The sequence below is a fragment of the Furipterus horrens genome, unplaced genomic scaffold, assembly GCF_987537825.1.
Source record: "Furipterus horrens unplaced genomic scaffold, mFurHor1.1.pri manual_scaffold_5, whole genome shotgun sequence".
NCBI classification, from domain to species: domain Eukaryota; kingdom Metazoa; phylum Chordata; class Mammalia; order Chiroptera; family Furipteridae; genus Furipterus; species Furipterus horrens.
In genome coordinates this window covers 95171534-95308979 of record NW_028327175.1, presented here as the reverse complement: position 1 = coordinate 95308979, position 137446 = coordinate 95171534, and the positions used below count along the sequence as shown (strand labels likewise).

At 50.9% G+C, this 137446-nt stretch overlaps 8 protein-coding genes and 1 long non-coding RNA gene across 19 annotated transcripts in view; 5 read left to right on the top strand and 4 right to left on the bottom strand.

Moving 5' to 3' along the window:
• Positions 1-4921, top strand: part of UPK3B (uroplakin 3B) — a 5156-nt gene extending 235 nt beyond the window's left edge. The window contains exons 1-6 of the mRNA XM_090276850.1: positions 1-77; positions 237-386; positions 679-916; positions 1991-2070; positions 2854-2983; positions 3466-4921. The exon at positions 1-77 is cut by the window's left edge and continues 235 nt beyond it. Of these exons, the coding sequence (XP_090132976.1) occupies positions 1-77; positions 237-386; positions 679-916; positions 1991-2070; positions 2854-2983; positions 3466-3625 (835 nt within the window). The 3' untranslated portion in view covers positions 3626-4921. The remainder of the gene's footprint in view (positions 78-236; positions 387-678; positions 917-1990; positions 2071-2853; positions 2984-3465) is intronic.
• A 14132-nt stretch (positions 4922-19053) lies between these two features.
• On the top strand, positions 19054-23568 carry LOC150009062 (uroplakin-3b-like protein 1). 2 transcript variants are annotated; one of them, XM_090279108.1, is made up of 7 exons: positions 19054-19231; positions 20811-20963; positions 21258-21477; positions 22053-22129; positions 22387-22507; positions 22754-22853; positions 23371-23433. In XM_090279108.1, exons 1-7 carry the CDS (start codon positions 19150-19152, stop codon positions 23374-23376), a joined length of 759 nt encoding a protein of 252 aa, XP_090135234.1. In that variant the 5' UTR covers positions 19054-19149; the 3' UTR covers positions 23377-23433. The 2 variants fall into 2 exon arrangements, with proteins under 2 accessions (XP_090135234.1, XP_090135233.1); XM_090279107.1 differs by lacking the exon at positions 22754-22853 and having other exon boundaries at positions 19055-19231; positions 23371-23568.
• A 13726-nt stretch (positions 23569-37294) lies between these two features.
• On the bottom strand, positions 37295-38951 carry LOC150009061 (uncharacterized). Its single transcript, XR_016511145.1, has 3 exons — positions 38885-38951; positions 37838-37918; positions 37295-37476 (listed from the first exon to the last, which is right to left on the bottom strand). It is a non-coding gene; the product is annotated as an uncharacterized LOC150009061 (long non-coding RNA).
• A 218-nt stretch (positions 38952-39169) lies between these two features.
• On the top strand, positions 39170-63101 carry LOC150009060 (ras GTPase-activating protein 4). 9 transcript variants are annotated; one of them, XM_090276841.1, is made up of 21 exons: positions 39170-39351; positions 44077-44133; positions 45647-45760; positions 46209-46270; positions 47447-47576; positions 49375-49456; positions 50040-50171; positions 50420-50511; positions 51811-51928; positions 52150-52300; positions 52609-52673; positions 52985-53097; positions 53333-53525; positions 53765-53902; positions 54422-54623; positions 54867-55036; positions 56783-56920; positions 58062-58197; positions 59130-59250; positions 62244-62308; positions 62411-63101. In XM_090276841.1, exons 1-21 carry the CDS (start codon positions 39287-39289, stop codon positions 62587-62589), a joined length of 2523 nt encoding a protein of 840 aa, XP_090132967.1. In that variant the 5' UTR covers positions 39170-39286; the 3' UTR covers positions 62590-63101. The 9 variants fall into 9 exon arrangements, with proteins under 9 accessions (XP_090132967.1, XP_090132969.1, XP_090132970.1 ...); XM_090276843.1 differs by having other exon boundaries at positions 62209-62308; positions 62468-62532; XM_090276844.1 differs by having other exon boundaries at positions 62209-62308; positions 62411-62475.
• Positions 63102-67032: 3931 nt separating this feature from the next.
• Positions 67033-70973, top strand: POLR2J (RNA polymerase II subunit J). The gene is made up of 4 exons (XM_090279106.1): positions 67033-67181; positions 68341-68430; positions 69815-69989; positions 70749-70973. Exons 1-4 carry the CDS (start codon positions 67129-67131, stop codon positions 70782-70784), a joined length of 354 nt encoding a protein of 117 aa, XP_090135232.1. The 5' UTR covers positions 67033-67128; the 3' UTR covers positions 70785-70973.
• Positions 70974-71299: 326 nt separating this feature from the next.
• LRWD1 (leucine rich repeats and WD repeat domain containing 1) lies at positions 71300-78261 on the bottom strand. Its single transcript, XM_090276838.1, has 15 exons — positions 78111-78261; positions 77411-77645; positions 77200-77316; positions 76594-76734; positions 76262-76366; positions 75875-75997; positions 75680-75794; positions 75118-75227; positions 74725-74932; positions 74175-74247; positions 73935-74075; positions 72195-72286; positions 71857-72012; positions 71663-71775; positions 71300-71564 (listed from the first exon to the last, which is right to left on the bottom strand). Exons 1-15 carry the CDS (start codon positions 78188-78190, stop codon positions 71424-71426), a joined length of 1950 nt encoding a protein of 649 aa, XP_090132964.1. The 5' UTR covers positions 78191-78261; the 3' UTR covers positions 71300-71423.
• On the top strand, positions 78003-85745 carry ALKBH4 (alkB homolog 4, lysine demethylase). Its single transcript, XM_090276835.1, has 3 exons — positions 78003-78546; positions 80867-81064; positions 84832-85745. The coding sequence occupies exons 1-3, from the start codon at positions 78424-78426 to the stop codon at positions 85417-85419; spliced, it is 909 nt and encodes a 302-aa protein (XP_090132961.1). The 5' UTR covers positions 78003-78423; the 3' UTR covers positions 85420-85745.
• A 5276-nt stretch (positions 85746-91021) lies between these two features.
• Positions 91022-99793, bottom strand: ORAI2 (ORAI calcium release-activated calcium modulator 2). The gene is made up of 3 exons (XM_090276834.1): positions 99255-99793; positions 95598-95835; positions 91022-91681 (listed from the first exon to the last, which is right to left on the bottom strand). Exons 1-3 carry the CDS (start codon positions 99695-99697, stop codon positions 91142-91144), a joined length of 1221 nt encoding a protein of 406 aa, XP_090132960.1. The 5' UTR covers positions 99698-99793; the 3' UTR covers positions 91022-91141.
• On the bottom strand, positions 95776-133406 carry PRKRIP1 (PRKR interacting protein 1). Of its 2 annotated transcripts, none has more exons than XM_090276837.1 (6): positions 133223-133406; positions 132402-132480; positions 131123-131223; positions 123714-123799; positions 122588-122655; positions 95776-95835 (listed from the first exon to the last, which is right to left on the bottom strand). In XM_090276837.1, the coding sequence occupies exons 1-6, from the start codon at positions 133346-133348 to the stop codon at positions 95819-95821; spliced, it is 477 nt and encodes a 158-aa protein (XP_090132963.1). In that variant the 5' UTR covers positions 133349-133406; the 3' UTR covers positions 95776-95818. The 2 variants fall into 2 exon arrangements, with proteins under 2 accessions (XP_090132963.1, XP_090132962.1); XM_090276836.1 differs by lacking the exon at positions 95776-95835 and adding an exon at positions 108700-109163 and having other exon boundaries at positions 133223-133405.
• Between the last annotated feature and the right edge of the window lie 4040 nt (positions 133407-137446).

Here is a 137446-nt window from a genome sequence, read left to right as displayed (position 1 = left end):
CTCCCAGAAGCAGCCTCGCCCATGGCTGCTGTTCCTCTTGGTGGCGCTGTTCTGGCCCCAGCCCTGCGTGAACCTGGGTGAGTTGGGGTCCAGGGATTGCATACACCTGGCCAGACCTAAGGGGCCAGGGCACCTGCTAGAGTGATTGGACCCTGGGAGCCCGCGTCCTGTAATTGGGAGAGGTAGCCCCAGGGCCAGGGGCCCCAGGACCCTCACACCTCTCTCCATGGCCACAGAGCTGATCCCCTACACGCCGCAGATAACAGCCTGGGACCTGGAAGGGAAGGTGACAGCCACCACCTTTTCCTTGGAGCAGCCGCGCTGTGTGCTGGACAGTCATGCTAGTGCTGACAACACTGTCTGGCTGGTGGTAGCCTTCAGCAACGGTGTGTCACAGGGCATGTGTGGGGCCTGGGGTGGGGGTGGGGCTGGGGAGAGCGTCAGTGTCTAGGGAGCTCCTCACTGTGACCTTGGATAACGGCATGGATTAGGGGCTGGGCTTTATGGAGAGGGTGCTCTGAGAGGGTGATGAAACCTGCTTTGTGTTGTAGGGGCCCTGTGAGTGCTGAAGCATGCAGGGCCAGTGCTGGAGGCCGTGGGGCCCGACAGGGATTGTGGCAAGGAAGACCTGGCTTCACCTGCCCAGCAGCCCCATCTGTTTGTCTCTTCTTCCTGCAGCCTCTAGGGACTTCCAGAACCCGAGGACACTGGCTGAGATCCCAGCCTCCCCACAGCAGCTGACTACTGATGGCCATTACATGACACTGCCCTTGTCCCGGGACCAGCTGCCCTGCGAGGATCCCGTGGGTGGCAGCAGCATCCCCGTGCTGCGGGTGGGCAATGACCCTGCCTGCCGAGCTGACCTCCACCAGCCATCCTACTGCAATGCCCCCCTCCCTGGCCCTGGACCTTACAGGTGGGTCACTCTGCCTGGAGCCTGGAACAGGAGGGTTGCCCAACCCAGCCTTTCCCCAAGTCCTATCCTGCCTGCAGGCGAAGCAGACCCTCTCCATTTGTAAGCCTTGGCTTCCTCCTCTGTGGCTGGGGGGGAGCAGCACTCATCACAGCTGGGGGACAAGCACAATTCGGCCTCTCCAGGGGGCCCAGGCCAAAGAGGTGGCACCACTGAGCTGGTGGGGGTGGAGTGGGTCTGCAGGGCTGCAGTCCAGGGCCCACCTTTTCTTCCACTGGTAGATCTGGTGGGAAACTAAGCCCAGGGCTGAGTCCAGCCCCAGTCAGTGGGTATGAGGTGGGGAAGCAGGAGAGAAGACCACCACTCACTTTTACAGGCAAAGAAACTGTGGCACAAAAGCACCAAATGACCTGTCGAGGTCAGGGAAGAGCCAGGGTGGGGAAGCAGGTGTCCAGACCAGGGCTGCACGGGCCCCAGGATGAGGCCAGGCATCCTCAGGGAGGCCAAGTCCAGCTGGGAGAGCCAGCAGAGGCACAGGGAAGGTAGTGCAGTGTGGGCTGGGCCAGCACCTCCACCCACTGCCTCCCTCTGCCCTCGCACCCAGCCCTGACAGGTCCACCTCCCCACAGCCCCAGGCAGACTCCCTGTCTTGGCCCCCAACCCCAGCAGCTCCCAGAGCCAGTGCCCCTCAGTGCCAACCTGCCTGAGTCCCCTGATGCTCAGGAACCTTCCAGACCTCCCTGCTAAGATACAACCTGAGCTCTTCTGCATGGCCCTTGATGCCTTCAGTGCCAGCCTGCTCCTCCCTGTGATCCTGGGCTCTCAGTGTGCCCTCAATGCACTTCTTCCTCCCCAGGCTTTTACTTGGGGTGCTTGCCTCTACTGGGGGCCTTCCATGGCTTCAGATACTCCAGAGGGCCAGTAGTTCTCCTCTGAGAGGCCCATAGCCCCGGCCCATGCACCCAGCTGAGCCAACACTCACAACTTGGCCCAGGAGAGCCACCTGGAATCTGGCTGCGGTGGGCGCCATGCCCAGGGCAGTTGGGCTCTGAGCCCCATCCCTCCTCCTCTGCCCAGGGTGAAGTTCCTCCTGATGGACACCAGGGGCTCACCCCAGGCTGAGACCAGGTGGTCCGAACCCATCGCTCTCCACCAAGGTAGTGCTGGGGAGGGGGCTTTCTGGCTCCAGTCTGTCCCTTATATACTTATCACCCTCTGCAAAATGGTCATGCTCAGCTGCCTCCTCCCTCTGCTGCCACGGGATCGGGGCCTGATGGCAGTATTCAAGCCTGGCTGACACTCCACACAGAACCTTGTGCTGGGGGGTGGGACATGTGGCAGAGGCACTGGCTCTGTCCATCTCCGGATGTTTGCCAACTCCTGGGTACCCAGACCCTAGCCCAGTCATGGGCAGAAACAGCCTCCCCTCCTACAGGGAGCCAGCCCGGGGCCCAACCCTGTGGCAGAGAGAAGGCGGGCCAGGGCAAGGAGGCCAGAGTCAGTCAGGGCTACAGGTTTCGGAGGGCTTCCCTCAGCAGGGCCCCAAGCAGCCAACATGAGTCACCAGGCCAAATAATCTGCATGTGTGAAGGCCAGAATGTCCAGTGTGGGGGATACCTGGGAGATGGGCTGCAGAAGCTGGGGATGGGGTTGGGGGCTTGTTGTCTGAAGGCCTTGCATGCCAGGCTCCAGGGAGCAGTGCAGCCACATGCTCAGTCCCGAGTTCTGCTGCCACTCTGCCTACCATGGGTGGGCGCGTTGGTGGGAACAGCCTAGAAGGTGAGACAAGGGTGGAGGATACAGGGCACAGATGCCCATATGAGATGGGTGGGCTACGGAGGCTGAGGATGAGAGACAGCTAGGCCTTGGGTGTGAGCCTGGGGGGAGGGAGACTGCCCTGGGGTTCCAGGGCAGCCTCTGAGCAGCCACTGTGTGTGCAGGGAAGTCCCCAGGCTCCATTGACACGTGGCCAGGGCGGCGAAGTGGTGACATGATTGTCATTACCTCCATCCTCTCTTCTCTGACTGGCCTCCTGCTCCTGGCCTTCTTGGCGGCCTCCAACGTGCGCTTGTGAGTGGTGACTTGCCGACCTGGAGCCCCTTCCCTTTCCCTCATGCCTGAGCCTGGAAAGCCTCCCTCCCCCTTGTGGTTTTGAGCTGGGCAGTGTCTCTGGAAAGGATTGTGCAGGGAATGTCCACCCTGAGTGTCTCCCTGGGAGGTCAGAGAGGTGAGTGGTCCAGCAGCTCCTCTGACCACAGGTTCAGAGAAGGGGTCACCTTGCTCTGCTCCTATCCATCAGTGTGTCCTTTGCTTTGGCCCTTGTCCTCCTGGGCCCCATTTTTTCTCCAGTGAGCCCTCTGTCATTTCAGTGAATTGACCGCAGGGTATCCAGGGTGGCCACCTGGAGGAGGCAGGCCTCCAGCTTGTTCTGGAAGGGAGGAAAGGGAGATCAGAGGCTGTAGGAGGAGGGGTGTGGGAGTAGGGAGAAGATCCTGACGTGGCAGCCAGCTCCATCCAGAAGTGACAGAGCTCCTCTTCCTCTCTCTGTCTAGCTCCAGCATGTGGTGGCCTGAGGAAGCCCCTGAGCAGCTTCGGATTGGCTCCTTCATGGGCACTCGCTACATGACCCACCATATCCCACCCAGTGAAGCTGCCACCCTGCCAGTGGGCTGTGAGCCTGGTCTGGACCCCCTCCCCAGCCTCAGTCCCTAGCCTGGCCTATGTGCCTGGCGCTGGGGCAGTGAAAGGGGGGGATAGAGAGACAAGGGTAGAGTGCTTCTTCTCACCCCTTGCACCCATGTGCCCCTCCCCAGTCACACCTCCCCCTGCCTGAAATCCCACCGCTAGCAGCCCTGACTGGTCTTTCCACCTCCCTGCTCTCTCCAGGCAACTAAAGTTGCATGCAGGGCAGTTTGGGTGAGGGCTATGGTCAGGCTGGGCATCCAGCCCCCACCTCCACCCCTACCTCTGTTCTGCCTGTCCTCCTGCAAGTGAGGCTGGGGATAATGTGGAAAGGCCACCCTGACTAGAAGCTTCCAGGCCCCAGGAGGAGGCCTACTGGGGGCCTGCAGGAAGCTCAACTGGGTCCATCATGGGGTGTATGAAGCCTGAGCCTCCCCTGTCTCTGTCCACCTGCCAGTGGCTGGGGCTGCAGTGAAGTCTTCAGAGGTACCTTCATTGTCTCTGGACATGGGCCCTTCCTGAGGGTGCCTAGAAGGTCAGATAAGAGTGTAACGCACATGATGACCATCTGGCCACTGATCTGGGCAACCACTTCCAACGCCCTTGCACGCACAGAGGGCTCACACATTTATCTGCTCACACGCACGCCACAGACATTTGTGGAGTGCCGACTGCATGCCATGCACAGTGTTAGACATGGAGCATCAGACAGCTGTTGGGGAGCTCACTCACTGCTCTGGACCTAGGATGACCCTGTGTCCACATGTGACCTGCTACTGTTGGGAGGCTGTCACACCCTCATATTGTCACATAAGCTGAGGCGCACACGCACTCAACCACCCCGATGGGCTCTCTGGGGTTCACAATCACCCCCAGTCACCAGAGGACAGGTTTCCGTCCGCCCACCAGGCTGGTGGTACCCTCTATGGCCACACGAAGGCGCCAGTGCACCACAGCTGTTTCACATCCCACATGCGCACTCCTGTTCATGGACCAGCAGCGGCTGCTGGGCGGGCGGGCTTCTGCCCCCGTGATCTGCTGTCAAAGAGCCCAGAGAGCCGCACCACTCAGCAGGGTCTCTGGAGGTGAGGGCTCCAGGCCCCACTTCGATCCTTCCAGAGAGATAGGCAGCCACGCTCCCGTTTGTCCAATCCACACAGCCCCACCATTTTCTAGATGGAGAAACAGGCTCAGTGAGTTACCCACTGTGCTCTGTCTACTGCTACCCCACCCGGCGTCCCCTCACCACACTAGCTTGACTGCGGTGGCTTGGGGGACAAGGGTATTCCCTCTTCTGAGGTGAATAAATGCTGTCTGGCTTTTCCACCTGAGTAGTTCCTGTGCTGGTTTCAGAAGAGGAGCATTTACACATGGGGCCTAGGTTGGCCTTGCTCTGTCCAGCCCTGCCTGCCACCAGATCCAGGAATGCACTGAGAATGTCTCCTTGATTGCTAGTCCTAATTGTGCTTTGTGGGGTGTGCCTTCATCTCCTGTCGGGCCCTGGGGAAACCCACTCATGTTTTGCAGGGCGAGAAAGCCAGCTACTAAGCAGTTTCTGGGGATTTAGTAGCACTCCATTCCAGGCAAACACTTCAGGGGAGTCTTTGCTCTCAAAATCCATGCTCACCTGGCTCCTGGTGCCTTTCCCTTATCCTGTTTGCACCTCCACCCTCCAGGTGCAGACAGAAGCAGAGTCAAATGCAATCAGGAGGTCAGGCCCTGGTGTCCTGGGTAATCTCTGGTCATGGGAGCCAGTCCCTTTGGGCAGCCACCTTTGAAATTCTAATGCTTGGAAACCCAGGTCCCTCTTGACCACTTGGAACTGGAGGAGGATTAAAAGTGCCCTGACCTCACCCTCACCAGCTACCCCTTAGCAGAGTTCATCTCACACTGTCCTATTCAGACCGGGTTCCAACACCAGAGGACAAGGCCCTCAGGGTCCAGGATGCCCAGCTTGGGGCCTGCCCAGGAGGATGCTGTAGGGAGGGAGAGGGGTTGCTGGCATTTGCCGAGTGAAAACATGAATGAACCCCACAGGGCAGGGGAATGAGCCAGAAGCAGAAATTGCTCCAGGCTCTTCCATGTCCCAGGACCCTCTTGTGGCTTGTTCTTAGTGCCAGAATCTGTGCTGGTCCCAGGCACAGTCCCTGTGATGCGCTGTGCATGCCTGGGGCTGCCCCTCATTTCTGAACAGATCCCCACCCAGCCCTCTGAGGAGCTGCCCTCACCCCAGCTGACTGCCCAGGGCTTGACCACAGGTACAGGCTCTAAACAGACATTACAACCTACGGGTCAGGACTGTGAACGGGCTGGAGAGCCCAGGAGAGGCAGCCGGCCCTACCTCAGAGTCAAGGGGCCTTCCTGGTGGTGATTTCTGAGCTGAGTGTTGAGAAGCAAATGAAAGTTAGTTAAGTAGAGAGGAAAGGAGGGAGTTAGGAGACCATCGTGCCCTGGGGTGGTTCAGGTGGTGCCTGGGGTGGGTGCCAGCAGCAGGGACTGGGGGCTGAGAGGCTGATCAAAGAGGTTGTCCTGGTCTTCCAAGCAGATGAAACGAAGCCTGAACCAGGGCAGGCCAAGGGGGTTGGAGAGGAAAAGCTGAATTCCAGAAATATTCAGGAGGTGGCAGGAGGAACTGGGGACATGGGACATGAGGCAAGAGAAGGCTCTGTCTGGCTTTTTGACGTGAGGATGGGTGTGAATACAAAATGGGGGCCCTTATGTTCTGAGAGTGGTTATATCACCCCAGCTTGCTCTAACAGGTCCCCCCAAAAGGGATTACTAGGGAAGTCATCTTAGCAGCTGAACGAGCCCACATGCACATCAACAAATTGTTAATATTTTACAACGAGGGCAACCTTCCCTGGTCAGTAGGAGACCACCAGGCTGAGCTGGCAGGCACACCAGAGTGTCACTGAATCCACAAAGTCAGGGGCAGTGGGATGGTCATCCCCCAGGGCAAGCAGTCACTCTGAGCTCCGGGCAGCTGTGCTGGGGCATTCTGCCCCGGAGTCGTGCTCAAGAGGGTCATCAGCTGACCCCAGCTCTTCATGGGCCAGCTCATGACAGCCCTAAGCAGAGAACAGTGACAGCTATGTTGTGGAGAATCTTATATGAAATGGAGTTTTGCAGACTCCTCTATTAAATGGCATTTAAAATATTCCCCAGGGCTGTATGTGGGGAAGCATCTCCAAATCCATTGGCCTGTAACATAATGGCTCAGTGATTAAAAACAAGTTCATTGTTAAAAAGAAAAAAACAGCAATGGTTGTGGGGTTGATGACTCGCAGATTACTCATCAGATCTAAAATCAAAGGAATCAGAATGACAGCAGGTGGAAATGAGGCAGCCTGGTCTCTTGCTGGGATGTCAGTAGCTGCCCCTTGCTGGTCTCCCCACACCAGTGCTTCTGCTCCCACCTCCAGCCTCCTCCCAGCATCCAGAGGGACCAGATTGCTAACCTGATAGTGTCACACCATTGCTCACAGCTCTCAGACACTTCCTACGGTAAGAACAATTTGGATTCAATATTTCAGTCATGGGACTCCATGGTCCATTCTTTATCCCCTGTATTTCAACCACACCGGCCACAGGGCCTTTGCACTTGCTTTTCTCTCCATGTAGAACACTCCTTCTAGCTCACTCCCTTCTTCAGGGAAGCCCCTCCTGATCATTCAGCTCTCCTAAGCTGTTTTCTTTTCATTCTCTGCACATTTTCCATTTTGCAATTAGACATTCAAAACGGTGAGCTTTTGTATCTTCCCCACAAAACTGTAAACTTCAGGAGGGCAGAAACTGACCATGTCTGGGTGCTCACCAGGGTTCTCCCAGAACTAGCACAGTGCCCAGCTCCCAATAGGTGCTTAATAAATAATTTTTGACTGAATGCTTTATAAAAGGCACTTGGCATTCTTTCTTTTAAAATGTCAGCTTTATGGAGTTATAATTCAATATACCTATTTAAAGTATACAATTTAGCAATTTTTAGTATTCACAGAGTTGTACCACTATCATCTTTAGAACAATTTAAATCCTGTACCCATTAAAACAGTCACCCTTCATTCCTCTCTAACCTCCTTTAGTCCCTGGTAACCCCTCACCTACTTTCTGGACATTTCATAGAAATGGAATCACACAATATGTGATCCTTTGTGACTGACTTGTTTCGCTGAGCACAATTTGGGGGGCAGGGTAGGAAACAGGAGGCCTGGCATTGCTTGTCGTGGGCTGTCACTGTTTCTCTCATTTGGCCGAATCGTTTCTTAATCCTTTATAACTGGGCAGAACTGCAATCTAGTGCCCAGTCTCTGGGAAAAAGAGGGTCTCTTTCACCAGAACACACAGGATACCTATCAAGGGGGCTCAGGAGCCCACGCCCCGCCTCTGCCATCACCTCCTGTATTCTTATCTGCAGACAGCAAGAACCAGCCTTGGAAAGTTGGGTGAGAAAGGAATATCCTGGAGGATATCAGGGAGCTCCTGGAGGCTCTGAGAGCAAGGTCTGGGGACCACACCAGCAATCCCAGCGCAAAATAATGCTGCATTTCCGGGTCCCACCATGGGAGTTTCTGGCTCTGTCACCTATGGGAGCTGGGCATGATGGCCATGGCCCAGGCCATAACGAACTGGCCATGGGACCTGCTGTCTTGTCTGCTGTGGGTGCATGAGTGGCTGCTGCAGTGGGAGATGGGCCATGCACAAGGGTGCCCAGGTGCAGCTCGAGGGCTGGGCCCACCTGGAGAAGGGACACTCTTTTGTGATTCTCACAAAGATATGACATGGCTAGTGCTGGCTCTGGGGACACGTGTGGCATGAAGGCAATGTCCCAGACAGAAGGAGGGAGTGGCGCAGGCTGGGCAGTCAGAAAGAATGGCCACTGTCCCCCATGCCTGGAAGCATGGGGTGATTATGCTGGTCGGCAAGGTCCACTGTAATGAAAGAACTTCATCAAATGCTGGGTGTTCTTCAGAGTCATGCTGGGATTTGTGACTGTCTGCCTCCTAGAAGGTCCCCAGCACCAGTGTGGGATAGACAGAGGGCTTTTCCAAAGATCAGCCCTTGAGCACTCACACCCACCCTCGAGCCTCAGTGTCCCCAGCTGCACAGCGGGGGCAGTAATTGTTGGCACCCACAGATGCTATGAGTGGCCATGAGAGGAGGGGGTTGGAAGGTCTGACATGTAGACGCTCAGTTAATGGGTTTTTAGATTTTCCTTTGAGATATTTTTTGTTATTTCATAGGAAGATGAAGCTGTCACTTTGACCATTGGTTGCTGCCACCTCATGGCTTCCTATCCCCACCCCGGTGTGGCGACCTTAGGACCCCTCTACAGAGCTAGGAGGAAGCTGGGGCGCAGAAGGACCTATCGATCTCCTGCCCAGCCCACTGCCTCCTTGGGCTCCTGGAGTCCCCTCCTATCCCCACTGGGCCAGTGGTGGAGGGTGGGGCAGGCTCCACCTTCTCAGGAGGGACGAGAATGAAACTGAAGCAGAGGGACAGAACCACACCTCACCGCTCATTCTGCAGCCTGCCCAGTGCCCACCCCCACCCACCTCCAGCCCCAGAGGTGGGGGAGGATGGGGGACAGGGTGGAGTCAGGACGAGGGGACAGTTGCTGGGCACACACTACTGGGCGGGACCACAGTTCTAGAGACCTGGCCCAGAGACCCCACAGGCCATGCAGAAGCTCAGATCCAGTCCCTGTCCTCAGAAAGTCTCCCACGTACCAGGGACCCACACCCACTGTTATAGACCAAATCTTGTTCCTCAAAATTCGAATGTTGAAGTCATAATCCCCAGTGCCTCAGAATGTGACTTTGAGATGGGGCCTTTAAAGAGATAATTAAGACCTTCAGGGTGGGCCCTAAGCCAGTGACCCAATCTCTCATAAGAAGAATTAGGACATAGAGACAGCAGGGGTGCGTGCACAGAGGCCCTGTGAGGAGGTGGCAAGAGGAAAGCTGTCTACAAGCCAAGAGAAAGGCTTCAGGAGAAACCAGCCTTGGAGACACCTTGAACTTGGACTTCCAGCCTCCAGAACTATGAGAAGTAAATTTCTGTTGTTTAAGCCTACAGGTCTGTGGTGTTCTGCTATGGCAGTTCAATCAGATCAATCCACCCACCATTACAAGGTTACGGGCATGAGCGTTAACGGGTGCGGAGTGCAGGCGCTCAGTGATGAGCCAACATTTATCCAGGAACCCGCAGGCAAGCAGAGGGCAGGGGTTCTGCAGGCAGCAGGAACAGCCTGCACAGAGGGTAGGAGGGAAGAAAGGGCCTGGGCAGGTTAAGGCCTTCAGAATGGACTTGGATGAGTGCAGGCTGGAGCCTGCCTGCTCTCTGGCCCTGGCCCTGTCCCGCTCACACTGGACCCTTGGCCCAGCTTCCTGGGCTGCCTTCTCTCTGCCCTGTAGCCAGAGAAACCAGAAGCCACTGCAGCCACGTACTGGCCCACCCCCTCTCTCCCACACACTGGTCTCCGCAGGGATGTCCCTGACTCGGAAAGACAGCCCCAGGACTGAGACAGGAGCCCAGGGACCCCCCTTTATGCCTCATGTGCTGTGAGCCCTACCAAGCAACCCTGCCCACCTCTCGGCCTTAGTTTTCCGTCTAAATGAGGGAAGGTCTCAAGGCCGCTTTGGCTGAGGTACTCCAGGACCAGCTCCCTGAAACCCCACTCCCTGTGGGTGACGCAGGCCAGAGTTAACCGCAGGAAAGAATGTGTTGCTCTTGACAACCATTCTTCTCCTTGACTTCTCCCTCTAAGGGACAGAGAGGAATGTCCCATTAATCATCCTGGCCTCTCCCTTCCCACCTCCAGGCCCTTCCCTCTGCTCCCCTGTGGAGGGGGCCCAATGCCCACAGGAGTAATTCATGAAAACTCCAGGCTCAGCTTTGCATTCTCAGCCCTGTGTATGGAGCCCTGTCCTGGTCTGAGCCCTAACTCCATGGGACCACGGCACTAGGAGAGTTCCCAGGGCAGGTGGGCTGGGGATGGGGGCTGAAGGTGGAAGGAGGGACAGGAAGAGAGTAGGAAGCTGAGAGTAGGCTCAGGTCATCACACATGTGTGAGTACCTCTCCCACATGGGGTCCTCTGCTGAGCACAGCTGAGAGTGCAGGTAAAACTGGGTACAGGAAGTACAGTACGGCTGGGGGGGGGTCGGGGCCTGCATTTTGGGGACAAGACAGGTTTAGGGTTAGGGTTAGAGTTAGGGGGGAGCCTGGGGGAGGAATCTGACCCAGCCTGGGGAGATGGCTGGGGTGGGGAAGGGCACAAGGGGGACTTCCTGAAGGAGATGGTGTCTAAGCACAACAGCAGGTTTGTTGAGGGGCTCAGGTGGCCAAGATGAGGAAGATGTGGAGCAGGGGACGTCAAAAAGTGGGGAGATGTGGCCTGGGGTAAGGCATGGAAGGTCCTAAATACCTCCTGGATGTCCAAGAGAAGTGGGCAGACTGGGGTTTAGAAAGGCCTCTGATGGCTGGGCTGGAGTGAGAGGAGTAGGGAGGTGGCCTAAGCCAGGCTTTGCGGGACAGGGTCTCCCATGAACACCCTCATCTTCTCCCAGGGTGAGCACAGGGGGTACTGGGGGTGCCTGGAGGACTGGGTTCCACCCTCTGCTCTCAGATAGGATCACTGTAGGTAGCAGCCAGCACTGGGTGGCCCCCACCATCTAGACTCTTATGCAGGGGGCTGCTGAGCTTCAGGGGGGCCTGCTGCACATCTTGGGGTAGAAAATGAATTTAGAGAGGCTCCTCGTTGCCACCATGCTTGTCCCTCCCCTGGACGACTATGCCTCCTCACTGGACACCCTGAAGTCCTTGTATTGGGTTGAATAGTGTCCCCCCCAAATTCATGTCCATCTGGAACCTTATTTGGATATAGGGCCTTTGCAGTTACGATAAGATCCTACCAAGATTAGGGTGGGCCCTAAGCCCAATGTGACCCATGTCTCTATAAGAAGAGGAAAATTTGACCACAGAGGCAGACAGTCACACAGAAAGGAGAACAGCATATGAAGACAGAGCCAGAGACTAGGGTGACACCAAAGAGCCCCAAGGAGGGCCTTAACCACCAGAAAAATAAGAAGAGGAAAGGGAGGATTCTTCCCCATCCAGAGGGGGATTAAGGTCGGTTGAGGCCCCAGGCACAGAAGAAAATACTGGGCCCCTTAAAAAAGAGAGAAACAGGGAAAATAAAAATACATGTTAACCGTATTTTCAAATAAATAAAAAATGGCACATACAAAACCAAACTTGGTGTCATTAGAAAAAAGTGTAAAGTTGGGGTTTTGCGGGGCCCTTCAGAAGTCCGGACCGAGGGTGCATGCCCGGTGCGCCCACTGTTAAATCTGCCTCTGCATAGCCCTCAGAGGGAGCGGCCCTGTGACACCTTGGTTTTGGACTTCTGACCCCCAGAATTGGGAGAGAAGAAATTTCTTTTTTTCTAAGCCACTCTGTTTGTGGTCCTTTGTTACATCAGCCCCAGGAGATTAATGCACCCTGCAGCCCCAATCTGTTCTCTCCACAGCAGCCTGCGGGGTCCTGGCTACATCCTTCCTCCACTCTAACCCCACATTGGCTCTCATCTCCCTCAGGGTCAAAGCCAAAATCCTGACAGCAACTTGCATGGCCTCACACCACCTGTGCTGCCCCTTGATCTCACTGATCATTCCCCTACCCCTTGTCTCACTCCCCAATTAATTTCCCAGCCACACGGACCCCAGCAAACCCACTACCACTGAGATGCTCCCTGCTTGGGTCCATGGACGACGCCAGCATTTTCCCCATCCCTGTGTGGATGCTCTATGTCCCTCCAAGTGGCATCCCCTCCCACCACCTGCCCCCAACCCCAACCTTGTATCTGGTCTGGCCTGTGGCTGGCTCTGGCTGTAGAATGGGGCTGCACTGATGCTGCACAGTTTTCATGCCTGGCCCTTGAGAGACCTGCCAGCTTCCATTTTTGCCCTCTTGGGGTTCTTGCTGCCATGTAAGAAAGCTTAGGCTGGACCACTGAATAATGAGTGACCTCCTGGGGAGAAAAAGAGGATGGGAGAGAGAGGGGAAGGAGAGGGAAGAGAAAGGGGAGGGGACAGGACAAAAGACAATGTGTAGTCAGCCCTCAGTTGTTCCAGCTCTTCAAGACATGTGAATGAAGTCGAGCTCCCAGATGGGCATAGCCTCATGAGCAATTCAGCTGACAACATGCAGAGCAGAAAAACCACGCAGCTGAGCCCAGCCCTCCTACAGAATTGTTAGAGATGATAAAATGGCTGCTGTTTTAATCTTCAGAGCTTCAGGAACATTTGTTACAAAGCAATAGGCAACCGACCCCAGGACCTTTGTATCTGATGATCCTGCAGCCAGTAGAGCACTTCTCAGGGGGTCCCATGGTTTTCCCTCTCCTGGTTCGTTCAGGTTATGTTTATATGTCACCTTGTCAGGGTTCCATTATCTCCTTGCCTAAAACAGCCCCTCTTCAAACTCTAACGTCCTAGCTTTGGTTTCCTTGAAGTCTGTATCACTACCAGACATTCTATTATACCTGTATTTGTTTATTTATTTTCTGCCACTTCCAACCAGGATGTCTTGCTGGAGGAATGAATGAATAAAGTGCCTGCCCTTTTCCCAACCCCACTTCACCTCTAGAGCTTCTGCCTGTAGTCGATGCCCGCAGTGGTCCTGGTACATAGTAGACCCTCACTAAACAGTGTGTCAGTTGCACTGAATGTAACAACTGAAAAGATATTGGTGCTCTGACCTCCAGCTGCCCTGTCTCCAGGTGGAGAGATGCAGGCCCAGAGCAGGAAGGACCCAGCCCCCAGGCTCAGTGGATCATAGATGAGCCAGGGCCTCAAAATTGTGAGATTTCATGGAAAAGAGGCATTCACCTATAAAAAGGGTTTCTGGTTTATGATTCCATGTGTATGAGGCTTTAACTAGACTGGGGAGATTGTGAGCTGCCTGTGGGGATGGGGTGTACAAACAGATGGGGAAGGGGCCAAACTACCAGGCAGTAGAAAAATTGAGGCCCAGGGCAGGGCTGATGAACTGTGAGGTTTTTTTCTCCTTGATATTAGCACAGATGGGTCTCTGTTGGGGTCTGGTGAGTGGCCCCAAGGCCAAGCTGGTGGACAGGCAAAGGACTGGGTCACCTGCTGTTCCCCCCTCTGCCTAGACAAAGTCCTAGGCCACAGATCCGGGGCCTCTCTTTACTGGGGAAGGGTGGGGAAGAGCACTTCTATGTCTTCCTGTGCACCTCCTAAGGACAGGGTGTGATGGTTGCCAAGGAGCCAAGACCTTGTTTGGTGACACAGGGCTGGGTGGGCCTTAGGGAGTTTTTCACTAGCTGCCCTATGTGAAGGGGTGGGTGGGAGCCCCACCTTGTCCCATGAGTCACCCTAAAGGTACACAGGAAGGTAGGTCCTTAGGAACAGACTATATTCCCCAGAGCTTGGCATGTCCTCCCTCCCCACTACCTTGGCCCACTCTCTGCACCCTGGGAATCACTGGTGCTGGGGACATCTGGACCAAGCAGATGGGACACAGCAGGGAAACTGGCCTCTGCTTCAAAGCCATGGCATTCTGGTCATCAGCCCGATGCTGTAGAACAAGATGGCACCCATAGGCCACCTGGCCAGATATACAGAGCAGGAAATGGTCCATATTAAAAGGCAAAATAACATCGAGCACACCTATTGTGCCAGACCCTGCGCTCAGGCTGGGGATACAATGATGCCTGCCCTCGGGAAGTTACATGGAGAAAAGAGGCGTTCACCAAATAATGACAGAGCTAGCTGGTGGCCCACGACTGTGAGGGATTATTTATCCTGCGGTAGAGCGAAACGTAGTGCCAAGTTACAATGACCACAATGATCCGGTCCTGATTCCTGAAGAGACAGATGATCCAAGGCGAGAATTGGAGTCTGAAAACTAACCTGAACACACACACACACACACACATCAGGCATGAATGTCTTCATGACCCTTGAGTCTGTTTTCTGAATCATAGCAACTCTGGTTTCCGGGGTCCACTCCCCAAGGACAGTAACAGTCGCTTTACATGGCTTCTTTCCCCTCTGAGCTTGTGCCAAAGCCCCAGTGCTGACCAAGGCTAGGAAATTGGCAGCAGGTGGAGGTGGGATCTTCGACCTTGGATCTTCCCTGGTCCCCTTGTTGCTGTTGTCATTTCTGCCACATAGTGGCAATGCTGGGAGTGGCTTACTCTGGGTCCTTATCCCTGAGTGGGAGCCAGACCCCTGGCTAGCTGGCCAGGCCTTGTCCCAGACTGCAGGAGGGAGAGTCCCCTAGCTTGTCTGATGCCTGGCTCCCCTGCTGTCACCTGCAGCAGTCCCAGCATGGGTGCAAGACCAGGGAGGACTCCTGGAGCCCTGTGGGTCTGCAAAGAAGCTCTCACACCAGTACTTGGGGAGATACACTGAGCCAGCTGGTACCCTGAGCAGGTTTGGGTGTGAACACCCCTGATACATATGGGAAATACACATTCAGGACTGCCCACATCTGTGGCCTACGATAAAAATGCTATTTAAAATCAATAGGGAAAGGACTGATATTTCAATATTTTAGGTGTTTTTCAGTATTTGAGGTTTTATGGGGGCCTCATTAAACCATTAACTCTTAATGGTTATTTCCAGCCCCTCTCCCCTCCCTGGAGGTAGGGAGTTCCAACCCTCTCATCACAGGGCTGGTTCCCTCTGTAACCAGCCCCCATCCTGTGGTTCTCTCAGGGCTTTCCCAAAATCACCTCATTAACATACTCAGGTGTGGTGGAAAGGGACTTGTTATGAAGAACAAAAAGCACTCATTTAGCCCTGGCCAGGTAGCTCAGTTGGTTAGAGTATCATCCCAATGCACCAACGTTTCTATCCCAGGTCAGGGCACATACAAGAATCAACCAATGAAGGCATAAATAAGTGGGACAAGAAGCCGATGTTTCTCTCTTGCTCTCTCAAATCAAATTTTTTTTTTTTAAAAAAGAAGAGCCCATTTCACCTTCATTACTCTGGAGCTATTTCAGGCAACAAAAGGCGCCCCTTTAGGAGCTCTGTGTCTGGTACCACAAAGGCCATGTTACAGCTGCCACAGGTAACTAACTGATACAGGTACACACACCAAGCGGAGGGAGTGGAAAGAGTGGGCGAGAGATAGGAATGAAGAGAAAAAAATAACAAAATAAAAGCAGTGCTTGTGCAGAGCAATAATGAAGCATGTCACAATTTAAGAAGGAAGCTTAATCACTTGCTCCCACAGGCCCCTGCCTGAGTCTCAGAAGACATGTAGTTGATTTCTAGCTGTGCTCTCTCTGTTGGGGCCTGGTTTTCTCATCTGCATAATGGCATTAATAAGAATGCTCGCCCTGCCCGCCTCTGGGGACCTGGGGAGATGATGAGTCAATGAGCAAGAACATACTTTCAAAAGGATAAAGCGAGTCATTCCCATTTTATGGTGTCTGCTTCCAACTGACTTTCAAAAGGTAGAGAGAAATAAATGTAAAAAATATATATTTATTAATATATTGTGTAAAATATGTAATATATAAAAAGTTATTATATAAGCATCTACACTTTATATACATATACATGTGTGTATATAGGTGTGTTAGTGGCACCAGGTGTTACCTGGGTCCTTGAGTTTTGGCTAAGAAAGAGTTCAGAGCCAAGACTCAAATACAAGCAAAAGCTGATTTGGAAAGTCACAGAGATAGAAGTGAGCCGTGGAAGAAGTGAGCCAGTGGGGCTGTGTGGGCTCTGAAAGCAAGTTACAGAAGCAAAAGAAAGGCCCTTGGAACTTAGGAGAAAGAAAGGCAAAAAAAAAAACACAAACAACCTATGCTTTGGGGAGGGAGAGGGGGAAAGGTGAGAGCAAGCTCAAGAGAGGGAAAGAGCCACACTAAGACCTTTGTCTTGAGGGTTCTTATATGGAGGTCTCAGGGGAGGATCTCAATAGAATGCTCATCAGCTTTCCAGGGATGTCTCCTCAGGGTCCTGGTCTCCACTGACTGGTTGGTGGCAGTGGGGATTGTTAGTCCTTGAAGCTGGTTCTGATGTCAGCCAAGGCGTCACCCCCCCACCCCCACCCCCTGCCCCCACCTCAGTCTTGCTGCTTTTCTGGGCGTGGAGCTGAAATACAACTGAGGCCTAGATGTTATCTCTAGTTTGACCAAAATTCTCTCTGTGGTCAATAGACCCAAGGCTCTACTTCCAAGATCATTTGATGCCGATCAGAACCTCATTGTCCTGAGGGTTTAATGCTTAAGGAAGCAGTCATGCAAGGAAGTCTTGTAAGGCTGTCCTTTGGCCCCCTTGCTCCTCCTCCAGGAGGGTCTGCCAAATGACTAGCAACATGTCAGTGATATGAAAGGTCAGGGGATCTAAACCACATAACCAGCAATATGCTAGGGGAGGAAAGGTCACCCTGGGGGCAAGGTCCCACCCTACAATTGCTAGGGGCTCTCCACCCTAGTGACCTTCAGTTCTTGGCCTGTGTTCCCAACTCTGCTCATGCCTGTCTAACTCATGCCTGTCTAACTGCCTACTACAGATGTATAGAGAGTAACACAGTACATACATATCTGAGAGAGAGGGGACCCAGAGCAAATAGAGTAAAATGTTAATTGTTGGATCTGGGTGGAATCTATATATATAGGTATTTATTGTGCTACATACTTTCAACTTTTCCATAGGTGTGGCCATTTCTATGGAGAAAAGCTGGGGAGATCAAGGAAGCCTTTCCATGGTTGGGGCTGACCATGGACTTGCTGGCTGGGCCCCATTCAGACCTATTCATGTCCCCCTCTCTTCTGCTACTGGGCAGAGAAGCTCTGGTTATGCTCTCTCTCCAACACCCACATATTTGCTTAAAATTTTGCCTGTGCAACTTCCTCGTTCTCTAAGTGATGATTGCAGGACGACCTGCATCTGAAGTGCAGCAATGTCACGGCCATTGCTCCGAAAAGGAAGACCTTGTGGGAGATACTGGGAGCCCGCCCCCTGCACACTCCTGAGTAAGGAGGGTAGTTTCTGCCTTCAGGGAGCTTTCAGCAGGAGGAGGCACAGGTGTGCATGGGGGTGGGTAGGCGTTGGTGTAACACTGTCACAATGATTAGAAGATGGAGGTACAAGCCAGGGGCTAGGGGAGCATGCAGGGGAGGCACCAAGGCCAGACAGGGCACATTTCTAATAGTGCCAACTCCTGCAGTAGGGAGGACAAAAGTTCGCTGGGAAATAGTGGTGAGGGCCCTCCTGGAAGAGACTGGCCTGAGCAAGGGCGCAGAGGCACAGAGATGGGAAGTGGCAGGAGCACCTGAAGAGATGGTGTCAGTAGCCTCTTTGCTGAGGCCACCTCCTGCACTCACAGGACTCCCCTACCTCATCTGCCTTCCTGAGCCTTTATTCTGGTGTTCGCCTCCAGTTCCCTTGTGGCTGAGTCAATCCCTGATGAAACAGTCATTTTATCTTGAAAAGTCTGACACCATCAGCTAGGATGTCCAGGTAAAGAATTCATCACAAAAAACCTATTAGATAATTACATCATATTGGCAGAAATAGTCTCATTTTTTGAAGTTCACCATAATAAACAATTGGCACAGTTTAAGTAGTTCTGCAAAGAAAAATAGTATATGTGGGCTGGCAATTAAAGAGAGTATAAAAGCATTATGATAACTAGAGAATATTTATAATGGTTTAAAAAATTTTTTTGTAAGTACTTCCAAGAGGAGGTTGAGTTTGGGGAGGGTAACTCTGGCCAGGTGCAGACAGCGGGCTGAAAGGGGCTAGTTCTTGAGGCGGGGAGCCCACACGGGGCTGCCGCTCCAATCCAGGTGAGAGGGAGTCAGTTCATGCTCTGCCCGCCTGCCCCGGGACCCATCCAGTAATCTTCTGTGTTGAGGATGGATTGCCCTTTCCTGGCAGTGGCCACAGATGACAGAGGCAGGAAGGAGAGAAGGCAGGTCACCTGGGTGAGGAGAGGAGGGAGAGAGATGTCAGGGAGCCTCCCTCCCATCGCCCCCCTCACAAGCTTGCCTTTGGGTGTGATGCTCAAATTCAGGCTCTGCCCTGGCCAGCTGGGTGATCCTGGGCAAGCCCCTTCCCCTCCCTATGCTTCATTTAGAAGACGAGGGTAACCCCCTTCTGCACCAGAGGGCTGGGGAGAGCTCTAGCCGCCAGGTTGGGACTGTTTGGATGAGAAGATCCCACAGGGTGTGGCAAGACTCTCATGGGGTTGCCTGGACCAAGCTTCCTCTTCACTCAGCAGCCCCTCCCAAGCCAGGCCCTCCTATAGTGGGGGGTAAGGGTGTCTAGGCTTGTCTTGGTGCTGATTGTTCTCTTCAGACCCCTCCCTGGCAATGCCAAATCCATGGGGCCAGCACATTCTGCCCCAAAACCTGTCCAACCAGTTGTTAGCGAGGAGGGGGCACTTGGGAGGGGCAGCAGGAGGTGCCAGAAGCAGCCTCCCCCAGCCTAGCCCAGACTAAGAAGCTCCTTGGCTCTGGACGCTGCAGACAGACCCTCTGACAAGCAGCTGGGTGCTTGGCCTGGCCATGGTGCTCAGTAGGGGACAGTCTGGGCTGTTGATGCCACCGTTGCTGCTGCTGATCTGCCTGCAGTTGGGAACAGGCCTGGGTGAGTGAGAGAGGGGGTGGGGCAGAGGTGCCCCCTGAGCTTCAGGCTTCAGGAGGACAGGCCTCACCTCCACCAGCTCCCAAGCCTCAAGTCTGGGGATGGGGTTCTGGGTGGGTCAGGAGAGAGATCCCGCACAACAGGTCACAAGACAGACACCTATCCCCCACCTCCAGATAGGGGAGTGAGTAATGCTTCCTTCTCCCCGGGTTTTCATCTCTCTGTACTCCGAGCTCCCACACCAATTCTCACCAGATGGTTCCCCTCCACCCCTCCTTGTCCTCCTTTCTGTTCCTGAGCAAAGGTTAAAAGAAGCCTAGGAAGACGACGCCAGAAGGAAGGCCCCTGAGGGGGGCTGCAGTCACTGTTCACTGTGGGCTCTTAAACTGGAGGGGCCTAGAGCTGCAGTCTCCCCAGCCCGCTGTTGCATGCCTTTTCCCTCACTCAGCAAACCTGCTGCCTGCAGTGGGCACTGGGCCTCAGAGATAGAGCTGGGAGCTCAGAGAAAGGAGGGTTCTAGCACCGAGCCTTGGGAGTTAAGTGGAATTCAATATAAATGAATTTAATTGAACTGAATTGAACCAAAAGGAGGGAGCGGGTTCTGGAGACTCTCATAACAGCACACTTCATTTTTCTGTGGCTCTCCAGCATTTGGAGCCGGAGATGGGAGGAGCCCTGTTCTCAAGGGGCCCAGGGAGAAGTTAGGGGTTCTGGGCTCTCCCCAGCAGCAGGGCTGGACAGGGGCATGGGGGCCCAGGCTTCTTGTTCTTCCTAGTTATCCCTGCCCTTTCCCAGATGAGGCTGTGAGGGGCTGAGAGGGGAACAATTTCCAGAGGGGAAGGTGCCTTAAGATGAGCTGGGAGGTGGCAGAGCACTGAGTGGGGAAGAGAAGGTGTCTTAGGGTCTGAGCCAGGACACAGCCCCCCTCTTGGTGACCCACATCCTGGCCTGGGGTCTTGGAGGGGAACTTCCTCTATCACCTCCCCACCCCTTCCAAGCCATTTATTTCTCTCATCAACCAATCTGGATCATGTGGGTGGAGCTGGAGGGGCTTGAGAGGTGGGTAAACTGAAGCCCAGAGAGTTAGAGCTCAAGGTCACTGGGCACCAGTAGGACTCATGCTCCCCCACATCTGAGTCTCACCCCAACAAGGCCTAAGATCCCTTCCCCAGAAGAACTGTGCCTGCAGCTGGGAGAAGCACCCCCCCCCCCAGATCTCTAACTATCCCCCCTTCCCTGGACACTGCCAGTCACACAGAGACCCCAGGTAGTGTAGGGACAGGTGGGCCTTCCCCTGACCTTTCATAGTGCCCACCCTGGCTCCCAAGGCAGGGGCCAGGCCTGGACTCTAGCCACGCACCCATGTTCCCTGGACACAGAGTTGCCAGGGAACCCTCTGGATTAATCCCTGAACAAGCTCCCAGGAGAAGCCCTGACTTCTCCCTCAGATGAGGGCACCCAGGGCCGAGCTATGCCTTTTCCCTCAGATTGGGCTCCTAGGATCATGTGTTCCCCCTCAGTCTGGGCTGGGAGGGCTTGGTTTTCTGGCTGAGCCTCTCTCTCTGACCCTTACTGGCCCCAGAACACATCAACTATGTGCCTCGGCTCTCAAGTGCCACTCTGGCGGGGAGATGTACCCAGTCCACCTTCACACTGGAGCAGCCGCGGGGCCAGTTCAGTCACCTCAACATCTCCGACTTTGACCCCATCTGGCTGGTGGTGGCGCATAGCAATGGTGGGTGCCACTGGGGCAGGCCTTGGTTTTCCCTCTGTGACATGGGCAGGGGGTATGTGAGGAGCAGCAGGGGTGGGGGGCGGAGAAGGTGATGCCAGGGATGTGGTTGGGGGCTGTCTGGCCTGGTGGGATGTGCCGAAACCCTGGCCATGTGGCCCCCATGCCATATGAGACCAGATGAGCAGGTGACACACTAGGCCTGGGGGTTTTGGGGGCTCCTGATGACTGGGGGTGGGCCGGCCCCTGTCATCAGAGCCATCATTACCCACTGTCTGACCCAAATGCCACCCTCAGCCTTGAAGAACTTCACTGCCCCACAGAGGGTGGAGGACACCCCAGTACCTGCCGACTTGCCCCAGAGGGGCTACTACCTCACACTGAGGGCCAACCGGGAGCTCTATCCAGGTAGTCAGCCTGGCAACCAGCTCCAGGTCCTCCGTGTTGGCAATGACACCAGCTGCTCACCAACCACATGGGGCTGCAACCACCCCCTGCCAGGCTCAGGCCCCTACCGGTGAGCAGCTCAGCCAGGCCCTGCTGCAGTGTGTGTGCTCCTGCCTGTGGCCAAACCTGAGCCTGGGCAGCTCCCCGCTGGGTGCCTGGGTTCCCTGCTCTAGTTCTGCAAGTGGGAGGAGGCCTGGGTAAATTCACCTGTCTTTCTTGAGCAGAGAGCCCCTGACTTGAGCCCCTGCTCCCACGGGCCATTTGGATCCCACAGATGGAATCTCCCCATCCAGGGAGATTCTCCCCATCCTGGGAAGGGCTGGCCCCTGGAACTATCGCCCTTCACCGAACATCAGAGATGTTCGTGTTCAGTGCTGGGAGATCTAGTCCACTCAGTACACATTTCCCAAGTGAGAACACTGAGATCAGAGTGGGTAAAGGATGCACCCAAAGCCACACAGCTGGGAAATGTCACAGCTGGGATTGGAGACCCTTCAAGTGGTCTCCAAGGCTATGCTTTAAGTCCTGGTCCCTGCTCCCCCGAACGCCAGGCCCTGGGAATCAAGGGAACAGACTGATAGGCACCAGGGCCCAAGAGTTCAGGACCCAGAGACCATCACTCCCAATGCTGGGTCTTCTGTTCAGAGTGAAGTTCCTGGTGATGAGTGACAGAGGACCTGTGGCTGAGACAGATTGGTCCAATGACACCCGCCTGCAACAAGGTATGGAGCCAGATGAGCAGGCCACACAATCTGGCTGGGGGCTTGGGGAGATCCCAAGGACTGGGTGTGGGCCTGCCCCTGGCAGTCAGAGCCACCGTTAGTTATCATGTTGCTGTCTGTAGGTACCCCTCCCCCAGCCTGGGTGTGGGCAGTTGATCTGGAGACTGTTCCAGGTCCCCCTTCTCAGGTCAGATCATATCTCTTTCCTCCCTACACGACATGCCTTGCCTGCCTGCGGGGTCCCACACGCCCCTCAGCGGAGGCACTGCAGGCTACCCCAGGATCCCACAGCACAGGTGCAGCGGTCATCATCGCCATCCTCTCAGTCCTGCTGACTGTCCTCCTCGCCGCCCTCCTGGCCCTGCTCATCTACACCTGGTAAGAGGACAGGGCGCAGGGGTGAGGTCCCTGACCTGGGTCGCCTCTATCCCCTTTTCCCACCTTCACTTGTCCCTCAGAAGCCCCTGGCCCAAGCCCCCAGCCCAGATCCCCCTTGCTAGCCGTGCTGCGGTGGCTTTTCCTGAAGGCCAGACATGGGTAACAATTATTGAGCAAGGAATCCCCAAGGTTCCAGAACCTCTTAACCTCTCCCTCACTTGTCTGTCTCTCTTCCACCTGCCCAAGGGGTCCACAGTTTGTGAGTGGACACCGCTGCTCCCTGGTGACAACAGTTGGAATTGTGAATGGGGACAGGCAGCAGACATTCCAGCTGGGAGTCTCACAGGTGGAGATGCATAGCTTTTAGGCCAAGCACTAAGCTTTGCCTCAAGCCTTTCATTCAGAACTCAGATACCTGGGCCTGGTGGAGAGGGCATGTCCACAAGGCCACCTAGAGGAAAGGATAGGATTTGGGGAGGAGGGAGAGGAGGAGGTGCTGAGGCTGGAGGATTGCCGGCAGCCAGGCAAGGCCTGGGGCTGATTTCCAGCTGAGGAAATGGCTGCATCCTGAAGGGAGCCAGTGGTGGGTCTTGATTAGGGGAGACAGGCATCCTGGGGTGTGGGGAGTGGAAAAGGGAAGTATGAGGACTGGGTAATGACAAAGGCCAGGGAGGGGAGAGCTGGCTTTGTGCAGTTTAGGGGAAATGCCTGGTTCCCTTTGGTTAATCCAGCCTGGCCAGTGGAGCCTCTGTTTCTCCAGTGCTCCTCTGCCTAGAGCTCCAAACTCTAGGCAAGGGCCAGGCGACTTCAAGCCCTGTGTTCATCATTCTCTCTCCCTCTCTCCTCCCTGTCCCCCACCCAAGCTATAACACCTGTGGGAGCACCTCCCTTTCGGGACCAGTGGAGTCGGTGTGCATGAGAAGATATAACCCCCACCACGTGTTCAGCTCTTCTGCTGTGCGGGGCTCCTGAGTGGCTCCTCCGCCTCCTCCCTAGAGCCTGGGCTGGGAGCATATCCTGCAGCTTTTGGAGCTCAGGAATAAATATCAGAAATAAATGTGCCAACACCTCCTGTACATCTGCGCCATTATATATCTAGCAGTCCCCCACTGCTGCCCCCAGGTCCTCTGCGAGGTAGTGGGGTCTGCAGGAGGATATAGCACCAGGGCTGAGGCCCAGGGTCCTAGGCCAGCCAAGCCACTTAGGGCAGATCAAGCCTTTCTTTGGGCCTCAGAATCCCTACCTGTAAAATAAGGACGATCACACTGCACACTGGGCTGGGGTGAGTTCAAACCAAGGAGGTGAATGGGCTGACGCTGCCCTGCATGTCTGACCCTTGCTGCTCCCTTACCCCAGCACAGTCTCCAACTGGCCTCGCCTCCTGGTTGGAGAACTGGGAGCTATTCAGTTCCCCTTTCTCCAGTTCCTGCACCAGAGGCACAGCTTCTAAGCTTCACCCGCCCCTGTGCTTACTCTGGGCCTGGGGGGGGGGGGGGGGGCGAGAAGTGCACGTGAAACTCAGTTCCTAGAGAAGTCTGGACTCAGCCCAGAGTGGACTCTAGCCCTGAACCTAACCCAGGCACCCAGCATTTTCATCATCAGCTTTACTCTGGGGAGGCCCCGAAGGGCTAGAGGTTACTCTGGAGGTGACTCGGGCAACGTCCTGCCTTCAAGTTGCCCACCACTGCGAGGGAGGAGAGGTTATTACCATGCACAAGGCTGGAGGGAGTAGGGGCATTGGGGCTCTGAGGAGGCTCCCTAAACAGGTGTGGCCTTGGAGAAGGGGCAGCACTGTGCCAGGTAGACACGGGGAGGGTGCTTCGGTGAGAGCAACAGTGTGTTCAAAGGCCTGGAAGCAACTGGGGACTGCTGAGTGGGCAGGTTGGGGGCAGCCAGAGGGTTGGGTTGGGTTTGGAGGGAAGCCATGAGGCACCCCATGCCAGGCGGAGGGCCTTACCCTCTGGGGCACAGAGTCATGGAAGAGGGGTGCTGGCTGGCTTTCCAGGTTCCTGTCTCTGGGATGTGCACATGGCCCTAATTGGTTTATTAGCCCATGTAGGCACATCCTGCTCCTGCTGGGCAGGAAATGCTAACATGACTCTGGGGAGCCAGGTTAGGAGAGGCAGGGAGGGGAGGAAGCAGACTCCCAATTTGTCTTGGTTTTTCCACAGCGTTTTCAGAGCAGCCCCTGGGGCTGGTTGACCCTGGACAGATCACTTACTCTCTTTGTGCCTCAGTGTTCCTTTATGTAAAAAGTGAAGGTTGAACTAGGTGACCCTAAGGCCTTGCACTCCACAAGCCTACGCCTTGTGTGGGTTGGTGGGGCCCTGGCAGGAAACAGATGGTGTGCTTCTAGCAGGGCAATTGAGAGAGTTTACAAAGGTGTGGGCACTGCTAGGGTAACCATGGAGAGGTCCACCTAGGGCACTGATGGGGCCATAAGAACTCCTGTACCTGAAGGGCTGATGTGATGGGAGGGAGTGGTGTGTCCAGAGCTAGTGAATAGGAGCCATGGGCAGCGTCCACCTGTCAGAACAGGAGCTGTAGGTAGAGGGATGCAGCCACTGGAGGGAGCCAGTGAGTAAATACCACTGCTTCTCTCCTCTTGCCTTCTGATCGCATATTGGTGTCTCCACCAGCGACATCTGGGTCTGCATGGTGTGGTCCATGATGCATGTCTCAGATTCCTGGGCCCAGAGCAGGACAGAGAAGGGCCAAGAATGAACTCAGAGGGTACTATGATCTGTTTTTAACTCACAGCACTTCTGATCCCAAATGTGTTGGTTTTCCCACACCGACCAATTCTCTAGCTCTCCGGACACCACCCGAATGTCCTACAATTGAACTCAGTTCTGACATTAACTACCTGGAGTTAGTGCAGACTCTGCAGCTGAAGGGCTCAGTTCCACAAGACTGCCCCCTCTTCAGACACCAGCTGTAGGTAGTGCATGCCCAGGGTACCCACACTTCTGTCCAACTTGGTTATAAATCAAGGATTCGCAGGACCACCTCCTCAGTTTCGGTAACTGGCTACAATGGCTTGCAGAACTCAGGAAGACAGTTTACTGAGCATCACCGGTTTATGACAAAGGATATGGCTCAGGAAAAGCAAACTAGAAGAGACGCACAGGGCTGGGTGTGAGGGAGTTCAGCAGAGCTTCCATGCCCTCTCTGGGTGCGCCACCCTCCCAGTTCCTCCATGTGTTCACCAACCTAGAGGCTCTCTGAACCCCATTGTCTGGGTTTTTTATGGAGGCTCCAATACCAGGCATAACTGATTAAACCATTGGCCTTTGGTAATTGAACTCATTCTCTATCCCCTCTCCCCTCCCTGAAGGTTATTGGGGGAGGAAGTGGGGCTGAAAGTTCCAACCCTCTAATGCCATGGTTGGTTCCTCTGGTGACCCGCCTGCATCCTGAAGCTATCCAAGGGCTCCCCTCATGAAGCATAAGCTCCTGGGTTGAAAAGGGCTCATTATGAATAACAAAAGATGCTCCTCTCACCCCTACCTCTCAAAATTCCAAGGGTTTTAGGAGCTTTGTGCCAGGAACCAGGAACAAAGACCAAATGCATCAGTCATCTCCCCTTATCCACAGGGGACCTGCCCCAACACTCCTACCGAACCCTGAAAAGTCAGATACTACCGAACCTTGTATACACTATGTTTTTTTCTATACATAATACTTATGATAAAGTTTAATTTATAAATTAGGCACAGAAAAAGATTAACAACAATGATCAATAACACAATAGAGTAGTCCATCTGATCAGTGAGATGGCCACTAAGAGACTAACGAGGAAGGATCGTGTGCAGAGTGGATGTGCAGGACAAAGGGATGATGCATGTCCCAAGCAGGACAGAGCGGGGCTCAGTAATGCTACTCAGAATCACGTACAATTTAAAATGCATGAATTGTTTATTTCTCAAATTTTCCATTTAGTGTTTTTGGGCCACAGCTGACTGCGGGTAACTAAAACTGTGAATAATGGGGAACTACGTGTTTCTTATTATATCGTAATGTCACAGAGGGACACAGGCTGTCGTTGTGCCTGTCCCGTGGAATCAGACCCTTTCCCACCCTTGCGGTCTCCAGACCGGAGAGGGGTAGACAGATGAGCACACAGTCCTGTCCCAGACAGAGGGCTGCCTGAGGCCAGGGAGGGGACCTGCAGGAACTGATCCCAGCGTTTTGGAGGACAGAGGTACTGGGTGCCTCTGACTGAATATCCCAGAGGCCCCTCAGGCCACCAGGCCACCCCACAGCCAAACCTAGCGCTGCCCCCAGCCCCACACCTCCTGGTGTTGTGGTCCTTCAGCCTCCAGGCCAGATGCTAGAGAACATGCCCATCAACCTCTCTCCCTGACCCACATGCCCCTACTGGGGGACCTGTGATAGACACAGCCTGACCACACAGATTTAAGCCACTTTCTTGGGACCTGCCCTGTGCTGAGCCCAGAGCCCAACCTCAGGGGCTGGGGGAGAGCCTGCATGGTTTAGGTGGGATCCCCGCCCCCCAAATTCCCATGCCTGGGCTTGCTTCTTTGGGCTCTTCGGGGGGCCTGGAGCACAGCTGGTGGGGTAGCACTGACTACAAAGCGTGGCTGCACCAACCCCCTCAGCCCTCCAGCTCTCAGGGTCCCAAACCTGGGGAAACAGACTCAATGACAATGGTCTTGAGTCCATCCAGTAGGCCACATGTCACCTGATATCAGCCTGACAGATGGATGGGGGGAAGGGAACCACTGCATCCCTCACTGCCTCTTTCTGTCCCTCTCTCTGTCTTTCTGGCTGTCTGTCTCTCTGAGTCCCCTTCTCTTATGTTTCTTTGCCTGTTTCTCACTCTCTTATCTCTATTTTTAACTCGGTCAAGCCATGAGAACTCACTTCCTGGCGGGGAAGCCATCTGAGCAGGCCCAGAGATGGGCAAAGCCGTTTCCCGATAAACAAGATAAAATCAGAAAGCTGGCTCCAGGTTTGGGCTCAGTAGGAGAAAGGGGCAAAAATAGAGCATAAAGAAGAAGAAAGAAAGAGAACCTAAGTCAGGGCTGAGACCTTTCACAGCCCATCACCCCAAACTGGTAGATACAGAAGGGGTCACCCCAGGCCCCTCCCCTGCAGGCCCTGCCCCCCACGCCCTTCCCCATGCCCTTCGCATCCTCTAGTGCTGATGTGCTGTCTCCATGCCATGGATCCTTCCCCAGACACCCAGTTGCCTCCTGCAGCAGGAGCCTAGCTGACCCAAGTGGACTGCTGTAGGAAATTGGGCAGCTCCACTTCCCACAAATGTGTACTTGCAGCCCCTGTTGGGAAGGGGACCTGGGCTCTCCTGGGAATGCTGGCTCACACAGGGGCGTCTGAAGCCAGGCAGGCAGCAGGGGCTATGAGGCCGTGGAGAGGAAGGAACCAGCTGGTCCTGGAGTCTGGGGGGTGGGCTGCTTCTGGGTCTGCCCTCACCAGCCTAGGCTCCCCGGGGAATGTTTCTACCTCAGGACACAGAGATACAAGGGACATGACCGGAGAGAGCCACCCTGTTGGGAGGCACCTCCCTGGGAAGACATTTCAGGCTAAGATGCAGGCTACTCCTGGGGTCCCCCTGGGGACATGCAGGATGCTGGGGACATGGTGTTGCAGTGGCTGGAATCCCTGCTTACTGGGCAGTTTGTGCTGCCCAGAGTCAGGCCCTGTGTTATTGGGGTGATGGCTCACAGGCTCACATGGGTCCCTTTTACCCTCCTGCTCTGTCCCCACCTTCCATCCATTTCTTGGAGCCAAAATCCACCTAGTCCTTCACACCCAGCTCATATGTCATCTCCTCCTTGTGGCCACCTGTGACCCCTTCCACTGCAAGTTATTTGTCCCCTGTAAATTCCAAGGCCACCAAGAATGAGTCCTATCTGCCCAAAAAGCTGGCTCTCCTTCCATTCCTGGTGGGGTGAGGAAACTGGGAAAGACAGGTGGAGAACAGCAGAAACAGAGGAGGGGGACTCAGACCCCCTCGTCAGTCACCCTGGTCACTCCAACCCAGAGAAGGCCACACACAGAAGGACACAGTGACCCAGAAGAGGGACTGACCCCTACTCAGCACTTACTGGACACCAGGAACTGATCTGAACAATTCACATAGGTGAACTCCAAAATCCTTGGGGCAATCCCATGATTAGCCTCATTTTACAGATGAAAAAACAGAGGCGTGATAGGTGCCACTAGCTTAGGAAACACGGGATGGGAACCCAGCTCAGGAGGTCAAGGAGGGGTCTCAGGGCTTGGCTGGAGGGGAGGGGGCTGCAGGGTCATTGGTGGGAAGGCAGGAGTGCCCAGTTCTCCCACCCCTGTCCCTGATCTGGGCAGCAGCCCCGAGGAGGGTGTCTCCTTCCCCTCCCCCACTCACCCTCCCAGCTTCCTCACTGAGAGGATGAGGCAGGGCATTTCCACTCCTTTCTAGAGGGTTCAGAAGGTTAACGAGGGCAAAGCATGCAATTCTATTCAGGGGGACGAACTTCTGGGAAGAGAGGAACCTGGGTCTGGGCTGAGGGCCAAGGGCGGGGTGGGCGACAGCACCTATGGTCATGGAGCCTGGCTGCCCACTGCCCCAGGGCCACAGCTTGGCCTCTGACCAGCCACCAGCCCCAGATAAGTTTCTGAGAATGTCATAGACATTGGATGGAGGCCTTCTCCGCCTTGAAAGGGCAGGAGACCCCCTTCTCTTCCCATAGTGGACCTGTTCCAACCTGGGCTGTCTGGGGAGGGAGTCAACTGGCCTGCTTTGAGTCTAAGGCTCAGTGGGCCAGGGCGAAGGGAAGAACAGGTTCTGAACCCCACCTGGATCCTAAAGGGACCCAGCTTGTGCTAATGTCCTAAGAAGTTAAAAGTTGCCCCTAAACTCGGAGAGACTGGACCTTGAGCCTACTACATCTCCTGACTCAATCTCCAAGGTGGGGACATTTGTCTATGGGCTATTCTCTCCTACCCCACTTTTCTGTGAGTCCCCAGATGCCTGTTGTTACCCCCACCCTGCCAGGCTTTGAGCTGAGCACTGGGGCCAGGGGAAGCTTGGCCATAGTCCCTGTCCTATGAGGGGAAGACAGAGGGACATACCCTGAGTAGACAGCCCAGAAGTGCCATGAGAGGAAATCTTAGCCTCCAAGAAGCAAGTTCTGTGTCCACTTAGAGAAAAGGGCTCCCTCCTTGTTGACCAACCCAGTGGGCCCTTCCGCTGTGAGAGGGGGGCCTGGGCCCACAGTGGGGCAGGCGTGAGGTCAGGACAGCCGCCCTGCCCTGCCAAACAAGGCTGAGGAATCGCAAGTTCTGCTACTGGGCTCCTGGAGGGAAATGAAGGGAGACCTGGTGGGTCCACTGGTGAGATGGAGGAAGCAGGTGTGAAATGCCCGGAAAGGGTGATAAGAACTGATTTGTTTAGGACCCAGCGTTCTCATGTCCACCCAAGGACCCAGCAGTTCTACTCACAAGTTTCCCTTAGAGAAGTGAGTGCTCCTGTCTCCTGGAAGACATATGCATGTAAGAGCGTTTGTAGCAGCCTTATTCCTAACAGTCCCGAACTGGACACACCCCAGATGTCCATCCATGGGTGAAGGGATGAGCAAGCTATGGAGAGGGATGCATCCACCCCATCGAATACGTTCTGCACTAAAGAAGAATGGACCGTTGCTACATACAGCAATGTGGGGGCCGTCCTGGTCATTATCATGTTGAGGAGGAGCAGCCTGGCACAGAGGAGTAGACGGGCATAACTCACTTTGTTGTGCCTCACAGATAACTGTGTTTTTTGCAACCCTGCACAGGCAAGTCTATCAGCACCATTTTCCCAACAGGTTCAGATGTTGGTTAGCATTTTTTTGGCAATAAATTATTTTTAAATTAAGGTATGTACTTTTCTAGACAGAATGCTATTGCACACTTAATAGACTACAGTATAGTGTAAACGTAACTTTAATATGCACTAGGAAACCAAAAGAATTACATGATTCACTTTATAGTGATATTGGCTTTTTCTGTGGTCTCCTGGAGCTGGACCCTGCTCTGTCTGAGGTGTGCCTGTGTCATTCCAGCCACACAGATGTCAAAGGCAGGCAAGACTAAGCCAGTTCAGGAGAGCATTTATCCCTAAGGGTGGCAGTCAGCCGACTGGGGTGTGAGGAAGCCTGGCAGGGGCTGGAAATGGCCGAGATCTTGAGCTAGGTGATGGTTACTCAGAAGTAGGCAAGTGTAAAAATTCAACAAGATGCTCACTTAGGATTTGTATGTTTTACTGGAAGACACGCAGTCTGTTTATTCAGCAAACATCTATGGAGCACCCGTTGTAGGCCACCGTGGCCCCAGCAGTGAAGAGACAGAGGTCCCTGCCCCTCAGGGAGCTGGGAGTGTGGGGGGCTGTCTGCCACCCTGGGCTACCTGGGATCACTGCTCAGCTCCCACTTTCAAACTGCCCCTCAGGCCAGAGAGACGTGGGTGAAGAAGAGACTGTGTAGGGTCCAACAGGGGAAGGAGGGACCATCACACAGAAGGTCTCAGGCAGAGCAGAAGCAGAGACCCTAGGAGGGACTGTGGGGGTCCTGCTAGAGGCAGCTAGGGCAGGGGACCCCAGTGAGCTGAGGGCCAGGGGCCCCCCTCAGAGGCCCACAGTGCACCAGGAGCTGTGGAAGTGCAGAAGGGGATGGCAGCTGAGGGAGTGCCACCCAGAGTGGCTGTTGGATGTGCAGGGTGCACAAGAGCTGTTGGAGCAAGAATCAGGCTGAGGACCAGGAGCCGCCTCCACCTCCTACACATACCCCCGCCCCTGCCCCCTGGCTCCAACTTCCACCTCAAGGCTCCTGGTTCCTGTCACCCCAGCCAGGGTTCTGTCTGGAGCAGGGAGGCCGTGGCGCCAGAAGCCGGACAGGTTTATGTTCCAGCTGCAGCTGCACTGGCCCCAGGCCAAGTCCCCTTGTCTGCACACATACATTCTTCTCCCCCTGGAGTCAGGAGAGGCTCAGTCTGTGAATGTGCCTCCTGAGGTCTGGTGACATCAGCATGCTCTCTTCACAGCTACTCTGTGGGGTGCAGCCACCATTGCCCCACTTTACAGATTAAGCAAATGAGGCCCAGAGAGATTGAGTTACTTGTTTGCAGTCACACAGCAGGTTCTATTATAATATGATTTAAATTAAACTCAGTGCTTTGGGCCCTGACTGGTGTGGCTCAGTGGATTGAGCCCCGGCCTGTGAACCAAAGGGCTACCATTTTGATTCCCAGTCAGGGCACATGTCTGAGTTGCGGCCCAGGTCCCCAGCTGAGGGTGTACGAGAGGCAACTAATCAATGTTTCTCTCCTTCTTTTTCTGCCTCCCTTCACCTCTCTCTAAAAACAAATAAATAAAATCTTAAAAAACAAACTCAGTGCTTTAGCTCAAGGGCTTACCTCTTCACTGCGGTCCTCGGTTTTACGGTTTAAAATTGTATTTAATCCTATCTGTCTGAATGGGGCAGGAAGGGCTGTCAAGATTGGCAGGGCATGGGGAAGCTGGGCACAGAACCCCATCTGGACTGTGAATGCCTCTCAGCCTGCCCCCTCCAGGATTCTCACAACTGACGAGACCAGACTTCTTGGCACACTGCTGTCACCCAGCCTGGAGCCTGCCAGGGTGCCGTGTGGTGTCAGGTTAAGTGCAGACTCCTGTGTCCTGCATTCGCAGGTCCATAGCTCGGCCCCTCTGACCTTGTGTGGGGGGCTGCCATCAAGGCTTGGCAGTGGCAGGACAGGCACTGGCTGCCCTATTATGATGGGGGAGGATGGGAGGATGGTATGAGAAGGCCTTTCCTCTCGGCAGGGACCAATTTCTCCAGAAGGCCACGTGGGCATGGAACTTCTAGCTCATTAAAATCCTTGAGAAGGGTGGGGGTTGGAAGAGGCATTGGTTCCAAAATATTAAAACCACAAAATGTTTATAAATAGTAAATGTTTACTTAAATATCTTCTAAATGTAACACCACGTCAGCTTTTCCTCCATTGTTAAATTTAGTGTTTTAAAGCATGTCACTGTGCACGAAAACAATTTGTTGGTCACATGGTAAGAATTCCAAGTTCCCAAGAAGGCATGATGTTTGTAGAAAAATCAAGGCCAACAGTAAATCAAACCAGTTACTTCTATCCAACCAGCTTCAAAAGCTAAGTTATAAAAGTATTTCCAAATATTTTTATATATAAAAATTACATATAAAGTTGGGATATATTTGCAATTTTGTGGTAAAAAACACATAAAATTTACCATCTTAACCATTATTAAGTTTACAGTTCAGTAGTGTTATCTATATGCACAATGTTGTGCAACCAACATCCAGTCCTTCTTCATTTTGCAAAACTGAAGCCCTATATCCATTAACTAAGAACTCTCCATTCTCCCTCCCTCAGGGTAGAACCTTGGCAACCACCATTCTACTTTCTATTTCTATGAGTTTTACTATGCTAGGTGTCACATATAAGTGGAATCAGGCAGCATTTATCTTTGTGTGACTACTTGTTTCACTTGGAATGATGTCCTCACGGTTAATTCATGTTGAAGCATGAACCAAGATTTCCTCCTTTTTAAACCTGAGTCATATTCCACTGTGTGTGTGTGTGTGTGTGTGTGTGTGTGTGTGTGTTTTGCATTTTCTTTATACATTCTACCTCTTGGAAACTAAACATGAGTGTGCAAATATCTCTTCAAGACCCTGTTTTTAATTCTTTTGCATATATGCTCAGAAGTGTGATTGATAATTCTATTTTTAATATTGTGAGGAACCTGATAAGGGTGTATTTTTACTCACTTCCAGTTTTGGTGAGACATAATTTATGCATGACATTGTATTAGTTTCATGTGTACAATATAATGATTTCCTGTATGCATATATTGTGAAATGATTACTATAACACGTTTGGTTAATGTCCATGACCTCATATAGCTACATTGTTTTTCTCGTGATGAGAACTTTTAAGATCTACTCTTTCAGCAACTTTCAAATATACAATACAGTATTTTTTAACTCTAGTCACCACGCTGTACATCATATCCCCAGGACTTAACCTATCTTATCCCTGGAAATGTGTAACTTTTGACCATCTTCACTCATTTCACCCCCCACCCCTAGCACTTTTAAGTGTTTATTGGGGTGTGGAATGGAGCCCGGGCTGATGGGCAAGGCATGCAGTGCATGAGCTCAGGAGTTCCTGGAGTAAAACTTCAGTTTTCTATCATCCAGTGTAATCTTGATTGAACTTCCTTCCTCATCTCAGGCAATTTGGCATTTGACCCCCTTCCTGGGCTGCCACCCAGGAGACTCCCCTTGCCCAAGGCTCTTTCCCTGCCCCTGGTGGAGGCTGAAGGGAGAGATAACCAGTCCTTCCCAAGCTCCTCCAATGCTCAAAGGCCTGGACTCTGCAACTCAAACACTGTTTTCTTTCAGCATTATTGATCTGCTATGACGTTCAAAGGCACACATTGCAACTCAAGAGCTGCTTCTGCCCTGTACCAGGGAGCATTATGATTTTCATGAGCCCTGGACACTTTTTTTTATCCTCACCCAAGGGCACTTAGAGAGGAAGGGAGGATAGAGAAACATGGATCAGTTGCCTCTCGTATGCACCTGGACTCGCAATGTACATGCCTGGACCGGTGATGGTACATGCCTGGACTGGGGATTGAACCTGCAACCCAGGTATGTGCCCTGACTGGGGATCAAACCTACAACCCTTTGGTTACGAGATGTCACTTCAACCAACTGGGCCACACTGGCCAGGGCAAGCCCCAGTCACTTTTGATTGGCATGAATGAAGATATTAAATTTATATTTTATGACTCCTTTGATATAAAGGTGAATGAATGCAATCCAGGATGGATTCATTGTTACATATTCATTACTATTATATTAATTTTTCCTTCTGCTTCTAAAATAAATGAAAACATATTTATGGGTCCCCAAAAATATTGTATGAGAAGGGATATTCCATTCAATTGAGCACATGGGTGAGGGGCACAGGAAGTTCAGGGTTGGAAGGAGACCCTATGCTAATACTTCAAAACGTCAATCCACTGCATTTCCAGCACCCACGTCCACTCTTGTCCTCCTCTGTTCAAACCCTGCACAGGAAAATATCCAAGCTCCTTCCCAGCTGTCAAGGTCCTTCATTGGGTGGTTCCTATCTGTTTTTCCAGTCTCATGTACCGTAAGCTTTCGACACCTCCCTCTTGGATGTTTCCAGAACACCCAGCCTTCGCCACACTTGCACACCTTTGCTCAGGCTGCTCTCACTTCAACCACATCACACACAGTTCTGCATCCTTCCAGATCCAGCTCAAATATCACTTTGGCTTTGAAGAACTCAATCCCCCTCTCTCCTCTATATTTCACACTTACCCACCTGCTACCTCCATCTCTTCCCTTCAACTTCAAACCCCTTGAGGGCAGAAACCATGGCTGGTTTTTCTTTGGGTACCCAGTGCCCAGCACAAGGCCTGGAGCACAGCAGGTACTCAGTGGATTCAGGATCCATAAGCAGATGACTGAGTGAATGAGTGAAGGAGGAGAGAGAAAAGGAGGGCAGTAGTCTGCTCAGCAAAGGGAGCTCCTCTGTGGCCCCCCAACAATTGTAGGGTGTAAGTCAATGGTGGAGCCAGAGCTGAGCTTCCCTTCCAGACATGCTCTCTGACTCACCCTCTCCCCAGAGGCTCGTTTCTGGGAATGTACTGGAAGCTTGGCTCGCCTCCCTGGCGGAATCCTCTGTGTTGATCACATTGTGTGCCCCAGGAGTCCCCATGCTTAGAGGCTGTGCTTCCAGGCTACAGCACCAGGGATGGGCAATGCAGGGGTAAGGACCTCATGTGTCAGCAGGGATAAAATGGGGGCAGCAGCCTGAGACCCACTGGTAGCCCCATGGAGCCTCCTCCCTTTCTTCTACAGAGGTGTTTGATGTAGGATGCTGGGTACATCACAGGAACATCAGGGAAGTGGGGGTGACAGCGCCTACCTCATAGGTTGTCATGAGAACTGAATGAGAAAATTATGTGGGTGCCTGGAGTCCAGGTGGCATGTAGTGGGTGCTAACGAATGTGATCTGGGGTGTAACACGGAGAAATTCAAGACCCTGTAGTGAACCCTGGCATTCTGGACTGCCTAGCACCTGAACCCCTTTCCTCTGCCTGGGCCCCCTCCCTTCCCCTGACCCCATCTCTTGGGGTAGACCCCTCCCACCCAGGTGCTGACATGCTGTCCCAGCCTGGAGGTGATGAGGGGGATGCAGTAATCCAGCAGTTGTAGAGGCAGCACCTGGTGGCCAGTGTTGGTGTGAGATGAGGGTCTGTGGCTAGGGCTGGCACCAAGCCACATATGGCATGTGATTTGGGACATTGTCCCTGACTGGGTGTGGCTTCTGGGCCTGGTTCTTTGGCCCTCCTAGAGAATCTGTGACATACTCCATTGGCTTCTAGTGAACCCCTTTCTGTTTTAATTAGTTGGAGCTGGTTTCTGTTGTTCAGAACCAGAAACCAGGGAAGAGTGGCCCGACAAAACTAAGGGGATTGTGGTGGCATCATTAAAGGTCTAGTGCCCAGAAGAAGAAAGGGTTAGATCTGTTCATGTCTGCTTTGTACAGAGCAGAGCACACACAGTAGGGAGGCCCAGCCCCCAGCCTCACCCTGGAAGCTACTACACTCCAGAAAGGAACATGAGAAAGTGGAGGCTCTCTGGAGGACAATGACCAGGTCAGTGCGGGCTCTATAACTCATGGCAGGGCAGGGGAAAGGGACATGGAGCATGGAGCTGAGTAGGCTGAAGGCTTTGGGAAGAACAGTCATGGTTTAGACCCCAAGAACCACTCTGGTAGCTCAGTGGGGTGGGGGTCCAGGCCTTACTCAAAGGTGGAATAGTTTGAAGATAAACAGAGTTGACTTTGGAGGAGGTAAGCTTCCCAGCACTGGAGGTGAGCAAGGACTGTGTCCTGAAGCAGACAAAGAAGCCCAGCATGGGCCTCCCTGACTTGGGACACCAACCATCAACCAGGCCTCATTAGTAGCCCACAGTGGGGGGAGTGAGACCTCAATCTACAGAAGCTAAAAAGCTTCTCCTCAGTTCGCAGGTGGCCTGGCTCAAACCCAAAGGCAAGGGGTGAGAGGGGAACAAGCCTGAAGGACAAACAGGCAGAGGGGGCAAATCTTAGTAACCACGGATGACTGATAATGGCTCTGATAAATCACCTAAAAAATAGCCCCAAGTAGCCTGAGAACCATTATTTTTCCATTGCTTAGATGATAATCACAGACTGGTGAGGACACAGGGACTTGGGGGAGCTGGCACACTCCTGTATGTTGATGGCTGTGCACATTGGAACAATCACGGCAGCAGGAAATTGGGCAAATCCTACAGAAGCCCCCAACCCTCACCCCAGGTCTTCTGGCCCAGAGATTCTATCTCCACGAATTTATCCTTGGCTGTACTCACTCACATGATGTGTGAGCCTTGCTAACTGTTTGGTGAAAGCAAATGATGGCAACAACCTGCCCATCCACTAACAGGGGACTCATCATGAGATGATGGTACTGCCCAGTAATTGAAAACTGGGCCAGTGGCAAAGAGCATGAGGGTGCTTTTTACATATAGACATACATGGCTCTCCAAGATAAAATAAATGACGCCGTAAGAGCAACCAATAAGCTACTATTAGTATATAACAGAAAATTTATATACAAGGAGGGACCAAAAATAAATAAATAAACCCAGGAACTTATTTATTAAAAATTGTGTATTTATTCTTACATGTTTAAACTTTAGTCATCTTCCAAGTACTTTCCATTTTGATGCAATACGTTTATTGAGATGTTTCTTCCACTGTTCAAAACAGTTTTTGAATTTGGATTTTGATGCCTTTTAGTGCTTCTGCGGTTTTTGTTTCACCTCTCCCACATTGGCAAAACGTTTCCCTTTGAGGACTTTTTTCACCTGGGGAAACAAACAAACAAAAACTCACTTGGGGCAAGATCAGGTGAGTAGGGAGGGTGGGGCATGGGGGTCATTCTGTTTTTGGTCAAAAACTGCTGAACACTCAGCGCTGTGTGGGCAGGCGCCCTTGTAAATCACTTATCATGAAATGGGCAAACATACTGATAGTCTTCAAAAAAATTCACTGAAGCCAAACTCAGCCTCTCATAACAACGCCAGCTGGAACACTGATACAGATGGGTTTCTAGAACATTCACCTAGCAGGGGAAGCCTGTACTACAAGGGGCCCACCCTCCAGAAGATTCTGTTTTTTTTTTTTTTTTTTTTTGGTGGGGGGTGCAGGGAGGCCTTGTATGCTTACTGAGACATGGTAGACAGTTTGTTTCCAGGAATCAGGAGGAACCAGGAATAGTGAATGCCTCAGGGGAGGAAATTCATGTGACTGGGAGAAAAGAGAGTCTTGATTTTACATTTTTCATTGTAAACCTTCAATAGCTTTTGAACTTGGTAAAGTGTGCATGTGGTGTATAAATAACAAAAAAGGAAAACAGAATGTAGCAGAAAATAGAACTCGTGCTAACTCCCACCAACCCCACCTCAGCAGCTTTTGGGCATCTTTGGCAGTTGTGAGTGCTCCCTCTTTGCAGGTGTTGAAATGCAACCAGCTCACTGAAGTTCAGAAAGCCTCTCAGCATCACTCAGCAAGGGAGGGGTGGAGTTGGGTCTGAGACCCAAGTCTGCAATCATGCTTGGGAAAACGTCCTCGTGGGAAGCCAGCTGCCTAGCACCAGTTACCCCTGTGCCAGTCCTAGGACTGTGACCTCTAGGTGTGTGAGGGAACCACGAAGGTACAATTCTAAAAACCCAGCTCTGGACACAGTCTGGGAGAAGGATCGTGCCCCAGTGGACAGGCCGCAGTCCTGGAATACTGTGGAGGCTAGGCACGGGCCGGGACTGGGGCCAGCTGTGTGACCTCCAGCAAGCAATTTTCCCTCTGTACCTGTGTGCCTCCTCCAGGTTCTCGCTTTGAGGGGTGTAGGAGGTGTAAATGAGTGACAGCTGAGAAAGTCCCCACCTCCCAAGGACGTTCTCAAAAATAATTCAGGTCTTTCAGGCTCGAATACCCCAAACGCTTGATTCCCAAACCTCTGGGCTGCCTTTTCTCTCGAAGCCTCCTTCTGGGCCCAGGCGGCTCGCATATTGTTTGCTAAATTCGTCCCATTGATCATTCAGCTGACACCGATTCAGGGCCTCCCACCCGCCAGCCTCGGGTGGCCGGGGCGGTCTTCCTTGCACGCCACCGTCCAGCGTGTTCCCGCACATGCCCACGCCTCCGAACACACTCGTGCCCACAGCCCCCGCGCGCCTGGGTACTGGCACTCGGACCACGCCCGCCACCCACACGTACCCGCGGCGCAGGCCCCCGGGTGCAGATAATCCCCCGCCAGCCTGGAGTAGTACCTCGGGCTCAACCGCGCCCGCGGGCCGTCAATGCCTCCCCCCCCCCGGCCCCTCCCTACCTTGCCATAGGCGGCCAATAAGCGTCGCAGCCCAAGCCGACCCAGCCCACCCCAGGGAACCCCAGCCGCCGATTGGCCCGCCTGGGTGCAGTGTCCCCCGCACGTGGCGCGGGGGCGGGGTGAATGAAGTGGAAGCTATTCCTCCACCCCCGCTTTTACCTCCCGCCCAGGGCGCTGCCCGCCCCCCGGGCGCCCAGTCCGGCGCTTGCCTTCCCTCTGGCAGGCTGCGCGCAGCGCGGGACCCCGGCGCCTGACTCCTCCGGGCCCGAACCCCGCGTCGCGGTCCCACGATGGCCAAGCGCAGCTCGCTGTCCATCCGCATCGTGGAGGGGAAGAACCTGCCCGCCAAGGACATGTGAGCGCGGCCCGGGGTGGGGACCTCAACTTTCCAGGGAGGGGCGCTGCCCCTTATACCTAACCTTTTTGGGGTCCACTCGGCCCGCCCACAAGTAGAGCAGAAGCGAGGGTGCGGTGAGCATGTCCGCGGTAGGAGACTGTCAGAGAAACGGGGACAGTGAGATTTGTTGCGAACACCGGACAGAGGGTGACTGAGAAGGGCCGTGGACTGGGGAAGGGGCGGGGATCTATAAGAGGCGAACGGCAGCTCAAGATGGGAAGGAACTTTGATAGGACCGGAGTTGGGCATGGGCGCGACTTCGCAGGGGAGACCTTTCAGTCAACTACCGAGGTCTCGGTCAACTGCCGGGGGTGTGGCTGGAGGGGGTGCAGGTACCCCTGCCCCTAGAAATGGGGAGTCTTCCTTCTCAGTTTCTGAACACTTAGTACCGGTGAGGGTGCACCTGAAACACGCCCGACACCTGGGGGCTGTCCAGGAGCTTCCTGCTGTGCACTTGGGACAGGAGATAATGGCAGGAAGAGTTGACCTATAGGACAGGAGGCCGGACGAGCACAAGATGGAGAGGCTCGGAGCCGCTGCTGCTTGTGCTTTGCGTGAGCCATTGCCTTTAATCCTCACAAGCACCCAGCAAGGCCATTCTCATCCTAACAGACGAGGAAACTCAGGCTCAGAGACGGGAAGTGCTGGCTCCTGGTACAGAGCGACGTTTGAGTGTAAGGCTCCTAACAGGAACTGGCTGGCATGTAGGACCTTTGCTGGTCCCTAACCAGGTTTGAAGAGCTTTCAGGAGCCCCTTGCCCTACCTTTTTCAGTAGATCTCAGAACTAAGCTGTTCCATTTGATCCCTGACTCCCTCGTGTGCAACCTTAGGCTGCTCCCTGTCCCCTAAGCCTCAGTTTCCCCTTCTGCAAACTGGAGGTAGAAATCTCTCAGATATGAGCTGCGGAAAGCTCAAATCCCCAGGGGCTCTGGCTGCCTGAAGGAAGGGGAACTCAGAGGCAACATAGGGTCCAAAATCTGCTGGGAGGGAGCCTCCCCACACCCAGGCTCTTCCGTGGGCTCCTCGATGCATAGGTGGCTAGATGACGGGGGTGGGCATCACAGGAGGAAGGGGTCAGGGCATCTCTCTTATGGGAACAGTGGCCCCTATGAGTTCCCAGCACACTTGGTGCAGGAGCAGTTCCAGTTCAAGGCCCCCTGGGCCTGATGAGGCTGGGCTCAGCAGTTGCCATGGCAGTGGGTGAGGGAGGGTGGTGGGGGACTATCTCAAGGTGGGTTTCTGGGGGTGGGGGTGGGGGTAAGGAGCTGGGATTGTGGTTTCTGGGGTGGGAAGACAGATGAGCCCTGAGAAGGGTCTCAGCCTCCAAGCCAGGCCTCTACGCAGTGCGCCCCCCCGCCGTGTGCTGGCACCGATAACTAGGTCAGCTTGGCCTCCTCTGGCTGGTGGCGGCCGGGAAAAGCAGCTGGAAGGAGAGGCCCCTCTGTTCGTCACCTCCCTCCCCATCCCTGAAGTGCTTGCCCTCGTGCCTGGCTCCAGGCTCTCACCGGCCCAGGGAGGTGAAGCTGTGGACTGTGCCTACCAGATGCCTGGTTTCCTGCACAGCCCTGCCTCCTCGCAACTGAGGGACGCTGGGCAAGGTGCCTTCATTCTCAGGGGTGGGGCCACCCCTGCTTCTGCCTTCAAAATATCTTTTCCTTGCCCTGCCCCACTTCCTGCCCTACTCACCTCCCTTCACCTCCTTCCCTCCGCTTTTCCTATGGTGGCTGGTGTACGCAGTTCTAACCTGTCAACTATCTCTTAGATCCAGCTGTGACACCCTCCCTCAGCCCCTCACATTTGGGTTACTGCCCTTAAGAGCCCTGCTTCGGCATGTATCTAGAGCCTTCTGCTCTCTGGCACGCCCCTTCAGAGTCTTCCAGGAAACCCCTGTTCATCCTTCAGGACCCCTCTCAGACTTCTCTCCAGGGCTTTTCCTGGTGCCCTGTGCAGAGTTCATTGCCCCTGTTCTGCGCCCTTCAGCACTTCGGGTCAGCTGGAATTAGGACAGAGCCCTTGGTAGCAATTGCTCCCTCCTGGGCTGCCGGTGCCATGTGACTGTAAGGGTAGGAACCATGACTCATTCGTCCTGGCATTCTGGGTGCCCTGAGGGACACCTGGACAGTAAGAGGTGTTGAGAACCTTCTCACTTAATCTTCTCATTAGCCTATAAGGTTTGAAAATGGGGAAACTGAGGCTTAGGATGTGGAAGTCGTTTGCCAAGGCCACATAGGTAGGTAGAGAAGCCAGGGTTCAAACTCACTCTGCTGCTGACAGGCCACGGATCCTACAGGACAGAGGTTGCTGTGGGGATCAGTGGAGACAGCCTCTCAGATGCCATGCAAAACGTCTGGCTCCAGGATGGCAGGGGCTTGGAGATCACAGGAAGCCCTCACTGAGTGCTGGAGGCAGAGGTGGTGGTGAACCTGCCTCATTTTGCTTCATTGGCCTGTCTCCTGAGCATCATCCCTTCCAGCCAGGGCTTACACACTTGTGAGAACAGGGAGCTCACCACCTGTCAGAGTGGCCCATCTTGACGGAGACAGCTCTGAGGAGGGAAGTCCTTTGAACACAGCTGCCATCTATCTCCCTGCCACTTCCCCTCATGGTTTTTTAGTTCTCTTAAGGGCACAGTTCTTAGAGCCCGCCTGTTCCTGTCATGCTCCCTCCCGCTGTCTCCCATCGTTGGTGCTTGGGTCAGACAGACAGAAGCTGAATCTCATGGTGACTGGTGACCCACTGGCTCCCACGCCCAGTGACCCTGGGGAAAGGCCTGGGGCTATTTCAGGGTTTGCCCTGATCCTTCCTCTTCCACAGTCTGGAAACTGCCAAGGCCCTAAATATAGAGGCCCTGCAAGTAGCCAGGCTGGGCCAGAGCTGGCAAATGGCTTGAGGAAGGAGAAGTGGGAGAGGGGATCAACCCAGGGGCCTCATCAGGACAGAGAACATGGGGCAGGGCACTGGTCCCAACAGCGGGCTAGGGACATGACTGGGCCCGGGTCCTTCAATCTGGTCTTAGCCCATTCTTGACACTGTCCCCTTCACATCCCTTACTCCAGCCACCAAGCACATTGCTGTCCCTGAACACAGGGTCTGTGCCTGCCTCTGGGTCTTTGCCCACCTCCATGGCCCTGCCTACAACAAGAGCCCCAAACCTCACTTGTGCATTCACAGTTGATCCGTTGAGTGCTGAGCAGTGGCTAATGCTGAGCTCACAAAGACACACAAGAGGTTCCCTGCCACCAGGAAACCCCAGGGTCCCCCAGGCAGGAGGCAGAAGCAGGGCAGAGAGGGACCTGAGTGGGGGATAGCTCACAGAGGTCTTAGCCCACACTGACCTCTCTCTGGTTCTGCCTAGCTTCTTGTTCAAACCCTTGTTCAGCTCCTCTGGGCCTTGCTGCCCCCCCCAGCACCTCGTGTGTACAGAGACGTGTTACTTAAGGCCTGGGTTCCCCTTGCCTTGGCGTGGTGGGATGCAAGCTGGGGTGTTACCAAGGGGATCTCTGGGGGAGGGGGCTCTTGAATGATGGGGGAGTGGTTGCAGGCAGAGCAGTAAGGAGTCTAGGGCAGGGCTAACACTAACTAAACACCTCCCAGGGCCTGGCCCTCCCCTGTGTGAAGGGCCCAGGACAGCTACCCAGGAGCTGGCATGACACGTCCCACTTGACAGAGGAAGCTGAGTCTTGGCAGACATTCTCTGTTGGTGTCTAAGAACCTTTGGAGCGTTGTGTCAAGTGGTCTCCTTAAAAAAGAGCCTCTTTTGAAAAGGGAAATAAGGCTTGGAATTCCCCAACCTCCATCGTGAAAATACACTTCCTCTTTATGGACACCAGGCCTGGAGGGCATTTCAGGGGCTAGCCATCACCCCTCTTCTTGCCCACTATGGGCCTGGGTCTGGCTTGGGCTGCCCTCAGCCCCGCGAATCCCCCACCAGCAGGACAGGTGGGACTGGGCCAACCCCGGTTTGCCTTCCCTGGTCCTTTGTTCCCAGGTGGCTGGGAGCTTGAGGGCAGACTGTTATATTTGTTCATTCATTCATCCATTCATTCAGCAAACACTCACAGGACCCTGTCTTGTGCCAAACCTTGTCCTAGGCCCTGGGAAGACAGAAGTGATCCCTACTCTCAGGTCACTCAGTCAGATGGGGGAGGCAACTGACAGGGCATCACTAGCTTTCCTGAGATGGAGGGAAACATACTGAGCAGGGGGCAGGCAGTGGGGTCGCAAGGGAGACCTTACTCCCTGTCTCTGGGACAGAGAGGGCTCTTAGAGGAGGGGCTGAGGCTGGGAGGATGGGAGGGCAGTCCAGGCAGGAGGAACAGCAAGAGCAAAGGCTCAGAGGACAGAGTGAATGGCAGCCTATGGTGTTGAGGGCAAGGGTGTTGGGAGCTGGCCTGGAGCTGTTGGGACTTGGGACTTGTTTCTGTCCTCCCTGAGGTGGTGTGGGAGTGGGGCCCAGAGCCTTGGTGCGGGTCCCTGCCTTTCCTAACCACCACCCCCCAACCCAGACTGAGTGAGGAGATGAGTTTTGGCCTGAGGAGCCTTTGGGTCCCAACCTTGTGCATTCACTGGGGTCACTGAAGGCCCCTGGCAGAGGGAGAGGAGCCGTCTGGGAGGCCCTTGCCTTGGCCCTGCCTGCAGCAGTGTCACCCACCAGCCCCTCCACTCACCTGTCTGTCTTGCAGCAACGGCAGCAGTGACCCCTACTGCATCGTGAAGGTGGACAATGAGCCTATCATCAGGTACCACCCCGACCCCTGGGACTGAAGATGAGTGAGGTGGGCTCCCATCCGCATTATCCCCCCAGCCCATTTCAACACACATGCCTCAGAAGGTTGTGAAATTTGTGTGGAGATGGGCGCCTAATCTCCTCGGCCGCCAGCACACCATGACACATCCACTAGGAGGCGCTCACCACCAACCTGTAATTCATCCTGCTCTTTACTGACCTTACCACCACCCAGGATTCTCTGTCCTGGGCCATGCACTTGGCTAAGGGCCTTTCACGACTGTTCTTCTGTAGTCTTTACAGCCCCCAAGAGTGACGTCATGATGATGATGATGATGTTTAGTAACGAGAGCTCCCACGGAGTGCTGTCTCTGCCACCCTGTACTAAATGAGTCCAGCCCATTTAATACAACAAGCTATGTATGCTACCATTAAAACCCATTTATGGATAAGGAAACTGAGGCTCTGAGAGACTAAATAAGTTGCCTAAAATTACATACTTAGGAAGTGGCAAAGCCAGACTGGAACCCAAGTCTGGCTCACCCCAAAGCCTGAGCTCCTTCTCCCCTCGCTGGCCCTTGCTCTGACTTGGGGCCCCCTCTCCCCTAGTGAGCAGAAAAACTGCTCCTCTCCAGGATGAGGGTCCCTGATCTGCACCCAGAAAGCCCGGTTCCCCTGGACCTCCCTTTTTCCATGGACTTTACGATTCTGGGCAGGGTCTCTGCTGTGCTGTCCCCTCCCTCACTCAGGCCTCTGCCTCAAAGTTCACAGCCAGAGCTGCTCTGCTGTTCTGCCCAGCGCGGCGCCCATGGCTGACTGATGGCCGAGCTGCCTGACTCGCAGTCCTTCCCACCTGCAAGCAGGGCCCATCCTTTTTCCAGATCCTCTTCCTAACCACAGACACCAAGTACAGAAAGGGACATGATGGCTGTTTCAATGACAGACAGGGAAACGGAGGTCCCAGAGTTCAAGTGACATCTCTGAGAAGTGGTTGGGTGAAGGTTGGTCCCTGAGCCTTAGTCTGGGACCTTGGGGACTTCAGCTCCCCTAACCCACAGCCCTGTTGTGTCCCCTCATTGAAGGCTTTGATCAAGGGGGGGCGTGACCAGAGCTGAGTGAGGCCCTGCTCAGGGTCAGGCCTTGGACCTCAGTTCCCAGGCCCCCAGCAGGACAGTGTGGGTCCAGAGTCAGCTTGGCCACCCGCCTGCCTCCACCCTCAGCAAGTCTGTGCAGCATCAGGAGCCAAGAGGTCCTGCTGTGTCACCTGTGCTGCTGCCAGCTGTGGTCTCAGTTTCTCCAAATGTAAAATGGCCTGATAGATGCTGTCCTGTCCCCCATCCAGGGCAGAGAGAACGACCGGGAGGGAGTAATTGATGGTGCACAGGGGGTCTGGAACATGGGAAATAATCAAACAGCAGAGCAGTTGTTCTCAGGAGTGGAAGGGGATACAGGGAAAGGTGGGTTCAAGTCACACAGCCTGGGGCCTGCAGGTGTTCTGGGCAGGTGCTGAGGGTTCTCTCCCACAGGACAGCCACCGTGTGGAAAACCCTGTGCCCCTTCTGGGGTGAGGAGTATCAGGTGCACCTGCCACCCACCTTCCATGCGTTGGCCTTCTATGTCATGGATGAGGATGCCCTCAGGTGCGTGGGCCCCACTCTCCAGCTGACGCCTGGACCTCACTACCTGCCCCTCCCTGGCCCATTTCACTGCAAGAACAGCTGGTTGGCTGGTTGGTCTACAGCCTCTTTATAGCCTGGAGGGAGAGGAAGTCTAGGGGTCTCTGGAAGGGTGCATGGTGTGAGCATGTGTGTGTGTGTGTGGTGCGCCAAGCACACACCGTGTCATAGGTGTGCGTGTGTGGGAATACAGGCATAGGAAGTGGGCACCCTGAGAGCAGGAGCTTGGCATTATGCAGGCACACTGGCTGGTCCACGTGCAGAAAGGTCAGGGGTCCTGCTCAGAGAGGCCCCTGTAAGTGACTGGGTGTCAACCTCTCTGCTCCCCACAGGGGCCCTAAACTGGGTGGGAGGGGGGTCCTGGGCTCCCTGCAGAGCACTGTCCAGCTCTAGCTCCCTCTCCATTCTGCAGCCGAGACGACGTCATCGGGAAGGTCTGCCTTACCAGGGACACCCTGGCTGCTCACCCTAAGGGTAAGGTCCCCAGGAGGAAGCCCACAGCCCACTCCTGCTTTCCCTTCCCTGGTCTCTCCCCCCTCACTGGTCTGCCCGTCTGCAGCCTTCTCCCTGCTCAGAGACCCTTCCTCTAGGCTCCTTCAGGCCCCATGCTCAGGGAAAGCCATTTGTTCCCTCCCTAGAAGGGCCTGTGGCCATGTCCTACACACCCACCTCTGGACCCTTGGCCCCCTTCTGCCTCCGGGATGGGACTGCATCCCCCAGAGCAAAAGGGTGGCTAGTGGTGGGATCTGAGGCCTCTGCCAGCACAGGAAGGGGCCTCTTTAAGCTCCACTGCTGAGATGTAGGGACCCCTCCTCCCAATCCAGCTCGCTCCTCTGTACCCCTGTGGCCCCCTCAGCCTGGGCCCTGGGGCCACTCTGTCCTAAATTTCAGGGGTCGGCCTGGAGCTGGGCTGGGCTTGGATGGTTCCTGGGCTGCTGACATTGCTTTTGAGGCTCAGCCCTGCCCCAGCCTTGCTGTGTGACCTGCGGCAGGTGTTCCCTCCTCTGGGCTGAGTCTCCATCTGCCCATGAGGGTTCAGATGAGAAACTCTTAGATGCTTCAGGCTCTGGTGGTTGAGCTCTTGTGACTCTCAGAGGCCTCCCAGGCACACACCTGCCCCTGTCCGTGAGAAGGGGCAGGTGTGGAGAGGCAGAGAGGACTTTTCCGACTCATGGAGCCTCTTGGCCTCTTCCCGGCCAGAGACATCTCCTGCCGGAGGCACCAGCCGGCCCTTGGGGTTCAGTGGCCCTGATGATGCCATTCCCTTGTCACTTTCCCTTATGGGCATAGGTCCTCCTTCCAGCACCCCTAGGCAAGAGCCACTCTCCCCCTGTAGTAAGGTGGGGAAACCAAGGACAGAGGGCAGTGCCATGGTGAGTTAGGTCCAGGGCCACCAAGTGCAGCATGGCACAATAGTGAGGGTACAGGGGTCACATGTCTTTGGTTCTAACCTGGGCTCTTTCAACTGCCTTTTCTCAGTTTCCGAGCCTCAGTTTTCCCCTCTGTCACTGGGACAACAGCCCCTGCCTCACAGGAGCTGGAAAGGATTCCAAGGGGATGAAGAGGGAGTCTCGTGGTTCCTGGTGGGGCTGAGGGTGAAGGGTGTGGGGAGAAGAGAGCCAGGCTGCTGGCTCACCTGCAGCCTCACAGGTTTCAGTGGGTGGGCCCACCTGACGGAGGTCGACCCCAATGAGGAGGTGCAGGGTGAGATCCACCTGCGGCTGGAGGTGGTGCCAGGGACCAGGGCAGGCCGGCTGCGCTGCTCCGTGCTGGAGGCCAGGTGAGATGTGAGGGGCTGGGGAGCAGGGCAGGGGGCCCCGTGAAACCAGAGAAACCCATTGTGGAGGCTCGGCCTCCTCTCCTCTCACCCACCTACTGGCCCCATGGTGCCTCCCATCAAAGCCTGATCTCGGGCAGATTGGGGAGGTTTCCCTGGTCTGAAGATGTTTCCTGGATGGACCCATTCAGGAGGGTATGACTCGTAGGGGAAGGGGTGATGTTCTAATGGTGGAACTTCAGGCCTCATAGAGCAATGGGAGGGGACCCTGAACTATGACCATACAGCCCCAATGCCAAGACTGGGCTTTCCCTGGGTTTAACATCATTATGAACTTGGCCTGCTATGTGGCGGTGGGAGGTTGTCGGGGTATGTGAAAGAAGTTGCTGAAAATCTCCAGTGGGAAAGGTGGGGTCCTCCTTCGGAGGGAGTGAGTTGGGTGGGAAGGTGGGCCTGAGTTACCTGTGACAGGGGCTCCCCCCACAACCCCAGAGTATTTTTAGCTGCAGGCATGAGTGTGAGTCACACACACTCCATGAGAAGCGCTTTCCTTTCTGGCTCCAGCCCACTTCCACAGGGTCCTTGTCAGCCTCCGCCAGCTGCCCACGGAGGGGCACCTATGGGGGCATGCCCCCCCACCCCCCGTGAAGTTGTTGGCCTCTCTGGGAGGAAGATCTCTTCTTTCTGAGAAGGAGAACTGGCTTCCCTGGTTATTTTCTGTCCTGGGGCTGGAATGTGGAAGGGGCACAGCCAGATAGAAGATGACTGGACTTGGGCAGAGTCACAGTCACGCCTCTCATGCTCAGTCATTCCCTCAAACGCCATCCCTCCCTTTCCTCACCCACTGCCTTCTTCCTCAGCCTCACCAGCACCAGGCTCTCTGTGGCACCGGCGCGCACACGTGCTCACACGCTCACGCTCACACACTCATGCTCACATGCTGGGGCCGCCTCTTAGCAAGTCCCCGGATGGGGGAGTGTTCTGCCCAGGTCACTCTTTAGAGTGGGGGGTGGGGGGCTCTTCCCCCATTACCCTCAGCTCACACCCCTGCTGGAGTTCTGAGACAGCCCAAGAAGCTACTTTTGCTGTAGAGATAGAACATTTTCTCCTTACCTTTCTGGGCAGAATCTCAAAACCAGCCTCTGGAATTCTAGTAGATGATTTGGAGGAAAAAAGAAAAGCAGGCCTGAGAGGCTTCAAACTTAAACTCTGGAAAAGAGCAGGAAATAATATTTGTGGCAAATGGAAGAAGGGTGGGTTTTGTTCTTCCACGAAGCGTCTGTGCTGGGGGTGCTGTGGCCAGATTTGGGCTTTGGAAGGGTCCATCTATGGAGACAAAACAGTCCATCAGACTGCTCACCAAGACCCCCTCAAGTCAGGGGATATGTTGGGGCAAGCCTTCTAAAAGCTCATTACCTCAGTGTTGGGGGTTGTCTTCATTTTACAGATGAGGAAACCAGGGCTCAGAGAAGCAGCTCCCACTCAGGGCTGCCCTGGGAGCAGAGGTGGGGGGGCCCGCGGCCCAGCCTGCTTCACAGTGCAGTTGCCTCCTCCTCCTCCACCACAGTAGGTGCAACAGCCTAGTCAGAAGCAGCTGTGGCTTCCACCTCGGGGGATCCTGGGCCCGGTGTGGGGCCCATGTGGTGATCACTGTGGGAATTAGGGCCCAGAAGAGAGGCTGTCCACGGTCACCCAGCTCACCAGGGGCGGGGTGAGCGCAGGCCTTTGTGGCTTGGTGTGGTTATCCCACAGCTGGGGCAGCTTAGGTGACAGTGGATGTTTTGCTCCCCTGCTCCCCCAGGGATCTAGCCCCCAAGGACCGGAATGGTGCATCTGACCCCTTTGTCCGCGTGCGCTACAATGGCCGGACACAGGAGACCTCGGTGAGAGGGATTGTGGGCTAGGGAAGGGGTCAGGGAGGCTGAGGGCCCCAGCTGGTCCCCTCACAGCCTCACCACTGCCTCACCACCACCTGGGAGGTCAAGCTAGGACTGCCCTGTTACAGAGGAGGCCCAGAAAAGCAGGGTGACCTCTTTGAGGGTGCTTAGTTGCTCCCAGCCATTCTGGCACCAGCCCCTGTGGCCTCAGCGGTGTTTCACTGTTGGCCAGGCTAGACCTAGAAAAGCTGCCTCCAATGCTTTCCTCACCTCCGGGAAACAGCCAGGGTGGGGGGCCCAGCCCTGCAGGGGAGCACGCGAAGACCTGGGTTCTCAGTGCCATCCAGTACTTTTTTGTTGTGTGGCCAGGGACAAGGACCTTACTCCAGACCTCAGTTTCCCCACTTGAGAGATGGGTAGGGTCTTAGACAGGAAGTTTCACCTCTGCTATTGCAGGGCCTCTGCCTGGACCCAGGAGAGGTGGCTGCTTCAGTGCCCCTGCAGGGAACCCAAGGGAGCTGTTTGGGGTGGCTCTGCCCTTGGCTGGGCCTGCGGAGCCCATGGAGACAGTCCCCTGCTTTCTGGACAGATCGTTAAGAAGTCATGCTATCCACGCTGGAATGAGACATTCGAGTTTGAGCTGGAGGCGGGGGCCACAGAGGCACTGTGCGTGGAGGCCTGGGACTGGGACCTTGTCAGCCGCAATGACTTCCTGGGCAAAGTGAGCACCCTACCCCTCCAGGCTACACCTGCCACCTTCTGCTCCCGTCCCTCCCTTCCAGCCATCCTGTCCCTCCAACTTCTCCAGAGAGGGGCACGCAGGAGACCCGGGACTCCCCAGAACCAGCGACTACCCCATCCCCAACTGCCACTGGTGCTCAGGGACCTTCCAGTGATACAGTAGTTGGCAAGGAAGAGACTTGAGTGGCTCCAGTGTGGCCCACCTCCCTGCTTCTGCCCTACTCCCAGGTGGTGGTCAGTGTCCAGAGACTGTGGGCTGCCCAGCAGGAGGAGGGCTGGTTCCGGCTGCAGCCCGATCAGTCCAAGAGTCAGAGGGAAGAGTGAGTGCTTGGAATTTGGTGGCTGGGATGGTGGGCTCTGGGCCTGAGGGCAGCTGAGAGTTGGCTCCAGCGGGCAGGCAGGTGAGCTGGTCAGGGGTAGGTGATGCAAGCCCCAGGTTTCTTTCAGCTCTTACCCACAAGGTCAGGATCCTACTCCATCCAGGCTGGATCCTGCCTCCTCTCCCTTCCCACAGTCCTGGACTCAGCTCAGTCCTCTGAGCTCCAAGGCAGGACAGGTCTTCCGCTTTCCGCCTTCTGGAGGTTTCTGGAACAAGCCTTCAGACCCTTTCCCTTTAAGAGTTTCTCTGCAGATCTCAGACTAGAGTTCAAGTCCCCAGAGTGCTGAGTCAGTGTCCCTGAACCATAGCTCTGACTTGCCCCAAAATTCTCTGGGCGTAAGTTTGCCAGATAATACAAGATGTCCAGTTAAAACTGAACTTCGGGTAAACAATGAATAATTTTTTGGGATAAGTATGTCCATGAAATATTTGAGACAAACTTATACTAAACTTTTCAAATTTAACTGGGTGTCTTGTATTTTTTATTTGCTAAACCTGACAGCCCTATCTAGGAAGCCCTCTGGCCTCCTTGCCCACCCCTCAACCTAGAAATGGAGGCTCAGCAGTGTCCCCACCTTGGATGGTTCAGCTCTGTCTCTCCGCAGAAGGCCCCAGACCCCATCCCCACACTCACCAGGGCAGGGCAGGTGGCTGTAGCCAGCACCAAGGCAGTTTTGTCTGGGTGGCTCCCGCTGCATGGGAAGCAGTGTGCTGCGCAGCATCACTCAGTGAGCTGTGCGGAGCTGTGGGCAGCGGGGCCTTAGAGACCGTTAAGCTTTGGGTGGTGCCCTCACCAGGAGTGGTCAGAGCAGGGGAGCTTGGAATTAGATCTAATGTGGCAAGGTGCTTAACCTGCCCTTGACAGTTCCCTTGACAGGTTGTTATAAGGGTTGGGAATCTGCTTCCAGTGTGAAGTGTGTAAGTGAAAGTGTTTTCCCTGGGAGTTTACAGGCTTGAGGCCAGAGAGCCTAACATGTGCATGTGGGTCAAGCTCAGAGTCCACAGGAGTGGCAGGGAGCTAGGGCTCCATAGAGTTTCCATGAGTATGGAGGCAGGAAGGGTTTCCAAAAAGACCAAACAGCTTGGGCAAAGAATGGCAGGTGGGGCAGTGCAGGGAACCAAGGTGGGAGGTGTCAGCAGAGAGCCTGTGAAGCTGGCCCCAAGCAGGAAAGATTGAGGCAGTGGGGAGGGGCATGGCCCAGGGGTCCCCGGTGGAGAGGTCACATGCTTCGTGTTCCAGGGGCAACCTGGGCTCCTTGCAGCTGGAGGTGCGACTGCGGGACGAGACGGTGCTCCCCTCCAGCTGTTACCAGCCCCTGGTACAGCTGCTGTGCCGAGAGGTGAAGCTGGGCACCCAGGTGAGTGGGGCCACTGGGGAAAGAGGACAGGTCCAGAATGGTAGGCCTTGCTTCCCAAGAGCAAAACACAGTTCTCAGGATGGTAAGGAACTAGCTAGTCCAGGGGCCCTTGCCATCTCTTGCGAAAGCTTCCTCACCATCTGAGGTCCTCAGAGTGAAGGGTTTGGGTTCCTTTGTATATCCTGTCCTGCAGCCCTGCCTCTCCTTGCTGCCTCCTGCAGGGCCCAGGACAGCTGGTCCCACTCATTGAGGAGATGACCAGCACTGAGTGTCGCCAGGAAGTGGCCACCAATCTACTCAAGCTCTTCCTGGGGCAGGGACTGGCCAAAGACTTTCTGGACCTGCTCTTCCAGCTTGAGCTGAGCCGCACCAGTGAGGCCTGGAAGGGAGTGGCCTGTCTGAGGGTGTTGTGGAGAGTGGAGCAGGGAGCCAAGGACTCTAGAAATACTGGGATAGGAGAAATCCAGGAGGTCTTCTTGTAGGAGGTTGATGAATTCGATTAGGAGGAAAAGGGTCAGGTTAGGAAGGAAGGGTAAAAGCAAAGGGTAGGTCAATGGGCTGGGATGTGGCCAGGAGGCTTCTTACTGAAAGGCTGTCTTAGAACCCTAGGGTCACCTGTCCTCTTCTCCAAAGCCTTGCTCCTCTCCCAGCCCCCTACCCACTGGAATGTCTGATTATAGGTGAGGCCAACACCTTGTTCCGGAGCAACTCTCTGGCCTCAAAGTCCATGGAGTCTTTTCTGAAGGTGAGGTTGCATGTTTTTTTGTTTTTGTTTTTTTTGAATAGATAAGGAAATTAAGGTTCAGAGAGGCCAAGAGACAGAACTTAAATTCAAGTCTTTTGTCCCCATGTCCAAAGCGCTTTTAAGGCTAAGAATTTTTTCTTAGTTTGTTGGTTCATTCATTCATTCATGCAGCAGCAGTTTGAGCTGCATTCCTTGTGCACCTGGCTAGTCTTGAATGGATACAGCCGGCAGATGGTGCACAGGGTGGCTAGGAGGCCAGCTGCAGGGAGAGGTGGGACACAGGGCCAATGCTGCTTGTGGTGGACCCCCAGGTGGCTGGGATGCGGTATCTGCACGGCATCCTGGGCCCCATCATCCACCGGGTATTTGAGGAGAAGAAGTACGTGGAGCTGGACCCCAGCAAAGTAGAGGTCAAGGATGTAGGGTGAGATCAGGGCGATCCCTGGGGGAACTGGGAGTTGGGGTGGAAGGGGACAGCCATGTCTGCATGTGTATGTTTATGATTCTTTCTTCCTGGGTCTACCTTTCGTCTACCAGCTCACCTGTGCGTTCTCTCTGTGCCCCTATCTCAGCTGATACCCTTTTGATCCTGTGTCTCTGGGAGCCTCTGCCGACTTGTGTGTCCAGACGCTGACTGCGACCCTCTGTCCGCCTCACAGGTGCTCAGGGCTGCACCGCCCACAGACGGAGGCTGAGGTGCTGGAGCAGAGCGCACAGACGCTGCGCGCCTACCTGGGGGCGCTTCTGAGTGCGCTCTGTCGCTCCGTTCGTGCATGCCCAGGGGTGGTCCGCGCCACCTTCCGCCAGCTCTTTAGGCGCGTGCGAGAGCGCTTCCCCAGCGCCCAGCACGAGGTGCGCCCTCTGCAGGCAGGGCTAGGGGAGGGAAGAAAGCGGGAGGGAGAGGGGAGTGTGGCTTTCCAAGGCCCAGTGGAGGGAGGCGGCAGGGGTGGTGGTGGTGGAATTAGTAGCTAAGGGCAGGAAGAGGGGCGGGTCATGGGGAGAGATGGGGACAGTGCCAAAGGGGAAGGGTCTGTCAGAAGCTTGCTCAGGCCAGGGGGAGTCCAGCCTACCGCTCTCCCTCCGTCCTCCAGAATGTGCCATTCATCGCTGTCACCAGCTTCCTGTGCCTGCGCTTCTTCTCTCCCGCCATCATGGCGCCCAAGCTCTTCCACCTGCGGGAGCGACACGCAGACGCCCGCACCAGTCGTACTCTGCTCCTACTGGCCAAGGTGTGGCTGGGGCTACCAAGCTGGGTGCTGAACAGGGGTCCTTGCCTGGACAGCATTGTGTTTCCAACTGGCTCCAAGAAGGCCTTCTAACTAGGCCACTGATTCTCTCACGCGGTACTGCATTTCCCGGTTTACAAAGCTTTTCCAAGTCACTCAGTCTCTTGGATAAGGGAACTGGTCTGCGAGGGAAGAGGTTACCGAAGACCGCAGAGCGTGTTGGTGGTGAATCTTGGGCCTTTCAACCCCAGATCTACTTACTCTCAGGCAGCGCTTATCCACCCAACACTGGGCTGGGGCCGGCATACCTCGTGAGACAGTCTCATATAACACCTGCTGTGGAAGGGCAATAGGTTGTGCCTAGGTAGTCTCACTCAACTATCAGGTCCTCGAATGCCTCCAATTCAGTGATCTGCTGACCCTTGAACCCCGGTGGGGATGGAGTGGGCCTGTGAGTAGAGCCTATATTTCTACTGTGGGAATAGCACAGACTTGGTGTGTGTGTTTTTTTTGGGGGGTCAGGTTTCAGTGGTTGGACCCCTCTGCCCAGCAGAGCCTCGCCCTTCCTGTCATCTCCAGGCAGTCCAGAATGTGGGCAACATGGATACGCTGGCTTCCAGGGCCAAGGAGGCTTGGATGGAGCAGCTGCAGCCCACTGTGCGCCAGGGGGTGGCGCAGCTTAAGGACTTCATCACCAAGCTGGTGGACATCGAAGAGAAGGAGGGTGAGCACTTCCTGTGAGGCCCCACCCACAGTTTCCTGTTTACGCTTGTCCTGCCCCATCTACCTCGGTGTCTCTTAGACTGCGCCCACAGCTTCTGTTCACCTTTGCTTCTCCCTGCCCCATGCCTGCTACCTGCATGTGCCTCTGGAAGCTCCGCCTACAGCCTGCTGTTGATGTTTGCTCCGCCCCCAACTTCACCTTCGCGGCTGAGCTCACCTTTTCCCTACCTCCCCGGCCTGGCAGAACTGGACCTGCAGAGGGCGCTAAACTTGCAGACACCGCCAGTGAAGGAAGGGCCCCTCTTCATCCACAGAACCAAGGGAAAGGGCCCCCTCCTGTCTTCCTCCTTCAAGAAGCTCTACTTCACCCTCACCACTGAGGCCCTCAGCTTTGCCAAGACACCCAGCTCCAAGGTGCGTAAAGAGGGAGGCGGGTAAGCAGCGTTCTCAGGGGTTTGGAACACTCTGGAGGCACCTGTCCCTTCCTCAGAGCCCATGCCAGGGTCTTCCAGTGTCAGAGAAGAAAGCCAGGCAAGACTAGCCTTCTGATATCAGCTACAAAGTCTCTTAATACCCATGAGGAAGCATCTCCTCTGCGGAGGGGGCATGGGGCAGGTAGCTGCTGTGGTGTCTAACTCTCTTCTTGGTTGGTCGCATGAGTGAGGTAGGGAGCTGAGTGGTGCTTCTGGGAGAGGAGGAAAACAGAGAGGGGCTAAGAAGAGTCCTGGGTTGCAGCCCTGTGTACCGGGGAGAAGTGTCTCAGCCTCTCTGGGCCTTGATGTCTTGGCCTATAAATTGGAGATAGTGGTCCCTATTAACAGGTTGTTGAGGATTAGATGAGATGATCTTTCTCAGGGTCCAGAGCCAGGATCTGGCATAGCGCAGGACCTAAACCAATGGTGTAACTAAAGACACTGTCTCCTGGGCTGGCCTCATTGAGTGCTCTCCTCCCAAGAAGGGCTTAGAGCATAGTTTCTGGATGGACCTGTTGAGCCCCAGCAGGTCCAACCTGACCCCTAGTCAGCCAGGCTCAGGGGTGGTCTGCCACGGGTACTCTACCCAGCCCTGCACAGCTGGGGGATACTGAGGGGGTGAAGGAGCTCCTTGGGGTGACCCCTTAGCTTAGGCCTCACACTTTCCAGCTTCTTTTGCTCGGGGCAACTGCCCAGCACTCGGGTCCCCTCAGCATTTTCTGCAGCCTCAGCAAAGCCTGGCTACCTGGGCCCTGCTCTGGGCCTCTTTCTGTTCCTTGACATTGAGGTGGCCTTTGTGTGGGCACATCTGTGTATCCCCCTGTGCAGTGCCACCCTCACTGCCTCCTTTCTGCTGCCTCTCTAGCAAGCACACCCCAGCATGGACAGCAGCACATCCTCAGGGATCTCCCTTCTGTCCTTTCGGAGGCCCCACCCTGAGACAGCTCAGACCATGTGTCCCCAGGGATCCCCTCCCCACACTCCTTCAAGAGATGATACTGCCCCTCTCTGCTTGTCATTGAGGCCAGTAGGGTTGGTGGGCTTAGATGCCGCTGGGGAGAGTGGGCATTATCCCAAGGCCTATGGCGCCGGTCCATTTGAATGATGAGAGGACCGGGTGAGTTCCGTTGGGAGAGGCTTCAAGAGGCAAGGGGAGCAGGGTCTGTGGGCTGGTAGCATAGATTCATCTTGAGCAGATTGGCGTTCTGTCAGGGACGTGGATATTTTACATCCAGAGCTTTTCTTTGTCCCATTTGTATCTCTTTAGATTTGATGATGGTGGGAGTGGGGGAGGGGTTAGGAGGTGGGACGTGACTTTTAGAGCCTTGGAACATAAAGATGAGCTGGGAAATTAATAACTGCAAAGGCACGCAGCCTGGTCCACAGCAGGCATTACTTTCCAGCCCCAGGGATTTCTGGGTGTCCAGAGACTTCTCCAAAATTCAGACCTCCCAGGACTGCAGGGAGCCACTGAGAGACTGGACACTGGGACACCATCTGTCTGTGTTCTATCCTGGCCGAGGTCACTCACAGAGCAGGCTCCTGGAGGGATAGGCATTCTGAGTCCCCAGGCCAACCCCTGGTAGGTCATCCCCTGGTTTTGTAGAAGGGGAGACTAGGGCCCTGAGATAGAAAGTGGAGTGGCCTCAATTGGAACCCTGAGCCTCCCCTCCCCTGCCCTTCCCAGAAAAGTACCCTGGTCAAGCTAGCTAACATCCGGGCAGCAGAAAAGGTGGAGGAGAAGAGCTTCGGCAGCTCGCACGTCATGCAGGTCATCTACACGGACGACGCAGGCAGGCCGCAGACCGCCTACCTGCAGTGCAAGGTGCGGCAGTGTGGTGGGAGCACCTCAGGGAGGGGTGCTGTGGGTGTCCCCTGGGTGGGCTGCAATGAGGAGTGGGTCTCTTACCCCCTTGTCAGCCACATCAGGTACCACAAGGTATGTGAGATGTAATGTGAGTGCAGTGTGTGTGTGTATGTGTGTGTGTGCATGCATGTGTCTCCGTGGGCACCCCCATGTAGGTCTGTGCTTCACATGGAACACATTTGTGGGAACTGTATATCCAAGTCCCTGAGTTGTTTTGTGTCTGTGTGTTTCTCTGTGAGTATCTGCAAATGACAATCATATGTTTATGCATGTGTGTGGCTATGGGAGCATGCTCTCACATCCCCTTCTCTGTTCATGTATTAACTCATTTATGTGTTCATTTTAAAAATACTTATTGAGCACCTTCTAGGTTCTAGGCACTGTTCTAGGTGGTGGGGATATGGCAGCAGACAAAACAGAGTCACTCCCTAATGGCCTTATGCTCAGGGAGGAAGATGGACTGATAAATAATAAATATTTACAGTGGCAAATGGCAAAGGAAACTAAGAGAGATAGGAAGGGGACAAATGGGGTGCAGCAGGGAGGGGTGCTGTTTTATAAAGGGTGGTCAGGAGGGCCTCTGATAGGTAGCATTTGAGCAGGGACAAGGTAAAGACTGGAGTATCTAGGGGAAGATCACGTGGAGGAAGAACACAAGTGGGAAGGCTGGAGGGGGCCTGGCTTGTCCCCGGGAGGAGTGACTGTTCTGGACTGGTGTTAAGAGGTCACAGACTTGTCCCGTGGAACTCTCCGCTCTATGGGCTCCTTGTTGGGTCAGAGTACAGAGCCACAGGGAAAAGTGGTGACAGCAGGGCCACAGCCTATGGTTGGCAGGTTGTAGACTACCCAAGGGCATGACCAATGGGGCCAGTAGCAGCTGAAATCCAGCCCATGCGCTCTTCACCAAGCCAGCTGCCCAGGCATGGGCTGCATCCATTGGGAAAAAGGGCAGTCTTCCCTAATTCACTCAAAGCTGCTGAGTGTACTACTATCAGGGAACATGTCGTCCTGAGTAGCACAGGAGCTCCAGGAAGGGAGGACTTCCTGGAGGGGGTAACTTCTGATCAGCCCTATTCTCCCCACCTTCTGGTCCCTGCAGTGTGTGAACGAGCTGAACCAGTGGCTGTCTGCACTGCGGAAGGTGAGCATCAACAATGCTGGCCTGCTGGGCTCCTACCATCCTGGTGTCTTTCGTGGGGACAAGTGGAGCTGCTGCCACCAGAGGGACAAGACAGGTGGGAGTGAAGGCCTGAGCCCCGCTGGGCTGCATCGGTCCACAGCAGGCAGCCTGGTACTGGAGCTGGTTGGGGGGACTCTGGGCCTTGGGCACTAGACGGATGGCACAGAGGAGCTTCTACTAGAATTTTCAGTGATGACGGAAGTGGTGTGTATCTGTACCTAGCCACGAGCACAGGTGGTGGTTGAGCACTTGAAATGTAGCTAGTGCAGCCAAGGAGCTGAATTTTAATTATTTTTAATTTTAATTTTTGTTAAATTTAAGTGTAGCTAGAGGCCACTGGAACATGACCCACCTGCTCTAGCCCAGTCCTAGATTTGAGGTTGAATGGTGGGTGCAAACTGGCAGCTCTTTACAAGGGTGTTGCTGGCTGACTGACCTTCCTGAAGCCTCTGACTATACCCATCACAGTGGCAATACTTTCAATGGTGAAGCAGGGCTCCCCAGGGCACTATGAGGCAGAGCCTGGTAGCCCCATTTTCTGGAGGAGGAAACTGAGGCTCAGTGAGGGCTGATGCCTCCAACAAGGTGGTAAAGCCAGCAAATGATAGGGCCAGCTCATTCCAAGGCACAAAGCCCCTGTTGGTTCCCTCATTGTGACATTACATTCCAGGATGCTCTCTGCTTTATTCCGGGCAGGCACTTCTAGAAAGTGGTCCAGTTCCCTAAGTTGTATCCTGTGCAGTTCCCATGCTCTGCAGTCATGTACCCCATGACATAGGAGTGAACCCGAGAGAGGAGCTGCTTCCCTGGGAGTGTGGGGAGCCATAGGCAGGCCCTGGGCCAGACTTCCCAGGCTGTGCTCCCAGCCTGGCCCCACACTGGGGGCCCCTGAGTCCATCCCTCTCTAGGCCTTGGTTTTCCCATCTGAACTACCAGGAAGTTGGACTGAGCTCTCACGGTGCCTCTCTACTTTCTCTCTGCCCCCAGATCTGGGCTGTGATAAGACCCGGTCACGGGTGATGCTGCAGGAATGGAATGACCCCCTTGACCATGACCTGGAGGCCCAGCTCATCTACCGGCACCTGCTGGGCATGGAGGCTGCACTGCGGTGAGGAGGCCTGTGCAGGGGCAGTGAGTCCAGCCCGGGGGCTGGAGCTGGGATTCAGGCTTAGGACTGCTGTGAGGTAGCTGACTGCCTCCCTTCTAATCAGGCCCAGTGTCTTTAGGCCTTTGGCCCTTTGGCAGCCACACTTGGGGAGGGGCACCAGGATCTATGCAACAGGAGGCCAGCTCATGTTAGGATGAAGGTCCCAAGGACTACAGAAGCCTGGGGTCAGGGCCATGGCTACTTCCTGCCCCAGGCTGACATAGCCCCCCCCCCCCCCCCATCTGCCCAGCCTTCCCATGGTGCCCTCAGAGCACAGGGATGGTCCTCAGCGAACTCCCCAAGTTCCTCAGCCATCTCGATTAATTCAGTGGTTCTAAGCTTTGGCTCCAATGTAGAAAAAACAGGATGCTTTTCAAAAACAACTTTGAAAAACAGGATGCCCATTCCCTATTCCATTGACTGGAATCTCTGGGGGTGGGTCCCCACATAGAACTGTTTTAAAGAGATCCAGTGCTTCCCAAGAACACTGCCTTCCCCAGGAATTTTAGCCTCCACACTCCTACACCTGGAGTTGAGGGGTGGTGGCTGTCCTCCCCTAATCTACTCCTCCAGGGTTTATCTCTGCAAATTCCTTCAAAGTCCATGCTGTCAGACAAGGACCACCCACTTCCCTATCATCACCAGTGGCTTCCAGTTTACTCTGCAGTGACCTTCTTTTTGATGGTGTGGCTCTGTAACCAGCTTTCTCTCCACCTCTTGGTCCGTGACTTAATCTTCCGCCTAGGGGACACAGCCACCACCCTGTCTGCCCTGTTTCTGAACCCCACGCTTCCAGGACTTACTCTTTCACCCACCTGGAGCCCCACTCCCATGACCACACCCTAAAACCTGCTCCCATCCCTTCTCCTTCTCATCATTGTTTTCTAGGCTCCACTTGAATTTCACTTCATATATAAACACATTTAATACCCACAACCACTGAACCAAGTATGTACTCGTATCCCCATCAAGCCAGGAAGCAGTGGAGCTAAGGTTCAAACCCAAGCCAACCTGGGTTGAGGTCCCATCACGGGACCAGTGCCATGGTTCTAACCACCACAACCTGCCTTAAGAGCCTTCCCACCTCCAGGGCCACTCGGCCACCCTCCTCTCATTCCAGCTCACCTCCTCTGGTGCCCAATGCCAGCAGACCTTCTGCCCAGCAGGACCTCAGACACACTGACCCAACCACCGGCTGTATGAGTTTCCTGTGGCTGTTGTAACAAATTGCCACACGCTTCGTGGCTTAAAACAACGCAGATTTAGTCTCTTACAATTCTAGAGGTCGGAAGTCGGGAATCAGTCTCAGTGGCTAAAAGCCACAGGGGCTTGCAGCCCCTTCCTCTGTCCTCAGAGTGCATCACTCTAGTCTCTGCCTCCGTCATTACATTGCCACCATCCTCCTTTGACTTGTTTGCCTCCGTCTTGTAAAGGATCTGTGATTACATCGGGCCCACTTTCCTCACTTTCTGTTGCCTCCCTCAGCCCCACATCCGGCCCTTCAGGAACTCCAGCCGCTTGGCTTTACTTTCAGAATAAGGCCAGATCCAACCCCTTCTCGCATCTGCACTGTGACCCTCCCTGTCTGAGCCTCTCACGTCTTCCATTGTGGGGATGACACAGGAGCCTCCTAACTGGCCGTCCTGCCTCTTCTCCTACCTCCCCAGGATCTGTTCTCCACACAGCCCCCAGAATGATCTTCTCAACCATAAAACAGATCACATCACACCTCTACTTACAACCCCTAATGGCTTGCTTTCTGCATCCTTGAAATGCAAAGTCTTTGTCTCAGCTACAGTGCCCAAGTGCCCTGGCTGGCCCGCTTCGCAGCCTCATCTGCCACCAGAGGCCCGCGGTGCTAACCTGGCTGAAGCTGTCCTTGCCTTCTTGCTGTCTCTAGGCCTCTCCACCACAGGACCTTGGTACTTGCTGTGTCCCTTGCCTGAAAGTTCACCCTCAGGTGTTCACGTGGCTTGTTCCGTCATCTTATTTAGGCCCCTGCTCAAATGCCACTTGTCAGAGGCACCTTCCCTGACCACTGTTACTCTAGAATGTTATGGAACTCATCCGTATATGCTGTTTACTCATTTCTTGCCTGTCTCAACTACACTGGGCTTCTGGAGGGCAGGCCTGTGGTATTCCCTGCTCTAATCCCAGTGCTGAAAACAGTACCTTTTACAGTCCAGCCCCTCACTAATGTGAATAAGAACCTGAGGCGAGGAATAAGGGAATGATGTTTGAGCTTGTCTGTGAGATTCAACGGGATCTCACAGGGGCTGAGGCAGGGAGGGGCGTTCTGGGCAGCGGGCACCATGGATAAAAGGCCACAGTGACTGCACTGAGGGAAGCAGAAAAGCAGGCAAGGTGACCCCACAGGGCCAAGATGGTGTCTGAAGAGGAGGAGGAGCCTGTCGGACCTTAGCAGAGGGAAACATCTCTCCCAAAATAGATCAGGGAGATGGTCAACAGGGCTGAGCCAGAAGAATTCCTAAATAAGGAACTTCCAAGTATCAGGTCCATGTGGCTGCTCACCCTCCCCCCGGGGTAGGTACATGGGGTCAGATCCGAGAGGACCAGGGACCTTTGGTGAGCCCAGTTAGGAACTGCTTACAATGCCACTGGCTCCATGTCCAGTTAATACTAGGGAATTTTTAGGCCCCATTGGCTCTTTTCCCAAGGGCCCTCCAAAACAGGAGTGACGTGGTTCGAGCTTGGTCTCCAAAGTGCCTCCTGCTGAGTCACAGTTGAGGGGGTGGGGAGGACCGGAGGAGGAGGCCGGAAGAGGGAAAGCAGGAGGTAACCAGGGGTCAAGACCTGGGCCCATGTTTCTTCCCCATTGATTGAAAGAGTCAGTCCTGTGTCCCCAGGATGCCCCCCAGTTCAGGAGGCCCATACTGAGTCACCCAGCCTTCCCTGCAGGGGCAGCAGGAGTCCTCACTCTGCTCTCCGCACAGGGAGAAGCAGCGGGAGCTGAGTGCGGGCCCAGAGGCAGGCTCTGGGCTCACAGGCCCTGGCGAAGGTAGGTCCCTCCCATCTGGACTCCAGGTGGTCTGAGCCCCCTTCAGGGATGCTGTGGGTGGGGCTCCCAAGGCCTACTTCCAGGGGCCCCCTGACCTTCCAGACAGGCCCTGGCAGGAGAAGCTCAGCCTGCTCTGCCCTAGTCTGCACCTGCTTTCAGCCCCAGAGGACCCACTGGCCCAGCTGCTGCGGGTGCTGCAGGACCTCCAGGAGGCACATAGCTGCAGCCCAGCCAGCTCCCCACCATCAGAGCCGAACTGCCTCCTGGAGCTGCAGACGTGAGGCCTGCCCCACACCCCCATCGAGACCCCCGCCAGGTGCTTGGATACCCCAGTGCACTCTCGGCTCTTCACCTCAGTCCCTCTCATTGGGGTTCAGGGCCTGGGTCTCCTCTGTGCTGGGTGAGTTGGGACCAGGGGATCCAGAGCTGACAAGGCTTTGGCCCATCATCGCCTCTACGAAGTCTCTAGGGGAATCTGGGGGCTCCTGCTCCTCTGTGAGGCCTGGCTGCTTCCTGCGGTCCTGCCGCTGTCACCACCACTATCCCAGACTCCCCAGGGACCTTCCACTTCTACCTGGGGCAGACCCCTTGGATGGTCCACACACAAGGGGACTGACACTTCCTTGGACCCAGAGAGGCGGGAGGGAACACAGGGCCCAGGCACTCGGGTCATGACCTCAGCATCCACTTTGCTCTCAGCCACACTCTACCTGCTCTCCTCACAGCCACTGGCCGTGACCCTGGGAGAGCATCCCGGTGCTCTACTGCCAACAATAAACCTGCTGTGACTGCTGCCTGGGGTCTCATGATGGGGGCGTCAGGAGAGGGAGTGGGCCTGCGGAATGCAATAGCCTGGTGGGGGTGGCCAAGGACTGACCAGCATGGCCGCCGCATCCCCACCCCTTCTTTGCTTTCCTGCTCCCAGGAGGGCTCCTTTCTCCTCCCAGCTGCTGTCCCCAGCATGCCCTTGGGTCCCATTCCTCCAATTCCCACAGGCTATATAGCCTGACTTGGCTCACAAGCTGACCTCTCCTTGTGGCCCCCAAACAGGCTCCAAGTATCGTGAAGACTGCACAGCAGGGGCAGGCTCAGAACTTTCAACCATGTGGCCAAGCCCTGGCCGCATTTCTTATGACAACCCCTTCCAGCAAAGCAAGGCTCCCTCTGGTCACTTCCCTGCCCTCATTCCATTCCATCTCTAGGTATACGGTAACCTACAATATAATTAAGATGGGGTAGGGGCTGGGGTTTCCAGCACATTCTTTAAAACTCATCCAAGCTCTGAGGCAAGCCAGTGAATCCTAGGCCTAGGACAGTCCTCAAGGGCTGGGTCACAGATAGGACCTCCGGCCCAGCTGACCAGCCAGGTCCTGGGGCAGGGCCATCTGGGCAGGCTGCATGCTGGGTTTTTTGAGGGATGGCAGAGGAAACAAAGGAGAGATGAAGGAACAGGGGCTACCCCCTTCCCTCTGCCCGATAGTTTTTGGGGCTGTTTTGACCTTTTCTCCTGGCAGTGTTTCCCCACAACAGCCCACCAACCTGACCCCTTGGATACTCATCACTTCTTGGTTGCAATGCCACCATCCTATGGACCTCATGAGCCTCTTTGCAGGGTTAAGTGGCCCCTCTCCCTTCCTGGTCCAAAGCTTGGGTCCAGGGGTGGCTGAGCCTGCTCTGCGCCTACCCCATCAGGAACACCTGGTTTTCTGGCTACTTCCTTAGAGCCTCACACACATCTTCATGCCTGTTGGATCTTCTTGTATCTCAAGGACCTCATGATCAGGGAGTATGGATCCCAGGGTTTCCTGAGCCCTAATGCAGGGGATGAAGGGGAAAGAGAGTTGTGTTCTTATTGGGGCTGCAATAAGTAGAATTCTGGATTTTAATCACACATAAACAGCCTCCCACTAGCAACACCCACCACCATCTTTAATGGGTCCTGATGTGGACATGGCTGCTATAGCCAGAAGGGGAGTTAAAATGAGTAAGTGCCTGGCACTACCCCCACCCCCAGGATCTCCTCTTGGGCTCTGAGCAGAGCTGGCTACCGCCCTGGATGCTGTGTTCTTTTTGGAAGCCATGTGGGAAAAAGGAGAGGGACAGAAAAGACTCCTGCCTGCCAATGGCCCAGGAAAGTGCCAGAGGTCGCATTTTCCACCTGCCTGGGAGTTCTACACCAACACCACACCCCTCAGGATCACCAGGCCTATTATTTACACAGGGCCAGGGGCAGGTCCCCCAGATGTCTTGAAGCCTACAGCCCAGGCAGCCGGCAGTCAGCCCAGGGCAGACACCCTGGGAAGCCCCACGTGGGTCCCGCTCACACAGTACATGCATCTCTCATTCTCTGCTCCTGTCCTGTAGGAAATCTGGGCAAATTCCCACCAACTTCCTTTTGGAAATTTCTGTCAAAGTATAATTTTCTAATATATTTAAAAATGACTCATACAAATATAGAATGAACATGTACCAAAGATTCATTACACATCAAGGAGAAAATGAGTGTTTGGCAAAGCTGGTTCACAGAACATTTTGAGAAGCTAGGTATTTGTAAGCATTCTGAGAAAATGCTAGAACAAAATTGTGATGTTCTCTGTGGGATAGAAATGCACAAGTTCATAAGTAACTTCAGTGTCTTGGTTTTAATTGAATAATAAAAAGTCAAACACAGGTCCATTCCCCAAGATTAGGGATTGGCAATCTTTCTCTTAAAGATTTTACTCATTTATTTTTAGAGAGAAGGAAAGAGAGGGAGAAAGAGGGAAACATTAATGTAGGAAAGAAACATTGATTGGCTGCCTCTTGCATGTGCCCCAACCAGGGACTGTGACTTGACAAGGAATCAAACCCAGAACCTTTTGCTTTGCGGGTTGAAGCCCAACCAACTGAGCCACACCTGTCAGGGTGGGTTGACAAACTTTCTAAAAAGGCCCAGGCATGCAAGTTTTGGTCACAATTACGCTCAAAGCACAAAAGTAACCACAGACAATGAGTAAACACATAGGCTTGCCTTATTCCAACAAAACTTTATTTGCAAAAACAGGTGGCAGGCTTGGTCTGCAAGTTCTCACAGTTTGAGGCTCTCTGTCCCTAGACAGTTAAATAACCCTTGCTCTGACCTGTTCAACAATACTCCAGTATGACAGAACATGCTACACACTCCTCCTTCACCTAGTTTCAAGAATGAATATTTTTTTTCCTTTTTATAGAATTTATTGGTTAACAAAATTATACAGGTTTCAGGTGCAGAATTCTACAACACATCCTATGTAAACCTTTCACCACCCCAAGTCAAGTCTCCGTCCATCACCATTTATACCCCCTGTACCCTCCTTCACCTCCCTCCCCCTACTGCCCCCACCAATCAGCACATTGTTTTGTCCACATCCATGAATTTTTCTTTTTTGCTCAATCTTTCCATCCCCACCCCCAGCAACCCCCACCCCATCCCTGACAGCTGTCAGCCTGCTCTCTCTGAGTCTGTTTCTATTTGGATAGTGTTTAGCACTCCTCATCCTAGCAGCCCCTTTCACAGTTGTGCCCGGCAGACCTGTCTTATCAGAAGATGGAAATGGCCACTTGGCCTCCTCTTGGGGCACATCAAAATCGAGCCCCTGAAGACTCTCTGGGGATCTCATGTTGATTTGGGAATTGAAGGGCAAGTGTGACCAGAATTCCCCCAAAGAGAGCACACTTCCACAGTGGCGATGAGGGTGAAGACCCTGCTGGGTAATAATCATCCCCCCTACCCTAGCCCCAGTTAAGGGCAGCCAGTCTCGGCACATCCAGGCCCATGCAGTCCTGGCAAAGGTAGTATCCTTGGCCCAGACTCCTCCAGGGTGACTCAGAGGGGTAGGAGTTACAACCTCAGGGCATCATTTGCCTCACCAGCTGGACCTGAAGAGTCAAGGTTGGTGTGGGCTCAAGGCTCGGGTAGGAAATGACCCTTCCCAGGAAATGGTAGTGAAAGCTCAGATTTCTTTTGGGGATCCTTGGCAGCTGCCCAGACCTAGAGAAACAGCTGTGAAGCTGTTAGGACTCCAGTAGCCAATCTGAGACTCCAGTCCCTGTTGCTTCTAACAGCTCAGGTATAATAGCCTGCATAATATCAACCAATCGAAACTGGGACTGATGCACTCATCCCTCCCAGAGCCTCTTTCACACCTGTATACATACCTGCCTCCTGCCCCAGCCCTCACACAATAGTCCCCATAACAAGAAACTCACTAGGTCACAGCCCACTTGGTAAGCCAGTTACAACACAGTTAGGGATCTTGTAGCAAATTGCCTAGGCAGCCTTGGCAGGGGCTTATCCTTACACAGCCGTGTAATTCAAGAAATGGATGCCCATGAGCCCATGAAGTTTCTTCTGCATGCCGCCCCACCACACCTGCCCTGTACCCCATGGCTCCATTCTCCATTCAGGGGATTCTTGCTGTATACTCCAAGGGCACATTTCCAAAGACGGATCGAGGGGTGTGGGGAGCAGAGAGAGGCCGAGCTCAGCGTTGCGGCTTCGTCTGGACAAGGCTAGCTCACTACGCAGAGTAGCTCCTAGTTCTTCAAACACGCGTGCGCATCCAAGAAAGTCTCGCCTGGACTTGTGTGCAGAGGTACTCGCCTCCCGCGGTCCCTTTCTTGGGTTCTAGCGCCTGCGCCGGGTCCTCCAGTCCGATAGGGGGCAATGAGCCAGTCCTCACACGGGTTTGGCGCGGTCGGCGAACGCAGAAGCGGGCGCTAACCCGGAAGAGGTTGCATTCAGGTGTTCTGGAGGTGGTGGTGCTGGCAGCTGAGACTTTGCAGGCGGCTGCGGCGCTAGAATGAACGCCCCACCTGCCTTCGAGTCGTTCTTGCTGTTCGAAGGCGAGAAGAAGTAAGTGGAGCCAGCAGGGGAGGAGCAGGGTCCGGCCGAGGATCGCGGGCCTTCAACTCTTGGTCGTCAGCCCTGCAGATCCTGGAGCTTCTGTCCTCCTCTGCCGGGGCGGGGACGGGTAGGGAAGCAGTTTTTGCTTGACCGTCCGCTCGCCATGAGTTTCGGCGCCCATGCCTACCAAACTGAAGATAGTCCTGCGAGGCGGTGGTGACTCGCCTTTGCAGATGAGGACACCGAGACTCAGCGAGGTTAAGGAATACCCCGGCACAGGGGAAGTGGTGGGTCTGTTTTGGAACTCAGAATGTCTGGCTCCAGATGCCTTTCCCTGGCAGCCTTCTCACTCGCGGCCTGGCCCGCCGCCGTTATCCTCCTTGCTGCAACCAGAGTGATGGTTGTTAGACTCATATCCAGTCTTCAGTGGCTCCTCATTGCTTGCAGGGTGAAGGAAAATGGGCTTGGCTCCTGCATCCCCCACTTAAGGACTCTATCTGTGGGCAAGTGACTTAATCTGCCTGAGGTCTGTTTTCCTCATCTGGAAAATAGGCTTATTACTGTATTAAACCACAGTAAGTAAATCTAGGGGGAAATGAAATGAAGTAATTTATGTGAAGTGCTTAGTCCAGGGCTCAGTACCTAAGAGACCCTCTTAAACATTGGCTTTTCAAACTTCTCTTAACAGACGGGTTATACAGGGCGCTGTGGTCTAGCCCTGGCCAGCCACTTCAGTCTCCCTTGAGAGCAGTGGTTCTCAATTGGGGACTATTTTCCCTTTCAGGGAACTTTTGGCCATGTCTGCAGACATTTTTGGTCGTCACAATGGGGGTGCTACTGGCATCTAGTTCATAGAGGCCAGGGATACTTCTAGTATCCTAAAGTGTAGAGATAGCCCACTACCAAAAAGAATTATCCAGCCTAAAGTGTCAGTGGTGCCAAGGCTGAGAAACTCCGCTTTAGGAAAAGGAGCAATCCAAGTAGGCGAGGGTCCCACAGAATTGGCGTAACTGGAGTCAGGGTATAGACATGCTGCTGCCGAGTCAGGGAGGTCTTTGTAGAATGAAGAGATTGAGAAGGGCTTCCAGGAGTAGGTGGGACTTGAGACTCATGGAAGAGGGGAGCCCCTGCCCCCCACCCCCCATCTCTTGCTTCTGCCTCTTCCTAGGATCACTATTAACAAGGACACCAAGGTACCCAATGCCTGTTTGTTCACCATCAACAAAGAAGATCATACACTAGGAAACATTATTAAATCGTAAGTTTCAAGCCAAAGGCTTTCAGGGGCTATGTTTAATGAGGCTCTTGGAGGCAAAGTACAAATTCCAGATTTTCTTAAGTCTCTCTTAGCTACATGAAGTCCTTCTGTTTGCTTGCTCTGGCAGTTCACTCATTCCAGGACCTTTTCTTCAAAATGACACTGACCCATATCCATTCACTTGCTACATTTCTGTATTAGCTTGTTTATCTCACTCAAGTGAATATGCAGGAAGCCACAGAAAAATAAGCCTGCTTGTGTTTTTGTGCTAATGAGCATGGAGAAGTCAAGGTTAGCTTGTTTCTGCCCTGCCTGTTTGTGACAATGACCTCACTGACACCTGGCATTCTAAGATGTATATGCCAGAGTTGTAACTGAGCAGAATAAGGGGAAGAGGTAAGAGGGGGCTTGATGGTGGCCATGTTGGGTACCTGATATTGGTTGGTCGGTGCTTGTTTATACCAGTGAAGCCTTGGCCAGGGAGGTGGTTAGCAATGTGATTGGGCCAGGACTTCCATTTCACTGCTGAGAAGTACCATCAGTGAAGCAGGCTCTTCCCAGGTTTCTGTGTTTGAGCCTGGGCTGAATCCTGCTTAGTCTCCTGGTGTAAGTAGAGGGTGATGTTCCCCATCTTTTTGTTTGGATGACTCCCACCCTGAACAAAGCCAGTGGTGCACCCAGGCTTTTTTGGGGCCCTGCAGTTCCTTTGTTGTATGAGCAGTGGCCTCACCTATGCAAGGTCCCTCCCTCCAGGAGCTCACACTTGACTGAGCTGCTCTGAAGAAAACCCTCGTGTGCCCAGCAAACAACATTGGCTTCACTTCATCACAGCCTCATAGAACAGAACCCCGTAGGGGGGGCCAGTGCAGCAGCTGCCAGGCTGTGTTGCCTAAAGCACTTCCACTTCCCTGACTGCTCAGAGCCTAGGACACGCTCCCCTGTTGCCTTTATTTGCTGTGCCAGACACTTTTGGGGCTGGGAATGGGGCTTTTGTGTTCTGGTTTAGTGAACGCTGGCTGGATTTTTACTGACTAGGGAGGTATCTTGTGGGGCATTGCAGGGTCCCTGACTTCCCCTAAGGGAAGAGGCTATTTGAAACCCTTTTTACCAGCTAAGGTTCTTGATCCTCATGGATATAGGGTATTTGTGTGGGAGGAGTACCCATATGGTATATCTTCTCCAAAATACCTGTTTTACTTGAATTATTTTGGGGGGGGAGGGACTAAAAATTAAGAGCAGGGAACCACCTGGTGTCAGCTGCCAACTGCATTTGCTTATAGGCAATGGGGAGACGCCTTAGGTAGAAGGCTGGTAAGCTATAAGGGGCTAGAGCTCCAAGGGCACTGGTCCCAGCCTACTCACATGGCTCACCCCTATATCTCAGACAGCTATTGAAGGACCCACAGGTACTGTTTGCTGGCTACAAAGTTCCCCACCCCTTGGAGCACAAGATCATCATCCGTGTGCAGACCACACCAGACTACAGCCCCCAGGAGGCCTTCACCAATGCCATCACAGACCTCATTAGCGAGCTGTCCCTGCTGGAAGAGCGATTCCGGGTGAGGAGCCAGCTGTGCGGGGGTGGGGTGGGTTGGTCTGGACACCATCCTGTATGCCCCAGAGATGTGGGTTCTTATGCCAAATCTAGGACGACCCCAGAGTTATTTTCTCTTATCTGGGGGGAAAGGACGGAGGTGATGAGAGAACAGGTACTTCTGCTATAGCCTATGGATAAGGTTATGGAGTTGAGGCCTGAGGCCTGCTGCCTGCATCCGTAGGCAGGAACCTTCCCTAGTGCTCTAGGGTCTCCTTGTGCAGTCTCATGGTCTCTGTGGAAGCCAGGGACCTACTGCCTCTGCTTTCAGTTGCTGGCTGCTCTGTGGTTTGCAAGGCCTGGCTGTGTCCAGGTGATTTGTCCATCTAGAGGGCAGCTCATCCTAGGGTGGGGCCACGGCTGCTCAGGCAGAGCCTCAAAGTCAGTTGAAAGGGAAAGGCCCACTGTCTGTCAGATTTCAACTTGTCATATACTTACCAGGAAGCACCTGCTCCATCTGACTCCTGACCTAGGCAACAGGATGTGCGGGGCAGAGAAGTGATGGGGCAGGTGGGGCCGGCTTAGAGAGTCCCTTGGGTTGCTGGCTGCCCAGCTCCCTGGAGCTGTTCAGGGCCTGGTTTACTGTTTCTCTTCAGTTCTTGGCTGCACTTTGGAGCCATGGAAGCAGTTTCCTGGCAGATCTTGGTCAGGGATTCTGGGGCTGAGTTTCCAGCACCCTCACCCAGCCATTCCAGCTAAGTGCACTGCCTTTCCTTTCCCTCAGGTGGCCATAAAAGACAAGCAAGAAGGAATTGAATAGTGGGCTGAAAGCAGTCTTGGTTGGCCAGTTCCTGCCCTGCACTGGGCCCTTCTCCAGGCGCCAGGTAGAAAACAGCAACTTCTCCCAGCTGTGGTCCTCTTTGGAGATACCCCGAAGAGCCCCTCACCCCCGATGTGTCCTGTACATAGATTCTGCTTTATCTTTCTAATAAAGTGTGGCAGGAAAAGACCCAGGTGTGAGCTGAAGCAGAGGTGACTTCACAGCACGCGGATTGTCAGGCCCAGTGGAGGTAGATGAGCTGTCTCAGGGTTACTCTGAGGCTACGCTGCAGAGTGGATTGGCCCGGAGATCCAGGTTTCTGCCTGAACAAACATGTTCTGAACCAACTGGGAATCTGGGGGGCTGCAGGGAAGGCAGTCTTAAACAGAAGGGAAATGCTCAAACTGTGTACTTCCATGAGTTTCTACTATAGAAACTCCAGCTTCCAGCTCAGCCCGTCTTACTCATATTAGCAACACCAGATGGGGCCCACACACTGCTCTCCCAGGCCTCTCTTACATAGTAGAGAATTTAATACAAATATTCACTCAGAAAGATCCCCATCCTTTGCCTGAAAGTTGAATAAGTTAAGCGGTATCCCTGGTGCTCCATGATAGAGGCAGGAACTCCTGCTGGAGGCTAGTGTCTCTTCCAGATGGCTACAATGTTGGAGTCTGTCAGAGCGGTGAGGTAGGTGAAGGTGGGGTTGGCCACCACCGTGTTCACCATAGTCTTGGACACTGTCTGGTTGAGGGCCTGGGGTTGGGGCCACTTAAGGATCTGGTGGGAAGAGAGAGGGGGGTTAGGCTCCTTCCTGGATACCAGGCCCCTCATGCCGCACCAGGCCCCAGCAGGGAGGTGGAGCGAGCTGTGCATACCTGTGTGGGGGCCTGTGGCACTGCCAGCAGTGGAGGCTGCTGTGCCAGGATGTGCCTGACATCATAGATCCACACGTTGCCCTCCTCGTCCCCACAGAGCACAATCCCCTCATCTGCCAGGACACAGAGATTGGAATCTGAGGGGCAGAGCTCTAGGAGGTGGAAGGCAGGATGGGGTGTATAGGTGAACTCACCAGGACAGGTGCTGAGTGAGAAGTAGGCCAACTCTGTGGGTGACCACTGCAGCCGAGCCAGGACCACCACCGCCACTGTGGACCGGCTGTCCCGGCCCACCCATGTCTGACTCCAGCTCCACAGGCAGATGGTGCCCAGGTCATTCCCTTTGGAGGCTGTGAGGGAGAATGGAGAACTACCTGGGGGCCCCTCCCCAGGCATTTCTTGTTCTATAGTGGGGACCCCTCAGAAGCACTCAGACCTAAACCCTAGCCCAGGAAGAAGCCACCCATGAAGGCCTTATCAGGGCCAATCTGGGTCCCAGGAGGCCAGACTGTCCCCAGCAGGGCTCACTCACCCACGACATCCTCATTCACAAATGCCAGCCCATCCACTCTCTGGCCAGGTGCCTCCGAGCCCTCAGAGAAGACGAACTCCACTTCACACACCCTGTGGGGCCACAGAAGATGCTGGTCAACTATTCCTTACATACACAGAGCTGCTCATTCATTCAATGAGAACCATTCATTGGGCCCCTACTCTGGGCCCTGCTCTGTATGGAGCTCAGAAGATGCAGCCAAGAATATCTGCTCTGGGCCCTGCAGGGGTTAAGTTTTACTCTGGAAGTGGCAGCCAGCACCTGAGTGCACTGGTCCCAGGATGGGGGGTGGGGGTGGGGCTCTGGAGAGAGGCAGTACCCCTGGGACTGAGAGATGAGCAGGAGAAGGCATTTCCAGCCAAGTGCCAGCGGTCTGAGAAGGGAAACTGGGAAAGGGGTTGCTGTGACCCTGGGGACAGCAGGGAGCATCTGCTGAATATGTTTCTAAGCTGAGCGTGTGTGTAACATCACAGTGCTTGTGAAGGCCACCCAGCAGCTGCCCAGAGTCCTGGGGAGGATGAGAGGACACCTGGAAACAAGGAAGGCAGCCAAGCATGAACTGTGGGGGGGAGCAGACACATCTAAGATGTGGGAAAGAAATGCCACAGGACTTAGGGACCAGGCAGATGTGAGCGGACAGGAAGGAAAGAGACAGGCCCAGGGCCTGGCTCCCAGGTGTGGCACAGGGCCACCACCAACAGTTGGCTGGACAACTGCTAGAGTCTGCCAAGGCTTCCACAACTTCCCTCCATGTAGTAGCCACTTCATTCCTGCCACCCAGACCTAAAATTCTTCCCAGGCCATTCACTGTACTTAAGGTAAAGTTCAAAATCTTACCACAGCCAACAAAGCCAGTGTACCCTGGCTCAAGCAACCTTACCACCTGAGCTTGTACCAAGCTGTGGCCAGACATCCCTAGTCAGCCAACTCTCCATACCACTGGCCCTTTGCACATGCTGCGCCCCCGTGTGTATGCACCTTCCTTCTTTCTACCTGTCTTGATTCCCTCACAGGGCTCACATGGAAAGCATGAACCTGAGAACTAATCCATCTGCCAGTGGTCACCTTGGCCTTCCAGTTCGCCTCTCAAAGTACCTGATTCTCTTTCCTTCAGTAGCTGACAACACACTTTGTGGGGTTTTAATTGGCCACCTTAGTTTAATGTGTCTCTGCCACTAGGCTTGTGCACCCACCCCAAGAGGGCTGGAACTCCATACTGAGCACTGTCTCAGGCCGTCCAGGTGGCATGGATGAGCCACAAGCTTCAACCTGGCCTTCTAGTGCCTTGTCCTTGACCAGACACCACCCCCCTTGTCCTCCACTAGCCCTGGGATGCAAGTTACTGTCCCAGCTTTACAGATGAGGAAATTATGCTAGGACAGGAATGCCACATTGCTGGTAAGTGGCAGGACATGGGCCGTAGTGAAGCCCCAGGTTGAAGGTGGGGTGACCATAGCACAGAGAGGGAACGGACCCAGCTCAAGTCCTACAGCCAAACACTAGGGAATAAATGGGTCACAGGGACCTTTACTCAGAAGACTAGCAGGAGGTGGGGACAGGCCAGCTCTGTGAAGAGGACCCTGAAAACAACTGTGGCTGCCAGGGCGGTGTGCACAGGTTTCAGCACCACCTCTGGCAGGTGGACCTGGGGTCAGACACCTGGAATGGCAGCTGCCCAGCTCTGAGGCTTGGCTTTCAAGGCACCCCCATCTGCCTCACCTTCTCTTTTGAGGCTGGTCCAGCTGCACGTCCCAGCAGCAGCAGCCACCCTCACATCCAGCCAGCAGATAGGCATCTGGACAGGAGGCAACCGGGCAGAGGCGTAGGGGGGTGGAGGTGGTATCGAGTGTGAGCAGCTGGCTGCCAGCAGGTGAAAATGAGAACATGAGGCCACGGACCCAGGTGTCCACCCACCCTTGCAGCCAGCCCTCTTCACGCCAGCCCTGCTCAAACCATCACCTGGCCTGGAATTTGTAATCTTGGTCAGGAACCCCAATGTCCCAGAGGATGATCCTCTTGTCATAGGAGGCCGCTGAGGAAGGGATATGAGGGGAGAAGTGCCTCTGAGGAGACCCTGCTCCCTCTGACAAGGCCAAAACTGTGGTTCCAAGGCCAACCCCTCTCAAGTAGAGAGGGAGGGCCATGGCCCACAAGCGCTATCTTACTCTAACCTAACATGTGCCACACCAGGCAGCCATCTTTTGTAGGCATCTGCTCACACACGTCACCCTCATTGGGCTCACAACTGAAGGGCCAGGGGTATCTGCCCCAGTCACAGAGTGGCCCAGGTTGTCAGAAAGCTCCAAGGCCACAGATCAGGTTGAGGGGAAAGCCAGGATCTGAAGCCCAGTCACTTGTCCACAAAATTATGGCCAGAGCCAAACTTGTCAGCCCAGAGGGAGACTGCCAGCCACAGTAGTCCCCTACCATCCCAGAGAGGGAGCACTGAGGTGGCAGGCTGCAGGACAGGGGTGCTGGGGGACCCCTGGGGGTGTGCAGAAAGTCTTACTGAAGAGGTGGGTCTCATGGGTGGGGCTGAAGCAGAGGGTGGCGATGGCCTTCTTGTGGGCCCGGATGACCCCGCAGCAGAAGCCAGCACGCACATGCAGCAGCCGGACCTGGCCTCGCAGGCCTGCAGCCGCCAGTACACTCCATCGCTTCTTGTGGCCTGCCTGTGTGACAACTGTCAGAGCTGTCCAGGCCACTGAGAAGAACTCCTGCGGGAGTGGGGGTGTGGAGCAGTCACCAAGGGACAGAGCTACATGTGTGCACATGTATGCAGGATCAGATCTGGGAAACTGAGGCCCAGCACCAAAGAAAAAGGTCACCTGGTGAATAAGGAGCACTCCCGCCACCAGGGCTCGGCCCGCCCCCGCTGCAGGAGCAGGGCCATGGCACTCACCTCACCGGGTGCCTTGTACTTGTGCAATACGATGCCTGTCTGGCAGTCTATCACACACACAGCCTCTCCGCCACATGTGGCCACGGTCTGGGTTGTGGCCCTTGTATGCCCTGTTTTGAGGGGTTAGCCTAGTAAAAACACTTTCTGTACAGTTTCCCCCTGCAGTTCCCTCCTCCTGGTCTTGATGTTTTGTTTTTCCCTTTGAAGGTCTTATTTATTTATTTTTAGAGAAGGGAGGGAGAAAGAACGGGAGAGAAAAATTGATGTGCGAGAGAAACATTGTTCTGTCACCTCTTGCATGTGCTCTGATTGGGGATGGAACCTGCAACCCAGGCATGTGTCCTGACCAGGAATTGAACCTGTGACCTTTTGCTTTGCAGGATGATGCCCAACTGAGCCACACTGGTCAGGGTGCCTGGACATTTTTAAGCTCTCTGTCCTTGCTGATTTCCCCATCACCCAGGCAGCCCCCCTCCAGGTGGCATTCTAAGGCTCCCTGTCCAGAAAGCTTGTTCTCCTTGTTCCCTGTGGCCCATGTCCTGCCTGCCCACCAATGATGTACCCTCATTCCAGGCTGGCTCAAAGGCGCAGGCCCAGAGCTGGGTCTCCAGATCCTGAGGACTGTTGTTCTTGCTGTGGCACTGCAGGAAGTGTATGGGCTCCAGCTTCAGGGCAGGCTGTGGGGGCAGAAGGGGGTCATACCTGCCCCAACCCTTGCTCCCAGCCAGACGCTCCCTGCCACCTTGATTTAGCTTACCTGGCTGCCACCAGAACCCATGGTGAGGCCCTCCACCTGGGCCAATGGGGAGGTGCACAAACGCTTGTTGGGAGAGACATTGACTGGGTCATCATCTGGCCGTTTTGAGGCCTCTGGCCTGGCCTATGTGGGGGAAAGGGTGGCTGAGAGCTGGTGACCATGGGAATCATCTACCCAGGGCTTCTTTCCTCCCTATTACAGGCTGGCCCATACCCTCCCATAGGTGTAGGAGGCAAGGGCTGGCCCAGGGTCAGAGGGAATTAACTTGGGCACTGGAGGCTGTCTCGGGCTCATTCCCAGGACCCCCTGCTTCCCTGCAGCCTCCTTAGGTAGGAAGGGCCAAGGCATACTTTCAGAGCCCTGGGAGCCACACAGAACCACACTCACCCTGGGCTCCTGGGCAGCTGTGGCTTTTAGGGACTTCTCCGAGATGTCTGTGTCATGCATTTGGGTCTCACCAGAGGCTACCAGCTCCTCAGAGATCATCTGCACCTGGGTGGCACCAGGCCATTAAGAAGCTGGGCACAGTCCCTCCTCAGGCACCCAGTCAGAGGTAGCTTGTGCTTTCTGAGTTGGGAAAGGGCCTTTCCAACCAATAGTGGTGCCTTTCCTGACATGCCCCACTCCCCACAGCCCCTCATGGCCAGAGACCTCCAGGGCAGCTCAGGGCATGGGAGCCACCAAGGAGCTGGGAGAACAGACTCTCAGTAAAGACATACCCGCCACTGGGTGAACTCGCTGAGGGACTCGGGCCCATAGTGGACATCCCTGACGGCAGACCTCACAAAGTCCGCCTGGGCCTTCTCAGCCTCCTCCTCAGGGTTCCGCGAGGCCATGAACTTCTCCCAGTGAGCTGCGACCTGCAACAAGAGGAGCCAAATCCAGGCCCAACCCACCCCTGGACCCTCCATGGCCCCTCTGCTCCCAATCTCATGGTCATAGGTGCCTCAACCTCACTGCCTCCTAGAAGCCTCCCTAAACCACAGCCTTCTTAGCTGCATGTTGCATAAATATAAGCAACACATAACACACATACATGGGTAATAGCCGCAGAAGAGAGAAGGTGTTCTGTCCAGGATAAAGTGTCTTCAGCCTCCCCTGCTGGACCCTGTACACGTGGAGGGCAGGACACCACCCAAGGACAAGAGGCCTCACCTGAGGCACCACCACAAGCTCAGAGTGACATATCAGGCTAAGGGCCACTAGGTGTCAGGGAAGAGAGCTCCTGTAACCTCCCTCAGTGTCCTCCAAGTGTCCAAGCCTGCTGCTTGCTCCTCAAGGCTCCCGACTGTTCCCAAGCCCCAGATACCTTCCAGCCCCCTTACTCTGCTGGTCAGCTCCCGGTTCAGGTTCTCCACCTGAGAGGAAGTGGAGGAGGCGTCTTTGCCATTGACCTTGCGCAGCTTGGGCAGGAGAAAGGAGACCTTCAGGTTGTCACTGACCTGGGGAAGGAGGGAAGAATGACTCCAGGGTTGCTGAGCCCAAGCCCAACAAAATGCTGGCCCCAGGCATGGGGCCCTAGGCGAACCCACTTACTGTCAAGAAGGGGTTGCCCTCCAGGCTGAGCTCCTCGAGCTCCGGAAACTGGCACAAGGCAGTGACGTCCCCCAGCTGGTTGTTGGCACAGCGAAGGATGCGCAGGTGAGGCAGGCCCAGGTTGGCTGGCAGTGTCTCCAGTTGGTTGTTGGAGAGGTCCAGCTCCTGCAGCTTCGTCAGGCGGCTCAGGAGCTTGGGGTCCAAGTGCTCGGAGAGCAGCTTCAGCCCTGACAGGCTGGGGTGAGGACAGGCAGGGAGTGGTCAGAGGGCAGGCAGGCCTCAGTCCCACACCTGTGGCAGCCCAGGGTGCCTCCAAAGGCTTTTTCACCTGGCATTTCTTGTGCATGCACAGCCTCTCCTCAACACCCTACTTTTAAAAATCGTGTAACTACTTTAGAACTCGAGGCAGCTCGCCCCCTCCCGGATGCTTTCCTGATCCTCTGGAGGGGATTCCTCTGTGCTCCCCGGGCCCTCTGTAATGATCTCGACAGGCTGCTCAATTCTCTTTCTGCACGACTGTCGCTAGCAGGCCGGGCCCTCTTCAGGGGTGAGGGCTGCCAACCCGGCCCCTCTCCTGACGGGAAGGCGGCGTTTGGCCCGAGTGATTAGAAATTCCGCCCAACCGACAGGGAGATAACCGGGCCGTGCAAGAGTCCCGGCCTCGCTCCCGAAACCTCGTCGCCCCCGACCCGCCTCTTACTCCAGGCTCCGGATCTTCCCCAGCCGGTCACTCTTGGGTCGCCCCCGCTCCATCAGCACCCGCGCCGACAGGGGGCCCATAGCGAGGAGGCCCGGTCCGCGCTGGCCGTATCGGGGACACCAGCGTCCTGCGGACCCCGGAGTCCGCTGCTGGCGCCCGCGGCTGGCAGAGCCCAGGAGGTGGCGCCCCGCAATCCCTTGCTGGTGATGACCGGAAGGAAGTGGCCCCGCGGGCTTCGTGCCTCGCGTGCGGACCACCAGTCCCAGCGGTCCCCGCGACCTCGCGCCTGCGCACTGGCTGCCGGGACACAGCGATGGCGGCTGCGGTGGTGGCGGCCCCCGAAGTCCTTAGGGAATGCGGCTGCAAGGGCATCCGGACCTGTCTAATCTGTGAGCGGCAGCGCGGAGGTGACCCACCCTGGCAGTACTCCCCACAGGTAAGAGCTGGGTGAGGAGACACGCCCACGACTTTATTCTTCCTTGGAGGAAACTGAAGCCCAGGCTTCATGAATACAGTCCTGGATCAAACCGTGGCAGGGGGCCCTCGCAGTGAGGACGTTGCGGGGGTGAGGAGATGAGGGCTTTGAGGAGTGGGCTTGGAGTGGGTAAGGGATTGGGATGTGGGAGCAGTCCGACCACAGCTCACCGCTGGGACTTGGGGGTAATCTGACAGCAAACCTCTACGTTTGACAGCAAACCCCACCCCGACCCCGCACCCTATGCACCTGGGAGCCTCATGGGCACATGGGGAGACAATATGGAAAGAGTAGAGGGTGCTGAAAACCAAGGCAAAAGTGCCCAGAGGCCTTGGACGGAAATGAGCAAGGAGGAAATTAATTCCAATTAATTAACGAAAAACGACTCAGCCTTTGAACTGGGCCTGGAAGTATTTTAATTGCTTGAAAGGGCGTTCCAGCGGGGCGAACTGCTTGAGTATAGGCCTGGGACAGAGGTGTGTGCTTAGAAGGTGGGTGATGTTTCAGGTGAAGGTGATGAGGTCTGGGCAGGCTGGAACTTGTCCTGGGGTCATGGAGAGCTCCTGAGGGTTTTAAAGGAAATTACATGTCAATTTTAGAACAGTCCTGGAAGCTGGTAGGAAGGTAGGAAGGCTGGGAAGCCAGTGAAGCAACTGTTGCAATGTCCCTGGTAAAAGTGTGGGAGGTGCTGCGAAAAACAGTATTAAGGTTTATAAAAAAATTAAAAGTAGAATCACCATATCACCCAACATTTCTGGGGATATACCCAAAAGAATTGAAAGCAGGGTCGTGAAGAAGTATTTGCACACCTATGGTGCAAGCAACCCAAGAGTCCACTGATAGGTAAATGTGTAAACAAAAGCAATACATACAATAGGATATTATTCAGCCTTAAAAAGGAAGGAAATTCTGCAGTGTGCTACAATGTGGATGAACCTTGAAAAATATTATGCTAAGTGAGATAAGCCAGTCACGAAAGGACAAATGCCATTTGATTCTACTTAGACTACCTAGAATAGTCAAAATCAGAGGCAGGAAGTAGAACGGTGGTTGCCAGGGGTTGAGGGAAGGAAAAGGGGGAATTGTTGTTTAATGGGTACACGACTTTAGTTTTGCAAGGTGAAAAAGTTCTGGAGATTGGTTGCACAACAGATTAATGTACTTAACACACTGAACTGTATACAGAAAAAAATTATTAAAGCTGGTAAATTTTATGTTATATATATTTTGCCACAAAATCTTTCCTTAAAAAGCACCAAAGATTTGAACTCTGTTTGTGGCTGTGGGTGTAGAGACACAGAACACACTGGGGGTAGCACCTTCCCAACCTGATGGCTGAGGGATGAGCAAAAATGTCCAGGATGACTCCCCCTCTTAACATGCCCCTTGTGGGTGCCAGAGACAGAGGGCATGGTGGTTCAGATATGGGGTGGTAGCAATGCCTGTGGGCCACAAGGGGGGAAGAAGCAGAATTAATTGGTCAGAGAGGACCTCAGACTGCCATGTAAATCTGACAAGAGTCATGGCCAATCCAGTGGGAGCTCCAAAGTAAACACTGCCCATTAGAGGAGGCCCATGCTGGGCAGAACTGGCCTGGTCCTTGCTGAGTCACTGGCTAGGAGCTGCCCTGGAAGAGGATGGCCTCTGCTCAAAACCTGAGGCAGACCCTAGAGGCACTGCAGCAGGAGACTGTCAGTCCAGCTCCCATCTCAGTGACTGGCAAGTTCTGTTCTTCCTGAAGGGAAACGCAGGCAGTGCCTCTGGCTGCCACAGAAGAGGGCAGGGCCCAAAGACATCCCTGCTGAACTGGGGAGGGCTTCTTTCCTCAGGTTTGCCAGCATGTGCTGCTCACCCCCTCAACAGCCCCAGGGCCTCAGCTTTAGGGGAAGCCTATTTCTCAAACTTCTGGTCTAGGCTGGATGTTTTTGCACCCGTCCTCTCCTTTAACTTTCCCAAGGCTGAGGACAGAAGATGCCCTATAGCAGCACAGAAGCTGTGGACTCAGGCTGCCCCCAGCTGTGCAGCCTCTGGCTAGTTCCTTAACTTTGTTGAGCCTTGGTCATCTCAGTTATAAAATAGTTATGCAGATGCTCTTCCCTTTTATGGGTGAGGAAAAGGAGAGCCTTTCCCAGGAGGCAGCCCCAAGCAGGGATTTGGCCTCTCTAGTGTAGCTGCCTTCCAAAGTGGCTTCGGATGGATGAACCACTGGGCAGAGGCTGCTGGCCAGAGGGCCTCCAGAGGGCAGGCTCCAATGGCTCCAGGACTCATCTTTCTTTTACAGAAAACACATCGTTTTGTTTACTACTTGGACACTGGCTGGGCTGTGGGGGCTGAGGAGTCTGACTTTGAAGGCTGGGCCTTCCCTTTCCCTGGTGTGACATTGATAGAGGATTTTGTGACCCGGGAGGAAGAAGCTGAGATGGTGCAGCTGATGGACCGTGAGCCTTGGAAGCTCTCCCAGTCTGGACGGAGGAAGCAGGTAGGGTGGCCCAGAGCTAGGGAGGAGGGTTGGGGCTGTCAGAGAGGACAGTCACTTCGCTGGCCCCCTTTGCTCACCTCCTGTTCAGCGCCCTTCTCTGAAGCCATACCAGGGGAGGGCCCAGCCTGCTTGGCCGGGACACCTTCCCAGCAGGAAGCCAGGGAGCCAGGACTCTAAGGCAGATGGCCCCACAGCTCTTGCTGCCCATGCCTAACTGGCCTAGTGCTGGTGACTGCCAGGGAGGGCTTCTTGAAGGCTGCCAGATGCCTTCTTGTCTGAAGTTTGCTTCCCCTCAGTCTTGCATATTTTCAGGCCACCAAGTCCCAGACTTCCTCTTTGTCCAAGATCAAAGCTCCCTCTTCCCTCAGTCCTGCTCCTCTCTGTCTAGGTCACTCCTTCTGTTCCTCAGCTTCAGCAATCCTTGCCCCACCAGAACCTGTAAGCCATTCATCCAGCCACATTTTCACTTTCTCCTCCCTTCCCACCACCTTTCCTTACCGGGTACCATAGCCAGTTATTATAGTTACTTCCTTGGGTGCCAGAGACAGATTAAGGTTGGTTGAGGCCCCAGGCGCAGAAGAAAATATTGGGCTCCTTAAAAAAAAGAGAGACAGGAAAAATAAAAATATATGTTAACCATATTTTATGCAGCGTAGTAATTAAACCAAACTTGGTGTCGTTAGAAAAAAGTGTAAAGTTGGGGTTTTGCGGGACCCTTCAGAAGCTGGGGCCCAGGGCGCGTACCTGGTGCGCCCGCCATTAAACCCGCCTCTGTTGGGTGTCCCTTCAACATTTTGTATGAACCTTTGCTTCATATTCTTTCCGCTCAACTACACCCCTTGTCAAGTCCAGCTTCCCCTCCCTCGCACCCACGGGCAGCCTACTGTTAGGGCTGCTCGGCTCTGGGCCCTTCCTGCTCCCACAGTCATACCTGCCCCAGGTCATCGCTTGTTGCTGTCCTTCCAAACCTCTTTCTCCCTCCGCACTCCCTGCTGATGACCTTGCCTCTGAGAAAACAGACGTGTCAGCACACCTGCCTGCCATGAGTGGGTGCTGTTCCCTTCACGTCCGTGCCCAGAGCCTCCCTGACCTCCACTCCAGAGACCTTGTCCAGTATTGCTCCCCTGTCTCCCCAAGTTGAATTTTGCCTCGACTGGATCTTTTCTACCAGCCTGCCAGTAGGCTCTACCTCTCTCGTCTCTGCAGTGGAATTCTCCAAAGAGTTGTTTATTCTCACTGTCTTCAATTCCTCTTCTCCCATTCCTGCTCTGCCCACTCAAAAACTGCTTCCCTCGCTGACATCCATGCCCTAAACCCAGTGACTGGTTCTCAGGCTCAGCCCTTGGGCCTCTTCCTGTTTCTGCTTCAGACACCCTCATGCTGATCTCAGGGCCTATACACCGTCACTGTTTGGGATTCCCATGTTCACATCTCCAGCCCCGGCTTCTATTTGTCAGACCATAAACAGTGTCCCTGTCACAGCAAATTCTGCCTTCCATCTGTGCAGACTGGAAACGTTGATCTCTCCAGTTTTCTGTCTCTTTTCATTCCTGTCAGCTCTTTCTTCCTTTAAAACCTATCTGAATGTGAGAACACCCTGCCACCACTGCCTCCACATGCATTCCAGCCCCTGGTTCCCTCCCTGGCATTCCTTCAGGGGCTTGCTGGGGTAGCCCTCAGCCCTCTTCAGTCTGTTTTCAGTAGGGAGGAAAGTGACTCCAGTGAAGCCTCGTTAGATCCTGTCACAGCTCCGTTACAAACCCTCCTTACAGTACCCGGGAAGGCCCTGCACCGGCCGCCAGCCCCACCTTTGTTTTCATGGCTGCTCTCTGGCGTCCCTTACAGCAGTCACGCCGGCCTCCTCCGTGCTCCTTAAGGGCTCCAGCTCCTTGTCCCTCTGCCGGCTGCACTCCCATTCCAGGCTTTCTGCCCGCCGCCACCTCACCTTGCCATGCAGGAGGCTCTCACCCACGCTCTGGGAGACAGGCCTGGAGGGAGAGCGTCCCAGCAGATGGAACCACCCATTGTTAGAGGGGGACCAGAGAGAGTAGGAGTTGGCAGATAAATGTTCCCTTTTTTCATACCTTAGGCCAGAAATCTGAGACATATTGTAGAGGGCTCCTCCCTATTTTTTTTTTGTTTTGTTTTGTTTTGTTTTTGAGATACAAGCCACATACCATAAAATTCATCCATTTAAAATATACAATTCAGTGGATTGGTTTTTAGTCTAGTCACAATGTAGTGCAGCCGATACCACTATCTAGTTCTGGAACATTATCTTTTTTACTTTTTAAAAATAAATTTTATTGCCTTGGCTGGTGTGGCTTAGTGGATTGAGCGCTGGCCTGCAAACTGAGGAGTCACCAGTTCAATTCCCAGTCAGGGCACATGCCTAGGTTGCGGGCCAAGTCCCCTAGTTGGGGGTGTGTGGGGTCAACCACACATTGATGTTTTTCTCCTTCTTTTTCTCCCTCTCTTCCCCTCTCTCTAAAAATAAATAAATAAAATCATGAAAAAAAAAAGGTTTTATTTACTTTTTTAGAGAGAGGGGATAAGAGGGAGAAAGAGAGGGAGAGAAACATCAATGTGAGAGAGAAGTACCAATCAGCTGCCTCTCATAAATGCCCTGACTGGGGTTCTGGCCCGCAACCCAGGCATATGCCCCAACCAGGAATCATACTAATGACCTTTTGCCTTGTAGGACGACGCCCAACCAACTGAGCCACACCGGTCAGGGCTAGTTCTGGAACATTTTCATCATGCCAAAGGAAACCCATGATCTACTTTTTCTGTCCGTATGGATTTGGCTATTCTGGACATTTCATATCAATGGTTTTATACATATGTGGCCTTTTGTGTCTGGTCCTTGTATTTAGCATAATGTTTTCAGGCTTCATCACTTTGCAGCATGTATCAGTGCTTTCCTGCCTTTATGACGGAATTCTGTCCCGTTGTGTGGACATGCCACCATTCGTTTATTCACTCACTGCTGGTGAGCACTTGGGTTCTGCAATGGGCATTCGTGTGCATGCTTCTGTGTGGACTTGTTTTCATTTCAGGTATACTACGTAGCACTGCTGGGCCACGTGGTAACTGTGGTCCCTCATGGTTCTGAACCCCAGCTGTGCCCAGTGTTGCCCCTCTTGATAACGCTACCTTGGACTGGCCCGTCCTCCCTTGCTGCTCCTTCTTCCCAGCTCCCCACTCCTCGGCATCACGTCCTGGATACCCTACCTGTACACGGGCCTTCTGTCTCTCCCTCTGCTTCCTGGGGTACCTAGGCCGAGACATCCCCCAGCGCTTCGTATCCCCTTCCTTGCTTGATTTTTTCCCTTAGTACTTACTGCCATCTGTTGTTTGCTGTTTGTTTACATCTCTGTGGTGCTGACATCTTCCTGCTGGAATGTCAGACCCACGAAGTCAGAAATTTTTGCTTTTCTTGGTCACTGTGATTGAATTCTTTTCTTTTTTTAGATTTTATTTATTTTTAGAGAGAGGAGAAAGGAGGGAGAAAGAGGGAGAGAAACATTGAGATGAGAGAGAACATTGATAGATTGCCTCTTGCACGCCCCCAACTGGGGACAGACCTGCAACCCAGGCATGTGCCCTGACCAGGAACCAAGCCAGCAACCTTTCAGTTCACGGGCTGGTACTTGATCCCCTGAGCCACACTGGCCATGGCTGATTGAATTCTTTAGACCTAGTGTGTGATAATATTTCTGTAAACTCAGACACTTCTCCACTTCTTTTTTGTCCTTATCCTTCAGGACTATGGTCCCAAAGTCAACTTTCGGAAACAAAAGCTCAAGACCACTGGCTTTCAAGGCCTCCCCAGTTTCAGTCGGGAAGTGGTGCGGAGAATGGGCCTCTACCCCATCCTAGAGGACTTCCGGCCCGTGGAGCAGTGTAACCTGGACTACTGCCCAGAGCGGGGCTCAGCCATTGACCCCCACCTGGACGACACCTGGCTGTGGGGAGAGCGGTTGGTGAGCCTCAACCTCCTGTCTTCCACTGTGCTGTCTATGTCCCGGGAGGCGCCTGGCAGCCTGCTGCTCTGCCTGGCCCCGTCTGGCTTCCCGGAAGCCCTGGTGGAAGGTGTGATGGCCCCCAGCAGGTCCGTCCTGTGTCAGGAGGTGGAGGTGGCCGTCCCCTTGCCCCGCCGCTCTCTGCTTGTGCTCACAGGAGCCGCGCGGCACCAGTGGAAGCATGCCATCCACCGCAGACACATCGAGGCCCGCCGTGTGTGTGCCACCTTCAGGGAGCTTTCAGCCGAGTTCTGCCCTGGTGGGAGGCAGCAAGAACTTGGGCAGGAGCTCCTACAAATCTCTCTCTCCTTTCAGGGGAGACCCGTGTGAGCTGCCTCCCTGGGGACAGAGCAGGCGCATGGGCCTCGCCTAGGGTGCCGGCTCCACAGTTGACTCTTTGTCAGGATTGAAGCGGGGAGCCCAGCACAAGGGTCTTTCTTCCCAGCTCATCAGGTTTTCAGATAGGGCTGCGGACACTCGGACACTGGGCAGGGCAAGCCCTGTGGGAACTGGTTTTCATAGGGATGTACCTCGGGTCACCCCCTTTGAGCTGCACTGTGGCCACTTGTTTGGGTTATTTAATTTTTCACAGTCTGAGGGAAGTGGCATAATTTGAGTTTAAAAAACAGCATCTCTTAAAACCATTTTCTTCTGTATCCATCTCTCTCAGTGAGGTTCTCTGACATCCCACCATGCAGTCCCTTCAGTTGGGTAGCATTTTGGACTGGAGAGTGGAATTGGTACAAAATTTGAAGTTACTACTGTTCCAAATTTCAGAGCTGGTGACAGCTTCTGAGTCAGGCTCTGCCTGGGTCATGCCTGACCCCACCTTGGGGTGCATGATGCAGTGAGGACGGAAATCTCCTGAGAGTTTGATACACACATAATCTACCCCACCCCTGCCCCACATAATGGTGTCAAAAAGTAGGAGAAACATTCTCTTTGGCTCCCAGGATAGCACAGGGTGGTCTACTGTCTGGTGGTCACCTGTATGGGTGGCTGCCCCTGTGCCTCTGTGGCCAGGTGTGCAGGCCATGGAGGTGGAGGGAGACGCCAGTGTTCCCTGGGCCTGCATGGCCAGCCCTCTCCAGCCCTCAGGTGACAAAGTACACTCAGCTCCCCCACCACATGCTGGGAGCCAAACTTGAAGGACTAGTGCCCCATCACAGCCTTGAAAGTTCGTGGTTGGCACTGGTCTTCACAGTCACTCTGGAACTTTCTAATAGCTGGAAGGTTCGGGGAGCCACTGGCCACTGCACTGCCTGTGAAGTGGCATCAAGCTGCTGAGCCACTGGGCTGGAGAACCCTGTGAAGACCCAGTGGAGAGGCTGCTAGGGCTTCTAGGGACTGAGTGAGCCCAGCTGTTGGGTGGGGGCTGGTGGGCTCCCAGATGCCTGAACTGCCTCTTTCTGAGTCAACTCACTCAGAGTAGGAGGGTGGAGGGCAGCTTCTTCCCAGGTCTTGTAATCTCCATGCAAGTCCTCATAGACTTGCATATTGTTGGGCATATAGATAGATGCTGTATCTGAGCAGCTAAGCAGACATGCAGGCATGGTGGTTTGCTCCACAGGGCCCGTTGGAGGCTGAGCCTTAGAGCAACCCACCTCTGGGTGGAGCCTGCAAGGTGCCCAGCCAATAAAGGAGGGAAGGGATGTTTGGGAAATGCTATACCCCAAGACCTGTCAGGGAGAGGCCTGTTAAGGCTGGGGAGTCACTCAACAGTGGAGCCTGTTTCTCCTGGAATCTCTTAGTGCTTGCCAGATATTTGACATTTGGCTCTTCCTGCAATGCCGCAGAGCACATGTTAGGAAATGCTCCATTACATAGTAAAGCTGGTGATCCTGAGCTTTGTCCTTTAAGTTGCTACACGGAGACCATCAGGCCCCAGGTGCCCACTGTCTCACCTAAGCCACCCACTAGGATGGGGTTGGGGTCTGGCCAGGCTGGGGTGCTTCCTCCAGAGCCACTCCTAGGCACCAGTGCAGCCGCTGTCCTGTACCAGCCTAGCAGCCACAGCCTGGGTAAGTCACAGCATCTGCTTCACACCCATATTTTAGGGGGCTCTTCCTGCTTTCCTCAAACACCAGATGTTTGTTGTGCAGACTGTTTTTTCTGCACTAATGCTCTTGTGGTCTCAGACTAGAAGGTAGGAGCCTATGGGAACATACTAACATAGAAGCATCCAGTCCAAGGGTAGTTTCTGTAACATCCTCTTCCCGAGGAAGTTGGGGGGAATCTGCCGACATTCCTCAGCCTGCCCTACTTTGCAAAGATGTTGAAGAAATTTGGGGCCAGTTATTTGTTCACAGGGTGGGTTGGTGAGGCCAAGGTTGGTCCTAATGGTGCTGAGCTCAGTCCTGGGAGGACCCTCTGGGGTTAATTCTGCTGAGACTTGTGCAGAGACTGCCTGTACTGTGTCCCTAGCACCTTGTGGGGACAGCAGGGGCTGGAAAGGATTCAGCACATTTTAAATGGGCCCAGACTGCAGTGGTCTCACCTTGTTGGGCCCTACCCAGGGCTCTGTGGACCCTGTCCCTCAACCTTCTAGAAGTATCTAAGTCAGGAATGAGTCCTGTCAGCAGGTCACCTGAATGGTAAGTGGGCCTGGCCACAATAGGTTTGCTGGACTCACTGGAGAATTGGTCCATAGAGCCAGTTTACAGCCCGGAGCTCTGTTCTGAACCCAGGCCCTCAGTGCTTTACGGCCTGGAGAGTCCTTCCTCTGGGCTGTAGAGGCAGCTTGGCTCCCTGTATTGGCAGAACTTTTCCATACAGTGGTGCCAGCTGCTTTGCACACCTAAGTCCTAGGAGCATCTGGGTTGAAGTGCCAAAAAATAATGGACAAATTCTTTCCTAGAAGGGGGCCTCTACCTCAGTGGGCAACTGTTACAAAACAGAAAATCTGGGAATGTCCTCATGAGTGCCCCCAGGCTGCAGGAGGGATCTGCATTACTGCTGCCCAGCTGGACACCTGGCCTCAGCCCAGAGCCACAGGGTCACAGGGTTGGAGAATGCCCAGTGGGACAGAGCTTCAGTGGCTCCTGTCCTGGAGGACTTAAAGCTGACCCTGTCAGGACAGGATGGCACTCAGCTATGCCTGGGGCTGCCCCTTGCTGTGTTTCTGGAAAGGGAGAGTCCTGCTTGGAAAGAAAAGTGGCAGGAAAAGGGGCCCCCATTGGCAGGAGCCTTGTGGCATGACTGGGCCCTAGTGCCCTGTCTATTCCAGAAGTCCTTCACCTGGGAAGCCTGTTAGGACACTGGCTGGTGACCAAAAATTAGGAGGAGGCAGGAGGGGCTTGAGGATCTAGGATGCAGGAAACACCAGGGAACGACCAACCAGGGTCTACCCACAGCATTCCACCAAGAACAGAAAGTTTGTTTATTCAGTTCAATCCAGGGCAACTGTTTAAAAAGTCTGTACACAGGACAGGGATTCACATCATATGTGATCTGCACAGCGTCATGCATAATGAACTAATTAGCACAAGACAGGTAAGAACCTCATCCACTGAGGCTTCTGCAGTTTTATCCTCCACAGACCTTCCTAGAAGACACGAAAAGACATTCTGCTCTCACAGTTTCTAAAATAGAAACACTTGAGTTTTGAAACGTCTGGTCAGGTACTAAATGAAGACTGTGTTCCACTTTGGAAGGGGCCTCAAGTATTTGCAGGCAATTGTTTTACAAGCACCAGGAAGGCTCTGCTCAGAGGGAAACAGGGCAAGTCCACACTGGCCCCAGGGTGGCCCAGGCGCCTCACCGCAGAATTGCCGCTGTACTGGAACACTCCACAACCACATTAAACCTCCAGAATCCCAATTTCTAGTGTGTAGTTTGCCAGCCCCTCCCCTACATCGCCTTGCTGAGTTGTTCCTGGAGCTCCAATATAGCAGCTTACTCGCCATCTTGTGACAAGCTCCAGGGCTACCCTGAAGTTGTCCCCCACCCACCACCAGTCCCCAGACCCACTGTCATCTCTGTTCCCACGGAAACTGGAAGGCTGGAGCTGGGAAAGCACTCTGAAGAACAAGAAATTACAAGAACATTATTCTCCCAGTGTTTAAGCATGGTATGTGGCATCTTTCCTAGTCATTGGGCACCTAGTACCTGACCCTGTTATGGTCAAAGGCTCTGCCCACAGATCAGGCATAACAAGCCCCACTGGCACTGAGGGTGTGCTTTCCAGTCTAGGCAGCATGGCACTTCACGGGTCTGGCATACTTGGGGCAGGGCTACCAGGTGGCCCGGGAAAGTGGCAGCAGGGGTGAGCCCAGTATGGCCCCTCTCAAAAGGCTCAGGCCAGAGTAAGGGCTTGCTGCCAGCTCCCTGCTGTGGGGAAAAGCCAGCTTGTCTTGTCACTGCCAGGGCACAAAGTGGCTGTCTTGCAGTGATGCTTACATTCTGTTGCAAAGCAAGCACATTAAACCAGATAAGCCACTTCAACAAGGCTGTGGGGAAGAGGAAGCGTGCACTAGAGAGCAAGTCACAACAGATGCCTGCAAAACATGCGAGGGACACAGCCCTGGTGGGGCACCGTGTCCAGGCTCCCCGTAAGCGTCACCACTGACACTGGTGATTCTCAGCACAACTCCCAGAGGGCCCCTCTGCATTTCCAAGTTAAGGATAAGGTGTATGTTCTCACCTGCAGGTCACATTCCCAGAAAACCCAGCCAGGCCAGTCAGGACTTCTTGACACAGGCAACCCGGACCCACAGAGATGTTAGGCTGTTGACAGAAATGCCATCAGAGCCTGAAGTCCAGTGATGTTTTGTGAAACAAAAAGGTCTCCTTCTCCAGGTGGCTGCTGGCCAATGTGGTAAACGTGGTTTTTCAAAGCAGCTCAGGGTACAGCACGCTCACACAAGCTGAGCTGTGGCCTGTACGTGAACAGCCTGAGAACACGAGCTAGGGCAACCAGAAGCCCTTAGTGAAAACACCAGAACCAGTAAGCGTGTGAGCTGGGCTCTGGTGGTGGCTGAGAGGCCTCGGGGCCCAGGAGGGAGCACTGTGTAAAGTCATGCCTTCTCTGTAGTTGTTCCATGTCATGAGCAAGACCTGCATTTGGCAAGGGCTGGCCCCTGGTGCCACCACCCACAGACAGGAAGTCTCCCAAGCTGCCCCTTTCACTGCCTGGTACCATGGGCAGCAGGGAGATCGGCAGGCTCTGCCACCTGAGCAAGTGCCCCTGGCCTTTTGTGGCCACAGCCTGGAGGATCAGCTGACTCAGGCTCAGAGGGGGTTTGATGGCCAAGAGATTGAAGCCTCTGGGCTGTGGGCCCTTCTCAACCTGGTGGCCTTGTTGGGTCAGTGTGGCCAGGGCTCCAGGCTGGCTAGGAAGAGAACTTGAGCCCAGTGTGCTTTGGAGCACCTCTCGGTTAACAGCCCCCTTGGGTGGGCTGCTTCTAGGCTTGCCTCCTGACCCTTCCCGGCCTCCACCTTTGGAAGTCTCCCCCAGGCCCTGACAAGTCTGCCACCTCCGGGAGGACCCACCACACCTCCTGGGCTGACATGTGCCCCAGGCTCCTGCCTAGCCCACAAGCCAGGCCACCCAACACCCTCCAGAGCAAGGGAGGGAAGCACCAGGCCCAGCTGTAATCCTGTGCCCATATAATTGCCAGTCCCTGCCTAATCACAGCAGGCTGGTACTATCAGATGTGCCACCCAGCTGCCACACAGCCCATCTCAGTCATGGGGTGATCCTTCTCTGAACTTACAGCCCTATGCTGACCCTCCAGGCCTTCCCCAGGCTCCCTGCACCGCTGGCCGCTCATTCCACATCTGTGCCACGACCACAGTGCTGGAGCCCTGCCTCCTCCCTCAGGATTCCCAGGACCAAGGACTCAGCCTTTCTTTGCCCTAAGCTCTTAGCAACAGAGTCTTTAAGGATTTCCATTTCCTGAGGGAAAATGATACAGGCTTTACAGCATTAAGATAGGAGTAAAACTTTGGTCTTGAATTATCTGGCAGTGTCTAGGCAGCCTCATGGCAATTTACATTTCCGAAAGCATGCAGGCTGCTTCTGCGGGCTCCCAGCTCCCGGGGCTCCGAGTCCTCACACCACCTTCAGGCTGCGCTCGTGCCCATCCAGCTGCACCTTGAGCTTGTGCAGCTCCTCAATCTCGCGGTTGTGCCGCTCAGTTTTGTGGCGCACCAGCGAGCGGTAGAAGTGGATGGTGAAGATCACGAAAATGAGACCCACAGGTACCATAATGATGGTGGACACGAGGGCAGCATGCCAGCCCGTGAAGCTGCCGGCGCCAGGCGTGGGGCCGGGGTAGTGGCGTGAGTCCACAGGCAGGAACTTGATCCAGCAGAGCAGCACAACCTCAGCCAGGAAGAGCAGGATGCCGAGCACAGTGGAGAAGCCCCAGGCCAGCTCGATGTAGGGGTGCATGCGCTCGTGCGGCGACTCACTGATGGAGTTGAGGTTGTGGATGTTGCTCACGGCCTCCACGTTGGGCAGGATGCATGTGCTGATGAGCAGGGCGAAGAGGTGCACAGCCACCAGCACCGTCGTGCAGGCGCTGAAGGCAATGAGCAGGGTCCTTGGGTACTGGTACTGCGTCTCCAGCTGCACCTCCACCATGGCCACCTGCAAGGCAGAGAGGATGCCGCTGGGCTGGGCACCCACTTTCAGGCCCTTGCAGAGCATAGGGCACCCTCCTCATTGTTCAACTATTTTGAACTTTCCTTTTTTCTGATTAGCTAAAGAAGATCCCACTGAGAAAAAAAATCTGTTAAGTACAGAAGAGACTAAAGAAGCACAGGGTGGGGCGGGGCCACCCTGCAGATGCCTTCCCAGACAAATTATAGGGTGTATCTGAGGTGCTGAGCTATGAGCCAGGACAGAGGCCACACTTCCCTGGGAAGGTGTGATTTTACTGTTGGCATCACAGCCAGGCTACAGTGTGGCTTAGCTGGAAAAAAACAAAACCAAACAAAACCTGTTGTTTTAAAAAAAATAAAAATTGACCTTTCAAAGGGTTAAAAAAGTGAAAATGGAGGTTTCTGAGGGTGCCCAGACCCTGAGCTGTACCCCTTGTTAGCCTCACACAGTCCACAGGGCGCATCTCTCAGCTGACGCCAAAAGCCAATGAGAGAAACCTACATATCTGAGGGCCGGGAATGCTGATGGACATGAGGGCTGTGGTGAGAAGGGGCAGTTGTGGGAAGGAGGCTGGGCTGGGAAGAGTGAACTGAATCATCAACCACAGTTACCAGATGCCAACGGGTTAACATCTAAAATGCAGCCCTGGCTGGTGTGGCTCAGTGGATTAAGTGGTGTTCTGTGAACCAAGAGGTCACTGGTTCGATTTCCAGTCAGGGCACATGCCTGGGTTGTGGCCAGGTCCCCAGTTGGGGGCATGCGAGAGGCAACCAATCCATGTATCTCTCTCACACACACATTGACATTTCTCTCTCCTTTCCCCTCTCTCTAAAAGTAAATAAAATCTTAAAAAAAATTAACAAGAAAGATTTTACAACTTCTAGCAACTGGCACCTCTTAAGAGTGAGCACCTCCTTCCCTCAGTGGAGATGGAACATTTGGTAGTTACGGAGATGTGGCAGTTCTAATGGACCGTACCTGAACAGAAACTCAGCAGTGATTACTGCTTCAAAAAGATAATAGCCAATAACAGGAGTTGAGGGGTGGTCTTTTTTCAGGGCCCCTGTGGCCTGGGTAGGCTCTTGTTACCACAAAGGATATGGCCCAACAAAAGGATGTTGTAAACCACAGAAGGCACCAAGATAAGAAACAAAGATGATTAAAAGGCCTACAAGGAAGCAGTTTTATTCTTCCTCAAGAGAAGGAAAGGTCAAAAGACCATTTTTCATTGTGTTTATGTAAAGACTTTTTTAAAGACTTCATTTTTTTTAGAGAGAATGGAAGGGAGGGAGAAAGAGAGGGAGAGAAACATCAATGGGTGAGAGATGCATGGACAGGTTGCCTCTCTCCTGCCCCCAGCTGGGGACCCAGCCTGCAACCCAGGCATGTGCCCTGACTGGGAGTTGAACCAGCCACCTTTTGCAACCTTTCAGCTCGCAGGCCAGTGCTCAATCCACTGAACCGCACCAGCCACGGCTATGTAAAGATTTTAAGAGGGGATTCTCAGATCACTAGTTCTCTGTGTTAGAAGAAGGTTAAACATGAAGAAATAAGCTTAAGGTTGGGCATAAGTGCTTACTGTTGGACAAAGAAACAGTTTTGTAATTCTACTTAGGGAATACACAATATAAAGAGGGGATTCCACCTAGCAAACTGCCTCTTTTCTCTGGGTCCCTGCCCTTATTTGGCTATGGTTCCCATGGCCATAATGCTCTCTGACAATCAGTACCGGTCACTTCTTTCTCCCACGCTTCACCACAGGCTGAACAGTTACCTGATTTACTGGTGGGCTATTAAACTAATCAAGCAACACCACTGCTTTCCCTACCCCGTCTTGGCTCCACACTGCTTCCCTTGCTTCCCCATTTTCACTGTTATGACAGAATCTCTGGTGCATGTGAGGCTGGGGCAGCCTCCCTAAGAGGAACCTTCTAGAAGAAAAGGCAAGGACACTGTGTGGCTTCTAAAATGTATCCCCAGGTTGCTTAATGAAGTACTTTCTGGTACACGGGAGATACTCCAACAGTGCTGAAGAAATGAATTACTACTGGGAAGTATAACTGCCATCGCCAAGCTAAGGACACACAGCACTCTGGGGCCCACATCCAGGGATCCTCATCTCTCAGTGGTCCCTATTCTCAATCTAAGACCACTTCATACCCTAAAGGCTACCAGTATGTCTCCAAGTACTCCTCTAGAATTCACTCTTTGTTTGATAACTTGATTCAAGGGCTTGTTTTCAAATACTGAATGAGTGGTTTTAAAGCCTCAACTTGGAAGAGCATTTTGTTGGCTGGAAAACAGGGAAGTTGCCCTCAGTTTGGAAATACAAATGTTTGGAAGGCCAAGGTCTAAAAAGTCAGCTGCAACAGAAAGCGATTTCTGAGACCCAAGCCCACAGAGAAAGGAAACTCTCACTGCATTATGTCATGTAGTGCTTCTCAGAGTTAAGCATTCCTCCAAAGTTAAAAAATTACCTAAGTACAGGGCAGCAAAATGTAATGCAATGCTATAACTCTTCTGTGGTGTAGAAACAAGCTCTAATTTTAATAGTGATGTTTAAACTTCTCATACACATTCCTTAAAGTTAAGCTTGAGAAAATTGTCTTTCTAATGTGATGAAAACCACAGAAAGAATATCACTATGAGCCAAAGTTGGATACCATGTGATTACAGTAGTCCCTCTCTCTATCGTGGTTCACTTATCGCGACCTCACTGTATTGTGGGATTTAAAAAATATTATATTTAATTATTTATTGCGGATTTTTCGCTATATCACGGGATTTTGTGGTACTGTATATGTATGTTGTTAAAGTTACATAGGTTTAACAGTGTAGAATAAATGTAAGGTTCCTACTTCCTGGGGGGGGGGGGTCTAGAACATAATACCCGCGATAAGTGAGGGAATGCTGTATATGCTTTTGTAATTACATTTAAAAAAAAAGAAAGTGCAAGGCTTAAATAAGCTTTTGCTTTAAACTAGACAGAAACCCAAATTTATTGCCTCTCAGTTTGGTGACCTCTGCCCTGTCTTGTATGAAGCCATGCCCTGGCTGTGTAAGATGTCATTTTTCTAAAGGTGGCCCTACCAACAACCAAGTAGGCCCTTGTCAGCAGTGGCCACAGTGGCTCATTCAGATAGCTTTTTATTTTCTGCACTACTAATTTGACAGCTGAGGCTCTGGACTACAGACAAACAACAATTGTTTTTGCATTAAAAAACCCTACTTCCAGCCCAATAGGACCTCTGAGCACACCAGAAAGCAGTGGCTGCAGCCCCAGGAATTCTGACTCCTGACATGTGCGTCCCTGGGGACAATTCCCTAAAGGGATGTGGGTTGAGCGCTTTAAAGTCAAGAGTGCCTGAGAAGGACTCTTGTCCTGGAGGATGACTCAGAAGGTAAGCCACAGCTGGGTGGCTGGGAGTGAGGCCAGAGGCTCTCCTTAGTCACCCCAGCTGTCACATCTGAGGGCATCTGCACTCTGGTTGGGTTACACTGTGCAAACCCCAATCAATCCCAGAGTTCCTGCTCAAGTCCTCGAGATTTCCAAACTCTTGGGTGGTACCTGAGATGGGTAGATGTGGGTACTTTTCTCCAGGAAACCCTGAAGCTATTTTAATTACCACCCTAACTTCCTTGCCAGGCAAAACTATGTAAATATGAGAGTGGTGCTTTCTGTGGGCTCTGAGGTTGTGGGCTCCTCTGTATCCCCCAGCAACCCCTCTGGTTGACAAAGCAGTCACCTTGGAGGATATGGGATGTGGGAAAACTTCTTAATGGTATATCCTGGCTGCCAATAGGGCCCAGAGGGAGCGTTTTGCTCCCCGATGCATCACAGGATACTGATTAGCAAGAGCCCACTTTGCAGGCTATGTTCCCACCAAGTGTTTGCACTCACCATCGCAAAGCCCGAGAGGAGGGCGGAGGTGCGGCTGGAGGCTTTCAGTTTGGCCCTGCTCAGGTAGAGCTTCCTCCAAGACAGGGCTTGCACGGAGTGGTGGTTGGAGGTGACTAGTTCCAGGTAGCTGCGGCGGACCCAGTCCCGGTAATCCATGCCCTTGTGGCCTGGGTCAGAGCAGGCAGGAGTGGAGGGGTCCACAGGCACATTGAGTTCGGCACTCATGATGAGAGCCAGGCTGGGGACAGGAGAGGTACACACTCAGGCTTCCCAAATGGTGCCCAGGGCCTGGAAAACCCAGAATCCAAGCCCAGTTAGTCTTTCTCTGGGGCCCACTGTATATACCTTATACTACAGCTATGGGGACCAGGGGTGTGTGAGTGGGGGGCCCTGGTCTCTGATGCAGTCCCCACACTGGAACATGGGGACCATCTATAGGAGAGGAGGGTCAAGAGTACATTTCCAAGAACCACCACAGTATCCAGCATTGTTCCTCCAGGAAGCTGGAATGCAGCCTCCCATCCCGACCTAGCTCTTGGGTAAATGGAACTCCAAGGTTGGCCAAGAGCACCTAAGACGATCCTCTGACTCAAACCTATCATCAGGGACTGGGGAGCTGTAGGATTTAGAAAGATCAGAGGACCTTAAGTTACCAAGTCTGGATGTGACCCGACTGTGTGATGCTGGGCATGACACCTGACTTGCTGACCTCATTCATCTTCAAATGAGGACATCCCCACCCTACAGGGCTCTTAAACAAGATAATGGACTCAAAACTGTTTTTCAATATCTGAGTGTCAACAGTGAAAAACACCTTTCCAAGCAGCTGCTAGTTTCTCAAACCCAACTTAAATTTTAATCATCATGGTTCACCCTAAAAAATACTTGGGTTTATAAACCTAGAGTACAGCCACATCCAGACTGAAATGGAAACACTCAGGAAAATGAAAAATTGGCCCTGGCTGTGTGGCTCAGTAGATTTGAGTGTCAGCCTGCAAATAGAAAGATTCCCAGTTTGATTCCCAGTCAGGGCACATGCCTGGGTTGCAGGCCTGGTCCCCAGATGGGGGCATATGAGAGGCAACTGATTGCTGTATCTCTCGCACACTGATGTTTCTCTCCCGGTCTTTCTCTCTCTCTTCCCCTCTCTCTAAAAGTAAATAAATAAAATCTTAAAAAAAAAAAAAAAAAAAATTAAATCCACCACCTGACACATGAGAATGCTTTACAAAGAACAGAGACTGGAGAGTCCTCAAGTTACCCTAGGTGGGCATCTGGTGGGACAACAGCATGGAATGAAGATATGATCTGTCGAGATTTGTGAATTTAAACCCTAATCTCCACTAATCCAAATAGGGATTGGTGATCTCATGTGGCCCAAGGGGCTGGCGTGGCAGCAGACACGGATCAGCTCTAATTATTCTGCAGGGCACAAGCTTCAAGGGCACAGGCACCTCTCAGCTCAGTTGGCATCAGATACTAACTTGTGCATTTTAGGCCTGAAAAAAGGCCCCAGGAAAAGCCTACTTAAAGTTATTACAAACAGACCCAGGAGCATGGCTGGGATGGGTGGGGTTGGAGGGGTCTGCCAGGGCCAGCAGCTGAGGAAATGCCCCACACCTGATCCATCCATGCCAATCTCTAAAAGCGTTCTCTGGGAAGGTCCTGGAAGCCAGAAGAGCTCTGTTTTGGTGTGCTTTCCTCTTTGTCTACTGCCAGGCTGTGAAGGCACAGCTTTTACTGGCCCACAGGACCCTGAGGAACAGTTCTGTGCTCTCCTGTTTCTGCTGGGAATGTCATTTCTAGGAAGGCCTACTTGGAAGCCTTGGTCACTGTCCTCCTGCCCACATCTGCAGTCAGCAGAACTGCTTTCCTAATCACTGGAAGGTCCCTTCACTGGGGGAGAATTCAGAGTAATGTTGCTCACTGACCAATCCCTTGCTTAGCTCCAAATAATTTAGAATGGTATCATTTGGAAATGCACTTTTTCTTTCTTTTTTCCATATGTAACAGAAGTGGGCCTACAGGTATGATAAAGACAGCGGACTGCATGTGGAAGGATGAAAGGCACAACCTTTGCTCCCTCAGAGTACCTGTCTCTCCACCCAACACCCTGACTCAAAAAAATACTTATACCCTAAAGTAAGACAGCATTTGGTATCTAGGCATCAAAGGTGAAAAAGTGGAGGATCCTCTGAGTTCCTGTGCCCAGTGTGTGTATGAGCAAATTAAGGGTATGATTCTCATCCAATAAGCTAAATGCTTTAGTGGAGGGGGTGTGAGGGCCAAGGGAGCAGAGGAGGTGCTGGCTGCCTTAGTTTTGGGCAGGGAGAAGGTGCCTTTTAGGAAGCAAAGATAGGGGATAAGGACATAGGTGGTGAAGGCAATATTGGCAAAGAGGGAACCTCCCTCAAAGACAAGATGCTGCCCCTGTGGGAGGGTTCTGAGAGATATGGGACATGGCAGGAAGGCTGGCTGCAGAGGGGGTCAAGGAAATGGGGGGTGATGGCACAGGATACAGGGGGGACTGGATTTCAAAGCAGCCCACGCAATATGACTGTGTTGGACTTTCTCTGGTAGTGCATGGCTGAGTCATGGAAGGAGTTAATGAGAGGAGGGGAACAATCTGGGGTCCAGCCCAATGAAATGGCAGGAGGGCCTGATGGCCTCCCAAAAGACAAAGGCATGCAAGTGGTGAAGAACAGGGAAGCCCTGGGGCCAACAGTGAGCAGGGGGCTGGGCTCAAGTCCCAGAGAGGAGATGGAGCTTTGGTGACAGTGAGGTCTGATGGTGGCTTCCGGGAGTGGCCAGGGCAGTCCCAGCAGCCCTGTAAACATCCTCAGAATGGCAGGGGTGGGAAAGAAGGGCTGTCTGTTTGGAGCCTGGGTCCTTAAGATAGAAAAGCCACTTCCTGCAGAGGGAGCAGACTAGACCTGATTCGAATTCATCCTATCCCTGCCTGTACCACCGTCCTCCCTTGTGCCAGGTGTCCCCTGCCCGAGGAGGGTCAGTCTGGTCCTCACAGTCAACTAGGGCTGCAAGTAGGGAGGGGCAAGATGGAGCCCGACATTTCAGTCAGGTGGCAGAGGCTCCAAAGGATGCTCTCCTCGTGGAATCTTGAAGGGTTTGTGTTTGTTTCTATATAAGGGAAGTCAGAGAAAGGAGGTCTGGTACACTAACAGGGACTCTCTCTGCATTAGTTCCTCTCCTTGGCAGGCCAGTTTGAAACACATCCAGAGGGTGGGCTTGGGGTTTGTTTGCCTGTCAACTTCCTTTAAGCATCTGGGGCACGAGCAATGGTGAGTGCCCAGCAGAAACATCTGTTTCTCATTCTTTCCGTCTTTGTCATCCCCCGCGGCCGGGCGGGGGCCCAGCAGCGCCCACAAGGGTCTCCCAGAGGCATCCATCTGCATCTCCGTCCCACCCCCAGAAAAGCCCCGGCGGCCGCAGAACCCGGATTCGGCCGGAGCCACCAATCTCCCAGTCCTCTTGGTGCTGCACCCCGCCCGGGGATCTAGTGGGGCTGGGTTCACCTGGCTGCCCCCCCGCCATGCAGCCGTCCCATTCCGAGTCTGCCCAAGAGAAAGCCCATTCCCTCCCCTGCAGATGGGGCGTGACCCGGCTGCCTCCTCCAGACCCCCAGCGCCGCGCACTCACGGAGCTTCTATGCCCATTCGGCCAGTTCGCCTCTGGCTCGGCTTTCCTTCGCAACTGGCGGCGGCGGCGATAGCACGGTCCGGTGGCTGGCCCCGGCGCAGGGAGCAGCCCCCTCCCTTCTTCCGCCAGTCCCGCGGAGTTTCCCTCCGCCCCGCCTCCGTAGGCTGTCCAGCTCCCACCCGCGGCCCGCAGCCGCTGCCACGGCAACAGCGCGCTACCGTCACGTGACCCGCCCAAGGGGCGCTTAGGCCACGTGACACAGTGGGCCCGGACTCACGGCACCGCCTTGGGGGACCCCGGGCGCCTTGCCTGGTGGATCCTGATCCCGCCCGGGTGCAGAAACCCTCAAAAGGGGCGCATCTCTCCTGTCCCCGGGCGCGCCTCAGGTAGCCCTGGACAGGGATTAGCGCAGCTGCTGCCAGGCGAGCCGGAAGCCCCGGCATCCCTCGTTCTCTCGCTCCCTGGCCAGCCGCGCGGCCATCCTAGGCCCCAATAGCAGAACTATGAAGCTGCGCTGTCTCACCCTAGGTCTGGCTAGCAAGTCCTGGGTAGGGTAGACCCTACCCGACCCGAGGTGTGAGGGTCTAAGACCAGCATGGGACCACGGGGTTTCCAGGGTGAGTTCCGGAAGATGCCCGGGACCGATCATTGGCCGTATCGAGGGGTGGAGAGAGGCCAGGAGAGAGCATCCTGCAAAGAGGGAACAGGGATCCCGTTATCTGACTACAGGGTGGGTGGGAGTGAGGTGGGGAACGTGCGGAAAACGGGTGGAAAGGCAGACTGGGAAGGGCCCAGGCAGCCAGCCACGCCGCGTTTGACTGGGTAGACGGTGACACTACGCGGATCGCTAGCTGGAGCTGTCAGGTGGTCACCCAAAACACACTCCCCTCTCCCAGGCCCTTTGAAATCCGCGGGGACCTCACCCGAGTGCCGCACGCTCGGAATTCTAACCCTGGTATAGGACCAGGCATCTGGAGTGAAAGTGTCTCTGCGGTGCCCCTGCGCCTTCCCTCCGCTGCTGCAGGGAACCTCTCGCCCGCAATGGTAAACTCTATGGTTTTACAATCGAGATATTCAAACAAGAACGTTCTTTTCAGGAAGTGCACACGATGGGTTCATACCGGCTTGCGGTGCCAGACGGCCCCTCGAGTCCTTCCTGCATGCCCTACATAGGATTTTTCCATCTGTCACACTGCCCTGAACCGTGACACATTTATCCAAAAATGATACTTTTCGATCCGGGAGGGCACTTACAAAATAGACTAAACCAGCTCCCCACCTGGTTACTGTCCCAACAAAGGTTACAGGAAAGTCCTGGGATCTGATTACTAACCCCCCACCCCCACCCCCGCCTCTATGGCTACAGGAAAAGGGACGTTTGAATTTCAGGGGGCAAATCCTCAGAAAGCAACCATACTGTGGCTTTCAAACCTTTCAAACCTCAAAGCTCTTCATTAAATGACCTGGAAAACAAGAAGAAAATTACTGTAAACTACAGTATTTGTGTCATAGATGAGACTTCTTTCAGCAATGAAGTCATTTGCTTGTTCTCAGCCTTGAAGCCTGAGTACACATTCTTCATAAAGCTTCCTATGCTAGTCAGCAGTGCCTCCACCCCAAGCACATTTATCCAGCATGCCTGAACAGAAGCAAAGTGTGTCATAATTACCAGTGCTTTTCAGAGCTAGTTTCCTACCAAACAGAAAATGGCTTTTCCACGCTGCCAGAAGATTAAGGAAGGTGATGATGGTACCATGTTGAGAGAGATTGAATGATCGCAGTACTAACGGTTGGAGGTGCCCAGGTAGTTGAGTGCGAGTTCCATGAGGGGTTGGGAAGTTCAAATAAAGGTCCACAAGTACCAGCCAGCAACCCCGCAGATGTCTGGACTACAATTTGGGCTATTATTTTCCTAGTCAGTTGACCTTGGCAAGCAGTTTCCTTCCTCAAGTCCTAAGCTACCCCACATTTGAAAAAGACCAATTCTCTGAGGCATACCCCCGGAGTCAACCATCTGCTAGTCTTCCTCATCAACAGATGCCCCACATTCAGTGAAGACTATGGTGTCTGCTTTCCTCTCCACCCCAGATCGTATCATCCAGCATGGCCACACAACTGGTGTGAACAATGTATCCAGTCCCCTGACACATCAGGTGTCCCCTTGGCCATTCACTCTTATGGCCTAGCTCTTGTCATCACCCTCTTAAATTCAAATCTCCCGCTTTCTCTTTCTCACTTAGTTCTCAACCCACTGCCTCTCTTCCTTCACCCTGCAGACCCACCTTTCTCCCTCTCAGCCTTTCCTCTTTAGCACAACCCCTTCCTCCCCCCACCTTTCCCCACTTCATAAGAGCTGTCATCATCACTTCCTTCATTTTTGCAGTCCACTGACATTGTGTTGCTACATCCATAAGATATTTCAGCCATTGCTTTTTCTGTTATTTCTCCCTCTACATGGAAACACACTTTTTTGCTCTGATGACCCCCACCTGACTCTTCTTCCCCCTGTGTAGGCTCCTTGGCTGACTGTCCCCTAGATGTGGGTATCTCTCAGGGTTGTCTGGGTCCTTCTCTCTATACCTCTTCCTGATTCGTCTCACCCACTTCCCTTATTTCAGGAGCCTGATGACTCTCAAATCATCACCTCCAGCCCTGATCTTTCCCCAGCCTGGCAGGGGGCACCCCAACTTCACCATTCCCACAGCTGAATCCTTCCTTTCCCACTTCTTGGGTCACCTGCCTCAGGGGCTGTTTTGTCATCCGCCCAGCCCAGCGGGTGACACTGAAGATCTGGCGTCATTCCTGACTCCTCCCCTTACCATCAAGTGCTGTGAATTCTCCTGCCTACATGTCTCTGGCGTTTCCCCCATTTCTCCCTGTCCCCAGTGGCCTCTAATACTAATTCAGGACATCACCTCCAATCTCCATTATTCCAAGAGCCTTCCACCTGTCCCCTTCCAATCTATTCTTCACACTGCAAAGTGAAAAATCCCCTTGTGTCTCCCCATTCCGTCTCCTACTTCCAGCCCTTCAGTTTCCCTGGGGCCTTGGATCTACTTGACCCTTTAATGTGGTTTAGAGGCGGAGCATTTGCTCCCTCCTCAGCTTGCTTTCTTAGCAATCCCACATGCTGGTAGCCTGCGTCACATGCCCGCACAGCACCATGTGCTGCACTTCATTTGGCCTTTTTGTTTCTGATAAGATCTGGACTTCCTTGAAGGTGGGAGCTGTGTCTTCCTCACCATCATTCCTATTGCCTAGTAAAGTGCCCTTAGGAATCCTTTTGGATTTACGTTTGCTACATTCTATGGAATAAGAAAACTAAACACTGCCTCACAGGACTTAACCCAAGTTAATTTCTTAGGGTGTTTTCTTCATTGAGATGTTAATATATGGTAATTGTAGCCACTTTAGTAGAGTGTGCCTAACAGTAAACATAAATCAATTTTCAAAGAAGAGGAAAAAACTTGACTTTTTCCAGTGATGATTCCAAAGGAAATGTTTCCACACAGCTCTCTTTCCATGTAGCCTGGAAATTGGATTTAGTTATATTCCTATTTCCAAAAGTCAACAATAGAACACCACTCCTGTAACTCAGTTTAATAACTTTTATTTCTTCCAAAAGGTAAATTAAAAAAAATTTTTTTTAAGTATATTTTATTACAGTAGTTCTAATTTTTTTCCCCTTTGCTCCCCTCTGCCCAGTACTCCCCGTCCCTCCAGCAATCCCATCCCCCTTAGTTCATGTGCATGAGTCGTGCATATAAGTTCTGTGGCTTCACCCTTTCCTATATATATTATTCTTAACTTCCCCTTGTCTATTTTGTACCAATTGATTATGCTTCTTAATCCCTGCACCATATCCCCATTTCTCCCCCTCCCCCCTCCCAGCTGATAACCCTCCAGATGATCCCCATACCTATGATTCTGTTCCTATTCTGGTTTGCTTAGTTGGTTTTTATTTTTTAGATTCAGTTGTTGATAGTTGTGAGTTTGTTGTCATTTTAGTGTTCATAGTTTTGATCTTCTTTCTCTTAAGTAAGTCCCTTTGACATTTCATATAATAATGGCTTGGTGATGATGAACTCCTTTAGCTTCATCTTGTCTGGGAAGTACTCCATCTGCCCTTCCATTCCAAATGATAGCTTTGCTGGATAATCTTGGTTGTACGCTGCTTTTCATCACATTGAATACTGCTTGCCAGACCCTTCCTGCCTGCAGAGAAATCAGCTGATAGTCCTATAGGCACCCCCCTGTAGGCAACTCTCCACCTCTTTCTTGCTGCACCTGGGACTCTGTCTTTATCTTTCACCTTTGGCATCTCAGTCATGATGTGTCCTGGTGTGGTCCCCTCTGGGTCCAGCCCGACCAGGATCCTCCGTGCTTCCCAGACCTGTATGCCTATCTCCTTCTCAAAATTTGGAAAATTTTCATTTTTTCCAATTCTTGCTTCCGCATTCTGCACTGGTTGAGTGTTTTTTTTCTTCCTTATGTTCCAAATCATTGATTTTAACCCCGTTTTCCTTCCCTTCCCTTCACCATTGGTTTTGTGTGGATTTTCCTTCGTTCACTTAGCATAGCCTTCACTTCTTCTCTTATGCATTTGCCATACTCAAGCATGTGTCAAGCCTGTGAGCATCTTTATCATCAGTGTTTTGAGTTCTGCATCTGTCAGGTTGTCTATCTCCTCATCTGTTAGGTTGGCTATCTACTCGTCGCTTGGTTCTCCCTCTGGAATCTTGATCCATTTCCCCTTTTGGGCCATACTTCTGTCTCCTCATTCTGAAAGGCTCCTGTGTTTGTTTGCCTCCACATCCAGGTAGAGCTGTCGCTCCTGTTACATTGCAAAGGCCGAGTCTTAGGGATTTGTCAGTACAGGGCGACCTGTTTCACCACATTATGGCGCTGTATGTGGGGGAGGGGTCCGAGAGGGAACAATGCTGCCTGCCCAGCACTCGCCTCTTTTCCAGGCACCTCTCCCACTTCTGCACCGGACTGGCACCCCTGTAGCTGCTGCCCTGGCCATCGTTCCCAGAATGGGTGGGTCTGTGGACGTTCTAGGACCGTGGAGGCCCTTTAAACAAGCGGACTCTGCTAAGGCCAGCAGTTTCTGCCTCCACCTCAACCCCCACTGGTCTGCACAGTCAGAAGCAATGAGAAAACTAAACACTGCCTTCATTTTCCCCGGTGCTGGGACCGTGAGCTGCGCAGTCTGGTGAGGAGCTGTGAACGCTCCCCAGGTGTCCCTCCTGACTTTTTAAAATGTGTGACTGCACTTTCTTCTGGCCTGCGGCTGCCGCGGCTGCCACCGCTGCCGCCGCCACCACACTGTGTCCTCTCCGCCCCTCCTTCCTGTCTGGATGAGTATTTCTTCTTTATATCTTTGTTTGCTGGACTTACATGCAGTTTGTTCTGGAACTTCTGGTTGTCTCTAGTTTTGAGGTAGTTGTATTCCTTCTTAGTTGTGGAGGGAGACGCAGTGTGTCTGTCTACCCCTCCATCTTGGCCGGGAGCCTTTAGAGAGGTAAATTTAAAACAGTAATGGTACTTAATATGCTTCAAACCAGTGTTTCTCAAGGTATGGGGTGGGGGGATTTGTAGTGTAATTTCCTGGGTCACCTGTTTAAAATGCATGGGCAGGGAGTCTGGAGTTCTCAGGCTCCTCAGCTGGCACTGCTGCACTGTGGGCATCACTTTAGCAGTCTCACGTGAACATAACTAATATACATACATCTACTCTTAGGTTCTTCCTTCCACAGAAGCAGTTTTTCAGGTGTCAATAACTTACCCATTTGTTTTCAATCACTGGAACTTGTTACATCATCTGACATTTACTGCACATCTATTATGGCCCAAACACTGTGCTGGTACCAGGGGCACAGCAAAGGGACAAGCAGGTCCTTGCTCTCATGGAACTCAGAGTTGAGTCTGGGGGTATCAGGGTGCAAATGTGGCAGGTGAAGATAACAAGTGATGGGTGCTATGGAAGAAAATGAAACAAAACAGTGGTGGTGGGTGGAAAGCTGAGGCCTGACATAAAGAGGAAGAACAAGTGCAGAGCTGCTGAGGCAGGAACAGCTTCAACGTGGGGCTGCTGGAAGCAAGAGTGAGGGTAGCAGGGCATGAGGGAGGAGGGCAGAGCCTTGCAGCTCCTATTTTACAGTGTGAGGGAAGCCATCAGGGATTTAACACAGAGAGAGGGATGACAAGATCTGGTTTCTGCTTTTAAAAGAACACTGGCTGCTGTGTGAAGAGCTTTTATTTTTGGTGGTTGGGGGCATAAGTAGAAAAAGACCATGGTATCTGTCCCAGCTAGATACTGGGGTGAACAAGGAACTATGAGACTAAGCAGGTCCAGGACTTGTTGAAGGATGGGTGTAGGGAGGGAGGGAGAAAAACAGGAAACAAGGATGACCTTTATTCCTAGGTTAGGGCCTTGAGCAACTGTGTGGATGGTGGTACAATCTACCAACATAGAAAGAAGGAAGAAGAATGTACTTAGGGGGTGAAAAACAACTTTTTTCTTTCTTATACTAAGTGCAAGGTGCCCATTAGACATCCAAGGGAAGACGGCAGGTGGACAGAAGTCTGAGACTCCAAAGGGAAGCTGAAGCCACAAACCCAGAAGACATCAGTGAGGATGGCATTTAAAGCCATGGGCTAGATAAGGTCTCCTGGAGCCTAAGTTTTGACGAATGACAGAAGACAGCCCTCTGGGTCACCCCAACAACTGGAGGTTGAGCAGAGAAGCAAGTGAAAGGCAGTACGGTCAAGAATGTGGAGAGGAGTTTGGAAAATTGTATACATGGCCACCAAAGACAGGAGCTGGCAAGACCAGGATTTCAATGGAGTGATGGGGATGAAAACTTGGAGAGGGATGAGGGGGAAGAGGTGAAAGAGGTGCTGGTAGATTAGGTATCTGGGGAGACCCACTTCCTACGTACTCACATGGTGAAATTGGGGGCCATTTTAAGCAGAAACCACGAACAATTAGCACAATATGCAAAAAACCTGCCATTAAGTAGATAAGTTTGAGCTGAAACAAGGCAGAGCCTTGTTTAACCTCAGCTGGGAATGTGTACATCAAGCAACTAAAACTTTTACTACTCTGTGCATGTCTGAAAATGACCGCAAAAGCACAAGTAATAATTTTGGAATTAAAAATAAATTTTAGTGAATTCACAAACATGGAACTTGTGAAAAATGAGGGTCAGTTATATTTAAAACTATAACATGTTATATGCACACACACAAACACACAGCGGGACTTTTTAAAGGAGGAGCCAGGCCCTGGCTAGTGTGGTTCAGTATTTGCGTGCCAGCCTGGGGACAAAAACTTTGCGGGTTCGATTCCCAGTCAGGGCACATGCCTGGGTTGTGGCCCAAGTACCTCAGTTGTGGGTGTGCGAGAGGCAACCACACATTGATGTTTCTCTTCCTCTCTTTCATCCTCCCTTCCCCTTTCTAAAGATAAAAAAGTAAAATCTTTAAAAAATAACAATAAAAAATAAAGGAGGGGCCTGCAGCCTACAGCCCTGGAATCAAAAGAGCAGCCCTTGGAAACCCCTCCCCGCCACCAGGTTTGGGGCTGCACACAACTTCTTCCCCAAAGCAGCACAGCACTATGGTGTAGGGGCCAGGAGGATGGATTCTGGAGTCACACTATGTGGGTTCAAAGGCTCTACCACTTGACTTGTTTGCTGGGTGAGCTGGGCAAGTTTCAAAAACTCTGTGCTTATAAATCCTGTTTGGTAAATCTATATTGGAGCTAATTAAAGGGCAAACAGTATTCTAATACAAATAACTAGACACGGGGCTGCTACTGAGTGCTCAATAAATGTTTGATGAGTGAGTGAATAAAGATCTAACATCTGGTGAATCAGAATTCTTATACATGAGGTTTGCTAAGACAACCAAGTTATATATACTGTTAATTTCTCCCCACCCACAAGCTAATCAATAAGGCCATTACTTAATGATTCTCCCCAATCATGGCTTTTTTTTAGGTGGGCAGCTGTCCTCTCGGTGTCACCCACTGCCTTCTCACTGATGATATTAATTTTTCTCCTTTCCCAAATAATACTCTGAAGAAGAAAGACTGAGTCATTCAACCTAAGGTATAGACGACCCCTTAAGAACTGACAGAAACTGCTACAGGATGTTTCCTACCTAAACATCATCTTCTGAAATCTAGGTAAGGCATAAAACATAAACACCCTGCCTGGCATCCTATTTGTTTAGTCTTTTGCCCGGCTGTCCAAAAAGTCTCACTAAGCTCTTGGCCAGGTGCACCAGGCAGAGGCAGGAAGTGACTCGCCCAGAGTTCCCTGTTTTCATCAGAGGAAAAGGTCAGGGCTTGAACCCAGGTCTTCTGGCTCTGAGCTCTGGCACCCTCCACAGTCTCCAGTCAAAGACAAAACCCACAAGATCCAGGCTGGACTCCAAGCAAGAGTTGTGACACACATTCTGGGTGGGGAGATGAGGAAACCATTAAGTCAAAGACAGGGAACAAAAGACAAAATACGAACTGACCAGCCAGTCCCTAACCAAAGAGAAACATGGGTTTCAAAATGTGTGGCCAGAGTGTGTGCTAATTTATTAGGGCTGACTTTCCATTTCAGCTTCCTGGGAAAGAAAAATTCCTGTCAATCACATAATAAATATTAACTGGACTTTGATGTATCGCAATTTAAGGTAACAGTTTAAAAACGCAAAACAAAACCCTCCCATGACTTAATTGCTGAAAGGACAGAAGTCACCACAGATGTCATCTGGCTTAGGGCAGAACCAGGGAAATCAATACTACAAAAGTGAAAGAAACGTAAAGTGTTCACTCAAAACCACGAGCCCCTTAATTACATCAAATTCCATAAAAGTCACAAAATAGTCTTAGAAATTTGGAGCTGGAGATAAATAATCCAAAAAGTGAGAGGTCCTAATTAGAAACCATCTTGGTCCCTCCTGTTGCCTGGAAGGCAACCTCCAATTTTCTGTTTAGAACCCCTTTGGCCTCAGGATGAAAATGCAGCTTTTGGCGAATGGATTCCCTCCCTCCCAGTGTGGCTAGGATTCCCCATGCCCTCTCCTCTGGTTTAGCCCAACCTGGATTCGCCATCTGCTTCTTTTTCTAGTCTCCAATTACTTTCCCAAAAGCTCTTTTCACACACCCAGTCCCCTGGGTTACGTCCTGCACCTTCCTTTGCATGTGCGCAAGGCTTCCCAAAACACCCTTGTGTACTGGGAGCTGCTGGGTGGAAGCATGTGTCCTGAGGTGCACTCTGCACCCTTAGCTGCAGGAAATGAAGGTCAGGTGCCCTGTGTGAGTCAGCCCCAGAACCAAGGCCATTTCTTCCAGTGAATCTGGGAAAAGGCCCCATCCCATGCCTATCACCTCTTTCCTACAGCCTTCCCTATAGCTTCAACATTTCAAAGGTCCAAACAAAACTGAAAGTTTTTGTTCTTTACTAAATAAACATTGTTTTCATAGAAATCAGCCCAAAACTCATCAATGTCCAAATAAGTGAGACCAGGTACCAGGGGCAGAAGGTTATACATTTTCCTCCTTGTAGCAGAAAGATTAATGAACTCTACTCAGCATTGCCCTTGAGTGTCCAGGAGACAGTCCTCTCTGTCCCACAGGCTCCAAGTCCTGCCTACGGGCAGAGCCAGGAGCAGTCAGGATGGCTTCCCACTTGCTTCTATCCAGCAAGGCTTGGGAGAGAAACAGTTCAAACAGCCTCCTTTTGCCTTGGGTCGTGTGGAGGGTTCTCTTGAGGCCCTGGGCTCAGACAGCCACTGTGACCAAGAGTCACTGCCTCATGATGAAGCTGGGCTCTTCCTCTTTCTCCTCCTCTGTTCCGGATGCCTCCTCGGAGCTACTGGGTGCCTGCTCTGGGGACTGACTGGATCCTGCAATCACACGACATTCAGATTAGAGATACCCAAATTCAGTTAGATAGTCAAGGGCGCTCTAGAAAAGGAGTGCTGTGGAAACATTAGGAACAGACAGTTCCTGGTCAGACAGTGAGGGCCAGAGGAGCACATCCATCAGTCCTAAATGCCACTGCCCAGCATGAAGAGTCAGTCACAGCCCTAGCCAGTTAACTCTGCTGATTAGAGCATTGTCCTGATACACCAAGGTTGTGTGTTTGATTCCTGGTCAGGGCACATACAAGAATCAACCAATGAGTGCATAAATAAGTGGGACAACAAAATCATGTTTCTCTTTCTCTCCCCCCTCCCCACCTTCTTTTCTCTGAAATAAAAAAAATAAAAATAAATAAAAATAAAACAGTCAGTCACAGAACTTATCTACCACCACTGGCAGGTCATCTCATCCTTATTGAAAAGATCCAGCAGCCTGATGCCCCATAAATCGAGCCTCACAGCTCTTATATGGCAGGGCAATGTCCCCAACCAGCTCTTTAAGATTTAACATTCAATGCTGACAATACTGCTGCTGATGTCTCAAGCTCACACCACAGCCTGCAAAAGGATTTTCTAAAATTGTATAACAGAGGGCTCTGCCCACACCAATATGCCAGCTTCCCAGTTCTGCCCACAGACCCAGAAGCCCTCTCTTGACACTCCACATGTAGCTCTGAAATCCAATGTTTTCCCTGGCATGACTGCCAGTACCCACAGCGCCACTGAGCTGGCCAAAAGCAGAGAACAAAGACAACTTGTTCCCAACTCCTCTTCCCTCTTCTTCAGAGCAGGGTAGTGGGTGAGAGATGGAATGAGGCAGAGCCAGAGCCCTCAGAGGCAGCACCAGCCCTCCAGCTCACAGTCCAGCCCAGGTGGCCACCTGCAGGCAAGTAGCCTCACCCAGTCCCATTAATGGGCCTCCTCCCTGCCAGTGTACAGGAACTCCAGTACCCCCAAGCCCATAGGCACCCAGAGATTTGCTTCTGCTGTTATCACCAGGTCAGATGGAGCTTCAAGGCAAGAGGCTTTGGGGTGCCCACGAACAGTATAGTCTAAAAATCACCCTCACACCCTAGGATGAGACACTAAAAACACTCATGGCAATAGGTTAAAATCATCTGTAAAAATTTAATTTAATAAATTTAGGATATTCCTCCTCCTCAACTTCATGCCAAAAAGAATGAAGTTTCAAAAGTACAAATGATGAGCATGTTTTAATAGCTAATATTTGTTGGACACCTAATATATGCCAGGCACTGTGCTATATCTTATACTGTCCTGTTTAACTCTAAGTACTACTACCATACATCCATTTTACATATGAGGAATAAAAGTCAGAGATTTAGTATTTATTATTTGTGATTATGAAGGTCTTATAAAGAGTAAAACAAGGATCCAGGATTCAGACCTAGACTATTTGACTCTCTAGGCCTCTAGCCACCTTGTCTGCAGAAATACATAAGGTAACTCAGGCAAAAGAAAAACAAGGTAGAGACAGCAGTGAGGTGATGACACTGAATGGATAAGCAAAATGTGGTCTAGCCATACAATTGAATATTATTCAGCCTTGAAAAGGACGGTGCCTTGGCCAGTGTGCCTCAGTTGGTTGGAGTGTCATGCTGTAAACAGAAAGGTCACGGGCTCCAACTACCTTGTGAAGGCACATGCCTAGGTTGTGGTTTTGGTCCCAGGTTGGAGCATGTATGAGAGGCAACTGATTGATGTTTCTCTCTCTCTCATCAGTATTTATCTCCCCCAGCCCCCATTCCCCTCTCTCTAAAGTCAATAAGCATGTCCTTGGGTGAGGATTTAAAAATAAAAATAATAAAAAGGGAAGGAAATTCTGACATGTGACAACATGGATTAACCTTATGGACATTATGCTAAGTGAGGCAGGCCAGTCACAGAAAGAAATATTCTATAATTCCTCCTATATGAGGTTATCTATAATAGTCAATCAAAATCATAGACAGAAAATAAAATGTAGTCACCAGAGGCTGGGGAAGGAGAATGGGAGCTATTGTTTAATAGGTATAATTTCCGTTTTACAAGATGAAAAGAGTTATGGGGATTGATGGTGGTGATAGTGGCATGATTTGAATATATTCAATAGCAATAAACGGTATGCTTAAAATAGTTAAGGTGGTACATTTTATATATATGTATTTTATCACAATAAAAAATGCATACTACAGAGAGATCGAGGGAAAAATGAGAGAGGGATCAAAAACCTAGCTCTGAGCATCCTGGACTCACAGGGCAGCACACCCCAAGCTCTCTGACATCATGGCATGCATGGAAAAGAACAATGTTTCTATGGCACATGGGGCAACTAGTCCAAGGCCTTGGGTGCTGTCTCCACCCTGAAGGCTGAGGGGATCAGGGTCTTGCCACTTGCAGCTCATTACCCATATGCCAGCTGGGGAGTTCTGCTCTAGAGCTTGGGCTCTAAGGCTGAAACTCCTGATTATTTCTGTTTTATTCCATAAATTAGCATATTCTGTCTGCCTCAAGCCTAAGAACTACCAACCACACCTGCACAGGTCTGAACACAGCATGGTCAGAGCACAGGATTTGATCTTTAATTCTGATCTTAAAGAAATAGTAATATGCTGACCAACCTGGATGCTTGTGAAATGGGGTGTTTTGGATGCCTGAGATGCTGCTTAAGAAAGGAGGGCTCAAAACCCCTTTTTGTGACCAAAAAGCCTCTGAAAATGTAGTACCTTGATAGTAAATACAATTGATTCCAGTGTGTGGTAAACATTTTGTAAGGGCCTAGAAGTATCGCTCTCAAAGACGACAAACATAGGAATCTATTGCACATTCAAGTCATTTGGTAATTTAACAGAATTATTTCATGCATTCATTCTTCCAACATAAATAATAAATAAAGTGCTTATTACTACTGTGTTTAATGTTGAGAATATGGTATTTTAAAAATGCTGTCACAAGAGGGGAGGAGGAATGGGGAGAAGGGGGGATAAGAAAGGGAAGGGTATAGTTAAGGAACACGTATAAATGACCCATGGACATGGACAACAGGGTGGGGACTGACTCTTGGGGGGGTGGGGCAGTGGAGAGCAATGGGGGAAAATTGGGACAACTGTAATAAAACCACAATAAAAAACTAAGTTAAAAAATAAAAATAAAATGCTGTCACAAAATGAGATACCACTACATATTAATATGGCTAAAATTCAAAAAATTAACAATACCAATTGCTGGCAAGGATGTGTAGCAACACATACAAATGCAGAATGGTATAGCCACTTTGGTAGACAGTTTGACAGTTTCTTACAAAGCTAAATATACTGTTATATGATCCAGCAATCATCTTCCTAGGTACTGAAAATACACTCAACAGATTTGAAAACTTATATATACACAAAAAATCATCCCATAAATGTTTGTTGCAGCATTATTCAGAAACTCCAAAAACCGGATACAAACAAGATGTCCTTCAAGAGGTGAATGGATAAACAATCTGTGGTATATCTAATACAGTGAAATACTATTCAACAATAAAAAGAAATGAGCTATAGAGACATGCAGACATGAATGGATCTTAAAAGTATTCTGCTAAGTGAGAAAAGGCTACATCCTGCATTCCAACCAAATGACACTGTGGAAAAGGCAAATTCTAGGGAGGTGAACAGATCAGTAGTTGTTAGGGATTGGGAGTAGGAAGAAGGTTGAATAGTGAAGCACAGGGTATTTTTTTTAAGGCAGCAAAATTATTCTGAATGATATTATAATGGTAGATACATGATACTATGTATTTGTCAAAATTCACAGTATATAAACTTTAATGTATGTAAATTTCAGGACATCAAAGATCTCTAGATGAAATGCAAAATGTGATATATGACTCCAACTGTACTACAAATGGATGAAAACTCTACGAAGGGGTTTGAGGGAAGATGCTGACCTAAATAATTTTGGAAATAGTGGAGTCTGTAAGACTAAGGCAAAAAGAACTGTACATAGCACTGTATTCTAGTTGATAAAGTTGTTTCTCACAGGTGACAGGTTAACAATTCTGAAACCACTATCTGTATATACTAGAAATGAACAATTAAATGAATAGATGGTGGATGATGGGAGCTAGGTTACTCACTGTCAGAGTGTGAGGTTACAGGCAAACAAGCTGAAAAGGCTAGAATCCATGTGGCAATGGAGAGTTGGAGACATCAGTATGAACTCATGTGTTAGCTTACTTATGTTTATATGTAGGAATATCTATTTCCTTGCTCTATCAGTTAAGAGGGACTAAAAATAACAACACCCTAATAGTAAAGAGTACACCTAATCCCAGATCTTGGTTTCTAGCATCATTCTCCAATAAAGGGAACCTACACCTCTTGGAGAAATGGCTGTTTCCAGATCTAGGGCAGGCAGTATACAGGATAAGTCTGGAATATCTTGTAGTACCAGAGTAAAGAAGTGCTAAAAAAACAACTACAAAAAAACACACGCACAACCCAAAACCCCACAATGATGGAGTATGTAAAAGGAACTCAGGAGCCAAATGAAAGTGCTCCCAATGGCCAGGCTGGAATAATTTGAGCAACAAAATAAAGTAGTGCTAGATTAAACCTGAAGTATAAATATCCATGAGTCTGTAGTGATATAAATAAATAAACAGGGGAGAAGAAACAAACCTGTGCAGAAGATTTTCAGTAGAAAATCCTGATGAGCGCTGTCTTAGTGAGGTGATCAAGGTCAACACAATAGTGATAAGTAATCTTGAAGTACACAGCCTTGATGTGATGACGATGTGCTTTCTTTATTATCTCTGTGGTCTTCTGCCCACAAATACGTAACTCCAGTTTAATCATGAGAAAACCATTTGACAAATCCCAGTTGAGAAACATTCTATAGAACACCTGACCCTCAAAACTCTCAAGGTCATCAAAAATAAATAAAATCTAAGAACTGTCAGTTCAACTAACAGGAGCCTAAGGAGACACGATGATTAAATGTAATGTGATATCCTGGATAGGATTCTGGAACAAGAGAAGGGCATTAGGTAGAAACTAAAGAAATTTGAAAAAAGCATGGACTTCAGCTAATTCAGGTATCAACACTGGTTCGTTGTTGTGACAAATGAACCATATTAATTTAGGATATTAACACTAGGGGAAACTGGGTATATGGGAAATCTTTGTACTATACTATCTTTGTAATTTTTCCATAGATCTAAAACCATTCTAAAACAAAAGGCTTTTTACTGAAAGAAGACACTGTTCTACCCTCATGGAACAGAGAGTACAGCTGAAAAGATCAGCATGTTATATGATTTAGCAGATTCTGTAACAAAACCTTCTGGAAGCAAGATGGAAGGAAAGGCTGGATCAGACTATTGAGGTGGGGGGGGGGGAGGTCAGGAAAGGCTTTACAAGGACAGAATACACTGCAAGAGGAAGGTGTAGGATGAGCAGATGTTCTTCAGGTGGATGGAGAGTCAGGTAGCATGAAAAGAGCACAGAGGCCTGGATATGCGCAGCGAAGTGGAAGAGCAGAGCAGTAAGCGTGGCAAGAGCAGAGGACTTATGGCGGGAAGTGGCCAGACCAAACTGGTGGAGAAGAGACACCAGAAAGGGCCAGAGAAGGAGTGTCAGAAATGCAAGGGCTGGTGACTAGGCTTTAAGCAGAATCACCTTGTGGGTAAACCCACAGCCAGCGGTAACACAGTACCTGGGATCAAATCCCACCCTGCCACTTGCTCCCTCTAACTTTGCAGGTGTCATCACTGTGGGGATTACTTATTTATTAAAAGTTATTTTCTATCATATTTGGTGGCTAATGTACTTTAAAAAAAAGATTTTATTTATTAATTTTTTTAGAGAGGGGAAGAGGGAGAAAAAGAAAGAAACATCGGTGTGACAGAGAAATATCAACTGGTTGCTTCTCATATGTGTCCTGACTAGGACTTGAACTGGTGGCCCTTTGCTTTGCAGAACGACGCCCAACCGAGCCAGGGCTTCCCATTACTCTTATACTATTGTTTACATGTTTTCAAATCCAAGAATCTGAAATTTTATTCACAGATTACAGAAATACTAGGTAAAATACCAGTAAATGTTAACTGAAACTGATTTTACCCCTTTTCTTTAAAAAACAAACAAAACAAAAACCAACCAGATAAATGACTAAAGCAAAATCCCTCTTTGTACTATGGAATTGCAAGGAAATGGAAAATATTCGTGATAAAATGTTATATGATAAAATTAAGACAACCACAAACACTGTGTGTGTATATAAGTGTATATATATAACATATATTTGAAAACTGAAATAAAAAGAAATGGCATTAAAATATTAAAGTGATTATTTTTAGTAAGAATGATGGATAATTTTTATATTTTATTTTATTATTTTCTGCATATTCAAAAAATCATCAAATGATCATTATCACCTTTATTTTCAAAAGATACAAAGGATATGAACAGTTTTCCAACATATATCAGAATTTTGTCATTGAAGCAAACAGTTCTATCCAAAACATATTTTTGAGTGCTTTCTGAACTCCAGATACCAGTTGAGATGAGTTTTCATTGGAGGTAATTTTGTCTCGCTTCCCCACTAGGGAACACTTGGCAATGTCTAGAGATATTTTTGCCTGCCAATGACTGAGGGGAGGATGAGTGCTACTGGTATCTAGTGGATAGGGGGCAGGATGCTGTTAAACATACTATAATGAATGGGATAGAGCCTCTCACAGCAAAGAATGAGCTGGCCCCAAATGCCAATTCAATAGTGCTGAGGTTGAGAAACTGCTCTCAGCGCACCTAGTAACAAATCACCTTAAGGTCATCCTGGGCTTCTTTGGCAGGCAGGCTTACGTTAGGGTACGTAACACTGGTGTTAGAATACATCGTTTGGGGAGTTCAAGGCTTCATAATAATCCAAATTGGCTTAATGCCATTCCATGGTGTCATTCAGACACGCATCCCATGCTGCATGGTGTCTCCCCTAAGTTACTGGACCATCACCAACCACAAGTGGGGACACTTCTCCTCCAACAACAGAACAGGACTCCTAGCCGGCTGCCCCCTAACTGCTTTTTAGAAAAGCAAAAAAGACTTGAGTGATTCACCTCCAAGGCCACCAAGAACCCAGCAGCACACAGAAGCCACCTTGTGGCACAATGGAGTATCATGATATTAAGTTTCTATTCATTTCAAACAGAGAACTAGAAAATCTATTTTCTCATTCACAAAATGAAAACTAAGAAGGAAACTAAGAAGGCTAGGTAAAAAGCACACAAACCATTTTTTTTTTCATGACAGTTATCACCTATTCTCTATCTCGCTCATTTGGTAAGAAGCATATGCAACCATGTATGACTACTAGTCATTTTAAAATATGTACAGGTGCTAACTTCACAATTAAGTATAAGAGCAGGCAGGGCTGATGCACTATACCAATGATTTTCAAATTTGTTTGATTTAAGCCCATAGCCCACAGCCTACTTAGAAACTGAAAGAAATTTTCACAACATAGTTATTCCAAGCGTAACGTACTCTGATATCTTATCTATTTTACGTTTGAAAAAAACATTAACTGCAACCTCTAAAATGATTTTGTGATACAATGAATGAAGGATAATAACCCTCAGTTTAAAAATACCACTATGTTCCTATGGTGTGATTCCATATGATACGGCACAAACATCTATCTTTTTGATAGAACTGAAACGTAGAACAGGGGAGACCCAGTGAAAGGGCACATGGCCATTTTAAAAATGAAGGCTCTGAATAAAATCTACCTGAAAGTACTAAAACATGTTGTATGATCTCAAATATTCTTTGTATCATTAGGCAAATTAATGTCTAAGAGGGGTGAGGAGAGGAGAATTGAAGAAACCCCAGTTTGGTGATGCTGCCACCTGTCTCTTTCAATTCTAAAACCAACTACTAAGAAGTTAATATGCAATTCCAAAGATCCAATACAGGTTAAGTACAAAATCAGAGCAAAATAACCTCAGTTTCTTGTTCTGAAATGGGTCTTAAATCTACTGGTGAGGGAACCCCCCCACCCCCACCCCATCCCGCAATATGGTATATCTTAATTACAGCAAGGCATTTGGCAAAATTACCAAATTGCAGAATTTTAGACCTAAAAAGAGCTTATCATTTTACAAGCTAAAAACAAACAAACAAACAAACAAACAAACAAACAAACCTGCTCAAACAGAAGAAGCCAGGGTGAGCAGAGTGAGAGCTGAACTTAGATTTTACATATACTGTACTTATTCCATGACCTCGAATTACCTCCTACTTTCTTACGATACCTCTGTGGGTAAGATGGAATAAGAGTCTGGCTGACTCTTAGCTGGAGAATAACTCCACCAAAAGAGTTTAATGAAAAGGTCTGTGTCAGCCTTAATAGAGCTCTCTAGTAGATGCTGGAGGACTCTGGTTCAACATTTTGGAGGGATGTTTATCAAATCTATCCATGACATCAGAAAGATACGGTAACATGCTGAATTTCAGAATTCAAAAGGATTTTGGAAACCTGAATCCAAAGAGCCAATAACATCAAGTTAAAATGCAGAAGAGGTAAATGTAAAGTCCTGTACTTGGATTCAAAAAACCAAAAGAGGCTTCCAGGTAAGATACAGGAGGTACTTTTAACCCTGTCTCTTCACTGAATACAACTATAGAACCTGGACAGAAAGCATGGACTGAAAAGTAAATAGACTGGAGAAAAAGAAGAGAATACAAAGTGTCACAGAGACAGTACTGCATTTGCTGTTTTTTATTTTCCCCTCCACTATCCCCCAGCCTGTACTGAGGGTGACCCAATACTCAGAAGTGCAGACTGGGCACAGACAGAGCTCCAAAAGAAACCCTCCAGTTCTGGTTTGACAAGTAAGAAAGGGGATTTAATGCTCAGAGTGAGGGAAGTTCTTGTGTTTCTTCTCTTTTCCCCACTCTCTCACACCCTAGCTTCCCAGGCAACCCCACTGCGGTCACAGCGGCAACAGCAGCTGCCACAGCAACACAAGCTTGCAGGCACAAAAACTTGGGAGGGGAACCTTTGTCAAAGGAGCTGTGGTTCTACGATGGCTGGCGAGCTCCTGTTTCCTTTTCTTCTCTGTCACCCCAGTGCTTGCCCTGGGTGCCAGTGCAGTTGTAGAGGTGCATGGCAGAGTGACTAAAGCCCCAGTTTTCTGACTGGCCCCAGGAGACCAGAAACGACTGGGGAGATCGGGGATAGGGAGGAGCTTAGAAGAGAACCCACAGAGTTATTTACGAACTCCTCGGCTCACCCTGACAGTGCATGCATGAATCTGGCCCTAATCATCATACCAAATACTATAAGAACCAAACTCAAAGAACTAAACCCTGACTGGACACTGGGTGGCACATGTAAGACACACCTGCAGAGCACAACAAAAGCTTTGAAAACTGAACCGACATTGGAAACACAAGCCACAGAAGGCTGGTCAGAACCACTGTTCCAAACACAACTGGGCTGACGGGCTGACTGCCTGCCAAAACAAGTATCAACAAGATCAGAGCCTCATAATGTAATATTCAAAATGTCCAGGACAGAACAGAAAATTACGTGGTATATGAAGAATCAGGAAAACCTCAACTTGCCTGGGGAAAGACAAGCAACAAATGCCAAGGCCAAGATGACGCAGATGATGGGATTACCAAATATTTTAAAGGAGCTATTTCAAATATTTTCCAGTGAGTAAGAGAGAACACTTTTAAAAAAAATGTTTTATGTATGTATGTATTTATTTATTTTAAAAAAGATTTTATTTACTTATTTTTAGAGAGAGGGGAATGGAGGAAGAGAGAGAGAAACATCAATGTGTGGTTTGCAGGCTGGTACTCAATCCAGTGAGCCATACCAGCCACGGCTATTTATTTATTTTTAGAGAGAGGGGAAGGGAGAGAGAAAGAGAAGGAGAGAAACAGCAATGTGATACATTAATGGGTTGCCTTTCACACTCCCCAAACCAGGGAGGCCTGCAGCCCAGGCATGTGTCCTGACCGGAAATTGAACCAGTGACCTTTCAGTTCATAGGCCAGCACTTAATCCACTGAGCCACACCAGCCAGTCAGAGTGAGCACCCTTGAAGCAAATGGAAAATTAGAAAAGAAATGAAAGGTATAAAGGATCAAATGGAAATTTTAGACCTTTTCTGAAAAACACAATAATTGAGAAAAAAACTCACTGGATAGAATCAATAACAGAATGGAGATGACGCAAGAAAGAAAGAGCTTGAAGTGAGATCAACAGAAAATTATTCATGATGTACAAGAGACACACATACAAAAAAGACTGAAAAAATTTGACAAGATGTATGTCTACAAATTCTAGTAGCTCAGTAAACTCCAAACAGGATAAAGCCAAGGAAATCCAAGTATAGACACATCATAATCAAATTGCTGACATCTAAACAGAAATCTTGAAAGCAACCAGAGAAAAACAATGACAGAACAATTTGAATGACTACAGATTTTCATCAGAAACTGTGAAAGTGGAACAACATTTCTAAAGTGTTGAGGAAGAAAAGTGCCAACCCAGAATCCTGTATCTGGTGAGAATGCCCTTTAGGAACAAAGGTGATACACAGATAATCTCACAGAAAGGAAAGCTAAGAAAATTCATAGCCAGCAGACCTGTTCCAACTGAATGACTAAAGGAAGTTCTTCAAATATAAGGGAAATGATACCAGAGGGAAGCTTGGAACATTAGGAAAAAAGGAAGAACAACAGAAATTATCTGTTTACTAGTGTAAACTATTCCTCTCTTGAGCTCTTTAAAATATATTTGATAATTGAGAACAAAAATAACATTATCTGATGGGGTTTTCAATGTATGTAAATGCAATATATAAGGTAGCTACAACATAAAGGGTAAAGGACGCTGTGTAGTGAAAAGTTTCTACATTCAAAGTAAAGTGGCAAAATACTGAGTCTAAGTAGACTGTGAAAGTAGTACGTTTACAGTAATCTCTAGGGCAGTGATTTTCAACCTTTTTCATCTCATGGCACACATAAACTAATTACTAAAAATCTGTGGCACACCAAAAAATATATTTTTGCCAATCTGACAAAAAGAAAAAGAGAAAAAAAAAGGCAGTTTTGATTCATTCATACTGGATGTCTATTGTTGTGTTGGCTGTTGTCATTTTAAATTTTACAATCTAACAGAAAATAGGTCAGTGCCCCTGACTAAATAGTCACATAGTACATGTTATAAAAAGTCTTGTAGCACACCAGTTGAAAATCACTGCTCTAAAGGAACAATTAAAAAGCTACAAAAAGGGATATTCAGTTGACCTTTGAACAACATGGATTTGAACTACACAGCGTCCACTTATAAATGAATTTTTTTCCAGTAAGTATACCTGGATTTCACATCTGTGGAGTCAACCTACTACAGCTTGGAAATAGTATTTTCCATCCATGGATTGGAATCTGCATATGTGGAAGACTGACTGAAATTATATTGATACATACTCGAATTTTTTACTGCATATGGAGGTGCTGGTGCCCCTAACCTCCACATTGAAGGGACAACTGTACTTAAAAACACAAGAGATGAATTAAAATGAAATAAGAACATTTAAAAAGAAAAAGAAAAAAAAGGAGATATACATAAAAAACAGGGGAAAAAAAATCAGATAAAATGGTGGTCCCAAATATATCAACTATAAGATATTGTCAAAACCTGCTCCTTAATGAAAGCATCAAGAACACTGACAATAATCCTCAAAATCAATTTTTTCAGAACTCTAGAAATGTTCTTTGGATTGTTTGAAAAAAATGGCTGAATCCTAGTCAGAAGAGCAAGCTTTGTGGTATTTTAACTTGCCCTATTCCCTACCCTCCCCCTAGACCCAAGATAGCCCCCAAAACCAACAGCCTCATAATCACAGTAGCTATGAAAACTACTAGCCTATCAGCCACTGGAAGAGGTAAACTGCAGTGGGGACTACTCAGAAGTAACACACACAGAGGTCTGTCCTTATTTGATCTATATGGTAATCCCCTGGAAGCTTACACTCACAATGACTGTCTTTCATCAATATGACAAGGTGTAAAACTGCCTTTTCCCCAGACATCGTAAAATAATTTATTCTAGGAAATGGTGGGAAGGTAAAAAAATGTTTCCATATATAATGTTTCACAGTACAACTCATGAGGAAACTGGTCCTGGAAGGGGCCAATTATACTGCAGTATGTCAGTGGAAGTCTGACTTTATCTAAAGACCCCAAATCACAATGGTCCAATCAGGAATGATGCCTAGTTAATCAGAGAATTGCCAGAGTAAATAATGTTGTGGAGAGTTGTCTTTTTTAAAAAAAATCTCTTAGCATCCTTGGTCCTTCCTATCTGGGGGGCCCCTCTGTCCCTGATTCTCAGCCCAGGGGCTCCCCGGAGAGTGACTGGCACCTCTGGCATTATAATGGGTTCAGAGGTAGGCAAGACTGGCAGCACTGTGGGATGCTGACATATTACTTAGCCCTTATTCCTCCTTGTTAACAAAGTCTCAATTCTGTCTAGGGTTGCCATGTACCCAGCTCCCAGTGATGGATCACGACAGATTAAAGATAGTCATAACAATTCTATTTTCTATTCATCTAGCCTGATGGCAGCAAGACATGGCAAAGCGACCTAGTACTGATCAGTGAAATATAAGGTGACAACTGCTGGGCATTCCTGGAGGATATTTTGCTCCTCAGTTAAAATTAGACAGACAAGTAGCACTTCTTTTCCCTTTTTTTCCTGTTTTGAAGATTGGTAGGATGCCAGGAGCTGCAGCAGCCCTATCATGCCCATAGGATAATGGCCAAAAGAACTGTAGGGATGCTGAGCCTGACACTACCGAACTGCTGAACCATACCAGGATGCCACCTACAACCAGGTCTTCTGTTATATAAGAAAAGAAGAACTCTTTACCTACTGATAGTGAGTTCTCTGTTTCTTGTAGCCAAAAGCATTCTCAACTGACTTGCCATGTGACTCAATAAGAGACAAAAACACTTTTGCTAGGGACAGCCCCTTACTTTTCCTACTGGACAAGAATGAGGCATGGTTACAGCCCCTGAGACCCTCACAACGAAAGGGAGGACACAAGCCTGCCTGAGGACTGGGTGCCATGAGACAGAGGGAGACCTACACGAAGCTCTTTTAAGAGTCATGCCTCAAGGAAGGCTGTCCTGGACTTAATGTTAGTATTTTTCTTTTGTGCTTAACCCAGTTTGGCTTTCTGACACGTGTAGTTAAATGAGCCCTAACTAATAGAAATAAGCCCTCATTTCTTCACCAGCCAGCCAACCATTTCCAATTCTAGATCTCATTCTTGACAGGTCAGTTCCTGCGATCAACACCAAGAAAGGTCCAAACAAGGAAAAGTGCGTCCCACTCACCTTCTTTTTGTTTCTTCTGTTCAAGTTTCATCTTCTTTGCCAATAATTTCTTCTCTTTTAACTTCTGGCTACAAATGTAATATAAATACATTAATTCCTTAGCTACCTTACTGTATATTTTAAGAACATCTACTTACAGGATCTTTAGACTTTATAATTAGACAAATGCCAGTAATAAAATGAAAGAAATACTTTCTTTTGTTTCTGCTACTCCAACATTATCAAGCTGATTTCTTCCTGAATTAAAATAAATACTCAGGAGTCCTGAGGTGATTTAAGCAATCTAGAAATACTGGGGAATGCTTCCTCATTCCACAACATGTAGGGACTATTTAAAAAATCCTGTCCAGCTCTCTAATTGGGCAGGTCATGGTGAGTAGTCATGTCCCAGGCATGTAACTTCTTTAGTAAGAGAGTTATCTTTGTTTGTCCATGGTTTAAGTGCATCTAGGTTAACATAACTTTGAAATGCCTCTTTTTACAAATAATCACGGCTCAAGAGGGCACATAATCTGGTTAACTAGCCCTTACTCAATCCAGTCTCCACCATGCTTTCTTCCACCTTCACTTAACCTTCCTTTCTTCCCTCCTTAATTTCAAATGCATAAAAGAAGCTGCAAACTGCCATTCTGGGGAGCATTTAAGATCTTGCTTCCCAGCAACTGTCATCAAGTAATTTCTTATAAAAATTCTCTACAGGTTTGGATGTTTCTTACATCAACAAGGAAGCATTTATTAAAACACACATACATGCAACCTGTATATGCATACAGTCACTTAGGGAGGTCACAGACCCTGAAGAAAGAAGCTAAACGAGAGGTTCACTCACAGCACTTAGTTAAACCTGATGTTAAAATACAGAAGTGAAGAAGACAGAAATTCATTCTATCACAGAAGTGCTGACCTCCAAGCTTTGGAGAATTTGTAACAAGCTTGGGGAGGGGCACAATAAGGTACTGGGAAAAAGCCATTCCTCTACTCATTGCTCCCTGGTGGGCTGTAACACCCGAGACCTCTACAGGTTATATAGGTGAACCTTTGACTGCAGGAATCATTCACCAACCACCTACTTTCCCATTCCCTGCCCTTAAGTCTCATTAGTTATGGGATGCTGCAAAGCCCTTACCGTTTTTTTCGACGCTTTGCAGTCTGCTCCTCTGCTGCAATTTTATTCCTTTCCAGTCTCTTCTGAAACTCTACATCCAATTTTTGCTGCAAACAAACAAACAACAACAACAAAAACCCCACAGCATTTAGACACGCTGTGAACTGAATGTGAGCGCTCTAGCAGTCACACCAGTGGGAGTCTACAGGCATATCTAGGTCTCCAGAGCCACTTTAACTTTAAGTGGTTGCCCCACAGGTGGGGGTGGGAAATCAATACAGGGCTCTCTGATGGCAAGTAACTCTTCCAGTTCATTAAGATACTAAGGCAGGTTAGCAAGAAAACCGAGACAAATAGTTGAACAAATGGTGGAAATGGCTGAGCAATTAACAGCCAGCTAAGAAATCACCAGACCCCATCCTCCCTAACTAGAGATGCCTAAGAGCAGATGGTTTAAATCACCACAGTCGGGGAGCCAGTCTAATCCAAGATAAAGGTAAAACTAACCAGAAAATGATCCAGACCCCATTATGTTATATATCCCTCATTTTAATGCATTGGCAGACTTAAGGACACACCAGAAATCTAAGGAATATTCTGTTGAGATCCTCTCCTGGGACCCCCTTAAAATTCCCACCTATAGAAAACATAACCCTGTCTGGTGTGGCTCAGTGGATTTAGCACTGGCCTGAGAATCAAAGTGTCACCGGTTCGATTCCCAGTCAGGGCACATGCAAACCGGGTCAGATCCCCCAGTTGGGGGCACGCGAGAGGCAACCCACACATTGATGTTTCTTTCCCTCTCTTTGTCCCCCCCCACCTAAAAATAAATAAAATATTTAAAAAAAAAAAGAAAGCAGATAAAACCCTCAGGACAAAGAATGCCACAAAGGATGCCATGGTGTGCTCTTCTTTGAGCTTGTCTGCACCCCCCCTTTCCTCAGGCTGTGCACTTTGCTTCTTCTAGCCTAAGCTCTAAGGGTCCCCATGAGTCCCACACCCAGGAGCAAAATGGGTAGCAGCAGCTCGTTCAGGGAGTACCCTTGATCCTGTCAAGAGGGCCCCTTACTTTCCCTCACTGTTCCAAGCTTTAATAAACTTACTCTCACTTTCTCCTGGACTCGTGCCTTGAAACTGTTCCTGCATGAGTCAAGAACCTGGAAGTCAATTGACATGAGAAAGGTCCTGAAAGGTCCTGAACCACGCAGGGGCAGAGCCAGCCCCCTGCATGGAAGCGGTCAGGTAACACTACTACTCATGCACAACAAAATTTAAGAGACACTGTAACCAAATGCAGGTCCTGCTGCCTGCTGTTACAGAAGGCCAGTGCTCAGCAGGCAGGTGCTGATGCAAAGAAAAGTGGTTTATTCAGATGCCAGCCATCTGGACTCCTGTGTTAAAGGCCATCGCTACTTCTCAATGAAGGCAGAGGTTTTTATGAGGGAGGGGAACAGAACAGAGAGATCAAGGAAGGGGTTAAAAAGTTTTCTACGGGCAGACTGGCACAGTCCATTCCAATGGGCTGGTGCTGCATCATCCTGGTTTAGTCATCCTGGCTCCATGGTTGAAGGTCAGCAAATCATTCAGAGCTGGGAGGCCTGAAGATCAGAGCCTGTATCTTTTGAGGTTAGTTCCTAGAATTCTTATACAAACCTGCTGTTTACCCTACAAGCTGGTATTAGTCAGCACCTAAAGAAACAATGTCAGAAGAATGGTGTGGTGGGTTACAATTACCCACTGTTACAAAACTAAGATCCCGCACTATTCCTTGAGGGAAGAGGCAGTACTACTGGCTATTTAACCAGGGTCTTAGTGTGATATTGTGATTTATGTGATCTTCATCCACTCTTTGACACATAGCTCTTAAAACTCTTATAAATTTCCCGAGTAAGAGCTACAGGGACATCTTTTAATAATTAGCTTTGTTCCCAGTTCCTAAAGGAGCTCCAGAGATAAATACGAAAGGGTGTCTTTTGTTATTCATAACAAGTCCCTTTCAACCATAAGAGTGCATGTTACTGAGTGACTTTTGGAAAGCCCTTAAGGAAAAAGGCTGGTTGACAGGGGGAACTTTCAGATCCACCTCCTGACCTCCAGGAAGGAAAGAGGGGCTGGAGGCCAAATCAACCACTAAAGGTCAATGATTTAATTAATGTCTTACATAATGAAGCCTCCAAAAAATCCTAAAGGATGGGGTTTGGATAACTTCCAGGTTGGTGAATATGTGGAAATGCTGGTGTGAGGGACAAATAAAAGTGACACTCAAACCGGTAAGAAATGATTAGCAGCAAAAGAGAAATGTGGTAAGCAGGTTAAGAAAACTTTCAAGAGAGGCTAGAGACACAGATAGAGGAATATTTATCACCTGAGAAACAGTCAGAGTTAACCCAGAGTGTAAAGGACATAATATTTATAACTTGGGAAAATGTGATAAGCAAGTTATGAAAACTTTCAAGAGGAAATGAGGCTGGAGACATAAACAGTCAGAGTTAATGAGTGTGAGGGGCACCCATCATGGAATATTTACCACCTGGGAACTATGCATGGGCAGCGAGTTTAGGAAACTTATTCATGAGCTAATTGCTAACCTTAGTTGATTTAGTCAATGGTGTTAGATTGTAACTCCGGAGCAAGAGGAAGGGGAGGGGGAGGAAAGGGGGCGTTACTTGCATTAGGATAAAAGCACCCTGCTCTAAACCCTGGTGCACATCCTTTGTTAGGCTGAGACTGGTCTTGCAAATCCATGAATAAACAACTGCCTCATTTACCCTTAAGTCCTGTGTCCCGCTGTTTTATTGTGAGCATTTCTCACACTGGAAGAGGGTGTGGAAGCTCCTCACCCCTTCTTCCATCTGGCTGTTCCTGAGTTATGTCCTTTTATAATATACCTTTAATCTAGTAAATAACATGTTTTCCTAAGTTCTGTGAGCCCCTCTAAGCAAATTAATTGAATTTGAGGAGCAGGTTGTGGGAAACCTCAGATTTAGTTGTTCAGAAGCACAGATGACAACCTGGACTTCTGACTGGCTCCTGAAGGGGGGAGGGGTGTGTCTTGTAGGACCAAACCCTTAACCTGAGGGATGTGCCGCTATCTCCAGGTAGTAGAATTAAGTTAAATTGTACGTACAACACGTGGCTGGTGTTACTGAATTGCTTGGTGTGGGAAAGCCACATATTTGGTGCTCAGAAGTGTCAGAAGTATTGTAATGGGGTACAAAGAGGGGAGTCCCCTGAAAATAGCAGAGCATATCCCCACAAACCTTGATTGGGGAATGGGGGAAGTAGATGATACCGAGTTCATAATACTTTGCATAGCAAAGGCAAGTTAATAACCGTGCCTTTCTTTAAGGAAGGTCTGCTACCCAGGGTGAAAGGTGTATGTGACTCTAGAGAGCATTCAGGGACTAGCGATGTAGTAGGGGGAGCTTATGCAGCACCTGCATGAGAGGCAGAAGCTCACCCTGGAAGTCACTGGGAACTCTTGTCCCAACTAAAGATGGCAGCCAAAAGAAGGTAAAAGATATAGGGGAACTGGCAAAAACGGTACATCATAGGAGGGGCCGGATATGAGGTCACATAGGAAGTTCTGGGCCAAGCATATAAAATAAGAGAGTGCAGAGAAGAAGCCACGCAGTCTGAAAGGGTGTGTCAGGGGGTCGGCTACGAGGTAAGCGGAAAAACATGCAATTTGCAGTAAGAGCACACCATGAGGTCTGGAGTAAGAAGATGGTAGCAGGGCTGATGGAGCTGTGTAGGGACCTGCCTAACCAAGCACAGATTCATGGGAGATGCTTGGAGCTGAACTGTGACGGGGACAGGAGCTGCAGACTTCTGTTTCTCTGAAGGACATATGGAGAAGCCACTCTCATGGGACATATGCCTCCCTGGACTCTACCACGACCCAGTGTTACATGGCACATGTTTCCCTGAACCACTCTGTGGAGACTGAGGACAATGTACCCCAAATCCTGAAGGAGAGAGCTGCTGCGAGAGAATGGCGACTCTGAAACCCACAAGTGCACATTCCGGCGATGATGGAGTCCTGTTTGTGCAGCCGGCTTAAGAACAGATAAGGATATGGGGAACTTCTGGGCATGGTTTTGGCTTAGTATGGCCTTTTGGGGAGCAAGGGAAGTGCTGGGTCTCGTGGGAGAGAAGGGCTCTGAGCAGGAGTGCTCTCAGCAGCGCCCCTCCCACCCCCCAAGGTTGGAACCCTGTTAATAAAAACCTGTTTCCTTCAACACTAATTGCTGGGTCATGTGTCAAGGCGCCTGGTTTGCTCAGTTACAGTATAGTAGAGTACTGAGAATAGAGACACACAGGAGTGTGTTTCTTCTTTCCAGTGACAGGAACTCATTAGATGAACTGGCCTCTGGCTGGAACCATGGAATTTCCAAGTCCTAACTAGCTTTGGTTATCTTATGACTGATTCTAAAGCGGCATGACACATACTGCCCTCACCTGCTAGTAACCACACACATGCACAGACACATTCCACTTCTTGTATTCTTCCTAGAAAGTCCCTGTTTCTAAGCCTCAGTTTCCTGATCTATAAAATGGGTGAAATAATTCTTTTCTCCCAGAACCTTTAGGAAGAATAATGAAATGCAATAGATAACCTACAAGAAAGCTCTTATAAATTACAAGGACATCTACTGACAAAAGTGTCATCTCTATTTCTTCTAGTTACAGCCATAAAGGTCAGTGGGGCAGAGAAGGAGCCAGCAAAGGGGGAAGAGGTGGCAACACCTCTTTGGTCTGCATAGAGACGCCTCTGTGGATCTACTTAGCATGACAAACTGAGAGCAGAAATTATAAAGTAAAAAAGGATCTCTTTTCAAGAAAAAAAATCAGCTTTAATTAGAGAACAACTAGAAAGCAAAGGACTTAAAGCTAAAAGGACTTGGTTTAGAAGTTAAGCTGTAAACATCTTCTGCACTAAGGCAGCTGCATTTACCAGGTGAACTAAACAGTCCTCACTGGCTGCTTGACCCTGGCTGTGGCGAGGACTGAAGTAAGACATGCTCTGTTGGAAGTCACCGTAAAGGATGAAGATTACCTTGCCTCTTTTTTCTTCTAACCTCAGAGCCTCTCTTCCACCATGTGAAATAAAAACCTTTGCATCGGCATGGTTTCAGAGTTTGTAAAACATTTTTTTTATTTTCTCTGGGTCTTTAATCAATATATAAAAACTTCAGACTAACTGATGGTATTTGAGACCACAGCCTGCTCTTTTTCTTTCCTCCCCTCTAAAATAGTGTAAAAATAAAAAAGTGCTTCTGATACTTTCTATGCACAGATTGTTGATTCCTGAAAATGGCAAACCCATCACAGTGACCTGGTACAGCTGTGTGACAAGCCACTTGAAACTTCCCGCTAAAATTAAGAATGTTACAGCCAGGGATGGCAGAAGCTGAAGAACCACCACCAACATCTGGCGTTTGAGAAAGGCTGCAGGACAAGCAAATACAAGCTGAAAAACACCACTATAACCCCAAAATCATAGAGATACTTTTTTAACTCATCTTTTTTGTCATTCCAATAAATGTTTACACATTTTCTTCTGTATCTTGTCTTTCCCTTTGGAGTAATATTTTCCCTAGTGTTTTATACTGAAAGCTTTCAAGCAAAATTGAAAATATTATACAGCGCATATACCTACCACCTAGATTCCACTATTGACATTTTGCTACTTGCCTTATCACATATCTCTCTACCTAGCTATACCTCTATCCATTCATCAATCCATCTTTTTTTTTTTTTTTTGGTGCATTTCAAAGTAAGTTGCAGTCATTAAAGCATTTCACTTCTAAAGATTTAAGCATATATATCATTAACTAAAGTGTAATATTTGTCTATTTCCATTTAAGGCAATGCTTCCACACAACAAAATGCCTAAATCTTGAGTGTACAATTTGATCACCCCAGAAGTTCCTTTATACCTCTTCCCAGTAAACCCCTCATCCAACTCCCAGAGACAACTACTGTTCTGAGTTTTTTTCCCTGCATAGATTAGGTTTTTCCCCACATAAATTAGTTTCCACATAAATGGAATCATATAGTATGGTCTCTTTTGTGCAAGACTTCTTTGACTTAACATGATATTTTTAAGAATTATCCATGTTGTTGTATATATCAGTAGTTTGTTCTTTTTTATTGCTAAGTAGTATTCTACTTCTATGAATGTTTTAATTTTTAAAATTATTTTATTCCCTTGTATACAAATAAATTCTACAAAGTTTCTAATTTTTTTAACTAGATCATTGAAAAATAAATACTATTGGATAAAGTAGTTTCCTCTTTCGCAAAAAGCAAATAAATATCATTTAAAAGTATCTGAATCTCTCTCAATGTATAAATGTATCCCATGAAATACCAGCCATTATGGTATGACCGAGCAAAAGGACTTTTCCAGTGCATGCTGTAAGATTAAGAACAAGGGGCAATCTCATACACAATGTTGGGAGGAGAAAGCAAATTTGGAAAATCACAAGGTAACAGCCAAATAATATTTGATTTTTATTAATAGTAAGATGGGCGAATATAGGAGTACTATACAAAAGTCAGTATTTTTTTTTTCTGCATCTTGTTAATGTCAAATAATGGAGGACCACCTAGCATTATTGCAATCAAAAAACTTAAAATAGTATCTTTGAATAAATGTGGTGATATATATATATATACTCCATAACTCATCACTAAGAGAAAAAGCTTTAAACAAATGAAAAAAGATAAAGTCTCTTGAAGGGATGACTCAACCCTATAACATCCATTCTCATTCAAGTTACAGATTCAACTCAATTCTAGTAAAAATATCCAACAAGATTTTTGGTGTGAATAAAATAACTCCGAAGTTTAATTAGAAAAATAAAACAAGTGATATGTCCAAAACAGTATTTTTTTTTAACAGAAGAGAGACCTTCTGGACTTCCCAGTTAAACTGTAGAATGCTCAATAGTTTTTATAGTACAATTTCTAAAACAATTCTCAATTCTTAATCAATTATTATTTGACACTCATCATGAAGTAACGCCAGCCTCCAAGCTAGAAAACTAAAAAAAGCAGACATATCTAAGCACACTACGAGTCACACGAAACACTGCTAATTGGGGTTATAGGCATGCAGCCAAAAAGAGAGAGAGTAGTGGTGTTTGGGAAACCCTGCTTTCTATTCTATTTCATGCCAAATAACCCGGATGGGAAAGAGGACTCGCCCTCCTCTCACTCATCTCCTAGTGTGATTTTCTTGTGCTGAGCCTGACCTAGAAGTAACCTGGACTCTACTTGATGTCTGTTTCTGGTGCTGACTTTAAAAGGTAGCTCTTACACAAACCAGGTGTATCTACTCTGCTTTAGATGCTTTTTTCCTAAAAGTGTTAAGTACACATTGCCGAAACCCAAAAGTTCAGCCAGCCTCCTTGCTCACTGACCTTCTCAGCCATGGCATCCATGTAGTCCTGTCGCTGATACTCTCTCCGGCGCAGATGCCTATACACATGGAACTCTCCACTTCCAGCCCCAGCACTTGAACCTATAGCCAGGACAGTCCAGAGTTCTTGATGAGCTCCAGTGCGTAACATAGGTACCTTTAATTAAAAGTGACCAAAGAGCCCTGGATGGGAGGCTCAGTTGGTTGGAGTGTCATGCCACATATCAGAACAGTGCTGGGTTCAATACCTGGTCAGGGCACATACAAAAACCAGCCAGTGAATGCATGGATAGGTTTAATAACAAAGTGTTGTTTCTCTTGCTCCATCTCTTTGTTTCTCTCTCTCAAATCAATAAAAATAAAATAAATAAAAAAATAAAAGTGAGCAAAAGAGGGCCCTGACCAGGTAGATCAGTTGGTTAGAGCATTTACCTGGCCAAAGTTCGAGTTAGATCCCTGGTCAGGGCTCATACAAGAATCAACCAATGAATGCATAAGTAAGTGGAACAACAAATTGATGTTTCTCTCTCTCTCTCCCTCTCTAAAAATCAATCAATAAAAAATAAAAAAGTAAATAAAAGTGGCCAAAGAAACTCAAATAATGCAAGGGATGGCCTGTCTTATTCCCCACTGTACCACAGAATCTAGCTCACTAAATACTTGCTGCATGAGTGGGGACTATGAAGTCACTAAAAATTCCACTCTAATGCAGTAATAAGAGGACAAATAGAATGCAGTTTGGTGACTGAAACCCTTGTTGAGAGCTTATGCCCTTTCCCTCCCAGCCAGATGATTTCACATATGACATGCTAAATTTCTAATAAGCTGAAGATGTACATGATGTATTATATGAAAAAACTTGGTTATGAAATAGTATGTGTAGGACAATCATATTTTTCTAAGAACAATTTTTCTTAAGCAGCAGTGGTTTTAAATATAAAGCAGTTTGGAAGGCTATATCAGAATGTTACAAGTGGAACAATGAAGCTATAGGTGGTTCAAACTTTTTAAACACCTGTTATTTTCTTTATAGTCAGTACATGTTAATTTACAGCACAATAAAATAAAACTATTTCCATTTAGAAATAACCGATACAAGACATTATTAAAAACAATGCATAAGAAAATTCTCTAATGCCTTCATTGTGAGAGCAAAATATTGGCCCAATGAACATTTTTTTCTACTAGAGATCTAATTAACATATACTAACTGCAGAATTTTTATATTTACATTTCAAAAATTACATTTACATACACACATACTCCCCAAAAGACATTACCCATTACATCTCGGACAAATTCCGGGGGAGGTCGAGGTGCCCATTCATTCATTTTTTCTGGAATTGGAACTGGTTTGTCCTGAAACATTTAAACAGGAAAGCATTTGTAAGTATAAACCTGCTGACAAAGTTACATCTCTTATAACCAAAGACTTTTAATAGACAATGAAGTAAGGCTGCTTTGCTCCTTGGACTCAAAGCCGATTTTATCTTCTTCCCTCTGTCTTAGCTTTACTTCGTCCTGTATACTTTGGGATCTCTCACAGCCCCACTGCCTTGTCAAAGCTATCACTTAACTTTCCAGAGAAGGACTCAGAAACGCTAAGTCACTATGTATGGCTGGAAGCCTCCAACCTAAACCCTACTACACGAGGAAAGTCAATCCTTTCTAGTCAAAAATATGAGACCTTCTCATCCAATTGTTTTTACAACTGAGGGAACTGAAGCGTGAGCGGCGGGAATGACTTGCCCAACACCTCTAACGAGACATTGTTTAGGAGAAAATAACTCTTTTGTTAACTCAAGGGCTCTATCTTTTCAGTTTAACCTTTCTGACACCTCTGTTCTCAAAAGGTTAAACTGGAAAAGGTCTTGGAACCCAGGAAGTCGCTTTACAGCGCCCCCATCCTGGCTGGGCTGTAACATAAGGGCAGAAGCTCACTATCTCCAGAGCAGCCTACTCCTTACTAAGGACTGGCACTAGGGTTCGGACACTGAATTCCTGAGTTTGGAGACGGGGAGGGAGACCCGTGGGCTACCAGAGGCGTCGGAATGGAAGGGGGTGGGACTCGGAGGGGCCGACGAGCCGCGCCTTGTCTCACCGGGTTTTTCATGAGCCGCTCCAGCTTGAGTTTCTGCTCCTCCGCCACATTCTTGGGGATGACAAGCGCTTGGGGCTCTTTCTTGGGCCTCGGCGGTCGAATCGAGGAGCCGGCTGAACTTGCCATGATAGCTCTCCTGTTTTCCTAGCGAACGGCAGCGGCGGCGGCGGCGCGTACCTATGACGACAAAGCCGACGGCCAGCTGCGCAAGCGCAGTCTTCCAGATAGGCGGGGCTGCGATACAGTCCAAAGCTGGAAGCAGGTTGCTGAATATTCATGAACCCGAGTCCGGGTAGGTTGTTTTGATCAGTGCTGCTTGATTTCATTTCCTGTTTGTGGGCAAATCCCTGCAGCAGAACGCCCACAGCCCTGCGCGAGAGGAGGTCCTACCTTCCCAGCCGACCTCTCCAGTCGATTGCGCGTCGTGGTCCTGTTGGGTGTCCTGCTAATGGCTTTCAGCCTTCCCTGCCACCATGGGCCTTTGTCCTGATCCTTCGTTGAGTCTGGTCCACTTCCCCTATCCATTTCAGACAAATTGTTTATTTTAAGACAGTGCAAACAGCTCCCTAAGGATTGGGGCCTATCTCTTGCTCATCTCGAATTACTCTGCATCTGGCACCCCACAAATATATCTACGCAGAGTGAATGAGACTTCTTTACAAGAAAGTCTAAAGCTGCTCCTCACATCTAGGAGCTGGCCTGGCCCTCACAGCTAGGCCCCGGTGCTCTCCTGTTGGACATCAACAATTTCCCAAAACACCAACATCACACTAGGCCGTTCTGTGACCGTGATGAAGCAAGACATGAACAAGAATGATCCGTCATCATGTTTGAACTCATATGAAAACAAGAATACCTTTGGAACCAGGAAAAGACTGAACATTTTCGCCATTCTGGCTAATATGAGTAACTGCTGCTTCTTTACAGCATTGGCCTTGATTCATTCCTCCAACTTCAAATATTTAAGACATCCAACCATGAAACTGTCTCTGCTTCCTGAGAGCATCTAATCCAGAATAGCAGCCCACATACTTGAACCCTTCCCCAAATCACTTAACATAAGACTAAATCTTATAAGTCCTCAACACCCTCTTGCTGAAGTGCAGTCTCCCTAGAAAGAGGTAGTAAGCCCAACTTGTTCAGCTACAGGTATGTTCTTGGTGGTCTTCACAATTGGTTTTCTCATTTATCATTTGTTGCCTGATAGAAAGTGGAAGTTCTGTCTTTTCACTGCTATATTCCCAGTGTCTGTGGCAAGGCCTAGCTCACAGTAAGGCACTCTTAACAATTTGCTGGATGACCGTGGGATCTTAGGGGCCAGGTGTCTCAGATACTATTGCTGCTGCTGCCTGCTGCCTGGGCTAAAGTCACAGCATCTAATTCTGGTGCTTCCAGAATGCTTGCAGAATGGGAATAAGTGGGGAGGAAGGGAGGGAGTCAACAACTGTCTGAAAAAAAAAAAAAAGAATGAATGAACACGTAAATGAAATGGTTGAATGACGAATGAATGATACAGAAGTTAAATGGGTGAAAATGTGAGACAAAAATAAATGAACACTATAAAATAATATCAAATGTCAATTGTAATTGAAAAGAAATGAACACTCAATAAATAAATGGATACATCATGATGAATGAATGAAAGAAGGAGACAATGGATTAGTGGAAAATTACAGAGCCAGGAGGGCAGATGTCTCCCTGGCATCCCCAGCTCATGGTGTAGCACAGAGGTGGTGCTTGGTATAACAGATAACTGCTGGATGGAAGTGAAGTAAAGTGAATGAATGAAGTGAATGAATACACAAAGGTGGGACAGAGTTAAGGCACGCAGGTATGAAGGAGCTGGCAATACCCTCAGTCTAAGCCTAGTCTAAGTGTGTTGACATGTTTGTCACCCTTGTTATTTATAGATAAGTAACTGAGGTCCAGAGGTATGGGTGGCTGGCTCCGAGTCACACAGACTCAAACCCAGCAGTCTGGCCCTGGGTCTGTGAGACCTGAAGTGATCACATGACTTACAGATGTCTGGACCAAGACCTCCAGCAGATGCTGGTGGGAGCCATCCATGTGGCACTGTTATAGGACTGAGGCCAGATCTGAGGTCCTGCTCCCTGGGAGGAAGGGGTGCCTTCCCAGCCTCTCTGCCCCACAAGAATGGACTTAGACCCAGAATGCCACCATATCTGCCATCAGAGGGCAGCAAAGCTCCACCCAGGCCCACCTGCTGGCCCATATCCCTGAGGCCCAAATCTCAGCACCCAGGGAATGAGGTCTCCTGCCTGGAAGACACATGCTTTGGAGTCTGGTGGCCTTGTTGCCAATATTTGGTTCTACCTATTCTGGAGTGTAGGCTGGAGAATCAACTTAACCTCTCAAAGGCTATTTCCTTATGCTCGAGATAGGACAAGAAAACCTATCCTTGACACTAGCCTGTGAATAAAATGATATGATGGAGGTACAGTGCCTGGCACAGCACCTGACACCCAATAGTAAAGTGACCACCTGTCCCAGTTTGGTCCTAAGATGGAGGGGTTCCGCAGGACGTAAGACTTTCAGTGCTAAAACCAGGAGAGTCTTGGGCAAACAGGGACCATTCCATTGGTTTCCCAGAAGGGGTGGGCACTCCTACCTCAATCCTTAGAGCTGTAGTTGGTACTTAAATAAATAAAACAGAAAAATTTTTATAACGATTTCATAATTTGAGTTTCTCACTGAATTAGTGAGTTAGTAGTCTTTCCACAGTAGTCCTGCTGTTGATGATGAGAGCATAGTTCCACCAATGGGAATAAAAACAAAGATGGAGTATACCCACTTTGGCAAAGAGTTTGTGAGTTTCTGTTAAAGTTAAACACACATCTACAGCAATCTCACTCAATTCAAGAGAAATGACAATATATGTGCACTGAAAGACATGCATGTGAATGAACAGAGCAGCTTCATTCATAGTTGCCAAAACCACCCAATTGTGATATATGCACACAGTGATACACTACTGAGTAATGAAAAGGAAGGAATTATTGATACTTGCAACCACACAGATGATTCTCAAAAGCATTATGTTTAGTGAATAGAGCCAGCTTCAAAAGGCTGCAACTTGAATGATTCCATTACTTGACATTCTGGGAAAGACAAAATGATAGGGACAGAACACAGGTCAGCAGTTGCCAGGGGCCAAAGGTAAGAGGAGGGAATTGACTATAAAGAGCCAAGGGAAATTTTTGGGTGACAGACGTGTACATCTGGATAATGGTGGTAGTTATATGAACATACATAGTTGTCAAACTCATATAACTGTATGCTTTAAAAGGGTGTATTTAACTGTGTAAAAATTATACCTCAATATATGTGACATAATAAACAAAGGTTGCCCTGCCAGGTTATGGGGAGCCAACCCCTCATTGTCTGGGTAGCTTTGGAGAGCACTGCCAGCCATTAACCCATTGTGCCTGCCTGAAGGAGCTCACACCCTGTATATCTTCTCTGCCCTACCTTATCCAGCAGTGAGAGGCTTTCTGAAGCCTAGGGACTAGTGTGGATGAAGCTCCCACACTTCTGCCTCTGGGCCCCACATAACCACAGGACAGGATCCTGGCTGCTCTGGCTAAGGCTGATTAGCACTAATAGGCCAGGGCTCTTTCTGAATCAGGCCTCACTGAGCAATGGTAGGAGGTGGTTAGAGCTGCAGCTGCCGTGACCCCCATCCTCCAAAGCTTTCAGTTTGACTCACGAAAGTACCTTCCTATCCCTGAACTTGGACCCCCATGTTTGGGGGACTCCGTGGTTTGCTGGTTGAAAGATCCAGTGGGAGAGATGCATTGCCCTGTCCGGGCTGGCCCATGATCTTTCAGCCCCTGATATTGCGCACCCCAGTTGTACCTAACACAACTTCCTGGGGTGCCCTCCCATGATTATGTGGACCACCCACAAATTTTCTGCTGAGTTTCAAACGCATGAGCAGGTCACACCCAAAATGCCCCGATCCAATGATAATCAGAGTCACTAGTTCTAGTGCATGCTTTTCATATGCCAGGTTCTTCGCAACTGGATACTATGAACAATCTCACAAGAATCTTACAAGATAGTTACTGTTTTAAACTTTTATATCATAAAATGAAATATAGATACAGAAAAATGTAGAAAAACAAAGCATATAGCTCAATGAATGATCACAAGCAAACACCACTGTAAAACCATTCCAGTCAAGAAGTGAAGCATGGCCCTGCC

What these genes read in the sequence shown, in the direction of transcription:
- LOC150009062 (XM_090279107.1), top strand. Translation starts at nt 19,150, where the DNA reads ATGGTGCTCAGTAGGGGACAGTCTGGGCTGTTGATGCCACCGTTGCTG. An exon ending in GCAGTTGGGAACAGGCCTGG is followed by an intron (nt 19,232 to 20,810) that starts GTGAGTGAGAGA and finishes TACTGGCCCCAG; the next exon opens with AACACATCAACTATGTGCCT. An exon ending in TGACACCCGCCTGCAACAAG is followed by an intron (nt 22,130 to 22,386) that starts GTATGGAGCCAG and finishes CACGCCCCTCAG; the next exon opens with CGGAGGCACTGCAGGCTACC.
- LOC150009060 (XM_090276841.1), top strand. Translation starts at nt 39,287, where the DNA reads ATGGCCAAGCGCAGCTCGCTGTCCATCCGCATCGTGGAGGGGAAGAAC. An exon ending in CCTGGCTGCTCACCCTAAGG is followed by an intron (nt 46,271 to 47,446) that starts GTAAGGTCCCCA and finishes GCAGCCTCACAG; the next exon opens with GTTTCAGTGGGTGGGCCCAC. An exon ending in GCTCACAGGCCCTGGCGAAG is followed by an intron (nt 62,309 to 62,410) that starts GTAGGTCCCTCC and finishes CTGACCTTCCAG; the next exon opens with ACAGGCCCTGGCAGGAGAAG.
- POLR2J (XM_090279106.1), top strand. Translation starts at nt 67,129, where the DNA reads ATGAACGCCCCACCTGCCTTCGAGTCGTTCTTGCTGTTCGAAGGCGAG. An exon ending in CTGTTCGAAGGCGAGAAGAA is followed by an intron (nt 67,182 to 68,340) that starts GTAAGTGGAGCC and finishes GCCTCTTCCTAG; the next exon opens with GATCACTATTAACAAGGACA. An exon ending in CTAGGAAACATTATTAAATC is followed by an intron (nt 68,431 to 69,814) that starts GTAAGTTTCAAG and finishes CCTATATCTCAG; the next exon opens with ACAGCTATTGAAGGACCCAC.
- LRWD1 (XM_090276838.1), bottom strand. Translation starts at nt 78,190, where the DNA reads ATGGGCCCCCTGTCGGCGCGGGTGCTGATGGAGCGGGGGCGACCCAAG. An exon ending in AGGGCAACCCCTTCTTGACA is followed by an intron (nt 77,317 to 77,410) that starts GTAAGTGGGTTC and finishes CTCCTTCCCCAG; the next exon opens with GTCAGTGACAACCTGAAGGT. An exon ending in ACCGGGAGCTGACCAGCAGA is followed by an intron (nt 76,735 to 77,199) that starts GTAAGGGGGCTG and finishes CTCTTGTTGCAG; the next exon opens with GTCGCAGCTCACTGGGAGAA.
- ALKBH4 (XM_090276835.1), top strand. Translation starts at nt 78,424, where the DNA reads ATGGCGGCTGCGGTGGTGGCGGCCCCCGAAGTCCTTAGGGAATGCGGC. An exon ending in CCTGGCAGTACTCCCCACAG is followed by an intron (nt 78,547 to 80,866) that starts GTAAGAGCTGGG and finishes TTTCTTTTACAG; the next exon opens with AAAACACATCGTTTTGTTTA. An exon ending in AGTCTGGACGGAGGAAGCAG is followed by an intron (nt 81,065 to 84,831) that starts GTAGGGTGGCCC and finishes CTTATCCTTCAG; the next exon opens with GACTATGGTCCCAAAGTCAA.
- ORAI2 (XM_090276834.1), bottom strand. Translation starts at nt 99,697, where the DNA reads ATGCCGGGGCTTCCGGCTCGCCTGGCAGCAGCTGCGCTAATCCCTGTC. An exon ending in CGAATGGGCATAGAAGCTCC is followed by an intron (nt 95,836 to 99,254) that starts GTGAGTGCGCGG and finishes TCCTGTCCCCAG; the next exon opens with CCTGGCTCTCATCATGAGTG. An exon ending in TCCTCTCGGGCTTTGCGATG is followed by an intron (nt 91,682 to 95,597) that starts GTGAGTGCAAAC and finishes TCTGCCTTGCAG; the next exon opens with GTGGCCATGGTGGAGGTGCA.
- PRKRIP1 (XM_090276836.1), bottom strand. Translation starts at nt 133,348, where the DNA reads ATGGCAAGTTCAGCCGGCTCCTCGATTCGACCGCCGAGGCCCAAGAAA. An exon ending in TGGATGCCATGGCTGAGAAG is followed by an intron (nt 123,800 to 131,122) that starts GTCAGTGAGCAA and finishes GTTTGTTTGCAG; the next exon opens with CAAAAATTGGATGTAGAGTT. An exon ending in GCAAAGCGTCGAAAAAAACG is followed by an intron (nt 122,656 to 123,713) that starts GTAAGGGCTTTG and finishes TTACATTTGTAG; the next exon opens with CCAGAAGTTAAAAGAGAAGA.